The sequence below is a fragment of the Crocodylus siamensis genome, chromosome 4 (genome assembly GCF_052110815.1).
Source record: "Crocodylus siamensis isolate JL-2025a chromosome 4, ASM5211081v1, whole genome shotgun sequence".
Taxonomy (NCBI): domain Eukaryota; kingdom Metazoa; phylum Chordata; order Crocodylia; family Crocodylidae; genus Crocodylus; species Crocodylus siamensis.
In genome coordinates, this window is record NC_143398.1 from 201,880,124 (window position 1) to 202,024,302 (window position 144,179).

A 144,179-nucleotide genomic window follows, 5' to 3' on the forward strand; every position below is an offset into this window, starting at 1 on the left:
TGTGATACCATAATTAAAATATATCTATAGAACTCAGTTCTGAAATCACCAATGGATGATATCCCTGGCAGATGGGTAAGGAGGAGAATAGCTTGCACTGATACAGCACCTTCTGACAAAGAAACATTAATTACCTCTCACAATATTCCTGTGAAGTAGTGAAGGTAGTATTTTATCAGTTTTAAGCATGGAGACACTGAGATATATATAAATTAAGTGATCAGTGGGATGCACAAATATTCTCTAGCAGAGTCAGGAATGAAACTTTGATCTCTTAAATCCTAAGTCTGTATTTTAAGTACAAGGTCATCATCTTTCTTTCTAAAAATCAATAGCCTATTTTCAGGCAAATATTTCTAATAAGGAAAACTAGGTGGCAACGTATATTATATGGCTGAATCACCTATTAAGAGAAACATTATGATTTTATTTTTTCTTATACATGAATTACTCTCCTTGGGGATCTAAGAAACAAAAGCATTTTTTATCAGTCTCTTCTTGGGAACGGCAAAACTATTTTTGAGTATGAATGTTTGTTCATTTAATTGACCTCACCTGCTTTGTTCCTTATCTCCTCCCACCTGGGCTGTCCCTTGAGCAAGTGGCGAACTCTCTCTTGAGCAAGTGAATGAACTGTTACAGCACTCTCAAGAGACTGCCACCAGTGTTATATCAGGAGAAGTGAATCGTGGTACAGCTGACACTTCTCTCTAAGGGCCTGATCCAAAGCCTGATAAAGTTAATGGGAGTCTTAGTTAAATTTACCCCTTTGCAGAAGGCTAGCTCAAGATATAAGCACCACTCAGAGCCTCAAAATAGGGCTTAAAGGGGCTTATGCAATGCACAGCTCTTCTGTGAGTCCTCTGCAAATGAGGTAAATTTCATCCCAAGAGAGAATCATGCTGTCTCTATAGCACCTGCTTCCCACTAGCACAGGAAAAAAAATCTTAAAGCTTCCTGAATTTGTAGTCATATAATAGGAAAGAATAAGATACAGTTGGGATGTGTCCAATTAGATAAACTCCACTGAAATTATTTTCTAGTACAACTGCAAAAAGCTGTATTTTTTTCCCTGCAAGAAGACATTTTATTGAAGGAAGCAGGCGTTGGCCTTTTATCCTTTAAAGTCTGGTATTTACAAGTGAAGCTGTTGGCTGTCTAATTGCAACTTAAAAAAAACAACATACAATCTCATTTAATCTCTCTGAGTAGTTGCCATATTTCGTTTCCTAAGGGATAGTCTACATTTACCTGAATTGAATTCTAACTCAGATTAGAGAAAAAGGATGAATGTGATCAGCATGCAAAATTTATGTCTAACAAAAAGGTAAATAAACCATTGGGCCATATGCAAAGATATGACTGTTTATTCCCCTGATAAATGTAGATAAAAGATCAACAGAGTCAGAGCCAGTCTCAGTGATGTTTGAAATAAGTACAGTAAAATCTCTGTTATCCAGCATTTGAGTAATTGGAACACCCTATGAACTGGCATTTCTGGCCAGCCAACAAGACGGGGGAGGGGGGGAGGGGAAGGGAAGGGGTAGGAAGCTCACACGTGGTGGCCGCTGCCACGATCCCCACCCCTCCCTGCTCCGCGTCTGGCCAAAAACTGCTGGCCTCAGGTAACCAGCATTTTTAGATACCTGGAACCCCCCATTCCCCACTCATGCCAGATAACAGGGATTTTACTGTAATCAGTTTACATTTAGAATGGCCTATTGGCATCATGAACCTTAGGAGCCAAAATTTGCCCTAACATCCACTCCTCAAAAGCCCAGTGAAGTGGTGGCATGGAACTGAAAGGGCTGGAAGTCAGGCAGATATATTTTAAACCCTTGTTTTATATTATGTAGAGATAAATTGTGCAACGCAATGTGTTTCCATGTCAAGGCAACAGAATTGCCATTTACATTTCAAATTATTGCTGCCCTAACTAGCAATAATTCTTCTTTCATAGCTTTAATGGGAATGGTTGGCAAGCCAGTGGCAAAGGACTGTCAGAAACTATACTGCTAATTCTGCTGGGTGGTATGTATGATTATGGGTAGGCTGAGGTTTATAGGAACACATTTATTTATTGTTATTACTGCACATCTCACATGTCTATAAGGTAGTTTATCTGAGGATGCACATCTCTTCAAGACCAGCAGCAACTTCTCAACAATGTGGTGGTGATACTTTTCAGGCTATCAGTGAAAGTAGATTATTCATTTAACAAAGTCTAAATTAAACGTAAGTTTAATTTCACTTAAACTCCCTAAAGGCAGAAAGAGGCTTCCTGGCTAAATTGCAGAAAAGGGAGATTTCCACATGCCATAAGACTTGATTTAAAAGAATCGGGACCCTTGCTATTTTGGAAGATCTTATGCACAATCAACAAAAATAGGCTCTAGTATTTTTATATATTTTGGCTCTCCTATTCACACTATGTACATTAGAAGCCAAGATAAACAATGTGACACCCAAGACATCGGTTTTATTTCATATTTCCTGTATATTCTTCTTCTGAAAGAGCATAACTTGAAAACAGTATATTCCATAATTCTCTAGCCACAGAACCCTACCTTGCCCACTTCTGGAACAGACTGTGCTATTGAATCTAAATCCTTATGTTTAAAAATCCTCAGATTTCTAGACTTCATTGCTTTGAAAATAACTTTGAAGCAATTACAAAGCTTATATGGTTTTTTTTCCCAAGCAGTTGCAGACAGGTCTGAGAGGAGTGAACTGTCCCTATTCACTTCAATGAGATGTTAACATGACAACCTCCTGATAGTTTAATTATCAACATGGCTAACTATTTCATTACTGAAGGCAGTGTAGAGTGGCACCTTATAGACTATATAGACCTTATACCTTAATTATTTCTCCACTGACCATTTAAGCATAAGGACAGCTAATGTATTTATACCAGAACCCCGTAGTACAAAAAACCCACATATTTGGCAGCCAAACCCTCTACCTTCCCAAGAGATTATTTCTATGGTGTAGTTATATGTTGTCAATAAAAAAAATCTAGCACACTGTAAACTGGAAATTGTAGGCACTGTAAAAATATCTTATTGATTATATTGTATACAAATATTAATAACATAGGAGCAGCAGGAGTGAAGATATTATTCATTTAACTAATCAAAGCCCTGTGTTTTTAATATTAAACTAAGCTGCTGCAGCACCTAGAAGCTGTGCCACAAACTAAGATCCAGATTGCTGTAGAGGGCATGGGACCTGGAATATGGTTCTATCTGTTTTATGTCTATCAAACTTTGTTTTGTTACTTCTTGTATCAATCATACAATTCTTTGCTTTATGTATTTTATTCATTTGCAATGTCTTACCTTATTGTTCTTCCTGCTGTTGGTTTATTGCCCTTCAACAATAATAATAAACTTATTAAAAACATTTTGGGGCCCATAATATTCCTGTACTTTATATACTTTCTCCCGGAAATTACCACTTTGTATAACAGATATTCATTGTTGGATTGTTACTCTGTATCAGTGTAAACAGACATCATTTGTTAGACAAGAACTTTTCAGCAGAGAGAACGTAACCAAGAAAAATCCATAGCATTTTGGCAAAATGGAAATGATGGCAGAAAGATGATGGGAAGACAGGAAATATGGAGGGAGTTATTGTATTGACAGACTCAGGTATTCTTTGAACTTGCTTCAGAAATAACCTTCAGATTCTATGCCCAAGCTAAAACCTTCCACTTAGGATCATATGAAAGTTGAGTTGGAAGGGACTTCACAGGGTCATTTAGTCCAGCTTCCTGTTCAGGATCATCCCTAACTAAATATTTCAGCCAAGTGTTTGCACAACCTGCTCTTGAAAATGTCCAGGGATGGAAATTTAACAGTGTGTTTAGGTAACCTTTCCCAATGTTTGGCCACCCTCATGGTCAGAAAGGTTTCTAATCTCCAACCTAAATTTCCTTTGCTGCAACTTGAGGTCATTGTTCCTAAACCTGCTCTGCTAAGCCACAGAGAATAGTCTATCTCCATCCTCTCTATAATTGCCCTTCAGGTATGTGAAGATTGTTAGCAAATCACTCCTCAGTCTTTTCTTCTCCAGACTAAGTAACTCTAGGTCTTTCAGACTTTCTTTTCCAGGACTCTAACAATTTTTTGTTGCTTTCTATTTTTCAATTTGTTCATATCCTTTAAGTAGGGGCCCAAAACTGGACACAGTACTCCCAGTAAGGCCTCATCAGTCCCGAATAGAGCAGAAGAATCACTTCTCTTGATTTGCAAGAGACACTCCTGTTAATGCAACTCAGTATACTGTTGGCCATTTTTTTGCAACAAGAGCACACTGTTGGATCACATTCAGTTTATGAATTATGGCAACCCCCCAGGTCCTTGTCTGCAATACTGCTGTTTAGCCAGTCATTCCCCAGTCTGTTTTTGTGCATGCAATTATTCTGCCCCAAGTGCAGGACTTGTTCCATCCCATCTGGTTGATTGTGGACTGTTTTTCCAGTCTGTCCAGGTCATTCTGGATCCCAGCCCTCTTCTCCAGAGTGTCTGTACCTCCACCAGCTTGGTGTCATCTGCAAATTTGTTAAATGTACACTCAGTCCAATCATCCAAATTGTTAATGGAGACATTAATATTGGACCTAGGACAGTCCCCTGGGGAACTCCTCAACACATCCTTCCAATGGGACACAGAGCCATTGACTACTACTTGCTGAGCCTGATGATCCAACCAGTTATGTATCTACCTTAGAGTACCTACATCTAGTCTGTATTTTCTTTGTTTAATAATAGTCTGTATTTCTTTTGTTGTGGGACACAGTGTCAAAAGCCTTGCTAAAGTCAAGGCATATATCACATCTCCTTCTCTCCCCACAGCCACAGAGCCTGTCACCTGATCATAGAAAGAAATCAGTTTGATCAGGTCAGACTTGCTCTTGGTGAATCCATGCAAGCTGTTTCTGATCACCTTGTTCTCTGGGTGCTTCACAATAGGTTCTTTGAGGACCTGATTCATGATCTTTCCAGGTACTGAGATCAGACTGACTGATCTGTAATTCCCTGGATCCTCCTTCTTCTCTTTCTTAAAGATGGAGAGTATATTTGCCCTTTTCCAGTCACCTGGGACCTCACCTGGTCTCCACCAGGTCTCAGAGGAGAGCCAATGGCTCTGAAATTACCTCAGCCAAATCCTTCAGTGCCCTGGGGTTCATCCATCTGGCCCTGCTGAGTTCAAAGCATCTGGCTTCACTAAGTCATCAGTAATCTATTCTGCCATTCCCCCAGGCTATTGGACTCTTTCCCTATCTTTGTTTTCATCTGCACTCCTCATCAGGTAGCTGCTCCTATTTGTGAAGACTAAAATGAAAAAGGTACTAAATATTTTGGCTCCACCTCTACATCACCACCAGTAACTAGATTGCCTTATGCATTTTGTAATGGACCTATGGGTTCTTTGGTCTTTCTCTTGATATACGTGTAGAATGACTTTTTATAGCCTGTGATATCTCTTGCCAGCTGCATCTTGAATTGTGATTACACTTGATACACAACTTTGCATCAACTTCCTACAAAAGGTAAGGCCAATACAGAAGATCCTCAAAGTAAAGGCAAAGTCCGAAAAAATGAGGAGAGATCTACAAAATGTGGGAAAAGTCAGTGCGAATGTTACTATGAACATCAAAGTCAGAAAAAAAAATTAGTAAGTTATTGATTTATTAATAGTAAGTGTTTGTATTAATTATTTATTTAACATTAAGTAGTAACTATTAAAAAGTTTGGCAATGAATAGTTAAATCAAGAGCTATTCATCCATATCTTACCTTTTAGAGTCATAGCAAAAAGGAATCTTCAGAGTAGATCTTGCCTGGAAAAGGAAAATCTAGTGGGCAGGATGGAGAATAAGCCCTGCTTTTCTGTTGGATGAATGGTACATCTAAGCAGAAGAGGGCGGGGAAGTCAGGGAGGGGCAAGATAGCATGGAGAATGGAATTCAATCTCATGCTTTAAATTCTCCTTGGCAGTTTGACAACACACATGAAGAAAAAACATTATGTAAAACCAAGGACTTTATTCTCAGTTATGTTGCACAGATTTTTACAGCGTAAATCAACAGGGATGCGTCTCAAAGTGAGGAACAAGGCATTACATATTTCTAACTTTAACAAAGCAATGTATTATACAGCAGTATTCATATTTCTTCTAAACCATTCTTTCTTTATTTTAATTTCCATGAAAGTATATTGTTTTACCACAAATGTGATGCATGTTTTAAAGACATTTTGCATACCCATGTCCATTAAATTCTCTCTGTTTCGTGACTTTCTTTCCATATGCCTGTTTTCAGGCCTTGGCAATTGAGCCAAATTCTGGATCATACTAGATCTGCATTCTCCTGTCTTTCTGGATGCTATGTCATTTCCCTATAATCCTCTTGTGTTTATTGGTTGCTCACTGTTAACAAATAACAATAACCAGTGCACATTTGTCATAGGTTATAGAAGTTCATTCACTGACTGAGATTTGGTTATGGATGGCTATATCTGCTTCAATAGATAGACATGTTGCAATGGAAGGAAGATTTAGGGTCCATTGTTAGCATTATCTTAAAATTTATTTTCCCCATAGGCTTATGCCTGACAATTAATGTGACTTTAATTCAATGTTTAAATTGCTTCCCTTTTTAATTTACTTTTTACAGTGTTAACAACTCTCATCAGTCAGCACTATTACAAAGCTCCATGTACTGTTGTTTGTGACAGCATGACAAGGCATTGAGGCATCCTTTCAGTGAATTATGAAAACAAACTATTCAGCATGTTGTCAGCATGCCACTTGATAAAGTCTAATGCCGACTTGGCTTCACATACTGTAGATCCTGATGTCTCTTTCATTTAACATACCCTTCAGGTCCTTTCAGCAGAAATTGGCCCAATAGCCTTTTTAAACTCAATTTCTTTAATAAAATTGGAACATTGAACAACTCCCAGCCAGGATTTCTTTTAACATACAAATCTGATTATAAATGGCTGGAGATCCCATCAACTGCTGCCCAAGGCTTAGTCAGAACTTGTGGTGAGGGAGGAAGGACAATCTAGAGCAGAGCTATTCAACTGGTGGCCTAAAGGGGCTAAGTTGCAGCTGCTGGGCTCCTGCCCAGCTGCCCCTCACCCTCCCGACTCTGGCAGCAACAGCAACCAGAATCTCTGGGCTCCTCCTCTCTCCTCTGGCTTTCACTGCCTGCCCACGCCCCATGGGCCCAGTGCAGCACGGTACTGCTGGGGGAGCTGAGAGTGAGCCTGGAGCCATGCAGGAATCCAGTGTAGCACTTACAGGGGGCAACCACACAGGCACATGGTGTAGCAATGAGGAGGGGGGTATAGGTGTGCAGTGCAGCAGTGAGGGGTAGTGCAGGGCAGTGGTGGCAGCGAGTGCCAGGTGCATCATCCAGCAGGGGCTGGTGAGGGAGGATGACCCATGTGGTGTGTGGTCCACAGGGTATTCAGCCTCTGCCATTTAGAAGTTGGACAGCCCTGATCTAGAACTTTTCCCCTACTTTTATCTGGTTCTCTCTCAATTGCTGCTCTTCATCCCTCCCACTTTTTAATCTACCTCTTTAACTTGAAGAGTAAAAAGAATCTCAGTTTTGTTTTTCAGTGATAAAGTCTGGGAGTTAGTGTATAAAGGAGACCTAAGCTGCATATCTGCTTATGAGTTGACTCCAGTTTATCTAAGTGCCCATGATAAGCATGGGACTGTTGGATGGAATTTAGGGACAGGATGGCTACCTTGCTGGGGTTACCTGACCCCAGTTGTGCAGGGGGCTGGACCCCTGGTGCAGGGGGCTGGACCCAATGATCTTCTGAGGTCCCTTCCAGCCTCGTACTCTATGAATCTAGGGTCCATACAATAAAATGTAATGAGAGAATTATTGTTATTCTCTTAAATTGAAAAACAAATCTCAGTTTCAAATAAAATGCAAAATGCTTGCAGGTTTGGAAAAACAGTAATGCATGGCTATGAAAAAGTGCATGATGAACTCTTGGCTATATGACTGAAAGGTAAAGAAACAACCCCCCAATAAAGCAAAGATGCTTACTACAAATAGCTTAGTATAGCATTTTACATTTTTAGGTTTCACAAAAGTGATAACTAAATGATCTTATTCATGCATTTAGTTAGCAGTGCAGATTTGTACTGTGTTATAATGCTTGGAAAGAAAATACTATTTTCATTTTATTAGTTGTTGAGTTGTCCAAGGCATTTTCCATGACTAAATAATTTGAGGAGAACAGAAAAAGAAGGCAAGGAGAATCTTCTCAAAATGTTTCCTTTATTCTCTTAGATGTTCTCTAAGATTTTGTCTCTTAGAGAATATTTGGTTTAGTAAATATGAACAATTGCCTTTAGAAATTATTTGGTATCACTTTCCCAGGAAATGCAGGTCTAGTGCAGCTTTATTGCACTAGAAATTCAGTCTGTTGACTATGAGTTCCATTTTATGGGGGAAAGTGTTCTTAATGACACATACAATTTTAACATACCCATTTGCTTTTGATTAAATCCTATAACACATTGGTACACCCATGTAGGACTGACATTTGTCTTTATGAATCATGCGTAAAGTGACACTTTGAGTCATGCATAAGGAATTTACAAGAAGAACTTGACACAACAATGTCCTTTTTGTGAATAGGCCTGTATTGTGAGTTTTATTGCTTTACCAGTAATACACAATTAAATATGTCTACAAAGCCTGGCTTTGATCCTGGTGTTCCCTTCTCTGGGCGCATGTTAGATCCTGTTCCTGTATCCACAGTGCACAGCTACATAGTAGATACTGTTTTTACCCAGCCTATGCATTTTAAAATTAGGTTTCTTGTGAACTGAGCACATTACAAGTCATTTTCAATATAATCCCCCCAAATATCTTACAGGTACAATAAAACTAAGATAACTCAGGATTTAATGTCAAGGATGTCCAAAAAAAGATCAAGGGTATGGACTAGAGCTTACCTGGACAACAGCCCACTGGAGAAGGGTTCAACAAGTATTAGGAGATTGGATAAGAGAGAATGTACCATTAGGTTTTTAGCACAGTAAAGATCCATGGAGCTATCTCTGCAAAGCTCGCTCAAACCTTCTCTAGAGGCAGCCGGCCAATTTCATCCCAGAGCTATCACCATTGTTATGAGGGATGAATCTATCCTTCCTGTTAATGGAGGAAACTGCTGGTAGTCCACCTTTCCCTGAGCAAGGGCAGGGTACATAAAGAGTTTATTCCATAATTTTTTCTCTTATTTTCTTGTTGATGTTAATTTTTCAAATTCCTTTTATATCCAAACTTATTTGTCTAATAATAGGCTCATTTAATATTTTACATGTTTGTTAGTGGTTCTTTGATGAATTCTGGATTTCAAATGAAAACAGTTTTTAATACAGTTAGGTACCTGTGTTGGCCTATATCACAGAACTTGGTTTCCAGAATTACTCAACAGCTGAAGCTCAGTATCTACCATCAACATCTCTATACATGAAGCTTCTTATTTATATATCTGTAGTAGGCTTGAATTTTTTCCTATATGTTTCTATTCCAAAGCTAATTAACTATAACTAATAGAATCAGGCTTCCTGAGCAATTACTGACACACTTTTTCAAACACAAAATATTAAATATTTGCACATAAAACCGGATTTCAACACTTAAGCTTTCTGCAAATATTCTGAAATATTTACTTTAAAGTCCATTTTTCTGCAAACATTCTTTCTAGGATAGTAAAAAAAAGCAAACAGAAAGGGGTTTGAAATGCCAAAGAGGATATGTTTAAACATTGGAACATCTGCAGAACTCTACCCCATACCCAATATTTTCCCAGCTGTAGTATCTCGGGTCACCCTCTGGAAACAGCAGGACTGCACGCAGTGCATGTATGTGTATGTGTGTGTGAAACAGGAGATAACTGAGCACAGTGAGTCAGCAGGCTCAAGTGTGTTGAAACTGGAAAACGTGACAAATTGCTGCCGTACAGAAGAAAATTGCACACTGCTGGTTATGACATATCACACCTCCCTCAAACCCATAAAGAAAATCCTCAAACAATTGCAACCCATACTAGAAAGAGACCCTATTCTTAAAGAGATCTTCTCAGAGCCACCCATCCTAGCTTTCAAACAAGCACTGAACCTCACTAACCTCATCACCAGAAGCAAACTTTCTCAGGCCCAGAACACATCAGTGGATCCAGACCATGGCATGACAAGAAATGCAAAACCTGCCAACACATCTCCACCACCCCCAGAATTACTACACCTCACAAGACAGCCATCAGCATTCCTGCATCTTACAGCTGCACCTCCAGAAATGTAATATATCTCATCCACTGCACCAAATGCCCTGATGGAAAATATGTAGGAGAGACCAGACAGCAACTGTGCACCAGAATGAATGGACACCGGAAGTCTATCGAAGACAGAAATACCCAATTACCGGTGGGGGCACATTTCTCACAAGAAAACCACTCTCTCTCCAATCTCTCAGTCCTGATCCTCAAAGGAAACTTACAAAACACTTCCCAGAGATGAGCCTATGAACTCCACTTCATCAACCTCCTGGATACTAAAAATCATGGACTAAATATAGACATTGGATTTATGACACATTATAACCTGCCTGACATCTGACTCCCCAGGTAACTCTCCACTATTCATCCCCCTCCTCCCCCTCTCCCCAGCCTGTCTCTCACCCGTTGACTCCTCAATCTACATCTTCACTGGCTGCCTATCTTACATGCATACCAGCCCAGCCTCTGGCTTCTTTACTTTCCATTCCATCCAGGAAGAGCACACACCAACTGCTAAAACTTCCTCAGCCTGATGAAGGGTTTTTGAACCCAAAAGCTTGCTTAAATTTTTTTTCCAGATATTTAAGTTGGTCTAATAAAAGATATAGATTCACCCAAAGAACCTTGTCTGCCTCTTGAAATTGGAAAACATTTGGAACATCCTAGAACTGGGTTCTCCAGATGGAGCAGAGGAGTATGAAGAGCAACCAGCAGAGGACTTGGGTGGCAGAATTGCAGAACTCCGGAGGACTGGAAGAGGGCCAACATGGTCCCCATCTTCAAAAAAGGCAGGAAGGAGGACCCGGGAAACTATAGGCCGGTTAGTCTCACCTCAATCCTAGGCAAGCTGTTCAAGAAAATTATGCTGGCACACATCCAGAAGGGGCCAGCAGGGGACTGCATGCTTAGGGGCAACCAACATGGGTTCATCAGTGGCAGGTCCTGTCAGACCAACCTGGTGGCCTTTTACGATCAGATCACCAGATCATTAGACACAGGGGTAGCAGTGGATATAGTCTTCCTGGACTTCCGGAAGACTTTTGACATTGTCTCTCACCCTGTTCTCATTAAGAAACTGGGGGGCTGTGGTGTAGACACCCACACAGTCAAATGGGTCGCCAACTGGCTGGAGGGCCGCACCCAGAGGGTGGCAGTGGATGGGTCCTTCTCAACCTGGAAGGACGTGGGCAGTGGGGTTCTGCAGGGCTTGGTCCTCGGGCCCACACTGTTCAACATCTTCATCAGTGATTTGGATGAGGGGGTAAAAAGCACCCTGTTCAAATTTGCTGATGACACTAAGATGTGGGGGGACGTGGGCACACTGGAAGGATGCAACAGGCTACAATCAGACCTAGACAGGTTACAAGGGTGGGCGGACAAGAATAGGATGGGATTCAACACAGACAAGTGCAAGGTGATGCACCTGGGGAGGAACAACCAGCACCATACCTACAGGTTGGGGAACGCCCCTCTTATCAGCACGGAGGCGGAAAGGGATCTGGGGGTCATCATTGACTCCAAGATGAACATGGGCCAGCAGTGTGGAGAGGCAGTAAGGAAGGCCAACCGCACCTTGGCATGCATCCACAGATGCATCTCGAGCAGGTCCAGGGAGGTGATCCTCCCCCTCTATGCGGCACTGGTCAGGCCGCAGCTGGAGTATTGCGTCCAGTTCTGGGTGCCATACTTCAAGAGAGATGTGGACAGCATGGAGAGGGTCCAGAGGAGGGCCACTCGTATGATCAGGGGACAACAGGGCAGGCCCTATGAGGAGAGGCTACGGGACCTGAACCTGTTCAGCCTCCAAAAGAGAAGGCTGAGGAGGGATCTTGTGGCCTGTTATAAACTATTCAGGGGGGATCAGCAGGCATTGGGGAAGTCACTGTTTCCCCGAGCACCACCAGGAGTGACCAGGAATAACGGTCACAAGCTGGCAGAGGGTAGGTTAGGTTAGATATCAGAAGGCGCTACTTCACGGTCAGGGTGGCTAGGATCTGGAACCAACTTCCAAGAGAAGTGGTGCAGGCCCCTACCCTGGGGGTGTTTAAGAGGAGGTTAGATGAACATCTTGCTGGGGTCGTTTGACCCCAGTATTCTTTCCTGCCATGGCAGGGGGTCGGACTAGATGATCTGCTCAGGTCCCTTCCGACCCTAGAAACTATGAAACTATGAAACTTAAGTCTAAGAGGAAAGAAAGAAAGAAGCTTGGGCTGCCAACATGGGTTCATCAGTGGCAGGTCCTGTCAGACCAACCTGGTGGCCTTTTACGATCAGATCACCAGATCATTAGACGCAGGGGTAGCAGTGGATATAGTCTTCCTGGACTTCCACTGTTCAGAGTAACAGTGTTTGATACAATTAAAATCTACTTTTTGTTTTCATTTTCAAAGTTCAGGATGTGTGTAATGTCACAACATGTGGCTGCTCCTAAATCACTTTGGTGAGACTACCTTTTTAAAAATTAGGTATGGAAGAACTATTAAGAAAGCAGTTCTTAGATAAATCATCATTCTGTTTACTAAATTGAAGGGCTCTTTTGTGCTACTACATAAACCAGAGCTGAGTACTCAATGACCAACTCCCTTGAGGAACTCACATCACAGCTCCATGACCTCCTCTTAAGGATCTGGAATGATGAGGAAATCCCAGATGACCTCAGGCACAACATGATCATAACAATCTTCAAAAAAGGGGTTAGGTCCAACTGTGGAAATTACAGAGAAATTGCCTTGCTGTCCACCACGGCAAAGATCATTGCGAGAACCCTCCTGAACTGTTTTTTTTCCACTTGCTGAAGAGCTCCTCCTGGAACCTCTGTGTGGGTTTAGCATTAAGAGGCACAACTGACATGATCTTCACTGATCACCAGATGCAGGAAGAATGCCAGAAACAACATAAACCTCTCTATATGGTCTCTTTGACCTCACAAGAACCTTTGATTCTATCAACTGAGAAGTGCTGTGGACAATCCTTTTGAGGTACAGATGCCCACTGAAATTTGTCGCCATTCTTTGCCTGCTCCATGATGGTATGTGAGCAGTGGTCCTCAGTAATGGATCCAACAGCAGAACCCTTTGAGGTAAGACAGGAGTTAAGCAAAGCTGCATCATTGCTCTAACACTCTTCTCGATGTCGTTACTGAGATGCTACATCTGATCACCAATGAGCTTCCAGTCATATTGGAGCTAACCTACCAAATGTATGGTAAGCTGACTCTTAGTCAAAACCAAGACTAGCTGGACCTCAATCATGAAGCTCCAGTACTCTGATGATGCTGTAGTGCATGCTCACTTAGAAACAGATGTTCAGGCAATCATAGAAGTCTTTACCAAGGCATACAAGAAAATGGGATTGACATTTAACTTTCAGAAGACTAAGGTACTCCATGTTCAAAAGTCACAACATCAGATTCAAAACCAAGCTCATGGTTTATCAAGCAGTCGTGATCCCTACCTTACTGTATGGAGCTGAGACATGAACAATGTACAGGAGACACCTCAAGTTGCTAGAAAAGTACCATCAACACTGCCTGCAGAAGCTCCTTTGAATCCAGTGGGAAGATAGATACAGTAACATTAGGTTCTTCTCACAAGTAGACACCATGAGGATTGAGGCAATGATCATCTGGCATCAAATTCACTGTGACATCCACATTATCCAGATGTCTGACTCCAGACTCCTGAAGCAAGTTTTACTCTCCATCTCAGTCAAGATGTGTGCTCAAGAAAAGGGCAGAGAAAGCGCTTCAAGGATGTCCTCAAGGCCAATTTGAAAAAAATGCAACATTGACATCAACTCATGGGAGACTATTGCCCAGGACCACTCCAAATGCAGGAAGTGTTTGTCACAGGAATCTCAGTACTTTGAAACCTCACAACAACAACAGGAGATGGAAAAGTGGGAGTGATAGAAACAGCATGTTGAGGACTGAATCAAGAATCTGGAGTCCCCAACCCACATGCAAACACATGCCTGAGTTGCAGTAGAACCTGTTGATCCCAGATTGACTTTGTCGGCCATCTTGAGACCCACAGATAAGGAAATTATGGAAGACAATCACCCTCAACTGCAAGGGATTGCCAACGGTGATGATGATAATGATGATGACAATGATGATGAAACCAGTCATTAATAGAGGTATCTGCTGATCTTGCTAGAGCCAGGACACCAGAAAATGTTATAACTCTGAAAATGATTGATGAAAGAAAATTCATTCACCACTACTCTAGGTAAAATCTCAAATTTATATACAGTTACAGCTGTTATACCATATGCAAATGAGTCTTTTTGTTGTAGGCTGTACTAATGGTGTTGCCTATAACTAAGATTGCCCACTACTTCTCTTCAAAATATTCTGTTTATTGGCTGCTTATAATATCAGCAAACCTGAACCATTTCAGATTGAGATTTCCCATGCCAGGTATCTTCCTCAGACCAATTTTGTGAAAGTTTTATTGGAAACAGTTCACCCACGTCTAAGGACAGGGTTAAAAAAAGATGTTGTTTTGTCTCTGTTAAAAAAAATCTTAAACTCATTTTGATGAGAGGTTTTAGTATAGCAATGGCTTGTGATTTGACTAGGTAATTGCTCTTGTGTCAAGAATGTGCCTTTTGCCATGTTGTCAACGCTGTATGTCTTGAAGAATGGAGAAGCTGAGCACAGGCAGCAACTGGGGGACAAGAGCACAGAGGATGTAACATCACTTCAAAGCGGGTGCTGGGACTGGGCTAAGTATTGTCTCATGGTTAATTGGCACAATGACTTTATAGCCTTTCTGGACAAGGAGGAAACCCAGATGCTCGATATGTTCAAGAGAATTATACTTTGCTGTATATAATTTTGCACACTCATCTTTAAACTGTCCTTGCATTGCTGCAACCTTTTACTGTGACAGGTATAGACTGGCATCCTGCTAATGTATCTGTTCTGCAGGCTACTCACATTAAGCCACTGAATGGCCACTGTTGACCATTTTCTTAGAAGCATATAACTCAACAGGTTCAAGTTGATAGATTTTTCTGACCAATTCCAAACATTTTCATAGCCTTCTGTTGAGTCTGTCTTTACTTCTGTTTGGACTCCTATTTGTTTTCTTCTTCATTCACTACAGCCCTTCCTGCTATGGCTGGAACTGCTACCATTTAATGTATATCAAAATCCTACCTTACTTCAATACCTTTCTGAAGAGTTACCCATTCTGTTCTATTCTATATTTGTTCAGTGCTAGATTTTATCATAGCCACAGTGCCTTTATGTCTGTAAACACCTCAGAGTATACACCTTATGTTTGCCTCACTTTATCTACAATACTGTGCTACTTACCTCAGAGGCACAAAACATAAATGACAACAACAACAGCTACTATTACTACTACCTATAATTGTTTTGGATTCATCAGAGAATTGAAACAAGTCATATGACCATTCTATTTATAGTGAATTCCCTTAACATATCATTCTAATACCTTGAAGAAGCTGCTGTGGGCTTACGTTCTTTAGTCCCCTTGGCAATCTGATTTTTTTAAATTGGTACACGTGGCAGCTCTAATTTCCACCATTTTTAGTTTTCTTTTTCAGTGTTTCCTTTTTGTTCCTTGAAACACTCCAGCCAGGCCTTTTTGTGGGGTATTCTTCTCTTGGCTACTTCTATTCTCCTTAACTGTACCAACAAACCTGCCAACTGATATGGAAATTAGGAAAAGTTTCCATTCCATGGCTTCTGCATCTGCTGCCAATTCAAGCTGGACCACATTTACAGGGCCTAGTCCCGAGAGATAATGAGCTGTACCTGCCATTTGCCATGATGCCTGTAGGAGTTCCCAGAGTGAAGTTCCAGGCCAATGCCTTCAAAGGGGCAGGATTTCAGTACCACGCCCCATTGACACACCTATTTTTTTGTTCATTTTCTTATAACAAGCTTACTTCAGGTATTTGTGTATTTTAGGACCTTCTCTTTTGGAGCTTATATTTCTTACCCATATAACTGCAATAAAACATCTTTTTGAGCCTAATACTTTAAAAGTTGTTTTAGGCTGAAGTTCATTTTGTTCTAAGAAAAAAGCTAGGCAATGGCTGAAGCCCAGATACAGTACATGTTATGTTCATCTCTCTAGAGCTCCCTGCCTCTGCCAGTCACTGGAACAAAAGCTGTATTTTATCATTCTAATAGGAGAATAACTATTAATGAAAAGGCTCAGGCTTCTTATAGCTAAAACAGAGGAGACAAGACTTTTAGTTTAGAGTAAATGACATATAAAGAGTTAAGGGGAGATGTTAACATGAAATACATTATTGTCGATCATGCTACTTTTATAGTTACCTTAGTGAAAAAAGTTAAGAAAGAAATAAAGTATGAAAAAGTATAAGGCTATGTTAATAATAATAAACTGGAGTTGTTTTGGAGAATTAAAACTCAAATTCTTGTAGATTTATTTTTCCTGATTTGAATGCAGACAAACCTTTATAAATTTTGGCCTGGATTTTGGTGCTTATATATAGACTATTTATTCCCGTTGAGCTTAATGTTTCCTCCTCTTAATTTCTTAGCATATTGCACATATGCATAGGCTTTTAAAAACAAAATGTGATAGGTTAAAAAGTAGTTTGCAAACAGGAAATGGAATAGAGTTAGACTGTTCCACTGAGGAGATCTGTCATGTAGGTAGGAAGAAAAGATTAAATGCCAACAGTATAAAGAAGCAGGTCATAACATTGTCTTCCCTTTTATATAAATATAATCTTGCAAGAAGCTTGTGTGGCATTTGAGCATTAGCCATGTAATACATGTTGAAAAAATGAAGGCTAAAAACTTACATTTTTGGAAGGAGCATAGTTCTCATACTGGAAAAGAAAGTTAGTTTTGAACTGTACTAATATCTGGCATTCGAGATTAAAGTGAGTTTACAAAGTTGTGTGCCACTCTGGGGGCCTTCAATGAATGAAAATGTTACATAGATTTTTTTCTTATTGTACTAAAAATTGTAGGTCTGTGATTTATCCAAGATAACTCATAGTGCAACTTATAAATAAGACTTAATCTTTGAAAGTTTTTATTTTATATTAAGGGGAGAAAAAAGACCCTTCAGTTTAATTTGATTACAGCATTTCAAAGCAGGTATTTCCAAACTCAGAAAAAATGACCTTTTCATTAATCTATGATTTTGGAAGCAGTCACACTAACTCACAACCACATACAAATACAAAAATCCTAATGGGACTATTTTTTTACTAAGCCTGTAACAGTTTACATTCACCTAATGGCCTGGGGTTATGAGCAAACTACTCAATTAGAGAATTTAGGCTGGTTGCCCACATATTTTAGAGCAAATTATCCTTTCACAAATGCAGAACCCCCTATATAAAACACTTAAGCAGTATTTCCTGTAAAAATGAAGAGAAAAAGAGCAAAAATACTATTCTCTAAATTCCCACCTTAAGTCTATTAAGTATTTTGTTTTATGCTAGTGTAGTGATTTTATGAAGCAATACTTGTTTTTGCCTTGGTTCCTTTGCTGGAATGTTTAATCTTTAAAGCAGTTAAGAAATGTTAATACAAAAATCTTTTCAGTGAACTTTTCTAAAGTAACTTCTTACTCTCCGTGCTACTGATACTTGAAGAACAGAGCGCAGAGGGTATGGTTTGCAGATAGTTCTGCTTTGTGAACCCTCTGAATTCTGTATTATCTTTTAGCACTTACTATTTCTTCTTTTGCTTTCTTTTACTTTAAAGAGGGGTCAGTGCTTCCAATCTATAAACACCCATTAAACGTTCTCCACCCTATTATATTAAGTTGCCAGTCTTAATTGTCTGCAGCTGGGTGGATCATTTAATTTTTATTTCAAAGGTAGAGATTTTCAAAATGCAGGCCTATCATCTTATGAACTTCTCAGAAGATAGTATCTTCGATAAAATGAGACATATGGTAAAGTTTATGCATAGGAAAAAAAAAAACCTCTACCAGGTAGTCATTAACATTAAAGGGAAAATCCAGCTCGGGTTCTCTATGTGTGAGGAGGGTTCTATGTTTAATGGAACTGACAGTTTCATTGTGATGGAAGGTGGAACTTGTACATTATAGTCCCTGCTTCTGTGGTCACATACACAGGTTTCCCAAAGATGAGAACAAGGGAACAGCTGGTGGATTTGCAGCTACATGTATTCTAAGACCATTTCCCTGTGTGTGTTATTATGACAATCTTGCAATAACAGCATGGGGGTGATTGTTCTACAGCTGTGGGACCTGGTATCAGGGGGCAGAATCATTGCCTTCTTTCTCTGCACTTCTACCAATTCCATCACCTGCTTTCAGTGCCCCTCTGATGTCTACATTGGACAGACAGTGTGATCCCTATGCACTAGAATGAATTTATGCTGATCTGACATCAGTACCAGAAAGATAGGCAAGCTTGTGGAAGAGCATTTTAACCTCCCTGGACAGTCCACTGCTAATGTCAGAGTGGCCGTTCTTAGGCAATAAAACTTTGAAATTGAACTTGAAAGGGAAATTACGGAATAATAAATTATCCACAGACAGGATGGTGTTAAGTATAGAGTAAACTGAAACTACAAATTCTTATTCCATTACCCGGATTAGTTTTTATGAGATTTATGTCCTTCAGTGGGTTAACTGGTTTGTTTTTCCCTCTCCTACCCACCTTGCCTCTTTCAGCAATACCTGTTCTTTTTTCCTCCTGCCTTCCCTACCCTTTTAAATTCTAATTTTGCTTTCTACTTAGGAGCTCTGTTTTCTGCCATCCCTTCACAGCATCTGATAAAGCTCTTTGTTTACGAAAGCTTGTGCTGATTTAGTTAGTCAATAAAGGTGCAAATCTACCCTGCCTTCTGCTAGAAGGATTTACCTCCTATTCTCCATGGCCCCTACTTAGTTTTGGTATAGGATGGAGGCTTTGAGCTTTAGCACAGATTTTGTGCTTTCTGCACAAACAACTCCCACTAAAATCAAAGAGCTGCAGGTCCTTTGTTGAAGCTGGGATTTGGCTCTAAATGTGAAAATGTACAAATTACATGTACATTTAAGCAATTATTTCACTACAGCAATGACAGAGTAAGAGAGCATTGTGGTACTAAATAAAGGTTTTAGGACACATAAATATGTCTACTATTTTAGGAGTGCTAAATATTTTCTGCTTTAGCTTAAGCCCATAGCAACTGGAGGTGCTCTCAGCCCTCATAAAAGTCAGACCCAGATTTTTCCCAATCAGCACCCAAAATAAGGTGCTGAAAATTTGGGTCTCATAATATGAAACGCAAGATGTTGTTTTTTCTCATGATGGACAAATAAATGAGATAGATCAGGTATATGCAACCACCAATCCTCTGGATATTGGCATACATGTAAGATACCTGAGGAATCTCTTTGTGGCTGACAAGCCCAATTTGAGAGCAACACAGCTTGTTACAAGTTTCACAGATCCATATGTTGTCTGAGTTGGAGTCCAAATTTACAGCTAGCTGCTTTCTTTCTCACTTTGCTTCCATCCTCTGGATCAAAACAGCGTCATGTTGAGCTGTGCCCAGTCCAGATGCTTCCTCCAGATTGGATGAGATTCTACATGCTCCTCCCAATTTCTACAGAACACAAGAGTTGTAGATTCACATCTTCATCTTCACTGATAGCTTTCAGTAATTCCATGCACATTTCTGTAATAGCCCCAAATTCTTAGCTGCTTTTCCAATTCTGTTTGTCAGTTCAGTCTGATGGCCAAGATTGTAGAATGCAAGTAGCAAAAACTGTCAATGACACCAAGAGATTTATCTTCCAGAGTCTTGTCAGATATTAGTTCTTTCACCCTTTAGTACATGATCACAGTCTTCTTGAGACTAATTGCCATCCCGAAGCTCTTGCATGATTCAGAAAATCTTCCCAAGAGATTTTGCAGGGAAGATTCACTGTGGACAACCAAGGCTGCATCATCTGCAAACAGGAGATCTCTCAGAACCATTTTTTTAACTCTTTTTTTTCTCTAAATGTGCAATGTTGAACAAGCCTCCATCTGGTTTGGTTCAAAGATAAATCTCATCATTGCTGTCCTTGAATGCACAGAAGAAGCAGGAATGACAAGTAGATGTTAAAAAGCACAGGGGCTAAGATACTCCCATTTCACCCTACTGTTGATGTCAAAGGCATTTGACTCTGTTTTCTTACACTATAGTTGCCTTTATACATTGATGTAATGAGCAAATGATGTTCAACGTTTGAGGGGACAGCCCAGCTTCTTCAGAATAAAAAGGTTCTGTCTTGACTGTATTGAAGGGCTTCACCAGATCCATGGAGGCTCTGTATAGTAGTATTCATCTTTCTCTACACTTTTCTTTCAGTTGCTTGACCAAAAATATCAAATCAATGGTGGAAAGTCCTGAGCAAAAACTGCATTCAGTTTCATGATAGATTCTTAGGGATTGCAGCCAAAGGAGCATGATGTGCCTGACAATGTTTCTGATAATGTTCAACAGGGAGATATCTCTATAGTTGTCTCAGTTGCTTCTATCCCCTTCTGTATAATTGTATAAATTGAGCATCTTTGAAATCTTGCAGTACTGCTTCCTCTTTCCAACAGAGCAGTATAACTTCATGAAGCTTTCAAAGTAATTAATTGTTGGCACATTTGTAGATTTCAGCAGGCAAACAGTCATGAGGCAAATAGCTCAGAGGTGTCAGACATACAGCCCACAGAGCCATTTTATTCAGCCCACGGGACTCCCAAAACAACTAGGAATTCAGAGCTAGGGCAAGCAAGGGCAGGACTTGCCATGGAAATCTGGGGCATGAGGTCCCATTGGGCACACATCTTGGCAGCAGGGATAGAAGTAGGGGGTGGAGGGTGGGGAGGGGGGCAGAGTTAAATGACAAGTGCATTAGCCCCACCATCACTGCCTACCCTAATGGGTCTGGATCAAGTTCAGAAGGTGCCTTGCAGTCCAGATCTGGTCTGGGGGTGCAGGTAAGTTTGACACCCTGATACAGCTGAATCAACTGATACACTGGACTGATGGCCAGCACTGATATATCCCAGTCAGCAATAGCTAACAAGGACATAGATGCCTGTGAAAGATAAGCACAAGCCTGCTAATCTACGAATGCAATCTTGAAAGACAAGAGTGGAAGTAATTGGTTGAAATTGCTGATACATCAATAATAATATCTGCTCTTGGGTTATCAGAGGGAACAGACAGTGAAAATGTACAATATATTATTTTTTGGGAGATGCCTGCCAGCAGTGCTAGGAATAATACACACAGGGCACATCTACATGTGGTGATTTAAGGCTGTGGCAGAGCAGCTTTAGTGTCTGGCACTTTAAGGCTGAGAGCAGGCAGCCAGCAGGTGTGGGCCAGCCCTAATGAGGCAGCCATTTTAGATCCAGGCCCACAGGACTGAGAGAGCAGTCTGCTGCTGGCAGATGAAAGAGCAACATCCAGCTGAGCTGCTTCTCAGGAACACCTTGGAGGTAAGGGCAGGAGCAATAGGGACGGCAGGAGGCCCCTGGTCCTGAGTATGACAGAAAACTGCACCCTGCTGGGGAAAGATGGCTTGGTGGGATTTCCTGTGGTGGAGGAGTTCCCCAGAAATGCCAGGCCTGTTGCCTCCCCAGTGAAAGGTGAGGAGAGGCACCTTAAAACCCTAGCCCCTACATCCTGGTGGGATACCCAGTAGCAGGGACAGTCAGGGGCCCAAGTAGGCAGATCTGTGTGTGAGGAAGTGGGCGAGCAGTGAAGAAACCTAGACAAAATCCTCGACTGGTCAATGCTGGGGCCAGGATGGTCAAAAGGGCTAGAGTGCCCACCATGAGGGACGCCAAGAGCCAGGGGGCCTGGGGTTCTGACTGGCCTGGAATGGGCCAGGGCCTTTATGGCCAAAGGCCCCAGCAGGGAGCTGCACCCAAGAGGGAAAATGATCTAGGGAGCTGACTGTCCTGTGTGATGACAGGGATTGAGTCCACCTGATTAGCAGGGATCTAGTTAGGGTGCGAACACCAGACTTTTGGGCCCAGTGTGGGGCCAAAGCTGCATAGTGGATGCCATCTGCAAGGCATGGGTCATGATAAGGGAAGGTCAGAGTTGTGTACAGCACCACCTTGTGGAAAGGTCAGAGTTGTGTACGGTGCCCCCTGGCACTGGGGCAATAAAATAGGCAGTCTCTCACATTTTGCACCAGTTTCTGGAACAGCAAGTTGTGGCAGACAAGACTGTGTAGACTACCCTACTTAGACAGGTGGGCAGGCCAAAGTTGAGACCTGGTCCTGGGAGTTACCCCCATCAGAAAGGCATATTAGCCATTTTTGAGGTGCATTTAGGGCACTGGTCTACATGTGTGCACCCTTAATGCACTTTAAAAATGGTGATTTTAGACTAATTGTGAATAAATTTAATACCTGCATAAAGCAAGTATTGAGTTTAGGTGTGATTAGTTAAGTCACCTTAACTCATGTGTACACACTGAAAGGTGCCTTAATGCTATGTGACTGAGTGGACCAGAGCTGAGCCCCATGCTACCACTGGGCACCACCAAGAAGAAGATGTGGTGGGTGCTGTTCTGCAAAGTGCAGATGCTGGAGTGGTGGTTCCAGCAGCAGTGGTCCTTGTTGGTGTGTGGTAAGTTGGCAGAGTGGGCAGGAGGTGTGAAGACTTCAGTCACAGCAGAAGGGACAGGCCTCTCCATGACTCCCTGCAAGGAATGGGGCACCACAGCACACACAGGGCCTTTGTTAGTGGCTTCCCCACACATTTTCCTTGAGGCAGGTTTGCTGGCTGGGAAATGCAGCCCTGCAGGGGTGGGATGACTTGCTGCCTGCCTGGGATTCAGGACCCTTAGAAGCCTATTCTGGGGCTCTCACCCAGGACAGCAAGTGGGCTGGGACTGTGTCTGCCCCCAGTGCCCAGCACTGGTTTCCCTGCTCTACCCACTTCCACCCTGGGCAAGTGCATGGCCTCAGTACCAGACGCTGCAGGTCGGAGAGGTGGTGTCAGCTCCTGGGGGCTGTGTGCAGCTCAGGCTGGGGGCAATGCAGGCAGAGGCTCAGATCTCTCCTTGGCCATCCTGATCCAAGGCTGAGGCCCCACCCCTGTTGTGCCCATCCTTCCCAGGCTGAGTTGCGCAGAGCCACCAGGAGCTGACACCAGCTTTCCCACCTGCAGTGTCCGGTACAGAGGCCAGGCATTTGCCCAGGATGGAGGTGGGTGGAGCAGGGAAAGCTGTGGCAGGCACTGGGGGCAGACACAATCCCTGCTGTCCTGGGTGGGAGCCAGCACAGGCTTTTAAGGGCACCTGAATCCTGGATGGGCAGTGAGGCATCCCACTCCTGCAGGGCTGTATTGCCTAGCCAGCAAGCCTTCCCCAAAAGAGAAGTGCAGGGGAGCCACTAGCAAAGATCCTTCCTGCACTGCACTGTCCCCTTCCTTTGCAGGGAGTTTTGGTGGGGGGATGTCGTTTGTGCTTTGACAGGAACCCTCACACCTCCTGCCCCCTCTGCTGACTTGCCGCATACTGACAGGGACCACTGCTGCCAGAACTGCTGCTCCAGCTCCAGAGTCTGCACCTTGGAGAACAGCACTCTCCACTTCTTGGCAGTGCCTGGCAGTAGTGCAGGTCCCCACAGGCCTGGCTCTGACATGCTCTCATCCAGTGCTGGGGAGGTAGGAACATGGGGAAGGGGTTAGAGCCAGGGCCAGAGCTGGGGCCAGGTTGACCACATTGTGGGGGGGGGGGAAGAGAGGGATTGGAGGCTCTCACCCCTTTGGCCAGTGCTGGGCTGCACCACCCAGCTACTCTGCTGTGGCCTCCTCCGGACTGTCCAGGGTGCTGACCAGGGCAGGCTGCTCAGCAAGCTGTGTTAAGGGGCCTTATCCAGTCCACATGTAGATGCATGCTTAAATCACCAGCTAAGGTGCATCAAGTTTAGGTGCATGTAAAGTCATGTGAAGACACACCCATAGAAGAGCAAACCAGGAAAGCCAAGGCTGCAACTGAACTCCAACTAGCTTCAAGCATCAAGGACAACAAAAAGTCTTTTTTCAGATATGTGGGGAGCCAGAGGAAAAGCAAGGGCAATATTGGACCCCTGCTAAACCAGATGGGGCAACTGACAACTGACGCCCAGGAAAAAGCCAACCTATTAAATAGGTACTTTGCATCAGTCTTTTATCAGTCCCATGGCACGCCCATGCCTGCTATGGGACAGGGGGATCCGGGTGATGGGGATCCCCTACCCTCCATAAATGCTGACCTCGTGAAGGAACACCTTGAGAAGCTGGATACCTTCAAGTCAGCCGGCCCTGACAATCTGCACCCCAGGATACTCAAGGAGCTGGCAAGCGTCATAGCCCAGCCCCTGGCACAGATGTTTGAAAACTGGTGTAGTGCCCGAAGACTAGAAGAAGGCCAATGTGGTGCCTATCTTCAAGAAAGGGAGGAGAGTGGATCTGGCTAACTACAGGCCCATTAGCCTGACTTCTATCCTGGGGAAGATCCTAGAAAAGTTTATTAAGGAGGCCATCCTTGATGGACTGGCCCAGGCTAACATTCTAAGGGATAGCCAGCACGGGTTTGTTGCGGGTAGGTCTTGTTTGACCAATCTCATTTCCTTCTATGACCAGGTGACCTATCACCTGGACAAGGGAGAAGAGATTGATGTCATATATCTTGACTTCAAAAAAGCTTTTGATCTGGTATCCCATGATTACCTCTTGGCCAAACTGCCCAGTTGTGGCCTTGGCTCCACCACGATCCGCTGGCTGGGAAATTGGCTCCGTGGTCGGACCCAGAGGGTTGTAATTGATGGCAGTCACTCATCGTGGTGCCCTGTGACCAGTGGGGTCCCTCAAGGCTCTGTCCTGGGACTCATACTGTTCAACATCTTCATTAACGATGTGGACATTGGAGTCAGGAGTAGACTGGCCAAGTTCGTCAATGACACCAAACTTTGGGGCAAAGCATCCACGCCAGAAGATAGGCGGGTGATCCAGGCTGACCTGGACAAGCTCAGCAAATCGGCAGACGAGAACCTGATGGTGTTTAACACCGAAAAATGCAAGGTTCTCCACCTTGGGAGGAAAAACCTGCAGCACCCTTATAGGCTCGGCAGTGCTACGTTGGATAGCACTACAGAAGAAAGAGACTTGGGGGTTGTCATTGACCACAAGATGAACATGAGCCTGCAATGCGATGCTGCGGCTAGTAAAGCGACCAAAACACTGGCTTGCATCCATAGATGCTTCTCTAGCAAATCCTAGGATGTCATTCTCCCCTTGTACTCGGCCTTGGTGAGGCTGCAGCTGGAGTACTGCGTCCAGTTTTGGGCTCCACAATTCAAAAAGGATGTGGAGAAGCTTGAGAGAGTCCAGAGGAGAGCCACGCGCATGATCAGAGGTCAGGAAAACAGATCTTACGATGATAGGCTGAGAGCCATGGGACTCTTTAGCCTGGAAAAGCGCAGGCTCAGGGGTGATCTGATGGCCACCTATAAGTTTATCAAGGGGTGACCACCAGGATCCAGGATCTGGGGGAACGTTTGTTCACCAGAGCGCCCCAAGGGATGACGAGGTCGAACGGTCACAAACTCCTGCGAGACCGTTTCAGGCTGGACATAAGGAAGAATTTCTTTACTGTCCGAGCCCCCAAGGTCCGGAACAGTCTGCCAGCGGAGGTGGTTCAAGCACCTACATTGAACACCTTCAGGAGTAAATTGGATGCTTATCTTGCTGGGATCCTATGACCCCAGCTGACTTCCTGCCCTTTGGGCAGGGGGCTGGACTCGATCTCCCGAGGTCCCTTCCAGCCCTAATATCTATGAAATCTATGAAAGACAAACCAAGCATAAAGGGCCTTACAGTTTGATGGCACCCAGAGTGTGCCTGCTATTTCCTGTTATTATCTGAAGCCATGACCCCTGCTACAGGAGGCTTACAAAGTAAGCCCTCCTATTCTTGCATAAGGCCTCAGATGTTTGCATCTCTGCATCTATATAGAGGCCAAATGAAGTCAATGGAAGACTGCACAGATGCTGGGTTCCATGTTAAGAGACCCTGATGCATGTCGGGGACCTCATTTTTTACATTTACTCCTGAAACTATTCATTAATATTAATGAGAAGAGTAGAGGAAGCAGAGAATCATAGAGAAATAGAGCTAGAAGGAATATCCAGTGATCATCTAGACCAACCCCTTGCCTGAGGCAAGATCATCCCTATGCAAACCATCCCATACAATCCATGAGAGTTGGAGTCAGTTTAATGCAATTGTTCAGGCAGTACATAATGAGGGAGAATTATTTTTAGACAAATAAATAATTAAACAGAAGATAATCCATATACTGTAGTTTTGTAGATATTGCTGAGGAAGCATGCTTTCAGGGTTTTCTGTGTTCAGGGATAAAATGCTTGGTCCTACTCGAGCTGAAATCAATGGAAATTTTACCATTTACTTAGTTTTGAAGGATCAAATCTAAAGAAAGGAGTATTTTACTGAAAAGAAAAGGGCAGATGATTTTGATTTTTCTTAAATGTGTGCCACCAGTCAGATGTAGTGAAGCATGGGTTTCTTCTGCTAATGTGGATTTTTCTAATAAAAAAGAGTGATCTCAATCAAGAACTTTGCAAAACTAAGCTAAATACTATTGGAAATATATCTGTTTTAGGACATGGGATCCACTCAGAAGTTCTTTGAGAAACTGAAGAAAATCAAAATGCTTAATCTCTTCATGTGGTGGAATTTGATTAAGATTTATTGGCTTTTTACTACAGTTTTCAATTTGACAGGCCCTACTAAAGCTAAAATTGGAATTCATATGCAAAACTTGCATGGTTATGTTTGTCATTAGCATTGGCTTCCCTAAAATATGTATGTTATTTAACTAAGGGATAAACAAGTTAAATGTTGATCTGCCTAGTTAAGAAAGTTGTATGATGTGTTCTTTTCCTTTTGTTATAAAGATTGTGAATTTAGGTATATATGTTGAGGAGTCTGTGGTTACTTTAAATCTAATACTCTGTACTTACATCGTTTTTGTTCAATGCTCTACTCTTTTCATATAAAGTTCTGTGTTCCTGGCCAATTTATGGCCAGACTTATCCAATAAACAAGTTTGTAGAAAAGCATTTATAGATTGTTAGGAATATGTGTGGTGCCTGTACTTTTCTCAGGAATAACTTAGTGCCTTATTTCTATTGGTTTTCTTAAATGATAATGCAGAAATTATGATGAGAAAATAAGTAATTTGTATAAATCAAGACTAATTCTGCAAATACCCACTAATGACAGGGAGATGTATAAGCCAAAGTTTAAAAATGACTAATGACTCTGGGGTCTTAACTTGTGGTATTCAACTTAAAATACTTTGAAAAGGTTTAATTTTCAAAGGTTGGGTACTCAGTACTTTTTGAAAATCAGGATGATTTTTAATATCTCAAGTTAGCTCAAAATCACTAGTCATTTTTAAAAATCTTCTGAGTTTGTCATATTAATTAGTAAGCGAACAAGTTTAATGGAAAGGGGGAGGATTTTTAACAGAAACAATTTTGTTAATTTATGTATTTGTGTTATTTAGTATATTATGTTGTATAACTCTGTGAATATATTATTAATGTATTTTAACGTATTGCAGGAGTATCTAAGGGCCCTAGTCATTGTCCAGAACTGCAATGTGTTGGTATCATGCCATTCAAACACAGGACAAAGAAGATAATCCTTACCCCAAAGGCCAGGTACAGACATTACATTTTTACTGGTATAAGCAATCAAAAGGGATCCCAGTTTTCTCTGTTAAAAAAATCCAGGATTCTCTGTTTTAAAACCACAAAATCTGCATTTTTCCATGGTTAAAATGAAACGCCACACTATATATAGGTATAATTTGGACACAATGTTTTATTCATATAGTTACAATTTTAAAGCAGTTTGAAAGTCTAGCAGTGCCTCAATCGTTATAATAAAATAAATTCTAAATACCTATGCATTTTGGTGTTTGATTTTGTTTTTTTATCACTGAAAATCAGAGCTCGCCCTGCTTCCTTCACTCACCAGGACCTGGGTCCAACTACAATTGTCCACCCCACTGCTTTGTGGTTGTCACAGGGGCACTTGGGTGCCCCGTGTCTTGGAAGAAATAAGGGCAGCTGCTACATTTTAAGGCCGCCCAAGTGCCGGTTGCTGGGGCAACCAGGCAGGTCACCAGAAGGGGGCAGGGCCAGGCCTTTATAAACAGCCCAGGCCAAAGTCTAGGGGCAGTTCCCTTCTAGCAGCCTGAGGTGCAGGAGTTCTGCAGAAGAGCCCAGCAGAGCAGAGACGAGCGGTGCAGCCTGGGCACCTAAGGGGCCGCAGCATGGTGAGGGCAGAGAGAATCGTGACAGAGAGGCCTCTGCAAGAGGGCCAGTTTGGGCCTGGACCCTTATGTTATAGCCAGTAGGCTTATTCTGAGTTTGAGCCGGTTGGCTAGTAGTTTGTTTTGCAGTAGGGCTATTTGTGTGAATACCAGAGGAGCGGGTGAGGCTGTAGGGGTGTGAGGAGGCCTCCCGGGAGCTCCCCAATAATCAGGGGGTTCCTGGTACCCAGTGGCACAGTGAGTGGTGCTGGGTGGGCACAGCTGTGCGCACCAGTGGGGCGCATATTGGGGGTGTTGACCCTGACTGGAGGACTGGGTGAGGCCGTAGGGGTGTGAGGAGGCTTCACAGGAGTGCCCCAATAATCTGGGGGTTCCTGGTGCCCAGCGGGGCACAACAAGTGGTGCCGGGCGGGCACAGCTGTTTGCACCAGTGGGGCGTGTGTTGGGGGGTGTTGACCCCTGCCCTGTGGGGCGAGTCGGGGAGAAGCCCTAGTAGGGCAAGTGACCCAGACGGTGGTCCAGGGGGCCAGGCACGGCTGTGGCCACCTGAGCCCCAACCGGGTGTAAGGCCAGGAAAGGGTCTCGGAGGGACAGTGCTGGGGACTCTAAAGGGGCAAAAGGGGTCAGGTAAGGCTTAGGCCACCTGAGCCCCACTGTGACTTGATTGAAACCCTGGTAGGGGTACGGACAAGGAAGGATCCTGGAGAGGCTCCACAGCAGTGGGAACCTTGAGGGGCCAAAGGGGCCAGGTAAGGCTTAGGCCGCCTGACCCTATTTGGGCACAGTTTGTTGACAGGAGCCCAGAGGGGCCAGGTAAGCCTCAGGCCACCTGAGCCTAATTGATACAGCCCAATTGACACAGGTGGTGGATGGGAACCCAAAGGGGCTAGGGAAAGCGTAAGCCACTGGCCCAGTGGGAGGAATACTGTTAGTAAGCACGATAGGGCTAATCAGTAATCAGGGGGCGCTGGTTGTGCAACAAGCCCAGGGGCACCAGAGTAGGGCGCAGAAGGTTAAGGACCAGATAACGTCCAGGAAGAGCTGCGAGGCTTGGGGCATGCTAAAGGGGAGGTAGGAAGCACGCATTGCCCATAAGGCAGGGGTGCATTGAGGTACCCCACTCAGAACGGGGAAGAGTAATAGCGCGGTGTCCAGGGCGATAAGAGGCAGCCTCCCAAATTGAACCTTATAACATCAAAGACGTGGCAGGCAAGTAGAGGGTGCTGGATTGCCTGATTGACATGGCAGGAGGTGCTAGTGAGATCATGGCCGCTCCTAGGCCCCACCCGTGACAGTGGTGCTAAGCAGCCCTGATGTGCTGGTGCTCCGTACTCCCAAGCCACAGCCCCCCCGCCCTGCCAGTGTGACCCACGCCTCCCTGCCCTGCCACCATCAGCCCCACCAGCATAACCTGCAGGCAGAGATGGCCTTATGGATGGACATCGAGGGCAACTGCCCAAGGCACCAAGGTGTGTGCAGGGTATCAAGGCATGCCAGGGCAGAGCTTCACCTCAGCTTGGGCAGCGGTGGAAGAGGAGTTAGGGAGCTGGGGACACCCCTCATTTCTGACCTATAGCCTCCTGTCCTCCCAGCCCTGCCAGAGGGGTCCCCTAGCTTTCCCCCACCCCCAAGCCGCAGCCCCAATATGTGGGGAAGAAGGTGAGTGTGTGGGGCGGGGGGAGTTGAGGAAGGGGGTGTGTGCATGGAGCAGAAAGGGTGTGGGGTGGGTGGGGGGTTTCCAAAGCTTGGTCCCTGCCCCAGTGTTGCAGGGCTAATCCAGACTCACCAGAACATGGCCCCTGATAACTTGGACTGGCTGTGCACCATCAGGGCCATATGCCAAGCTCGGGCATGCCTGGACCAATCCTGTGCCATCAGCTTCCCTGCCCCCATCTCCACCGCAATGGTGTGGGGCTGGTCTGGGCCATCAGGGGCAAAGCTCAAACCAGCCCTGCACCACTGAGAGGAGGGGGGCAATGGCACAGGGGCAGTCTGGGAACATCCACTGGTGATATGTCAGGGGAAATATGGTGGGGGCAAGTGTCCCCTCGAGGGCACCTGGCCCAGCAGGCAGGGATGTAGCATGTTCTCCCTTCCTCCCTCACTGAGCCACCACTACCACTTCAATCTTGGTGCTGTAGGGTGAAGGGCACAGGGCTGCAGCCCAGTTGGATCCAAACATTTCCAGCGTGGTGGCTGTAGCAGTGCAAAGTTATGCCCCCCAATGCACCCCGCCATGCATCACCTATGCCCCCTCCCATCCTCCATAGATTTACCTGCAGGCAGCTCCAGGTGCTGCTCCCATCACCCTGCCTGGCTGTATTGCTGGCCATGTGTGTGTGCATGTGCACATGCACACGGGGCCTCTGCCTCCGATTGCCCTCCTTCACTCTCCCAGTCCCAAGCAGCTCCTTGCAGGCTGGAACTCTGCCAGCCTGCGAGGGCAAACCTGTGGTTTCCCCCTTTGAAGGGGAAAATCCATGTTTTTCCATGGCAAATGGAAAACCTGGATCCTTGGTGATCAGAAACCAAACCTGTAACAAAACAGAAGTTCAGCACACATAAAACTGGTTTAAAGATGGCGGAACCCAGTCTAAGATTTGTTTCCCCCTCCCACCCTTCACCAAAAGTCAAATGTGTGTTCTGTTTGCTACCGATCTAAACTACGCTGCTTACTGAAAACTGTGTAAATTAAATTGATTCCACCTCAGGCTTTTTGAATATCTGTACCTCGTCAAAATGTTTACCTATAACAGCTCAAGCAAAAAGCTTAATTTTAAGAAAAGAAACAATTTAGAGATAAAAGAATATAAGGAAATTACTGTACACAACATAGGTCAATTAATATTTTTGTAAGTATTGATGTTTTATTTGTAGGATTTCACTAGTACATTAGATTTCTCTAGCACATATTTCACTTGTGTTAGCTCTTTGCTGAAGAACAAGAGAGGCTACTACCTTTTCTGTGTGCAAATGATTGGGTAGGTTGGCTAGTAAAGTGGGAATTAGTGAGGTTTTGCTGTATGCCACACGTTTTCAGAATTAATACATATCTTGGAATTAACAAAAAAAAAAAGCAGGTGTATGTGAAGAACAAGATTGTTTTCCACAAAGAACTGAAGTCACTGAGAATATGTATGACAATTATTTATACTTCTCTGGTGTGAAAGGAGTAACAATGTTCACTACTGATAAATGTACACAGTTCTTTAAAGAATAACTCAGACTTAACAACAATACATATTTTGCCTTAATGTGACCTCCTTAAACGTTGTCAGCACTTTATTTTTATCCACTTATATTATTACCTTACTTAGTACCTCCCTTAGTCTCAGTTGGACTCAGTGACATGCAGTGTTTGTGCTGAAAAATGAGTCAGAGGTGCCCATTCCATTTCAGCAATTCTGGTTTATTTTGCCTGAGGAAATGACAGTTCCTCTTAGATGCTATTTTTTCCCCATCCACCCAGTACTCTTTCATTTCTTAGAACACTTCCTGGGTCTTATATTTTGGTAGCCGAACCTAATAGAAATTACAAATGAGATATTATAGCAAGACTGCTATATTTCTCCCATAAAAGTGAGATTCATTATCTTTAAAATGTACCCTGACTTTTGCCAACCTAAACCTAAGCAAGATAGGTGGCAATGACACATATTGCTAGGACATTTAGCCCTGCCCAACATATTTAAAAACATTCAAGGTTCCACAAGTCTTAGCATTATCTAACTTTCTATGAGTAACCCAAATAGGCATGAACTGACTCTCAGTCCCAACATTCGAAATCCATACTTAGTAATCAGATCAGGGTACAAACTAAAAACATATGCAAGGGAAATTCTCCTTCTTGTAAATCTTCTACTTGTATTTAATAAGATAGTTTATATTACAAATAGAAAAACTTTTTAGCTTCAGCAGGCCTTAATTCAGGCTCTGTCTGGCACATACAAAATATATGAACATGTCTACACATGCATTAATGTGCGTTTTCTAATGTACATTAAATTTAGTACTTCCAATGTGAGGTACTAAATAAATGCGCATTAGGCAGTAGTAAAAACGCATGCTTTTTAGTAATGCTTAATGTGCAGTAGCCTATTTGCTTGTTTTTATGTGATGTTTTAATGTGCAGTAAAATAGGCTACTGTGCCTTAAAGCACATGTGTAGACTATATATGTTAAGAGTTTAATCTTGTAAGCCAGGGGTTGTCAACTGAAGGTCCATGTATCTCTGGGGGTAGTCTGAAAGATCCCGGGGTATGCGGGGCCAGGTGGGGATGGAGCCCCGCAACTCCATATCGCTGCCTCATAGGAGCAGCGCCAGGGTGGGGCAAGAGCAGGGCCGCACAGACCCTGTGCTGCTGCTACTTCGCCATGACCCCACTCCACGTCTGGCTGCTTGCCAACCCCCCGGGGGTATACTTACTAAAAAGGGGGCTGCACTTATGAAAAAAGGTTGAAAACCCCTGCTGTAAGCCCTTCAGATGTATAACTCCCATTGGAAGTGAAAGGATTGCAAATTCAGTTCCTAAATTATTCAAAACTTTAAACAGTAACAGTTGTTATACATTAAAAAGTTCTAAAGAAGAGCATATTTCTGAATTTTACATTCTCTAAAAGCTTATCAGGGTGTGTGGAAAGACAAACAGAAGCCATGCTTCAAAATACAAACAGAATAACCAGTTGCTGTCCTTCAGCTTGTATAATATAAATTCACTTTTAAGGAAAGTTCAAATTTTTTTTATCTTTTACTGAATGAAGCACACAGATACTTTCACATGTGGCTCTTATTATGCAAATTGCTTTATAAGCCTGCTATTTACCATGATCATATGAATTACGAACTGTGATTTTATTTCGTTTATAATCTTTGTAGTTCTTGCTATTACTTTTACATGTCTATGTCTGGCAGTATACAGCTTTGAAACTGTGCCAAAAAATATTTATTGTCCTATTTCTGGCATTCAAGTACTAACTACATGGCTCCATTTGGTTTCCACTCAGATAAAGCTTATTAGTAGATTCAGTTCTCTGTATACTGCTGAAAGCAATTCTACATCTAAGTTTTGCACCATATTTAAAAGTAACCTTTTGTATTCTATGAAACCAGTATGTAATGTAGAACTCTTACTGTTTATTTCCTTTCTGTTTTGAACAGTTTATGCACTAATTAGTCCTTTCCTTCTCATTGCTTATCTCCTCCAGCTTGACTAATAAGAAGGCATTAAAATGCAGGCAGGTTGAAAAAATGGAGACCTTATTTCTGCACTTGTCTCTGCAACTGTCCTTAATCGGAGTTATCATGTTGCACCCTGTAGCAAGGACAGTAAGTTCTCAAGTGCCTACTAAATCATGTTTACTTGCATCCAAAATCGGTTATCATTAATCAAGTAAAAATCTTACTGGGGTCAGTAGGAGTTTCACTCAGTGTATAATTTGGCCCTTAGTTTATTGGTTAGTTTTCACTTTAGTTGGCCTGGCTCAGCCAAATTGAAAGACCTAATAGGAAGCAATCTTTATTTTATTTGGCTTCAGGCAAGTACACTTTAATGAGACTTAAGCAAATGCTTAAGCACTTGACTGAATAGGGCTATTTTGCTGAATCAGAGCTCAAGTTCTAACTGAAGAATAAACATTCTGCTATATGGAGCAAAAAATAAAGATTTTTAGAGACCAAGTGGAGCTCATGTATTGGCAATAAGAAAATTATGTTTTTGTTAAAATTCATAGAATTGTAGAATCATAGAACATTGGGGTTGGAAAGGAACTCAGGATATTATTTATCATTTCTCAGTCTGTGGGTTGTGACCCAAAAGTGGGTTTCAAGAATAGATGAAAGGGTCACAAAGAAACATTAACAATGGATCATATTTTGCATAGATTTTTGAAAAAAATAGATGCTGCTTGTGATTCAAAATATGTTAGCACTGTGCCTACTAAAACAAGGATCTGGTTTTCTGTTTGCTGTGGAAAAGTGAGTATTTTCTCCTTTTAAGGGAGAAAAATGTGAGAAACCATGGGTTTCCCCTTGCAGGCTGGCAGAGTTCTAGCCTGGAAGGGGCTGCTTGGGACTGGGGGAAGCAGGAGGAGTGTGATCAGGTAGGGGGTGCCATGTGCATGTGCACACATGCATATAGCAACCAGGCAGCATGGACAGCAGCTCCCACAGCTCCCCACAAGTAAGTGCGGGGCATAGATGATGCGTGGGAGGGTGGGGAGGCACAGGCAATCCATTGGGTGGGCATTAGGGTGTCCCCTCAGATTTGTGCACCCACAGCAGGCACAGGGCTGTAGCCAGGCTGAACTAGCATGGGCAGGAGCTGCCTCCAGCCCAGTGAGCAGGACCCAGTGTGGGAGTACAGAGCAGTGCAGCAAGACTTGTTGCTGCCGCCACTGCTACTGGGACATCCATGCCACCAGCAGCATGAGGAGTAATGAGTGGAGGGGGCCGCACTGCCCTCACCTTCTCCTGCTGCCAGGTGCTCATGCACCGGACTGCAGCTCTACTCCACGAACATGGCCCAGCCACTGCCACTGTCACTGCCACTACCCTCAGGCCACCCACCTATCTCCCCTCCAGAGTGGGGCTGCAGCCTGAGGGGAGCAGTGGCAGCTAGGCCATGACAGCAGGGTACAGCTGCTGCTGCAGTCAAAAGCAGGATTCAAACCTAGCGCAGTTAAGGATTGACACAACACCTCATTCAATTAATGACAGAAAGGCTTTAATAACAATACCATACATGAGCTATAAAACTAAATGACAAAAAGACTCCTTCCCAAAATTCAGTAAATGAGCTATCACAAAAGTCCTAGTATATGCTAGCTGCAAAAGTGTCTCACCAATGCAGGCAGGAAGTGGTTTCCATCTTGTCAGCCTTAACGGAGCCTGGATCTGTTGACCAGGAGTGATCAGCTGGAGTGCACACCTTGCTAGCAACTCTGTTTCATTCTTATATTGTTCAATTGTATAGCTTCAAAACATTCCTCTTTGATAGTTGGTTGATTAAAGTTCGAACAAAGGAAGTAGGAAATGTGGCAGGGCACAAATGGTACCTGCTACTTTAAGAGGATTCAACAGGCTGCAGAGCAGGTGGGCTGAGGCCCAATTAGGCAGTCAGCTGATGACTAGGAGGCTGCCCGGTTGGAGGAGGCCTGGACAGTTGGCTATAAACTCAGACCCAGGAGCAGGGTTGCCAGTTGCAATGGGGAGCCGAAGGATTAACATCACCGGGCCTGAGGACTGCTGCTCTGGTAACACTGGGAGGTTAGGATAGGAACTATGAGGATGGAGGAGGCACCTGTTGGCCCTGAGTAAGACCTGAAAGTACACCCTCCTGGGGCTGGGTGGTGTGGTGGGGCAGTTTCCAGGAAATGCCACACCTGTATCTCCCCAGTGAAAGGTGAGGATGGGCAGCCAGAAAGCCCCTGCCCCCACTGCTTTATGGGTACCCTGTGGATGGGAAAGACTAGGGAGCATACCCTGACAGAAAAGCACTAGGCCCTGGTCCACTAAGGGGGGCCTGATGCAGAGTCTAGGTCCATTGGGCGGGGTCTGAGACAGGGCCAGGGTCCACTGAAGGGGACTGGAGGCCCAAGATAAGAGTGTGGCCCAGTGAGGGGTGGAATAATGTGGCCCAGAGAAGGGGCCAGAAGGCCAAGGCCCACAGAGTGGGGCCTGAGGCCAAGTTTGGCTGAGGACACCAGGGCTGCAAGAAGGGCAGCCTCCTGCATCTTCATCAATTTACATCAAGGCATGGCAGGCGGGCTAGGGCAGACTGCCCTAAACAATGGATGTGCCAGTGAGATACTTGACCCAGAGACAGCCACTGTTGCAGGAAGGGACTATCATATTATATAACTGCTAGCTGCTTGGATCCTGTTTTGGGCCATCCAGGTGCCAAACTTGTTTTTGCAAGCTTTTGATCAGTCTGGAGGTTACACTTTAACCAAATGAAATAGATCTTGATTGACTGAATGGGGTATTGATCACAGGACACTGTCTTTGGGTAGTTGTTTTAACAATGGGGCAAAATTTACAATAGTCTGTACTGGTGATGGTCCATGGAGACATTTGCAAAACTCCAGACACTGAATGCCTGTTCTGAGAAATATGCCTTAATCAAGGGAAGACGTCAACAAGGAGGATACAGTCATTTATAAATGGTTTAGCATAGTAAAACATTGGGTACATTTGCAACTAGCATGGGAGATGAAATAAATTGGGATTGCTCTAGTTTGCATGGTCCCAGTCATGATCTTGCATTCTTGTGCAAGGTGTGCTGTTATCTTAATTTGCTCATTTAAACTTCATGTGTAGGTCTGGCCAAGCTTTCATAGTCATCAGCTGCAGCCTGGCACATGAGCAGCTGGTGGCAGGAGAAGGTGAGGGCAGTGTGGCCCCCACCGCATCTGTTACCCCGCATGCTACTGTTATCATAGAGGTCCCTGTGGCAGAAGTAGTGGCAACAAGTCTCACTGCCCCATTCTACCCTCCCATGCCAGGCAGGTGCTGTCAATGCTGGTATGGCCATCATACCCACTATTGGCATGCAAATCAGGGAGGCAGGTGCCCTGTATGCCCCCTGCCCCACACACCCACCCCATGCCCCACACACTGGGGTGCTTGAGCCTGGGGGTAGCAGGTTGGGAGTGAGGGTCACCAGCAGGGCTGGGGGCTGAAGGGCTGAGGGTTGAGAGCGAGGGGCACTGGCAGGGCAAGGGGGCTGTTTTCTACTTAAATCATTTTACTGGGTCAGGACTGGCCGTCAATGTTTGCAAATGGATCTTAGAACAAAAAAGGTTGAGAACCACTGATCTACTTCAACTCCTTGCTCAAAGCAGGACCATCCTCAACTATATCATCCCAGCCAAGGCTTTGGGAATTGGGAAACTTCAATTTGAGTTTCAATGGGAGAAGTTTAAAAAGAGTGCAGTAATGAACTATAATTTATCTAGTGACTTTTTTTTCTAGTTGTGACACAATAACTAATAAATTAGATCCACACATATAAATGTATATGTGTAATATTTGCTATCATGTATATAACTCTATTAGGGGTGCACTGATAGAGATTTTGGGGGCTGATACTGATCGCTGATTTTTAAGGAGGCATATTGGCTGATACTGATCCATTTTCTGATACAACCTGGAGAGCTGTGTGCAGCTAGTAAGACTGTTGTGGTGGAAGGGGAGGGGGAGAGAAGGGGCGTTGGGAGGGGGGGAAGATCAATGCCTCCTGCAGTGAGGGAGGGAGTAGGGCTGGGGCAGGCGCTTCCCAGCTGGGGTGGGTGGGACATGGGAGGGAGCCATGTCTTGTCCAGTGGGCATGGGGGGGGGGCTCCTGCAGCTGAACACACCCCTGGATGGCATGTGGGGGCCCAGAAGGGGCTGGGCCAGGCTGTCCTAGGGGTGGGTGGTGGTGGCACTGGGAGGGGAGTTATGGTGGGGGGGGCTGCAGCCACCCCAAATTTTGCCATAGCTCCCACAAAGACCCCCTCTCAGCACTGCTGAGACCCACCCCCACACACCAGGAAGAGCCCTGCATAGCCCCGCCCCAGCCCACAGCTGCAGCCTGCCCTGCCCTGCCTTGTGCAGATCCAGGGGCACACAACCCCTAACCTGTGGCCTCCCAGGGTGTGCACAGCAACAGGATCCACCCCCAGTGCCCTCTAGACTAGCCACAGCTCTGCTCCTGCCCGACCCTCACTCCATCCCTCACCATGGGGGGCATTGATCTGCCCCACCATACCCCTTTCCTCCCCCCTCACTTTCTACCACAATAGACTTACCAGCTCCCTGCAGCTCTCCAAGCTGTTGGGCTGTGCTCCTCACTGCCCGTGTGCTGCGCTGCAGCTGCGCACATGTATGGGCATTTAATAGCCAAGTTATCAGCCACATCAGGCCAATTTCCAATACACTCAATTTCCTTTATATCGGTGTTGATCCAATATCAGAGTGATGTATCAGTGCACCTCTACTCTCACAGTATTATCTGAAATACAGTTCAGTTAAAACATTACTTACAAAACTATTTTTCACTCTCTTGAGCCATAGGTGAACTGAATTAATACATTTCATCTATTAGGAGATATCCTCAATTCGATTTGAATGATATGTGATTCCTAAAATTTGTTGGCTGAATTATCAGACTTATTCAGTGTGTGAGGACCTCCATGTTAGCAAATGGCTAAAATCAAATCCAAATTCTTGCACATTCCTATCCATTTTATCAGGCATTCTCTAGAATTCCAGTCTGAATGAGGTGGTACTTCTTGCTTAAAATATGGTTGTTCTTCAATTAAGTTCATAGCATTGGTTGAATAGTGAGCAATTTTAAGATGCATCAGGTTCCTTTGTTATATATTTTTAACATGTTTGATTTTTGGACCTGGGATAATCAACCAAAACCAAAGAGATAAGTATTAATAGCAAACCGAATCCTTTTTGGAATGGAAAAATTGGCCATGCTAAGGATTTAAAAAGAAGAGGCTTCTTGGCCTGAGTGGACTCTGAATCCTGTGATCTCTTCTGTATTCCTTCCTCATTAAATAATATATCAAGCTGTGGCATTTTAGCTAGGCAGTAAGGACTTCATCAATGGAACAGCTGCAGCACTGAGATATGCTACACAATATACGACAACAACATTATAAGAAAATATGCTCAAGTAACAAGGAGGCTGGTGTATGTATTCAAATGTATTTAACATGCTCTTGGCTACATCAAATAAAAATTATACCAGGCATGTGCATACACTTAACTTTATCTACAATTACAGCTGGATTAAAACATCACACAAGAATACACTCTAAAATTTCTAAAATCTGTAGTTTAATGATTTGATAATCCACACTTGTGGACTATAGTCCTAGAGCACATCACCACATGGCACTTCTCCCACTTCAGTTCCCTTTCTTTTTTCCTTTAATCCACTCTTACTTGTCCTTGTTGAACCTCATGAGACTTCTTTTGGCCAATCCTCCAGGTCCTTGATGAAGACATTGAGCAAAACCAGCCCCAGGACCAACCCCTTGGGCATGCCACTTGATAGTGCCTGCCAACTAGACATCAAGCCATTGATTACTACCCTCTGAGCCTGATGCTTCAGTTAGTTTTCTACCCACCTTACAGTCCATTCATCCAGCCCATACTTTCTTAGCTTGCCTATAAGAATGTTGTGGGAGACTGTAACAAAAACCTTGCTAAAATCAAGGTATACCACATCTACTGGTCTCCCTGCACCCACAGAGCCAGTCGTCTCATCATAGAAGGCAGTCAGTTTGGTCAGGCATGACTTACCCTTGGTAAATCCATGCTGACTATTCCTAATCACCTTCTTGTCCTCCAAGTGCTTAGAAATTGATTTCTTGAGGATCTGGTCCATGATTTTTCCAGGGACTGAGGTGAGACTGACTGGTCTGCAGTGCCCTGGATCCTCTTTTTTCCCTTTCTTAGGGTCCCTTGCCCTTCTCCAATGATCTGGGACCTCTTCTGATAGCCATGAGTTTTCAAAGAATATGGCCAGTAGCTCTGCAATCTCATCAGCCAACTCCTTCAGCACCCCTGGATGCATCCCATTTGGCCCAATGGACTTGTATATATCCAGCTTTTCTAAATAGTCCCTAACATGTTCTTTCACCACTGTTTGCTTCTCACCTCCTCCCCAAACTGCGCTGCCAGGTGCATTAGTCTGGGAGCTGATCTTGCCTGTAAAGACTGAGGCAAAAAGGCGTTGAGCACTTCAGCCTTTTCTGCATCCTCTGTCACAAGGTTGCCTCATCCATTCAGTACGGGACCCACACTTTCCCTGATCCTCCTCTTGGTACCAACAGACTTGTAGAAACCCTTCTTGTTACCCTTCATATCTGTTGCTAGCTGCAGCTTCGATTGCACTTTGGCCTTCCTGACTTCATCCCTGGATGACCAGGTAATGATCTTATACTCCTCCCTAGTTTTCTGTCCAGTTTTCCACTTCTTTTAGGCTTCCTTTTTGTGATATAGTTTACTGCAGCCAAGATGGTTTTCTGCCATACTTGCTAGTCTTCCTGTGCATCAGGATGTTTTGTTCCTGCACTCTCAGTAAGGTTTCTTTAAAGAATAGCCAGCTCTCTGGGACTCTTCTCCCCCTCCGACTGGCTTCACAGGGGATCCTGACCATGAGTTCATTGAGTAAGTCTAAGTCTACTTTCCTGAAGTCCAGGGTCCTTATTCTGCTGCTCTCCATCCTTTCTTTCCTCAGGAGCCTGAACTCAATCATGTTGTGGTCACTGCTGCCCAAGCTGCCATCTGCTACTACATTAGCCACCAATTCATCCCTGTTTGTGAGCAGCAGGTCAAGAAGAACATGGCCCCTAGTTGGCCGCTCCAGCACTTGCACCAGGAAGTTCTCTCCAACACTCTCTAAAAACTTCCTGAATTGCCTGTACACTGCTTTATTGCCCTCCCAGCAGATGTCAGGATGATTGAAGTCCTCCATGAGAACTAGGGCTTCTGCTAGCTGTTTGAAGAAAGCCTCATCTAGCACTTTCTCCTTGTTTGGTGATCTATAGCAGACACCCACTACAACATCACCCTTGTCGCTCTCTCCTCTAATAATATTAATCCAGAGACTTTCAACAGGTCTACCTCCAATTTTGTACTGGAGCTCTGAGCAATTATGGCTCTTTTACATAAAGTGCAACTTCTCTTTCTCTTCTCTCTTGCTTGTCCTTCCTGAACAGTTTTTACCCATCCATGAGAGTGCTCCAGTCATGTGAACTATCCCACTGAGTCTGTTATTTCAGTCACATTATATTTCCATCAGTGCAAGGACTTCTAATTCTTCCTGCTTGTTTCCCAGGCTCCGTGCATTCATGTACAGGCACCTGGGGCAACTAGTCAACCGCCCTGATTTTTCAAGAAGTATGAGAATACCTTCCCTGTTTCACCCTCCTGCTTTCTCTTCCTCCAGGTCTCCCATTTCCCTACGTAGGTCAGGGCTTTGGTTTCCATCCCCCACAAAACCCCACAGTTTAAAACCCTGCTCACTAGGTTGGCGAGCCAGTCTGCGTAGATACTCTTCCCTCTCTTCTTCAGGTGGATCCCATCTCTTCCTAGTGATACTTCTTCTTGGAACAACATCCCATGGTAGGAGAAACCAAGGTCCTACTGGTGACAGCACATGTGGAGCCAGGTATTCATCTGCAGGATGCACCTGTTCCTGCCGGGGCCCTTTCCTTTGATTGGAAGGCCCTGAGCTCCAGAGCCCTGTAGAAACTTTTGATCCACTCAGGATCTCCCCTGGTAGTATCATTTATGCTTTTGTAGACTGAAGTTAAATAATGTTATACTTCATCTAGTCATATTAATTTTATAGTAGACTAGAAGTCTTATTATGGGTTCTACTATATCAAATAATCTCTTTAAGAAAACATTTTGGAGATGATTAAGATTTAAATGTATATTTGGATCCTCTCTGGTCCAAGCCCTGCAGTACATAGAATTAACTGAAATTAAAGTTTTGGAACTCCTTTGAGACAGGAAGTATGTGTGAAGCAAATTTTAAAGTTTGGAGAAGTTGCTGTTCTTTACTATTTGAGGAGAAGCTTGGACCAGGGTTAGGTTTGACTATTTACATTAGACATGACAGGCAACCCAACCTCCAAATCCAAATGCTATCTTTGGCAAGGGTCCCTATGACTCCAATGGGGTCCATTAGTGATATCTGGTCCAACAGTTGATGTCCTTTATCACTTGTTAAATGCCAAAGACACAACCCTTGCCCTGAAGTACATAGGATTTAAGTTGAATATACTTGGTTTGACTCAGTTCTGGGTTATTTTGACTTCTGTTGGCAGTGGAATATCTACCCAAATGAGGCAGTTGGCTTAGCACAAGTTAGAATACCAGCTCTATCCAAAAGTGAGAAGTATATGGCAGATCTAGGATTCTGAAAAGTAGGGCAAAGACAGTGTGCTGCAGCATCACATAAAGCACAACACACACTTTTATCTAATGAAAAATGAAAAAGAAACACAAAGCTTTGCTAATATGCTAGGGGCCTAGAGCTGTATTATTCAGTTTAAAATAGAAGCAAAATAACCCCCCAAAACCAAAAATCTTTAGTAGAATGTGCTTTAAATTACTGTATCATATATTTATGTCTAAAGACACAACTAACTAGGAAAAAAATAATCAAAATATGTTGTTTCATTAGTCCTGTAGCCATTAGAGTTAAATGTACATCTCTTTCAGATTCATGAAACACAACCTAGCCTTCTTGAGCATCTTGACAGTGCATCCAATAATTCCCTGGAAGCTGTTTCCACACCTGAGGTAACATTTCCTCACCTGAATTAATGTTTCTAGCTAGAGTTAAAAACAGCCTGCAGGGCTGTGAAATAGGAGGTAGGTTAGGAGGAGGGGCTAACAGACACTAGAATTACAGAAAAAGACTAATTTGATTAATGGAACCATTACAAACTATTAAAAAGGAGATAGGGTTGTTAACACCTGTGAAATGAAGAATTTTGAAGGGATTAGGTTGATTATAATGAGCCATGAAGTCAAGTGACTCTTTCACTGCTGCCACTGCCAAGCAGTTGGTTTTAAACTTTGGGTGGAGCAGGAATAAAAGGTGGGACAGGGAGGGTGGAGTGCACCTTCTCCCTTCTCACCTGCTCCTTCTCCACAACTACTTCTAATGAGAAACCCTTTTCCCCAGTCAGTTCATGTGGAAAGTAGGCCTTTTGGGATGCCTCAACCAGAGGGGCTCTTATGCATCCTAACCTTTGAGTGGAACCTGCACCAAGCAGGTAGAATGCCTAGTGTGGTGCGTAAGGAAAACCATATCTTTTGGCACAAGGGGCAATAAAGCCTAATACTCTAGTTGTGGTCCAAGCAAAAGTGTCAAATTGCTCTTTCTCTGACAAAGAGGATTGCAAAAAAGATGGTATGATTCCAACACGTGTGTATGTGCATGTGTGTATATGCATGTATGTATTTCCTGCTTATACTACTACTGGTATTCAAGCCTGATTAAAGCTAACACACACAGGTCTATGTGCACTTCCATCACATGTCTATTTAAACTTAATATTTCAAGACATCCCAAATTCCGTTTTGCATGAAAAGTCATTCTGCTTCTAAATGGGTTAAGCTTGCATGGCTTTCCCTAGCTGGAGGAAGCTAAGTCTAAAAAGTCTCTATTTTAAGAGGTTGCTGAACATATTTTGGCAGCCTAATTAAAACTGTCAAGTAAATACCCAATTTAGCAATGCTAAACTTAGAGAACAAAACATCATTTTCTTATGGACTTATCGGACCATATATATTCTAAGACAACAAATTAGACTGTTTGAATACATATATTGCTAATGCCTACATGCTTTATAAGCCTAGTCATGAGGAAATGGTTCTTGATGGAGGGGAAAAATACAGTTTATATCTTGAGTTATTGGATAAAATTTTCTAAAGTTGTCCTGAAGGCCCCAGATACATTTAAAAAGAAACTTGAAACCCATGTTGAAATATAAATTTGGATTATGAATCATTATTGTTTGTTCTGTGCATATGGGAGTGCAATAGATGCTAAATAGTTATTTATGATGCAGGTGGGAAAAACATGGTGTAACGTGTATGTATAACAGCAGATGAAACCAGGGGGCAGTCTGCAGAGCTGTGATGTCTGTTAATCTGGACTGCAGCTCCCAGAAACCACCAGGGACTGAGGTCAAGGGGAATAGGAAGAGGAAGCTGGAGGCTGGAGTAAGGGGAAGAGAGAGAAGGCTGCACATGGAGCCTGGTCAGCGCTACAGAGAGGAGTTCACAGTGAAGCTGGAGATCTCACTGGCTAGGTCAGCCAGGAGTGTGGACTGAAGGAGCTGGATTCAGACTTAAGCAGCAGCCGACAGCTGCCCCTAAGTGCTCTCGGGACTAAAGGCTTGTTTGGGTATGAGTGGGAGGTGGGAAGTAAGGTGCTAAGTATATCTTACCACAGTGTTGATGTTTCTTTACCTGTTCTCTCCCTTTGGCCCATTGGCCAAATCCTATAATTTTCTCTATAAAAGTGAGAACTCCCAGTTGTTTTTTGTGTCACTTTCTGGGGCTACAATGGAAATATACAATAACATTAGAATAGTTACTTGGTCATGAGAAATTCTAGATTCAAACTATCCTTGCTGATCAGATATTTTCAACAGTACATTTATTAAAAAAAAATCCAAGTTTTAAATACTGTAGGGGGCAGTTGAAGCCAGATTAATGATTAACTGGATTCAAATTATAATTTTGTATTCAGTGCCATTAGTTTTTTTCTGCTTAGAATGTGCTGGCACACAGAGGTAGGAAGGTTGGAGCGCTGCTGATATCATAAAGGCATATCAGAATTGTCATAAACCAAACAGGTTGCAGCATAGGATTAGCTTTTTACAAGTATTATTTAATGTTGCATTTGAGAAATTCCAAGGTAGAACAAAATGGTAGGTAGCCAATACTTCTTAGAACTACTAGTTAATTAGATTTATAATTGTCTGGCTGGGATTAGAACTTCACTAGTGAAACTTGGTTAAAAATCAATCGCATAATATGGCTCAGGGTCACAAGTAAAGAGAGACAAATCCCATAGAGTTTTGATGTGAAGCCATGTCAGTCTTTGCAGTAAGGTCAAAAAGTTGTCTAAGAAAACAGTACTGGCAGCAGAACTTAAAAATAAACTCTAAACATGCTCCCTTCATTTTTTGTGTATGTTTATATATCTGGATCACTCAATGGCCAGATCACAGAGGAGACAGACCCATAATAACTCTCTGCTGCCAAAGGCTTTTAAAACTGGAGAGAGTGCACTTTGGTTTGTTAATCCCAAGTGATTAGGCTATTGAAAGAAGGAATGAATCTTCAGAATAAAAATACCCTGTGCAGTGGAACATATATTTCCTTTACAGTTTCCTCTCTTGGGTTTAGAGATTATCACATGCTGGGACAGGAGAGGCCTGCTTGGGGAGGAAAGGTCCAATGGAGTCTTTGTCCATTATGAAAAGAAGCAGCTGTCCAGATATGACAGGGCTCCACCCGGTTTACCTTAGCATTGCATCCCAGGTGGCCAGACTGCAAACAGAGTAGCTGAGACCATATGGTCAGAGGGCCTGCTCCCCATTGGCCATGGGGCCTGGAGGCCACGTATTTAAAACTGGCCAGAGGCCAGGGAGAAGGTGGACGTGGACGTGTCTGGACACTGGGAATGGAGCCAGATGCACTTGCCATCCCCAGAAGCAACCCAACACTTCCCCTGCCAGCTGGTGAGCCTGGGGAAGTAGAGCATGCACACCTCACCCCAGAGGCAACCAGCTCCCCAGCTATATGTCCTGGGACTGGTTGACCCAGGCAGAGCCAGAGGATCCCATCAGCCTGGGGCACAATGCTGAGCCTCTTGACCCTGCTCACAGACAGCATGGCATGCCAAGGAACTTGCCCACTGTCATGGTGGAAGGAAAGCCTGGAGAATTAAAGGTCAGGTGGGGATGGAAAAGTGCAGACGAGTGGGCCTTATGGGCACCTGACGGGTAAGGTCTGGAGGGATGGCGTATGAACCCCATACACCCCCACAGTGTGGCTGTGCTCCCAAAGTGTGCCAATGAGGGACAGCTGTGATGTTTGGCCCCAAACAGGCCTGGCAGGGAATGCCCTTGAGCTCTGGTATATGTGTCCAACTGGCCGATTGGGAAGGACCCAGGGCAAAAAGGCCAAGTCGCCTGAAGGGGACAAAGGGATTTTGGGGTTGGCGCTCAACACTCTGTGCTCAAGATTGAGCAGCTTGGCGTGGTGGCATTGGTGCCCTGCCCACCACTCAGACCGAGCTCCTTAATTTAAGTTCTTGTGTTGCCATTTTTTTGGGAGAGTGACAGAACTGTGGTGTGGCACCTTTTCTTTGTCAGACGGCCACGTGAGAAACAGAACCTGCAATGACATCGAGGCACTGCCTGAATCCACCATAACACCTGAGTGGAAAGGAGTGGGGTGTAGAGGAGGAGGAACCCTACGCAAGACGCACCAAAGAAGGCATTCCTGAACCCATATAGGAACCACTGAGCACCATCTCCAGACGTACGGAGAACAACAACTTGTGGTGGGCAAATAGGGTCAGGTGCCACCCTAGGTGGCAAGATGTGGGCCTGTCACACCAGGTGTCACCATTGAAAAGGAAGACCTCAATAGAGTCCAATTTTTTTTAACTCTAAGGTTGACCCCAATCTATATACAGTTTGGAAAATGGTTCTGTGCTAATCGTTTCACTAGCTCTGCTTTTAAATTGAGGCCCAGCTGTAGTCAGCTAGTATTCCATTGATGTAAGACCCATGTTGTTCATGTGGGTTCCAGTTTGTTCATGGAATTTCATTTTTCAGTCATGCTAAAACTAGAAAAAACCCTATATATCAGATTGCAACACCATGCATTCTTACCATTAGCTTAACTGTACAGGTTTCAGACTGGGACATAACCCAAACATCTACAAAAGATTTGTTACAACTTTTTACATATAAAAGCACAGCAACCTTGGCCCATTCCAGACCAAGACCCTCTTATAGAATTGGGTTTTTAATAGTTGTGCTGCTTCAAAATCCTTACTTCCTTCTACTAAAGTAAAAGAAAATGACAAGAATATAAGGAAGAGAAGAAGGAAGGCAGGTAGTCTGAATATGCAAAGGGTTTCACTTCAGAGCACTTTAAAAGAATTAGACACCTTTCTTCTCTGAGGTGTCTCTGTATATTCCCACTTGTGGGAGTCTAGCTATCAGTAAAAATCCTGAGTAGGGAGACTAAGAAGTTCTAATTAAGTGAAAGTAGAACTGCCTTCAGATTCTGGATAGTGAAGTGAGAGTACAACTGTGTAAGTGTATAAGCAGAACTCCAGGGAGCTAACCTGCAGGTTTCTAACATAGCTTTCTTATGGAAGCTTTAGTCCTAATAGAAACTACTAATACAATGTTATCTTAGCTACCATAACCTGTTTTGATACAGGTTTATCTATTTTAAATGAGTGTAGATAAATATTTCTGTGACAGTGATTTTCAAAGGTATCAGTCTGGATCCCGTAATATTACCCAGGTGAAACCCAAAGCACTTTTGTTAACTAGGTCTTGTCTGGCCCCCTGTGATGTTTTGCAAGAAAAATGGAAGATTAGAGGTCTGTTCCAGGTAGAGTTTAGGTGTCTTGTATGGTAATTCAGGTGTCCCATCTCTGAATTATCGTACAAGGTAGAATATGAGTTTCCAGCTAGACTTCAGGTGTCTTATCTCTCATGTCTTCTTCTGAACCGTTGTAGTCTCCTACTTTAGAAACTGTTGTTTGACTTCACAGTTCCCAGAATTGCCTGCAGTTTGCATTTGTAGAGATAGACATAAAGGGAACATCCTCTGGAGAAACTAAAGAGGAAGCAGTTACCTTCTGCTCAACATGCCTAACTATGTATTTTCCATTTCTTGTACCTTCTCTAAACTTCACAAGTGTTTATGAATACTAGCCACAGTGCAACAGGTCATTGATCCTGTTTTATACTGGACTGTCTTGTTTTTAAACCCTTTGTCCCCTGTGCATTTTTCAATGAGGAACAGACTGCAAAAAGTCTTGTTTTTTAGTTCATTGGTGGAAATACATGTCAATCATATGTCCTTGCAATTATATTGGCTGTGCCTAGAGGTAGGGTGATGCACAGCCAGGAGGAGCATGGCTGGGAGCCAACCAGGGAGGGAGGTGGAGGATCCCAGGGACTGGTCATTCTGCTCTTGTGGGAAGCATGTGCAGGCAGAGCGAGGGCCATGGTGCTGCTGCGTGCCTGAGTTCCCTGATCCTCAACTGGGCATGTGCAGGTGGCCCCCGGCCCCAGGGGCAGCTGAGCTGCCAGGGTTGGGCAGTTGGGCTGCCCACACACCCCCTACACTGCTTCAGCACAAGGCTATGTCTCTGAGATCAGGCAGGTGGAGCACTGCATTTGTATCTGCTGGAATGCCGGTGAGACTGGGAGGAGGCTCTTGTCTGTCTTCTTACCCACAGAGCAGCCCAGTGAGTCTGTGTGGTGTCCTGCTGCACAGGCAAACCTGTCTGTTTCCAGGGGAATAAAGGGGTGGTTCCACCAGGCAGCTAGCTGCACTGCCACAGGCATCCAGCACCCACCAACCCCACTCTGCCCAGCCTTGACCAGAATGTGGCCAGGGCAGATTCCTGGGTTCACAGGGAAACTTGAGAATCTTGATGAAAATAAGTTATTTCATCTTTTTAATACCATGCCGCAGTACTCATACAGAGAGTTTTTTCTCTGATGATCACAGCTTGGAGAAATTAAAGGAATAAACCAGAGGTAGACAGTGCTAAAGCAGCTTGAAAAAATGAAAGGAACCAGCTGGAGGTAGGCAGTGTGAAAGCAGAGCTCCAGATATGCATAAATTTAACCAGGGGATGTAAGGACATGTACTCCGAGTTCTTCAAAAACAAAAAAATTCTGAAAGAGGCCTGGGATGGGCAGAAGTACAAACGCTTTTAAGGTATTGCCTACTATAATGAGTTGTAGTGTCATTTCTATTTAAGTTAGTATTGACTAAGTTTATAGTATGTATGTTTAGCTATCTATTTGTAATGCTATAGTTTTGCTTTCTTATTGTAGTTTACTTATTTTATTATTTTTGTTGGTTTTACTTTATTGGTATAGAATGAAAATTAATAAATATTATAATACCAATTAGTTATAATAATTATTTGTATTAATTTGATGCTCATGAACAAAATTGCTACTGTGTGGATTAAATGTCTATAAAAGTGCAAAATGAAAGAGAATATTTTATTACATAGTGAGCAATAAGTCAAGGCTGGTACCATTTTCTGCCTTCCTGTGGTAGCCCCGCCCCTTGCTGCTGCTTGTCCAAGGGGCCTGGTGGTCCTACCCCTTGCTGTTGATTGGCCAAGGACATGGCAGCCCTGTCCCTCATCACTGATTGGTTGAGAGGGCCGGTGGTCCCACACCTTACCAAGGGGATGTCCTGTATTTTGGGGATGTGTTAGTGGCCACTCTACCTGAAACAGAACAAGATAACGAAGATGAATATGGACGCAATGTCTTCATTCTCTTGGAAAAAGCAGAATAAAAAATAGTTGACTACTATGTTCCCCTAGGTGATCACATGGGTAGAGGGAGGGATAGAGGAAGCTTCCAATGGATTATCAAGACAATGCTTCATGGAAGACAAGGGACAGTGAAAGCCAAAAGCTTTTTGTCTTGGGAATAGTCTGTGTTAGTTCTGGTCAAACTGTTGGCCCCACAGGTCAGAGGAGTGATGTGGGGCCAGTCTGTGGGTCAGATCAAGCCCCACGTGCCAGGATCAGGCCTGCACTGTCTCTGCCTGGCCCTACCTGCACATCTGCCTGTGGCCTCAGCTGACCCCCATGCACCAGGATCAGACCCTGCCCAGCCAGTATCTCATGCCAGTGCATCCCGGTTCCCGGTGCCACTTTTGCATGCCAGGATCAGTCTGGGGGCTCCATGCTGCCCTCTATTCAGCCCTCCATGCTGGGATTAGGACCCCAACAGCCCTGCCAATCAAGTGCCTGGATCAGGCCTTGTGTACTGAGATCAACCCCTGAAGCCCGGTGCTGCCCCTGCCTACCCCTGTGCATTGGGATTGGGTATCTATCATACAGGGTCTAGGGCTCAAGGGTCCAGAAATTTAGCAGCAGGGGAGTGGTGCCATCACTCCCTTGTCAGCAAGTTTTTGGACCAGTGGGGAGCTCCCTGGGCCAGATTACATGACACAGGGGGCTGGACATAGCCCTTGGAACAGGGGTTGAGCAAGCATCCCTGGTCTATGTAGGCTTCAATGCCTGCACAACCTCTGTCCAATGGATGTTAAGTGTTGCTGGATTCTTGTATTAAAAAGAGTATTTGATGTGAAAAAACAGGATACATCCTGCCTGGGTGACATTTCAAAGAGTTAATACTGTAGAGCTTATTATATTCAGAAGCTGGTGGCTTGTCACTTTTCCAGTTTATGGGTATTATTGTAACTGCATATACCTGTGTGTTCTTGCTTTGATCACCAATACTATAATTTATCTTCAGGTTAAATGAACTTCCTCACAACATGCAAAAGGCCAAGTAGGCAAGGCTGACATCATGCCCAGGTAGTTTACAAACTTGCATTTTCCCTTATGAGAAAGCAAAGTACAGAGGCCTTTTAAAAACCATTTGCCTCTACTTCCTGAATATTAAGAGAACGTCAACAAACAGTGCTTCAACAGTTCTCAACAACCAAAAGGGGAACGGGAAACTATTCAGCTACAAACTGATGACATAGAACTAACCCCCACCCCAAGTAACTACAGGCTCTGAAAAGCAGCTGTCATGTCTTTAAAAATTAGTATGTATTTATTTTGCACAACTTAAAGCTTCAATGTGGTCTTCAAGAGTAGCTCCTAATTAGAACCCAGAGCAGCAAATCACTCGGGAAGTATGAGAGTGTTTCAGAAATTAATGGTAAAATGCTGCATGTCTGTGATAAAGTGGGAAACTACACTAGCAGAGAACACTGATGGCAACACTGTCAAATACTCATCATTTCTGACTATGCAGAGAAATGATGTGGTCCAGTAAATGATCATTGCACCCACTCCACCCCTCGGCATCTTGAAGACTCAGATCAAGTGTATATATATGGAATTCCCACAAACCACTGAAGGGCCTATCCAGCTTTCCCCTCTGACAGGAGCTGGGGGAGTGGGGAGATTGAGACCTGTCTTTGTGAATGGGGGCTACACTGCCTGTTGACCCACATGGCCTACATGACTTATGAGGAGAGGCTGAGGGAACTGGCCTTATTCAGTCTAGGACAGTGGTTTTCAGCCTGTGGGCTGCAGACCCCTCATGGAGTCCACAGACCATGTCTAAGGGGTCTGTGAAAGATGACTATGATCAATCAAAAGTATGTGAATACCCACACTTAAATTCAAGGGGGTCCAAACCTCTATTCAAAATTTCCAAAGGGGTCTGCAAATGAAAAAAAAGGTTGAAAACCAAGGGCCTAAAGAAGACTGAGAGGTGATTTAATAGCAGCGTTCAACTACCCGATGTGCAGTTCCATAGAGGATGGAGCCGGACTGTTCTCCATGCTGGCAGGTGACAGAACAAGGAGCAACCGTCTCAAATTGCAGCAAGGGAAGTTTAGGTTAGATATCAGGAAAAAATTTTTCACTAGGAGGGTAGTAAAACAGTGGAACAGGCTACCCAGAAAGTGGCTGACGCCCCATCCTTGGAGGTTTTCAAAACCTGGCTAGACAAAGCCTTGGCTGGGATGACCTAGTTAGGGCTGGTCCTGCTTTGAGTAGGGGTTGGATGAGATGTGACCGCTTGAAGTCCCTTCCCACCCTCGCTTTCTATGACCCCCTTGTCCTGCCCCACAGGCCGTGACTGCATGTCTCCCAGGGAAGCGGATGAGCCGTGTGGGAGGGACACGGCCCGGGACAGGGGCAGAGGCTGAGCCCCTTTGCTTGGGGACTTCTGTCTACCCTCCTCCCGCACAACCCGGCCGAGCCAGCCCCGATAACCACAGCAACTCCGTGCTCCTCAGCAAGTCGCCCTGCTCCCTTCCGCTGGTCCTGCCCCGCCCCCCACAGCAGCTGTAGCTGGGTCTGCGCCGGGGGCGGGCGAGGCGCACTGATTGGCTGCGCGGCCCGCGCGGTGCCTGATGGGAAGCGGCCCGGCTACCCCGCTGCCCTTCAGCTGCGGCGACGGCGGGATGCGCGGGGTGTTCTACGGCAGGTACCGTGCAGGCGAGGGTGGGGAGCGAGTGAAGTTGCCTCTGCCCTCGGGGATCGCTGAGCGCAGGCCAGGGGCAGTTGCGTGCGGCTCGGCGGGCGCTGCGGCGCTCTGGGCTTTGGTCCCGACATCGCCCGCGTGCGGGAGCAGGGCCCGGTGCCGCGGGTCGCTGCCCCGCCGGCGCCGGGACGGGCGCGTCGAAGGCGGGGAGGCGCCCGGCTGTGCGGGCCGGGCTGCTCCTGCAGGGCTCCGTCTCCGAGGTGCTGAAGCGGGCAGCCCGCCCTGGGGGCCGAGCGTGCCCTTAGCCGGGGGCCCCGAAGCGGGCTCAGCTGCAGCGTGAGCAGGGGGTGGTTGGGGGAAACCGCGGGCCGAGAGGGGGTGGGAGTGAGGGCGATGGGAGCGCAAGCCCCAGGTGGCAGAGCCGGTTTTGAGGAAGAAGGGAGGATGTCTGTTCAGTTGAAAGGAGTATTTCCCAAGTTGAAATGACAGCCTGAGCTCCATCTTGTTTGAAAATGCATTTGTAAATGCTCCTTAGTCATTAAGGTCTCTGTAGATGACTTGGAGTAAGTTTCAAACTTGAAACTAGATTGTGCCTGTTATAATAAAAGGTTCTGAACTTTTTCTTAATGGCCTTCCTTTTACAAAATATCTATTTGCTAGAGCAGTGCAGATGAACCTGAGAGAGCAGAAAACTTCGAGCTCAGGTAAATCCCAAAGGAGATCAACAGTCTTCTAACTAAAGTGAGACAAAATGCTCAGAGCTTGGGTCTGTCCTGAAGAAAAGTCTGTGTAACTCATGCAGCTCTGTTGTCTGAACATAGAGCTAAGTAAGCAAGTGTACCTCACCTGCTTGCTGTTTTCCGTATGCTTGAATTGATGTGTTGGTTTGATATGTTTATAGCTGGCTTAAAGCCCTGTAGTCCTCTTGCCAAAGATAGCCTAAAGCCTTCCTTTGTGACTGTCATTCTTCTAATTCTGCTGATTACATTTCATGCTGGCTTGTGCTAAATACATTCTGCATACAAAAGATTGGCAGTATTCCTTTACACTGAGTGCTGTCATCAAATTTGGGTTTCTCTAGAAAGGCAGAAAGTGGGTATTAATGGTAACACTTCCATATTTTTTGTCTTAAATGGTATTGAAAGGCATTAGTAATGTTGCTGCGTATTATCTGGCAAGGGAAAACGTATACATACACACTACTGCAACTGTCGCATGACTGAGTAAAAAGAGGAATTCTGTATGAACTGACCAAATGAAGCCTTAGCAAGGAGGAGTACAACATAAAATTATTTGCTGTTGGTCGAGGCAGAAGAAGAAAGTGATTAGTAGGAGAAGTTTAATAGGGAGAGTCTGAAGTGGCACTGTGATTATGCACTGTATATAAATCAATGAATTTACTTTTGGTTGTTGGATATAACTTTAAGGAATGACATCAATTGTTTCTGCCTTCTAGAGCAGTACATGTACAACATCATCATGCTGGCCTGTATGAAAATGTAGCTGCATCAGCACTTTATCTGACTTCCTTCTTGCAACTTATTTCATAACTCTCTGAAAATAGAGGATTGATACTGACATCACCTTAAAAACATGATTATGTTTGACTGCAACTCTTGAAAGATCCAAATGTACTAGAGAATCATTAGACACTTGTGTTGTAGCTTGGCTATTATCGTTTTGTAGTGAAGATGGCATCTTTTCCTAGAACCTGTCAATAACAAAGCTTCTGCTCAAAGTCTCAAACCTGCAGTGCTTTGCATACAGACCTGCCAAATGGAAGTTATGTCAGATTCTCAGTGCTTAAAAAATATCTTGTTAACTGTTTGAAATCCCAGTGGATTATAGAACTTTTGATTTGTGACACTTCAGATATAAGGGACCCAGGCAATTGCTGTTTTCCTTTCGTAACTAGCAAAGGAGCAAGTTGCAGTAATCTGGCAGCAATAAAGTTGATTTGTCCCTCTGTTCTTGCAGTTCAAATACTGATTTGTATAGCATTTTTACAGATTGCTTCAGAAAACCTGTAAGACTTGACTCTATACATGTAGCTCCGGTTTTTGTTAGAATTTTTGGCTTTCCTGCATGGTAGCCTGTTCACCATCTTACAAGATGAGTACTATACCTACTCTATTGTGTTGCCTTGTTCTAGCATCCTCTTAAACATTTTTGGAGAAGAAATCTGAGTTAAATGAAATTCCGCTGGCTGCTGAATGCACCCCTGGGGGAGGCATGGGGGACGTGTGCCCTGCTGGATTTGTGCGTGGGATGGAGGTGGCCTCCAGGCTGGGGCTCTGCGCCCTGCTGCCTTTGCCCAGGGAGCTGCATGGTACCATGTTGTGCCTCCCACCACTGGCTGGGCAGGGGACGTGTGGCCAGCATGTGGCTCCTGGGGCAAAGGTAACAGAGCACAGAGCCCCAGCCCATAGTGGGCAGTGCGCCTCTGCCCGATTCACAAGTCTGGGGAGCATGTCCCCCATGCCTCCCCTAGGGGTGTTTGCAGCAGCAGAACTGTGCCCCCTGCCCTGTGCCCCTGGATGAACTGACTGCGGCTCTGTCCCACGACCTGTCGTGACCTTAGCCCTGGGGTCCTACTCGCTTCAGTCCCTTCCCCTACCCCACTTCCTTCCTCACTGTGGAGGCCTCGATCCTACTCCCTTTCCCCTCCACAGACTTACCTGCTGGGTGCTGCTCTACATGCTGTCAGGCTGCATTCCTGTAGGGTTACCATATTTCCAGTTTAAGAAAAAGGACATTGGAGAATTGAGGTTCCAGTTTTTCCATTTACATGTTTAGTGTGGATCCATCCCACCAGCAAGTGACTGAAAGTTGTTGCCCTTCTGATTATTACTCGCAGGTCTGGGAAGTAATTTGATGTTTTCAGCCCAGTTCCCAGGTGGGCTTGAGAACGGACTGGTTCTTGCAAACTTAGAAGTATACACAACTGTTTGAATTACTGTTGCCTTTTATATCTTCTCTATGTAAAGTGCAGGCTTTAGAGATGCCAGTCTGATAGTTCTCAAGAACGCTTGTGTGAAATCTTAATGCTCTGAATTAATTCCAAACAATCTGCACTCGAAATTTATCTATAACTAATTAGAAACCAGATTCTTGAGATTTTTTTTTTTCCCATTTACTAAATATTTTTGTGGTAGTTATATGAAGACTAGAAATTGATTTCTAACCACCCATCATCTTGTACTCACTTATTTAAAATATTTCCTGACCTAAAGCTCTCCAGTGCAAAATATAAACTTCTCTAGAATTGTGGTCAGTTAGTTAATAGAATGCTTTAATAGTTGATGGGTGGTTTGTGAAAATAGTGACTGGAGTTTAGAACGTTATGGGCAAATGACTGTATGCTGTATCACTTCATAATTTGGATCAGGGCAGCCTGACTCATGAACTTTGGGTCGGGCACTGACAGGTGGCTGCACCCTCTGCCTTTGCCTGCAGCAGCCAAATCTGAGACTTTTGATTCTATTTACACCTAGTGGCTGGGCTGGCCTATGAGATACAGGACTGTCCCAGACAATACAGGACATATGGTCACCCTAGTCATATGTGGCATGCAAGGGGTTAGATTGCAACCCTTGGGTTCCCACCAGGCTTTTGCTCTTCTTTTTCCCTTCCACACTCTCTTCCAGCTTTTGCTTCCTGTCCCTGTCCCAGGGACGAAGCAGTGCAGTGTGGCATGGGTTGGGGAGCTAAGGGTGACCCTACCACATTGTGCAGTTGTGGGAGATGGTGCTTGGATGGGTACACAGTGCAGCAGCTGGGGTGGATGGGTGCATCCCCATGGCATGTGACCTATGGGGCTTGTTTCCCTGGCCTGTTAGAAATTGCAAAGCCCTGATTTAGATATTGGAAAACATTTATAAAATATCTTTAAAATCTTGAAATACATAGTTTGAAGCATTTGTAATTGATTGCCACTACTTTTGCTCCTAGCTGTGAATTCCACTAGAAGATTGTTAAAGCTACCAAAACAAACACATCTTCTCAAACAAAAAAGATGGGTGGAGTCATTTCAAAGTGGAGGGTAAGTAAATGTTGTTATGATATAAAAAGCTAGTTTGTAAGACTGATATTTAAATAAAACTATTGCAGCAACTTGATATGCCTCTAACTAGAATCCTGGATTGAGTCATAGTGCTGAAAGACTCTAAACTTTTCTAGTGGCCTATTTGTTTAGAAACTGGTAGCCGAACAAAGTGTTCATATTACCGACATGGAAAATAGTGTAACTGGATTCAGAATCTGGGCGCCACACTTCAGGAAGGATGTGGACAACATGGAGAGGGTCCAGAGGGGGGTCACCCACATGATCGGGTCAGCAGGGCAGACCCTACAACGAGAGGCTACGGGACCTGAACCTGTTCAGCCTCCACAAGAGAAGGTTATGGGGGGATCTAGTGGCCTGTTACAAATTAGTCAGAGGGGACCAGCAGGCACCAGGGGAGTCCCTGTTCCCCCAAGCACTACCAGGAGTGACAAGAAATAATGGTCACAAGCTGGCAGAGGGTAGATTCAGGCTAGATATCAGGAGGTGCTAGTTCACTGTCAGGGTGGCTAGGATCTGGAACCAGCTTCCAAGCAAAGTGGTGCTGGCTCCTTCCCTGGGGGTCTTTAAGAGGAGGCTGGATGTATACTTTGCTGGGGTCGTCTAACCCCAGTACTCTTTCCTGCCATGGCAGGGGGTTGGACTTGATGATCTGCTTGGGTCCCTTCTGACCTTACCTACTATGAAATGATTATTCCAGTTCTTTTAGGGTAAGTGGTGGTGGGGGGTTGTATTATGATTTTTATTGCATCCTATTTCCTTCCTTTGGATTTTTCTTTGGATTGGTAAGTATTGGAAGTTTGGAGAATTTGTGTGGGTATCAAGGGCAACTGGTGCTGCCTTAGTGGGGGCAGAGGGGCATGTGGCCCCCCCCCCCCACATCCAGTCCCACCGACCACCAATCTCGCTGCCCGGGGGACCCCCATGGTTGATCCAGCAATGGCCAATCTCTGCGGCTGCTTCTGGGAGTGGCTGCAATGATCAGCCAGAGCTGGTGGCCCCCCTGCAAGTGCTCCTGCCTGCCCCCACTTCCCATTGCCCAAGCAGCAAGGATGGCTGGTCAGGGGGTGTATGTGCACTCCCTACACGTTGCCACTGGTGGGTATTAAGCAGTGCAGCAGGGCTGAAACCTTCAAATTTGGACTTCCTAGGCCTGTAAATATTGGTAGTTATAAGAGAAGAGGGGTAGGGGACAGGTTAATGTGTAGGCCTGTGTGAATACTTTTCTACTTGGCATTCACTCTGTGCCAGTGCGAGATAAGAAGGGACCTATCGAATTTGATTTAACAGATTTTATGGATTCTGCAAAATCTAGCATTGCCTGCAGAATCTGTGAAATCTGCAGGGGGGAAAAAATTACGGAAAATAAAATGTTAGCTCACCAGAGGGAGTTCTTAGCGGCAGCCTGCTGGGGTGGGGAAGCGGAGAGTTGGGGGCTGCCCGCTTGAAGGACTGCTGGCAAGATGGAACCCTCCCACCTCCATCACTGGTTGGCTGGGAGTGCTGCTTGTCATATGGCTCTGTACCTCTCTACTAGTTGGCGAGGGGTGGAGCCTTGTGGTGGACAGCTTTGCAGCCAATTGGTGGCAAGGAACAGGGCCACTGGGGCTCTTCAGTCAATCAAGCATGGGGACCCATGTGTTCCACCCATGAAATGGCAGCTTGGGCCCATGTTCTGACTGAGAATTGGGTAGGTCCCTAGAGATAAAGGTTTTAGGTTAGATTGACCTACTGTAGTCTGACCTATATGGCATCTCTTAAATGTTCATAGCAGGTTGCGATCTCAATACTGCCTTGGCACTTAATTAGGATAGACAGCAATATGTATGTTTGATAAGGTTGGCTGCTGTTTCTTTTAGCTTAAGACAAATGGGTAAGTGAAGGAGAATATCAGCCTTTCTCTTGTGTATTGGTATCTGAGTATTGGCTAATCACTTGTAACACAGAAGTAATCTTTGCTTCCTATGTTAGGAGCATGAGCTTGATTTGTATTATTGAGATGAGTAGACAAAATAAATGAGCAATGAGGTTGGTGATCATTCTTACCATTTGCAGAAGAAAATGTCATAATCTAGGCCATGGGTTTTCAACCTTTTTAAATAAGTGTACTCCTGGTGGCTGGATGTGGAGCGGGGGTGGCACATGGCTGAATGCAGAGCAGTGGCACGGAGTGGTGGATGCAGCGGCTGTTGCAGCAGTGTTCAAGTCGTCCAATCCCGCCGTCCCCCCCCCCCCCCCCCCCCCCGGTGTCCAGCTGGCCAGGTGGTACCTGTGTGGCCTGCAGAGGAGCAGCACTGCCCTTGCCCCAGTCCTGCTCCTGGGAGGCCTGGGGGCATGGGGTGGTGGGTGGTGGCACTCTGTCCCTGCCCACCCGTCCGCACATACCCGCTAGGGCCTTCCCAAGTACCCTCACAACCCCTGATCTAGGCTCTTGGTTCCTTTGCATATTTAAATGTGTCCCCTTTTATATAAGTATAAAGTAAATGATAGCATGAGTTTAAAACCTGGGAGGTTGGCCTCTATTCACATCTTCTCCCTCACTTCATTCACTTCTTTACTCACTTTTTCTTTAATCTCCATGAACTCTCTCATTTATTTTCTACCCCACATCTGCTACTGTCTATTATAGTTGTTCTTTCACAGGTTCCCCCTCAGTCTTACATGTCTGTACACTGGATTAGTTACTACAAAAGAGGGGAGAGCCAAACTGTAAAGAATGGCTCTGCCGCAATTGTACTGAAGTAGTACCCAAGACTGCTACCAGTTGGCAGGGTGTGTATCTATGGAAGGAGCTGTGACAAAGTAATACCAGCTGGAAATGTCTTTGGAGAGAGGATGATTAGCAGGGATCCTGGTTTTTGCCTGATTTTAAAAAATTGCAAATTTGCTGATTTTAAAAACCCCAAAGTCTGTAATTAAAATTAAAGGCCCGCTACAACCACCCCTGGCCCTACTGGTGCTCCTCACTCACTCCACAGCCCTGCTTGTGCCCCTTGCCCCTCATCCACAGCCCCTGCCTCCTCCCCCAGCTCTGCCAGAGCTGCCTCTAGTAATGGGGCTAGGGACCCAGGTCTGCAGCTCCCTGCCCCTGGCAGAAGGCAGCTGCTGTAGGAGAAGGAGCATGAAGCTGGCTCCCCCAGTCCCGGCTGCCTGCCTACTGTGAGCTTGGGTGGGGGTGGGGCTGGCTCCCTGCTGCAGTGCACACTCCTGAGGGGCTAGGGTACCTACACCCCACAGTTCTGTGGGGGGTAGATGCATGCTGCAGGCTTGTGCTCCCTGCCCTGCTGCCCTCCCCTGGGGCCTCTGCAGCGCAGTGTGTGCAGCTGGGCACAGCGGGGCTGTGAAGGAAAGCTGCTTGCCCCTGTGAGCTCCACACTGCCCTGGTGACACTTCCCCAGTGCGCAGGGACAGCAGTGAGGGGCATAACCCTCATTTTACGCTAGTAAAGGGGAAAATCCATGGTTTGCTCCATTTTTCCATGGGAAACGGAAAACCCTGATGATTAGTCAGTAACACTGAAACTTGAGAGAAAGTACAATTTATTTTTATCTTGGAATGAAAATACTTTAATCTGTTGTGCTGGATGACTATTGCTATTGCCATGCTGGACACTTGGGTATCTGCAGCTTTTAAATATTAGTTTAAAACTTTTTTTCTGTTCCCTGTAAGCAGGCAAAACCTTCTACTGTAGAAGTATTGGAGAAAATTGATAAGGTATGTATTTGGCTGTTCATTATGCCTGTTTGTTTTTGTTTAGTTTAGAAATAGATCTGGTATCTGTCTTTAAAAGTGTGGCAGTTTTACAAATATGGAAATAAGTATTATATAAATGCTTATTTTATAGCATTCATGTACTGGAGGCTGGGGATTTTAGGTGAAAGAAAATAGGGAGCAGAACCTTCAGCATTGGTTTTTAAGCACAAACAGTATTTACTGAAACAATGACAGACGTTATTGTTTGTCTACATATGTATTCAAGCTAATGTGAAGGAATGCTAAGGGTGGCCTAGTTGTACAATCCTATTATGGCTAATGCTTAAGCACTCATTTTGTGTTCCCCAGAAACATTTCACTAAAGCAAAGTTCTGTTTATTAGGTTCATTAGCAGACCTTCCAGTGCAAGTTAAGTGTTACAGAGTTTTCCAAGGGGGGTGTTAGGCAAGGACAGAATAGATAATTAAGTGATTTGGTATTATTCTACTTGGTATTTGATACAGGTGCCAGTGGTCCATAGGAAAATTACATATTTTGAAATATGCTGGTGGCAGTTTTCTTTGTGTAGCTAATGAAAATGTGGATGATCCTGTCATCATTCAAAGTAAAGTCAAAATAATGGCACAGCAGAATACTTCTAGATTATTAATTAATCTGCCAGAAACAGTATTCAAATATTCATGATTCTTAATAGGATAGAGCATTGAAATAAAAACTTACTTGAAAAGGTGGTTGAAATATTTTAGCTTACTCATGTGAGAAGATGATACTATTAAATTAGGGCACATCTGAGGTTTAACAAATGCCACTTAAAGCATCGGTACTCAAACTGTTTTGAGGAGCTCTTTTTAGTGACTATAGAAACATTGACAATTGTATGGTGCTAATTCTCACTCTTGTTTCCAAATTACTAAATCGTACTAAGATAGCTAACTATATAAATTTCCAATATAAATATTATTGTTCCAGTTGCTGTAGTGCCCAGGAATCATTAGTGGAGTGCAGGTGATTCATGTCACAATCTTTGTATTAAGATATAATTCATGTTATGAAAATTATACACTGTCAAGTACAAGAAGTGTGTTTGTGTAGAAGCTTTATAAATATAAACCGAACCATTTAAGTTTAGCAAATGTTATAAAGGTAGCAAACCTAATAAGATGACAAAGAAAATGAAGATTATAAATTTACTTTGTTAACCTTATCTACATTTATAAACTTACATTTATTTACAGGAAATACAAGCATTAGAAGAATTCAGAGAAAAAAATCAGAGGCTGCAGAAGCTATGGGTTGGAAGGCTACTTCTCTACTCTTCAGTTCTTTATCTTATTACCTGTTTAATTGTATATTTGTGGTGTCTTCCTGATGAATGGACAGCAAGGCTGATTATGACGCTTCCGTTTTTTGCGTTTCCATTGATGTAAGTAAACTATGCCTTTTTTCTTAACTGCTATCTCTTTCTTAGAAGGAGATGGAAAGTACTTTTCATCAGGGGCTTCTGTTTTTTTTGACAATTCTTGACTTGTCAGAACTTGCTGGATTTTCTCTTTAAAATAGATCCGAGTAGTTAGGCATATGCTTTCTTTGTGGGAAATATCTCTCTTGGGCTATACTGAGTATGAAGGACAACTAAAAGATTTTTCTAGTCAAAAGATACTAACATCTAAAATTGTGTGGCTTATTAGCACCTTAATTAAGGTTGTATAATTCAGAAGAGCCATAAATACTAGAGGATGTTGTATAAGATTACTGTTCATCTGTTTTGTTTTGTGTTTTCAATTCTTATTTAGGAAAATTATCTTGAATCTTGTCTGAAAGTGGTACACAAAATAAACTAGCTACACAAAATGCTGCCCTATGCAAATGGGAAAGATGATTTCTCCTGTTTTGTCAGTTCTGGTACTTTTTGCTTGTAAACTAGGCAAAGATTGAAACTAATTATTTTGCTCCTTAAACATACAGGGATACATTTTTAAGTGTTGGGTTCTTTTTTTTCCCCCAAAATGTTCTTGGCTTTGTTTTTTGCTGTCTTAGAATTTTTAACATTTGCTAATAATAACTCTCTCTAGATGTACAATATAAAGAATGGATGCTTATTGTTTTCATTCAGCTTATTTGAGACTTTAACTTTCCAGGTACTACTTGTTTTCTAAAAAATATTTCCCTCCCTTTTCCCCGCTCCCCCCCCCCCCCCCCAAAAAAAAAATTGCATAGAGGCGAATTAAGAGAGAGAGAGTTCAATTCCCTTAACAAGCACTTCAAGTTTGAGTTTGTTTGCAAATTTATTTTTGCCTGAATTGACTGTTCAAGGTTTCAAACTTTTGGGGTGGGGAAAAATATGGGGTCAGAGTTAGTCCTCTGAGGCTCTTACTGTGATTACTATAGTAAGATTGAATGTAAATCATGCACAGCAGAACATACCAGATTTCTTGTTTTAAAATACTTTTGTGTGCGTGTATGCATGTTTGTGTGGACACGCTCAGTGGTCTTCAACCTGGTTAGATTTGAGGTACCCCTTGGAAAATACCAGCTCTTAGCTGTTACTTATTTTTTGAGTACAGAAAAATATTGGAGCATTTTTTTTTCCTGTTGCAGAGTACTTGGAAAGACTCACAACAGGTTACAATAGGAGTGCTCAGCCTTGGGCCTGCAGAGAGTCCCCACAGGTCTGGAAATCTGGCAGCAGGAGATCAGATCTCTGGACCCTGCGTGTCAAGTCTGGCACCTTATCCCAGTGCACAGGACTGGGTTGGGGGGTGGTGCTGGGCTGGAGAGGGGGCAGTGCTAGCTCTCTGACCCAGTCCTGGCATGAGAAGGGCTGGTGGGGATGGTGCCTGCCACCTTGGACCCAGTCCTGGCATGGGTGATAGGGAGGGGGCAATGCAGGTAAAATCAGGGTGGCCAGCTTATGTCATCTAGGCCACTCATCTGGCCTGTGGAGCCAAAAGTTTGAATACCACTGGGTTACAATGTTTTTGACACTCTGGATTCCTACTTGAAATCTCTGGATTGGTCTTGTGAATCAGACACAGATGATAGTGCTATACGGTTTGGTACCCTTAAAGATCTTATGGCAGGTTCAAAATCACTTTATTAATGAGTTACTCTACAGTTTTAGCATTTGTTTGTAAAGGGATGTATATATCATGAAATTCTCTTGGGAGGGAAAGTATGTAGACCATTTACCTAGGTAGCAATGTAGTAAACTGGACTTGGCTGATTTAGAATATAAGGGTCAAAATGGGCATTTTCAAAAAAAGAATGATTGGCCTTCGTTTTCTAGTGCAGTATTCTTACCTGTAAAACTTGCTCATGACATCAAGGAAAGCAAGTCAGGAAAGGAGTACTGATAGCTTCCCCTTTACACTCAGGGCAAAATTAGTGTAGATAGTGTGTTGTTGTTTAAGGAGCTGACTCCTAGTACTTGTTTGCTTGAGTTTTTACACTGGATCCTTTGTTCTTTTCCTTTTCTTTGTTCAATGCATGTTCACTTTTGAATGATTGGCTTCCATAAACTCCTGGGCCAAGCAACCATCGAACATATGAATGTTTAGAACTAAATGTTTCTCTGTTATAACTTGCAAACGTGTGTCTATTTGTTTTTGTTTCCTTTTTATTTCCCCCTCCCAGGTCCCATACTCTTCAGTTTTTATCTGGCAGGTGTAAATGGCAAGTAGCTGCCAACATGTCTGTGCTCTCAATCAAGAGATGAATCCACCACGCTGAGTGTTTGGTGCCACCCAGTACTAGCTCTAGAGAGTTTTCTGTTCTAAGCAAACTATAATATGTCTGCCTCTCCCAGGCTGCAGTCACTCACTAACATATTACTGCCTTGGGTCATTCCCCCAGAGTCTGAGCACATTACAGATGCTGGTACAGTCAGTTAAATTCTAAGAATATGTAACATACATTCAGAATACACTTTAATAGCTATTGAGCGCTTGAAAAATATGGCAGTATATCAGGAGGCCCCACTTCTTCAAAGTGCAACTGTGGGGCAGATAATGCATCGCTGTGGGCTGGGGGTTGAGTACCTCTGCTTTATACCATCTCTTTGCTCAGCCTGCAGCACTAATTAAAAAAAAAAAAAGGAGCTTGACTACTATTAAATAAATACAAATGCACCTATGAAAGGAAATGGAGCACATGCTCCGTACCAGTATAGAATTAGTCCTGATATAGACACTGATTGTTATCTCATTTACTTCATTGAGAAATGCTGTTCACTGTGTAAAAGAACTGTTACCATTTTCATACTACTTAATAACTCTTTAAAAGATAGCTATTGAAACATGAATCTGAAAGTGGAATGCAATAGTGTATGCCTTTTCATAATTCTGCCTCAGTGGCTTGTTGTGTGACCTCAGACAATCAATTCACTTTCTTACTATATCTCCTTGGGTATCGGGGTAATGGTTAAACTAACTCCGTGTGTATGTGGTTCTTACTGCTAGTTGCTGCAAGCATTTTGAACAGAAAAGCCAAAGAGAAGTGTCAAACTATATGCTTATTAAGCAGTCATGCTGCTGTTTTATCAAACCCTTCATAGGATTTTCTTTCTCTTGTGGAAAGTATGATTTTTTGAGTAACTCTAACCTCTACTGGACTTCTAACTTTTATTTTTGACTTTCATCTAATTCAGTCCCTCTGTTACTCTGTAGTATAGAGCGTGACATAAGGAGGGCCTCACATGTCTACTTGCCATTTGAGTTAGATTTGTTAATTTGCCAGGAAAAGCTTCCAACTTCATTAGCATAAGTAGATTTAAGCCTTTTTTCTTAATTTTTCAAGTTCTTATGACTGCAAGGAGAACATTCCAAATATAACTGAATGTGAATAATGATGGCTTTGTCTTTCCAAAAATGTGGATAGATTACTGATTTATTTTCTACTGAAGCAGCAGTATAAAATTGACCAGACTTGCAGCAGTTTTCCTATTACTATTGAGCCCTGTAAAATTGACCAGAATCATGTCAATCTATTTTTCTTGGAAAGCTTTTAAGGTAGCAACTACACTGTAGTTGCTGCTCAAGGATTTCACTGGTATCAAACCACCCTCACCAACTCCCAAATATGAATTTACCTTGTAAGTCTAGTCCTATGATCAGTATTTACCAGTTTATTGCCATGTTACACTTAAAATATTAAAGTAGCTTTTGATCTAGCTTCCTATAAGAAATATGTTTTTATTTTTTTAAGATGTTACCACAGCAAAGTTCTGTTCTTACTTGAAGCCTATTAAAAATGGAACTAAATATGCATCTTTTATTTATTTATTTATTTATTTATTAATTATTGCAGAACTCTTTATTGTTTGGGCTTAAGAAAATAATTTATTCAATCTTAGCAGCTAATAAAATATGTTGTTACTTTTTAGACCTCTTTTATATAATAATTTATCTTGATTACACTTTAATGGAAATATTTTTTACTTTGTGTATGTCAAGGCTGACTGCTATATGAAGACATACTTGCATTTCACTCATAGCTCTCTGTTTTATAATACAGTCTAAACACTTTCACTTTTTTCTGCCTAGGTACTAAATTTACTTCAGTGAAAGTGCTTGAAACTAGCTGTTCTGTGAAACATACATTCCTAGTCAACATTCATAACAGGTTATTTTAAATCTATTTTGGGGGGCTGTTCCCACCCATAGTGCAAGATGAAGGTTGCTTCCCAGTACAAGCTAAACTCTTCAGTTTTATTAGTCTAAATGCAAACTAACTTTATTTTTTCCCCCCCTCAGAATCTGGTTTATAAGAACACTACTCATTTTCTTCTTTTCCAAAAGAACAGAAAAGAATAGTAAGTTTATTTCCAATTTTTTTTAAAAAAAATGTGTGAAACTAATTAGGAGTGTGCTGCCTCATTTCCTCCCCTCTATCTTGCTCTTCTGTCTGACCTTTATTGCAGCTTCTTCATGGAAGTGTTGTTCAGTTGGTTAAAAAAATGTATCCATACTGGTTATCAGTGGTTCATTGTCAAAATGGGGGGGATGTTTCAAGTAGATCCTTCAGGCATCTGGTTTGGACATGGCTCTAGTCAGTATTTTCAGTAGTGACTTGTATGGTGGCATAAAGAGTCTGCTTATAAAACTTGTAGGTGAAACCAAACTGGGAGCAGTTGTAAAACAGGACTTGGAATAAATTGAAGAAATGCTCTGAAATCAACAAAATGAAACTCGAGAGAGGAGAAGTGCAAGTTGTTAAACTTGGGAGAAGTCAAATGCACAATGTGAAAAGGGAATGACTGGCTAGGCAAGTAAAGCTGTAGAAGAGCACCTGCAGAGGTCTAGTGGACCACAAATTGAGTGTGATACAAAAAATGAAATGCTGTTTCAAACATGGCAAATCTAATTCGGGGAAGTCTTACCATGAATGAATTAAGTCGCTATAGGCAGTAATTCTTCTGGACTTGGTCCTGATGAGGCCTTAGCTTGAGTACTGTCTGGTTTTGGGTACCACATTGTAATGAAGATGCAGACCTGTTGGCAAGTGTTCTGAAGAGTTAAATGAATTGAGTGGCTTTGAGGAAATGATGTGTGAAGAAACCTTGAAAAGATTGAGTTTGTTTTTTTTGGTCTAGCAAATACATGACTGGGGAAAGGGAAGAGTCAGTGGCATATTTAGCTTTCCAGTATGTAAAGATTTTTTTTACAAAGAGGAGGATGTTCAATTGTTCATGTCAGCTTCAGATATGATGAGGAATCTTAGCTTAATTTGCAGGTTAAGTGTTAAGAAAAGCTTTTTTAGTAAGAGTCATGCAGCACAGGAGCAAGTGACCTATGGAGCTCATATGATTATTAACTTCACGGGAGGTTTTTTAAAATCAGGTTAGATAAACCTCTGCCAGGGATTTATACTGTAAGGAATGTGGACTGGGATGACCTCTTGAGGTTCATTTCAGCCTGTTAACTTTTTGTAACGTTGCACCCCGCTTTTCAGCTGCTAAATTGAGTTGAGCCAAAGATGCATGATATTGTAGTTGGATGATAACTTCTAGTAATCGTCTCTTGATGATAGAGGAGGGACATTTGCTCTATGAATTTATCTTGTGGATCATTCTTGCTCCCTTTGCCGTTCCTGTTGTACTAATCATATATAAATAAAAAAGTTTCCCAAGTTTTAAAATTATTGCAGTACTCCATGGAGCTGCATCTGAAGCTTACTTCATGAAAATGTACTTAAGTTGCATGCTGTGCAATAGTATAAGTCACTGCAATATAATATGGTAGTTGTTCAACTGCACTTGCACCACTGGTGCAGTTCAAGGTGCTAAATGTTTAGGGCTTCTAGAGAAGTTATCTACTACTATCTATTCATCTCCCATAGAAATTGCCTGTAGTGCATTGGAGGTCGGATCATGTAATTCGTATGACTAATGAATTTCAAAGGTGCCTAATTATGAGAGTAACTGATACCAGCTGGTCCAACTACAGGTGGTATTAGGTCTTGCAGCATATATTGTTGCTCTCCTTTGCGACTGAATAGTTGTTAGCTGTGTTTGTGTATATAATATTAATTCTGTACATCTGCCCATTAAATACTAAGGAGTTTATTTTATAAATTAGAAATAAAAATGGCTTGTTGCTTGAATGTCAGCTGAATGTGCAAACTAGTATAAATTCCTTTTTAATTTTGAGAAATATTAAAGCTGTTCCAAGAGGATTAAGTAATATGAAAAAAAATCTTGTGTTTTTCTTTCTCCATTTATTTGGGATGATCTAAATAATGGTTATGTAATTTGATCACTTCAATTTTGTTTTTGCCTCTACTTTTCCCCAATGTTATGAGGTACATTTCTGGAAAAAATGGCACTAACAAAGTAATTTTGGAACCCACAAAATGAGATGTATAGAGGAAGAGGTTGGGTGCTAAACTTTCAATAGAGGAGGAATACAAGATAGTAAATACTCTCCTATATTTTTCTACTTTAGTAAAATCCATTATTCTATGCGTAGTATTCTATGAAGAAGGTAGCAAAGAATTGGTAGCATCAAGGGAATTCATTCTTTTACATTACTCACCGGCTTATTACAGTGAGGTTTTTTTTTTTTTTTTTTTCCATGAGTGCAAAATTGCTAACATTGACTTCCAGGAAAAATCCCACTTGCATTTGACTTCATTTTTTTTCCTACAGAGATAACAGAGGTTAGGTGTTGTGCCTACTAGCTCTAACTGTGTCCCTTCTTTTTGCTGTGAAATGACCTTCTAGTAGTAATAGCTTCTCTTATAAAACTGGAGTTTTGTTAGAGTTTGGAAATGTTGGAAGGGTGAAATATAGATTCAGATGTTAAGTTTGCAATTGATCTAGCATTTGAAACTACCCTGCATAACAGACTTCCTTGAAGTATATTAAAGCAGGTGAATCTAGGTCTCTAATACATGTATTAAAACTTGGTTTTAAGGTTTTTCTGGTGAGTCAGACTCCTTTACAGTCTTGAGCAAATTTTGCCTGTTGTATTAATTTTAATATAGGTCAAAACAGGTCTTGTGCTAGAAGTAGTTCGCTTAAAGAAGTAGTACATTAAAAGTTTTTTATCGTTGCATTCTGTCACTCTAGCTATACAGATAAAACTAAAAAATATAACTTTTATAAGAGACCTTATTGTCATTTAAGAATTTATATTATCAAAATATAAGATTTGCTGATAGTTGGTATGACTTGGAGCCAGCATGTGAACATTTTCTGATCTCACAGTTGGGAGGATAGATATTCAACCTATGCATGCTGAAATTAGTATCATTTTTCAAATGTATAAAATGATCCATATCTTCCTTTTTTTTTTTTTTCTTTTTAAGGTGAAGCATTAGAAGAACTAAAATCCCAAAAGAAAAAAATAGTAAGTAAACTTTACTTCAAATAAAATTATCCGTTAAATCTTATTTTTATATATACTTTCCACAGTTCTACTGATTGTTTACCTGTGTTACATAGCTTCAGAGTTTCATTTTTTTTTTTAAGCTACTTTTTGTTTTCATGTATTCACAATATAGTTTAAGCGTTCCCCCTCATCTCGCCAAAAACTGGTTAGAACTAGTTCTTGCATGTAAAAATCAATGCCTTGTTGGTTTTTTTGGTTTTGTTTTTTTTGTTTTGTTTTGTTTTAGTTTTATTTGGTTGAATCAAAGATCTTGGGGCTGTTGAATATATAAGCTTATCTTATTTAATGACGGATTGCAAAAACGAACTTTAACCTATTGGCATGCTAACTAAGCTTACCTTGTATGGTGAAAAGTGTCTGCTACTCTAGTACAAAAAAGCAAAACACATCCCCGTGACTTAAAATAATACAGTACGCAATAGTTGTCTGTTAATTCTTTATTCAATAAGCCTAATTTAATATAATAAAAAATAAAGACAAGTTTTTACAGGCAACTGTCACAGTTTTCCTTAACCTAATATTTAACTCTGCTTTACAGAGGTTATTTGTAATATTGCTACTGCTAGAGAAGTCATTACATTGATAGAAATATTCTTTTCTGTGATGAGGGAAGGAAGGAGAAGAGGGACAGTAAATACCAATTCATGCCATATTCTGAAAGAGAGTATGATGGTACTTGCATTTTTAATTTCACTTCAGAAAAAATTCCTGGCTAGAATTAGCTAATTCCTTTACTCCTTCATCATGATTAGGTTGCACTGGAGCTAGACTCTTCAGTGAGCATCAGCAGACAAGAACAAACAGCTTAACAGAACAGATTTTGAAAGCTTGAGTTGTAAAACTTACTAAGTTCCATGCAGGAAGGATGATTTCCTGGGAACTAGAGGTGCATATCATATCGGCACCAATGAAAGGACATTATTGTCACTCAGCTTTTTGTGGTTGATGTTGCCAATAAATGCCATGTGTATGCATGCAGCCGCAACATGCATGTACCAAGGAATTCAGCCTGGCACCTTGTAGAGCAGCATCCAGTTGGTAAGTCTGTGGCATGGGAAGGGGTGTGGGGGGTGCAGATAGAGGCCCTGGCGGTGAGGGATGGAGTGGGGCTGGGGCAGGGCCAGGCACTGCCCAGCCAAGGCGTGGCTTGTCCAGGAGGCAGTGTGTGTGGGGGGGCGGGGGGACAGCTCCTGCTGCTGCACATGCTCCTGGAGGAAGCATGGGGTGGCGTATGACCATCATATCAATGTGTGGGGAGAGGGTGGGCTGTCGCTGTGCACTCATTTGCTGCACTGGGCTCTTCCCAGCAGCTATGCTAGGGCCAGGGCAGGAGGCAGTGGAGCTTTTAGGGGGTACAGCAGGGACAGGTGTTGCCCTGACTGGGCAGGGCAGGGTGAGGGATCAAGCCATGTGGCTCACCTGATGAGGTGTGGATCCCACCACTACATGCACCCCTGGAGGAGCCATGAGGGACATGTGTCCCCCCAGATCTGTGTGGGATGAAGATGGGTTGCCACTGCATGGTAGGGTGGGGGCCAGTGTCTGGCTCTTCCTGGTGTGGGGAGGAGGGGGAGCTGGGCTGTGCTGTGCTTGTGGTGGTGTTGGGGTGAGGGGGACTATGTGATGGGCTACAGCCACTCTAGAACTTGCCGTATCTTCCTCTTTTTTCCACCCTCCAGTGCTGCTGCTGCCTGCCCAAAGTGCAGCCCTGGCCCAACCCCTGCACCAGGGGACAGGCTCCAGGCTCTTCCACCCTGCACACAGATCTGGGGGGCTCCCCTGCCCCACCAGACGAGCCTCTTGCTACTCCGCCTTGCACCCTGCCCTGGCTGAGCAGTGCCTGCCCCTTCCCCAGCCCCACTCCCTCCTTCACCACAGGGGCCTTGATCTGCCATCCCCCATGCCTCTTTCCCCCCCTGCTTTGCTCCCCTTCCCCCAACAGACTTACCAGCCAGATGCTGCTCTTCCAGCTGGCCACATGCATGCTCTGGCTGTGCACATGCACACAGCATTTATTGGCCATATAAGCCAAAAAAGCAGATTGCTGATGATGTCAATTTTCCTTTTTATTGGTGCCGATACATCGGTCCATATTGTATCGGTGCACCTCTAATTGTAATGTAGCTAGACTTGAACTAATCTAGATGTTCATATGTGAAACCATTATGTTGAAAGAAGCTGAATCCCCTTCAAGCTCATGAAACACCAATGCAATGTATTTCCTGAAAGAAGAACTATTATGTGCCAACCAGCTTCCAGATATTGTTTGGGTATGGATTCATGCTGAGTACTATGCTGCAATCCTATTTACATAGTAAGCCATGGATAGCTATAGTTAACTTATACATGAGACAGAAAAGCCTTTTCACTAAATGCAGAAGGGGAAAAAAAGCAACCCCCGTCTCTCTTCCCTCCCCCCCCCCCAAAAAAAAAAAAACCCAACCAAAAAACACCCCCATTCTTGGGTTCTCAGCTGCTATGAAACAGTGACTCAAGATCCTCAGGTTGTAATCCCCTCTGTATCCAAAAGGTGGGTAGGCAACTTTAGTTAAAATAGAGGTTACCTTTGTTCTTACTAGTACAGATGTGACTTCATTCATACTGGGCTTCAGCCAGCTAGTAAACACTGACAAAGCTGAGCAACTACTCCCAAATGAAATGAAAGGAAGAGTCTATAGTGTACGTGTAGGGTAGTTGCAATAGCCTATTCCTTCCCTAACTAGAAGGGATGAGTAAGGCACTGACTGCAAGCACCAGCAGCATCCTGCAGTGTTTCTGCACTCCTGCTTTCTGGTGCTTGGCATTACCCCTTTCCTTCCCCACCAGTTCTTCAGTGCTTGACAATATCTGCATAAGGCATCAAAATTACTAGTCATGCCTCCTCTCCTAACAGCCTCAAGTCTATGTTGACCAGGAGAAATGATGACACAGGCTTGAGTACCACAGATAAGAGCCTACTCGGGAGGTGAGAAGGGTCAACAGAATCCTTGAAACTTTGTCAGAAAGAAAAGCTGCTGCTTAGCCTCAGCTGAGCTAATAGTGTGGATTTGGATCTGTAAGCAACTAACTTGTGGGATAGATGCTTCATCTGTCCTTATTCACTGGGTCAGCCTGATATTATAGGTGACATTCTTTCAGTATTGTTGTTTTTCCCCATAAATACGTGCATCTCCTGATGTGGTGAGGTGAAGATCTGGAAAACGTTAATGAAATATTTTCTTTGAGAACACATCCCTATGAGAAGGAGGGAAAGTGTATGATTTAAATAGTTAAAGGCAAGTTAAAGACTAGTTAAAGGCAAAACAAAGGGGATTACTCTCTCCTTAATCACAGGACAAGCCCATCTTTTTTTGTGCTGGAATAGGTTTTGCAGCTTCTGCTGGTCCATCTTGGACTCTAAAAACTCTTCATCTGTTAGTGAAGATGTCAAAGCATAAATCAAATTTTTTACTCATGGGAGAGTTCAGGAAATTTAAGTACATTAAAACCTGAATAGAAGATATACTGAGATTATGCAAGTAGTAGTGAGGGGAAAACTTCACCTGTCATTTTTTTTTTTTCAGAACTTAAGAAGATTTGAGTTTACTTTAGCCCAGTTATGAATGTACTATATACCTGTCCTAAAAAACAAACCAGAAAACATTTACTGTCAATACAGGTAAAAATAGAAGAGGCTTGTCAAGATCTGGGCTTAAAATCCTTGACTAGATTATGATAACACTTCAGTGGCAGTCACCAGTAATACGATATCCCTTGTAACTTGTGTAAGGGAGAGAGAATTTTAAAGGGGGGAGAAGAGGATACTCAAGTCCTTTTATTCATTGTGGTGCTTTGTTACGTCTATATAGTATACTCTGTTTAAATGTGTAGCCTCAGCACTGAAATAATGCTATGCACTTAACCAAACCAGTGCGTACTGAACACAGTACTGTGGTATTAGCAGCACCAAGACCAGCTAAGTCCCATTAGTTCCAGAGGCTTCTATTAGTCCGTTTCAGGTTTACTATTAGATTTTGAAAATTATGGGAATGGATCAGTTTCCAAGGTCCTTCCCTTTTGTCATTTCAGGTGCCAATTTATTATGCTTCAAAATGGTGAGATTAATGAATTTAGAGCATTCTCTGACATCATTTTTGTAATGTAAAGTTCATGGGCCTAAACACCATCTATCTGCATATTTGTTTCAGTGTAAACTATAGGCAAAACATTGGTGTTGGTTTTTTGTTAAGTGTTTGAGCAAATAATGAACTTATCCAAAATGCATATAAATAGATTATACAATACTGAAATTGCAAACCTTTCCAAAAACTGAAGTAGACTGGGTTGCACTAACCACCATATCATCCTTAAAAAAATCACTAACTCTTAAACTGAATCATCTTCTGCCTGCTTTCCAAGAAGACAATAGAATCCTACCTTGCCAAACACTGTCCTGGCTGAAATTTAAGGTAAGCATGCATTACAGTGCATTTTCTGTAACTGAGACTTGTGTTGCCTCTGAGACTTGTCAGTACAGTTGGGAAAGCTGTCCTTTGTTCCCCACAAATCCTCATATATTTGTTGCAGTTCAAGTAGTGATTTTTTTTCTGTTTTCCCCATGCGTCTGTCTTTTTAGTTTTGGCTATTGTAAATATTAAAAGAGCTAGTTTTTTTTCAGATATACTTTAGGAAAATTAGGACATGCACTTAAGCATGGGAGTTAGGGGTACAGCCTCTGAATTGGAACTTCCTAGACCTGGGTTTCTGAGACAAGTTGCACACAAACTGGTTTAAGTGATCAGATACAGGTTTAAACCTGTAACAGAATATAAGTTCAGTGCACATAAATCAGGCTTAGCCGTTTTGAAATTGGTTTAAGATAAGCCTGGTTGAATGTAGTATGAGACTTAACTGATTTAGGTCAACCTGGTTTATGCAACTTCTGTCCCAGACCTCTTCCTGGTTCAAGTTAAATCACAGTCCCTCAGCATCCCAGCATTTTGCAGCTCTGGGCTTGGCTATGCTATCTGCTCCAGAGAGCAGGGCTGGTTCTGACCTTCTGCTGCCTAGGTGGAGCAGTGAGGGCTGGCTCATTGCTTCTCCTCTCCTCCCCCCACTGCCAACAAACCTCTGCTGCGGTCTGGGGCCAGGGAGGGGGATTAAATTTCCCTTCCCCCAAGTACAGAGCTGCCATGCCCTGCTTATTTAGTGCTGGCTGCATCTGTGGACTACAAATCCCAGAGGCTCTTGAAAGCAGGAAGAGAAAGTGATGAGCAATCCTGCAGAGTCCTGCATGTGTGAGTTCTGACCGCAAATACCAGAGACCTTGGGGGCAGCAGGAAGAGAAAGCGAAGACATAGCGCATGCTGGCTATGTGCCAGAGAGCCATGCTCTGTTGTCCCCCAGCTTCTGGCTTGAACCACTGTAGGCATAGAATCATAGAAGTAGGGTTGGAAGGGACCTTGTAGATCTTCAAGTCTGACCCCCTGCCTGGGCAGGAGAGAGACTGGGCTCAAATGACTCCAGCCAAGTATGCATCAAGCTTCTTCTTAAAGACCCCCAGGGTAGGAGCCAGCACCACTTCCCTTGGAAGTTGGTTCCAGATCCTAGCTGCCCTAACTGTGAAGTAGTTCTTACGGATGTCTAATCTAAACCTACTCTCCAACAACTTATGGCTGTTTATTCCTTGTTATGCCAGGGGGTGCTAGGGGAAACAAGGTCTCTCCCAAACCCTTCTGGTCCCCTCTAGTGAGTTTATAGATGGTCACCAGGTCCCCCCTCAGCCTTCTCTTGTGAAGGCTGAACAGGTTCAGGTCCCGCAGTCTCTCATTGTAGGGTCTACTCTGTTGTCCCCGGATCATGTGGGTGGCCCTCCTCTGGTCCTTCTCAATGTCGTCCATATCCCTCCTGAAGTGGGGCGCACAGAACTGGACACGGTATTCCCGCTGTGGCCTGATCAGTGTTGCATAGAGGGGGAGGATTCCTTGGCCCTGCTTGAGATGCACCTGTGGATGCACGACAAGGTCCGGTTAGCCCTGCCAACCATGACCTTGCATTGTCGGCCCATGTTCATCTTGGAGTCAGTAATGACTCCAAGATCTCTTTCTGCCTCCGTGCTCTCAAGAAGGGAGTTTCCCATCTTTTATAAATGTGCTGCTGGTTTCTACTGCCTAAGTATAGCACCCTGCACTTGTCAGAATTGAAACGCATCCTGTTTTTGTTAGCCCACCCCTGCAACCTATCCAGGTCTTGCTGTAGTCTTTCCCTCCCTAATAGCATGCTCACCTCACCCCAAATTCTGGTATCATCAGCAAATTTAAACAGGTTGTTTTTCACCCCATCATCCAAATCACTGATAAAGAGATTGAACAGTGTGGACCCAAGGACCAAGCCCTGGGGGACTCCACTGCCCGCTGCTTCTCAGGTCGAATATGACCCGTCCACCACCACCCTCTGAGTAGGACCCTTCAGCCAATCTGCAATCCATCTGACTGTGTAGGCATCAATGCCACAGTCGCCTAGTTTTTTTTTAATGAGGATGAGGTGGGAGGTGGTGTTAAAATGTGGCTGCATTTCCTGAATCGGAAGTGAAAGTCTGTTCATTTGCTTATTGGTTCAATCTTTGCATCTTAGACTAACCTGCAAAGACTAAGTTAATTCAGCCCTGTCCTTTCTGACTGTCTGTACTTTGCCTAGGAGGCTGCAAGCAGGAGAGGAACAGTTGGGTGTGGGGAGGGGATGACACTAAACTTGTTTAACCATAATTTTATGTTTACTGCAAGAATGAAATTTAGCTCTGTAATTGATCAAGTACCTTAAATAAGGAGTCATACATACACACAAGGTCTGGTCCCAAGCAGTATTATGTAGTTGTCTTAAGCTGCTTTATTTGCTGTCTCTCAAATTTCTAACTTTTTTTTTTAGTTTTTCACTGAGGTATAGAAGATACTCTCACTTTCTGGGACACATAGTTAGTTGTACTTAAAGTAGTCAGCCTTAAAACTAACAAGTTTTAATCCTTAATTAAATTACCTTATTGCCAGCATTCCAAGCTTTTCCCATACCAGTCATACATTTCTCTATCTTGAAATTTGCACTGTTACATAATCTTGCACATTTTTAAACAAAAATAGTTAACAATTTGAGTAAGGGCTACTGTGTGGGATCAGTCTTGGCTAGACAGAGTATATTTAAATTTATAGCTACCAGTTCACAATCTAAAAAATTGACATTCAACATTTGCTAATTCATTAAAGTGGGCTTTAATTTGAGATATTTTTACCTGCTTGATAAAATGTCAGCATAAGAAGCTAGATAAGTTCACTGTACTGTTTGCTCAGCCCTACTCAGACCGTTATCTGGTACTTGCCCAAGTTCAAGATGACTTTGAATTTTAAGATGCACCCCCTCTCATAATTTAGATTCCATGCATGGAAAATTATAACATTGTATCCATGTATAGAATCTAACTATTGGAGGGTGATATTAAATTTAATTACTCCTGATTTTCCCCCCTTCGCCCCCCTGCTGTAGGAGAGTAGACAGCAGTAGGCAAGGTAACCCCTTGTCCCATGCTGCCTCCTGTACCTCCCCCCCCGCAGTACCTATGTACCCTGGCACCTTCCTTCTCCACCCCCCTCACCTCCCTTCATGGTTCCTGTATGTCTTGGAGCCTGGTCCCTATGACTGCATCCTGCCACCTGCCCCCTTCCCTCCCTCCTACCTCTGTTTCCCACGCCCTGGCATCCTGTGACCTTGGGCACAGAGCACGTTTGCATTGGGTCCTGCCTGGCCATGTAGCAGTAGCTGTGGCAGCTTTCAGCCCTAGAGTTGGAGCAGGAGCGAGGCTGGAGCTGCTGTTGGTGCTGCAAACAGTGTGGCAAGGTAGGGGCAGAAGTGATCATGTGCTTTGTGCCCTGGGCTGGAACTAGAGGGCAAGTAGCAGCAGTAGGTGGCTGGGCCAGACAGCTGCTGTGGTTCCAACTCTGGCCCCTGTCCTGGGTTGGGCCCAGAGTCAGAGCCACTTACACCCCTGCAGCTTGTCCTTGAATCCAAGATGAGGGTCTCATCTTGAATTTGAATAAATACAGTCCATTTTTGGCTTTGTATACTCCCTTAATTCATAGTGGAAGTTAACAATAGCTGTATTAACCTGTACCTGTTATATAAATGATCTGAGTTTGCCTTTTTGTAGGTAGAATTGTTTCTCACACTGACCTACTTGGAGCAATTTTGATGGGATGAAGTGAGAGGTTTTTCACATAGTTTCATAGTAGCTAGGGTGAGAAGGGACCTGAACAGATCATCTAGCCTGACTCCCTGCCACAGGCAGGCATGAATGCTGGGTTCACAAGACCCCAGACAGGTGATCATCCAACCTCCTCTTGAATTTTCCCAAGGTAAGGGCGAGGACCACTTCTCTGGGAAGTTGGTTCCAGATTTTGGCCACCCTAACTGGGGAAAAAAAAAAAAAAATTGCTTTCTGATCTCTGACCTATACCTATTCTCCATCAACTTATTAACATTGTTCCTCTTCACCCCAGGTGGTGCTGGGGAGAAAAGGGCTCTACCTATTTGCTGTTGAACTCCCCTGATGAGTTTGTAGGCAGCCACCAGGTCCCCCCTCAGCCTCCTCTTGCTGAGGCTGAACAGGTTCAGGTCCCTTAGTCTCTCCTTATAGGGCCTGTCCTGCTGCCCTCTCACCAAGCCAGGTAGCTTTCCTCTGAACCCTCTCCAGGTTGGCCACATCCCTTTTGAAGTGCAGGGCCCAGTACTGGACATAGTATTCCAACTGCAGCCTGACCGAAGTTGCATGGTGCCAGTTCTTCAAACTTCCAGCTGCTAAATCACATTTAAAATAACTTTAAAATGCATTACTAATATGACTTTTCCATACGTATAACTGACATAGTTGCCACAGGAATTCCATTTGCTTGCCAGTTGAAAAAGTGGCCATCTGTGCAATTATAAATGGAAGAGAATGTGGTCCATGAGAATAACCACACCTTAAGAGACAACCTAGTGAAATTGTTTCAAAATCCCTGTTTGAGTGTTATCAACGTATACAGATATTTCCCTGCAGCCACAGCCAGAGTAGCTGCAGGAGAACCTACAGCCATCCATCTGTGCCTGCCTCTCCCTGGCCGATCCAAATCGTTGAATCTTGCCAAATCTTCCAATGCCGATTTGGCTGAATTGATTCAGGACAGTGATATGAATCTCTGAATTGAATCACTGTCCTCCAAATCAGCCAAATCCAAATCTGAACCGAATACTTCCTTATTGGCACAGGCCTAGAGTATAACTGGTCACCATGTTCAACTGCTGTTTAAGTTTAACTTATCACCAGTAACATATTTGCATTTTGCTGAAGTACTGAAATGCAGAAGAGGTGAGAGCCAGAAATAACTACTATGCCACTTGGTATGAAATTACTAAGTGAGAGAGGTGGACTTTAAGAAAAATGTCAAGTTATTTGAAGGCGGAAACTAATTTCTGAGTTCAAGACCTCTGGCACATATTACATTTAAAGTGTGATTTAATAAATACTATACATGCAGACAATTTAGGGTGCCATAAAATGGCAAACCAACTGCAAATGTAGTCTGAAATATGTGGATTATTTGTGGCTTGTGTGCCTAGCACCATAGACTGAATATGTAGCATGTTACTGATGCTAACAATTAACTGATTGTCAGCATTAGCACTGGATGGGGGTTGACATTGGGACTTGGTCAGCCGAAGTCCCAGTGCTGAAAAATGGTCTACCGGGGGAGTGGGTTGCAAGGTTCCCAGCTCTCCCTCTACCAGGAACCTGCTCAACAGCCTTACCTGCCTTGTCCTTCAACTCTGGTGGAGGGTTGTAGGACAAGGCATTGTAAAATGTTGGGTTGCAGAGCCCTGGGTGAGCCAGTCAACCCAGCAGCTTTCTGGGAGGTGTGGAGCAAGGAGTTTGAAAATATCTTGTGCTTCTAAAGGCAAGTCACTTTTTAGACATCCCCAGCCACTAGGACCCCAGTATAGGGGAGAGGGTCTCTGATCTTGGGATGCAAGGATGTATGAAAATAATGTATGTATCTGGGTTGCACATGCGGTTTTTAAAAGTCCCAACAGATCAGGGAGCTTTTCTGTTATCCTAGGGTCCTGGCAATATGGAACCTTTAAAAATGAGTACACTGTCCAGCTGAGCATATGGTTTTTAGATATCCACCAGGTTCCTGGGATAGGGGATAAGCTCCCTGGTCATGGAGTCCCTGCAGAGAGCCCATGGGTTTGCAGGTGTTGGGTCAGGGGGGAATGGATAACTTCCTCCTCCCACTCACCACTTGCAAGCCCATGCCCCATGCGCTCTATTAGCAGTAGTGTGATTGGAGTCAGATCCCTGATTCTAGTAATAGTGCCTCCTGCACACTTGCTGGGATTGGATCTCAGTAAGGCATTAACTGAATCTCTGCCTGCCCTTGTATCCAAAGTAATATTTTACATCTCAAAATAGAATTCTGGGTTTATAGTCTGTTAAAACTGGGCAGCAGTTAAATCTGAAAACAAAATTACAAAAATAATTGTCTCCTCATTGAAAAGGGACAGGAATGGGGTTTTGCTGTTTGCATATTCTTGTTGGAGCTGTGGAAGTCCAGGTACTCCGAAGACGAGGAGACTTGAAAAAGTCTATCTCTTTCCACCCTCTTTACAGTAATATACAGCTGTTAGCTTCATGTTGCTATGCCAGTGCTTCTAACAAGGAGACTGAAGACGAGATCCACAAAGTTATTTGGGTATCTGGCTCCTGTTGATAGCTACCTCCAAGGCTAGAGATCAGAAATTACACACAAACCACATATACATGATTGGAAACTGGTGCAAATCTTGTAATACTATAGAAGTTCAGTGCACATTTACCACTTTCAAGGTTTAAAATGAACCTTGGATGTAGTTTCAGACTTAACCGATTCAAGTTAAATTGGTTTATTGAACTTCTGTCCCAGATCCCCTCCAGATTTGAAGTTTAACTTGTGGTCCCTCAGCATCCCAAGATGCTTTACACTTCCCCCACAACAGTGCTTTACACTTCCTCCGCCTGGGCCACTGCAGGCATGTGGCTGCATTTCCAGAATCAAAAGTAAATGTATGCTCACTTGCTTATCAGTTCAATGTATGCAGCTTAGACTAATCTGTGAAGATTGAATCAATTCAGACTTGGGCTTTTTGACTGTCTGTACTTGGTCCAAATGTCTTACGGGTGAATAAGCCTGCTTTACTGAATGGAGAGTCTGTTCTGCTACTTCTTCACCTTTCAGCTCTGTCCTGCTGCACACAGGGCATAATGAGGTATTTATTTATTTATTTATTTAGTAATGTGCTGGTACTGATGGCTCAAATAGCCAGGACCGTTTTACAAGAAAGCTAAACCAGTAGTGGAATCTGTTCCTGAATAAAATAGAGGGGACAGAAGTATTCCTAAAAGGCTTCTTTTTCTTGACTTTCTGGCTTTCCTGCATGGGTACCAAGGCTGTGCAAATGCAACGCCCTCCACCTTTCTACATTAGAACCTGGATAGTTAGCTGGGTTGAGTTCCTTACCTGCCAAGATGGGAATTGAGAACTAGCTTCAGTAAATAGTTGTGTGGGACTGCTAAGGTCCTCCAGGAGTTGAAGTGGCTTTTATTTCAAAAGATGCCACTTCTCTGATCAGCTGCTGAGACTGCTGATGAGTTCTGCCTGAAATGCAAAACGGTGCCCTTCAAAGTAAAAAAAACCAAAAAACAAAACACCCCCCCCCCCCCAGCACACAGCTGAACAGATTGTTCTTAACTTGGGAAGCCACTGCAATTTGGGCTGTGAACCAATGGGATTTGGGTTATACTGTACTTTTAGTTTCACAGCTCTAGAGTTGTGGGGAAGCCAGAGTTGAATGAGTTTTCCTCTTCTGGTCTTTTCTCTTTCCCTAGGAAGATTGAGGATGTAATTAAGTTTGTGTGTCAGGCCTTAATTTCTGGTCTAGCTAAAGATGGAATAGAATAACCCAACATCCTTGCAACAAACGCTGTCCCCAATGTCCTGCTCAAATTTGACTTTGGAGAATTGCATTTTATTGTCCTAATCATTCCTGGTAGTTTGTTGTCCCTAATGGGCGGTCTGGATATCATTTCATTTTCTGCCTGAGACCGCTGCTTATGTTCCTATGAGCTGTTAAGCAGGTGCTGCAGTTCTGTTGTGGATGATACTGGATTTTATTTACATTCATTCAGGATTTTTCTGAATGAGGATACACTATATTAACATGTTTTCTTACCACTGAATAACAGATAAGAAACCTAAAGTTTCAGCAGTCCCATGCTACCCATGGGGCAGTGGTCTTGATATCTGAGTCACATGTCAATAAATTTCTGAACAAATAAATAACAGCTTGAGAGAACTTAAATTATTTGGCCTCTGACAATTGCAGCCTCCGGGAGCATGGGGAGGGGTTTATCATGTTTTTTGTTTTCAGCTGCAATTGCATTGTCTGTTCATTTCTACTAGCCATAAAATAGAAATGATTTCCATAAGTGGAACATGCTTAAGTTGCCAGTGTTAAGTTTTTCTTACCATGGAATGGGATCAGACAGGAGAGTTGCAATGGATCAGCTATGATGTGCTCAGAAGCAGTAAACAGCATTCCTCTCAACTTAGGGGACAAACAACAGCACCATGTTTCCAACTGTTTAACTAAACAGTTAAACTTTTGTGTGAAACTGTTTTAAATGAAATATGGCCCTTGGTTGGCATATCTCAGCGAGAAGGTTTTCCATCAGATTCTGTAAAATATCTTTTTTTAATTGAACATATTAGCTATTTCTCATAACTATGAATATCTGTGTTGTAAAGTTTAAACTTCTTCTGATGTTGGCTATTAACCACTAAAATGATACTTTACTAGTGATTACTTTTTTAATTAAGTGCATGCATTAGCTATAAAGCCACTTGAGTGCATTGTAAATAAAATGCTGTAATAATGAAATGTTTTAATTACAATCCCTAAAGTATGCATAGTATTCCATATTTTTTATTTAAATTCTTAACATGTTCACTTTTTTCAGAAAAGCCATTTGAAGCTAACTGTAAAGATAGAATTCTAGCCTTAAGTCATTTGAGCAAATTCCATGGCTGTTCTCCAGTTAGTGAGTTTTCACAGCATTTGCAGCAAGCTAATTGCTTCTGCTAATAAATAATCTAAAATCAATGCTGACAGCAGTTAATTGGCACAGAGACTTTATTCTGTAAAGCACTTGGCTAACGACCTTCTTTAAATTAATAGCATTAAGTGCTATGAGGAAATAAATCTGAGGAATTGCCTGTCATTTGCTTGTCATGTCTAATAACTTCCAATAATGATGGCTGATAGATTTTTGCACATTCCATTATTGAAGTTGGTGCATGTAATTATTTTCCTCATTATATGTAAACAATTAGCAATATTTGGTGTTTCCTTGCAATAAAGCTGTTAAGTACAAATAGCATATTAGAAGTTAGAAATAATTTTAAAGCTAAATTTCTTTTCCTTTTTAATGCAGCAAATCAAGAAGTGCACACAGTAATGCCTCATTTGAATAAGGTTTACACTTCTGCAATTGTAATATAATGCCTATAAACGGAAAAAATAGACTTCTTAACAGTATTTCAAAGTTTATCTTGTTGTGTGAAACCTTTTTGTTTTTAGCTTGAAGAAGTAATGGAAAAGGAAACTTACAAGACTGCTAAGCTTATTCTTGAGAGATTTGATCCAGAATCCAAGAAGGCAAAGGTAGGAATTTTGAATCAATGCTATTCTTTATAAAATACACTGTAAAGAAAAGCACTTCTATAATACTATTGTCACTAATTGACAGGAGGTTGAACCGCCATCTGCAGGAGCATCTCCAACCCCAAGACCTGGACAAGGTAATAACTTTATGAAGTTGCAGCTCTTTATGAAAGATTTATACCAGAGAGTTCTAGCAGAAGGGATGGTTTATAATGGGACCTGTACCCTAGACTGCTTCTCAACTTAGAGATGGGAGGATTAGCATTAGGTTTTATCTCTAAGTTCTTTATTTGATAGTAAATATATTTGAGAAATGAAGAATGATGCTCCTTTTGGTCAGGTGGATGTTTTTAACTAGTTAATGTTGATGCAGTGAGAATCTGGTTCCAGAATACATTAATGTCAAGACAGGCTGTGGGTGACCAGGTCCAGGGTTTGAGAAGCTGACCAGGGTTGGGTGGAGCAAGCGGATTCCAGGAAATAGGCCAGTTAGAAGCCTTGGAGGTCAGTCTGCAGGCTGGGACTTGAGGGTAAGTTGAGTCAGGAAGCCAAAACGATCAGGTAGAGCACAGTCAAGTAACAAGCTAAGTTGAGAACCTGAGAGTTCCAACAGAGAACAGGCAGAAGCACAAGCCACAAGGAACAGTGGGGTAGTCTAGATGGGGGTTGCATTCTGTTGCCTGGGACATTTCCTTTTCTGGCTCAGGGGTTTATATGGGAGGGAGGGAGTTATCAACTGATCCGGGCTGGGCCATGCCAGTGGCAGATTCCTAAGCTCTGATGGAGGTTTCTGGCCACCTATGCCCAGCCTGAATGGTCAGCTGGAGAGGTGGTAGACTGAGATGAGCAACTGATCCAGACAGGCTTGGGTCCCAGATTTGAAACCATGGCTTGACAATTCTTCGAGACCTTTCTTCAGAAAACTGGATTGTTGTCAACAGTCTCATTTGAATGTGTATTCAAGGATGGAGGCTTTTTTTTAACAATTCCTACTTTTTCTTCAATTAGTCAAAACTTCGAGGATAACCTTTTTATTGGGCTTTTTGTGGCTTTTTGGGGGGGAGTGGTGGAGAGGGTGAAGGTATGTAGGAGAAAATAACAAAAGCTTGTGCAGAAATCAGCAAAATATAGAGCACTAAAACCTCAAACTTAAAAGCAGCTTTGTATGATTATAGTTGAAGATAGATTACCCAGAAAATAATGTTCACAGTCAATTTAAGAACTAGTTTGCCTTTAACACAAGTCAGTCCAATAGCTGATAGTGTGCATTACAAGACACTGGAACCTGAGATGGGATTTTCAGCAGGACTCAAGTTTCTAATGGAGCATGTGTTAGTTGGCAACTTGTGTACATCTTTCATATTTGCATGACAGCCTTGGATTTTTTTTTTTTTTTTTTTTTTGAGAAAGGACAGAAGACTCATACTTAATTAAATCACTGTTTCCTTCTCATTGTTTCCCATGCTTCTGTGTGATCTCTTGGGTTTAGTAAGAAGAAAAGATGGATCTACCTGAACTGGGTTTTGTTTTTTGGTTTTTTTTGGTTTTTGTTTTTTTTTTAAACCATTTGGGTTACTTTAAAATTATTTAGTTTCTGCTTCTGGCAAACAATACTGAATGTCTGTAGAATCATTATAGTTTACTATCGAAGTTGTTGCTGTAACTTTTTCAGTTGAATGAAACCCATACTTCCTGTTACTGTGCTCAGCTTTCTATACTTGTCAGAAAAATGTTAATACCCTGCTGTGTCAATGTAAAGATAGTATAGTGGTCTCGCAATTCTGCTTCCTTGGTTTTCTGATATGCTGGGCCCAGGAGTATTTCTTCTCTGCAAACTATGGTCCTTTTCCCCACTATTTTGCTGTCCTGTTTATAATTTTTTTTTTTAACCTTTTTCTCTCTCTCTCTCTTTTTTTGGTCTTTAAAAAAAAAATGCACCCTTTTGGATCTCTTATCTACTGGCACACAAGTTTCATCAGGGGGTTCTTGTAGCTAAGGCATAGTGGCAAAATTCTTAACATGTCTCACTATCTCTCTAGAAAGGGAAGTTCCAAGTTCTTTTCTGGAGTCATGGTAATGAGTATCCTTGGTTCACCTACCTTCAAATGAGTATCAAGTCATTTGTACTAGGGAGGCAAAGCCAGCTGGTTTTGATGCTAGCCACATTGCTCCCCTATGTACTGTTGGCTTTAGAAAGGTGTGCCTTAACCGTGCTAGCCCAATGGGCTGTTAAGCACAGGTGGACCTTTTGACTTGATCTTGATTCTTCTTGTAGCACTTACAACATCTGGTAAGTTGGAGCCTCTCTTACCCTTTAATTGTCATGATTCTTTCACTTAGATCAGGGCTGACCAACATCTGAGCAGCTGTCGGCTGCATTGCCCCTAGACTGAAGACCAGATGGTCCCCAGGAAAAATGGCAGGAAGCAAATCCTTGGAGGAGGGAGGGGCTGCCTGGTGACCCCAGTGGCCTTGGGTATGAGGGAGCAATGGTGGCAGCAGGAGTTACAGGGTAGAGAGAGGCACAAAGACCAGAGGGAGCAGTGACTTAAACCCTTGGGGAGAAGTGCAGGGGGCTGAGAAGGTAAAGGCTGCGGGAGTCTGTGGGCCTTGAGTTGGACAGTAAGCCTCTGTGAATAGGGAAGTATTTGATTTCGGATTCAGCCGATTGGAGGACAGTGATTCAATTTGGATCACTGTCCTGAACTGATTTGGGGAGATTTGGATCAGAGAGGCAGGCACAGCTGGGATGCTGCATGTTCTCTCATGGCTCCTGCTGTGCCTGCCTCTCCCTGGGCAGGGGGAGCCATGGGAGAAGCCCCCATGGCTGCCCTGCCCAGCCCCATCTCCTGCCTGGCCCCAGCCAGTTTAATTGGAAAAAGAAAAAAAAAAAAAAAGTGTGGGGGGGGAAGTCCTGCACTCAGTGGCCACAGGAGTGGCGTTGGGGCCTCTGGGTACTTGCGGCAGAGCCCCTCTGTGCAGTGTGGGGCAGTGGGGACCCCCCCCCCCCGCCTGGCATCCATGTGGCAGCTGCCCCGTGATGTGGGTGTAGTGCAGCTTGGCAGGGTGCCGCATGCTGCCTGGGAGCTGGGGCCTCTAGGGCTGAGCAGTGCTGGGCTCCAGCTGACGCATGGAGCCACCCGGGCAATTCAAACCGGGGGTTGGGGAAGCAGCCGGGAGCTAGAGGGTTGTTCCGGTTACTGAACATTCCCTCAGTTCCCAGTTCAATTTCTCCAGCTACCCAGTCTTTCCCCCAGCTCTTCCTGAGGGGCATGGGCCTCTGGATGATGCAGGATGGATGATGGCAGTGGTTCTAGGCTGTTTCCCCAGCTGGCAGCAGCAGCCTGCTGCAACCCCACGTGCAGACCTGGGGGCCATGCCCCACAGGAATAGCTGGCAGAATGATCAGAGAGCTGGGGAATCTAACCGGTAGATCTGGCTGACAGGTGGAGCCATCCCAGCTCCCAGACAGTGTGCAGCACCCTGCTGAGATGTGCTGCACCTGCACCATGGGGGAGCTGCTGTGTGGATGCCAGGCCCGGGAGGGGTGGCGATCCCCACTGCATGGGAGGGCTCTGCCACAAGCACCCAGAGGCCCTAATTGCCACTGCTACAGCCGGTGAGTGCAAGGCTTTTAAAAAAAAAAAAGTGCTGGGGCTGGGTGGGGGATGGGGCCAGGCAGTGCAGCCATGGGGGCTTCTCCCACATCTCCTCTGGCTGTGTCTGCTTCTGCCCCAGCTGTGGGGGCTCTGCCCTGCTGCCGTGCCTGCATCCTGTACCTCCCCTCCCCCTCCCCAAGTAACGTGACCCTCTGCCCTGGCTGGGCAGCTTGTCCCAGCCCCAATCCCCGCCTCCTTCCCCAACCCTGACAGAATTACCAGCTAGAGGCAGCTGTCAGCTCTCTGTTTAGTCTATGGCCGAATCTCCTAATTGGCCAAATCTTTGTCCAAATCGATTCAGAAAAAACTTTGGAAACTTTGAATCAATTCGGAGCTTTTACATGGTCTCCCAATTTAGATTCGGTCCCCAAATCGGGCCAAATCTCCTCCAAATGGAATTGGCTACTGAAGCTTCACGCTGCCCCATTGGACAGCTCTGAGTTCACTTAACAGTTGCACAAGAACTATGTTGAAAAGTCAAGTAATTATGAGGAGAGAACAAACTGCCCAGAAATGTGGTCCTCAGCTCTCTAAGCTTTGTGGCCCAAACTGCTGTAAGAAAATTGGATTGGTGGTATAGCAATTTAATATGACATCAGATTAACGATATGTATTCAGTCTATGAGCCTAACTTTCTTGTAGAAAACCAGGGTGAGGTTTTTGGTTTTTTTTGTTTTTTTTTTTTTTTAGTAGGCAGGCAACTCATTTCATGTTATGAGTTAACAGTATGCTTCTTTGTTTGTTGCACAAGGGTCAAAATGTTTTTCTGTTTTTTTTCCCTATGAAGAACCATTAATTTTTTTTCCAGTGACAGCAGTTCTAATTAACTTCAGCTAAAAGTTTAATTAAATGAGGCCATTGGCAGTGGATGTATTTAGGACCCTGATACATTTTGAGTGAGCTTGTTGCACCTTAAATTTATGTATAAAGCTTTAACTACTTATCCTGAACCTGTACTAAAGGTGATATAATGTTAGGCACATGCTGTAGAAACTTGGAAGTCAGTTAGGGTAACCCCTCTCCAGCCATGTTCACAGAACTATAGAAAATTAGGGTTGGAAAGGGATCTCTGGTGGTCATCTAGTCCAATCCCCTGCTCAAAGCAAGGACCATCCTCAGCTATCATCACAGCCAAGTTAAATGTTGCAAAGTTGCCTGCCTTTGGCTACCCTTATTCTCATATGTACATGTACTTTTTATATGCCATAAAGTAGCATGCTTATGCATCATTCTTGCAGTGCTACAAGGTGGGGTAAAAGCTTGGTCTCAGCATGAGGCATCTTTCATGAATTGATCTCAACTTTTGGTGAAAAGGATTTAGCACACAAGGAAAATAATACCTTATTTGATGGGTCATATTAATAGTTCAGACATTGTGTGCAAGGCAATACCTTTGTGGTTTCTGCATTCATTTTTTTTTTTTTTTTTTGGTGCTAATATGGCAAATTTTGCTCCCCTGAAAAATCTGCCCCTGTTAAAACTAATATTACAGTCCAGTCTCTTTTATTCATAAGCTCAAAGGCATTATGGATTGATCCAGTCAGCTGGTGCTTAACAGGAGGAGTTACTGTTATGGTTTCATTCCTTAAGTAAGAATAATTTCTATTAAAAAATACCAGAACGTTCTTGATGTTTGTACTTCACTTAAAGTTCTGGTAACAAAAGTGAGTCTTTAAGTTGTCAATTTCGGCTTTGTTTGCACAAAGTAGTAGAGAGCGAGCCCAAATTTTTTTGTTCTGTGCAGTGCCTCTGGTGCTAGTAGGTTTCAAACCAATATTAATAAGATGCATGTATAACTTCATGAATTTGGTTTATGAAGTTGATGCAAATTGTCAGAATGATATGAAAACATTAATCGTGGCTTGTTTCGTTTTCTCTTTGCTCACGCTAGACACCCATACAGTTAAGTAGCAGAATTCAGTTACTGAAAATCTTTGTGCTTCTGATTCCTGTTCTTTTTGAAAGAAGGATACTTTATGTTGAAAGTGTGATTGGATTAGCCTCAACTTTTAATTTTGTGTTCATGACAGTTAAAGAAAAGACAGTTTGTGATCTGCTGATTATGGAAACTTTTATCTACTGCTGAATAATGGTTTGCTACAAAAACTCTGTATTCTCAAGGGCCTAGCAATCTGGTTTCTCAAAGGGCCAGATCCACAAAAGTATTGAGACCAACTGACTCTGATTTCAGTGGTAATTGGGTACCTGAATATTGATGTGGATCAGGGCCTAAATACTTGAAGTTTAATGCAGTAGCAAGTACTTGTTAAGTAAATAATTCTAGTCTTAAACATCAGGATTAATGTGTTTTGTACACAGAGTAACTAAAAACACAAACGCGAAGGAAATTGAAGTGATTACTTTTATATTCTCCTCTACAAAATAAAGCCTTTTTTGAGTGAGAGAGAGATGAAACTCATGGTATTTCTGAACATGAGAAATGTTTTGCCTCTTCTGACAGTATCTTAACTTTTTAATGGAAAAACACCTAGTTCTGTATTAATCAGATCACTGCTTGTGTGAGTAAGCCTAATGAGCCTGTTTGTACAAGTCGGTAATAGTAAGTATGAGTAATTGCAGAATTTGGACCTAAATGATCCAGCCTCCCCCCAAAAATTGAGGTTGTCCAAAACAATTTATTATGTGGTTTAGTTTTCATAGCTCTGGCTTATAGCAACACAGACAATAGGATACTGAATATGAACAAATGCAATTGACTACAGAACTCTCCTTCATGTAGATACCTTAGCCGTAAGCATCTACCATATTAAAATAGTACACACAGTTTAATCGAATTGTCAGGTGAATCATATCTGTTAATTATTGAAATATGGAACTTTCACAAATGCTCTTGTAATTCAGTGCTGATAATTCAGAACTGATGAAATTACATTTGTCAAAGACTCAGAAATATATAGAACCCAGCCAATTACAGCTGAAAAATATTAGATGATGATTCATATTGAAGGAAGATGGGTGGAAGCTTATTTAGGAAAGGCAAATTCCGTACAGCACTCTCAATTCTTGAATATCATGGAAAATGAACTGTTTCCTAAAGGAAGTAATATACTGGTAACCTGGTGTCAAGGTGGTAGTGAACCCATTTCATATCATCACTCTATTTGTAATGAGATGTCAGTGTTCACATTGTAAATCGAGAGATTCTTCTAATTTTAAGTTCCATAGAACTTTAATATCTTTTTCTTCTGCATCATTCTGGTAGTAACCATGTTTTCCAGTCTAATTATCAAGTTGAAAGGGTCATAGACCAAAATATTCCTGTTCCCTGGAATTCTAGCTTTGCCCCTGTTGCTTCAACTGATAGTGCTTTCTGCATGACCATAAAAGGGCTTTTGAGCAAAAATGTTCTCCTTTTCTAATATGCAGACCTATGTGTGGTAGAATCCTCCTTTGGAAAGAGGAAGCCTCTACTCTGCACAGTTTGTGAAGCCCATTCCTGTGTGGTCATACAATTGCCAGCAGAGTACTGGACGGTCTGTAAAAGCTGAACACCACCAACCATCAGCTGTTCAGACTATTGTATCTGTCCCCTGAAAGAGCATAGGCCATACATCCAACATTAGTCTTGGATTTTACAGTGTAGAGATACCTGAACTAGCCTTGATCTTGATATCTGGTATCAGTGTAGCTGTGGTACAATTGGCAACATTTTTTTTGCCCCAGGCTGGCCCATAATACCTGGCTCCCTGCCTCAGGCTTCAAATCTCTGTTCCACCCTGAATATCTCAAGCTGCATGTGTTTGTCCTCACTGCCTACTCGGCCCCTGTGCAGAGAGTTTGGAGAAATCGGGGAAGTCTTTGAAGGGAATGGATGGCTCAGTACAACTCCATGCCACCCTGAGTTGGATCCAGCCTCTTTGCAGGCCTGGTCCATCTGGGGGGGTTGTAGGTTACTCACCCCTGCACTAGATCAAATTGAGCTGTGCTAGACATGCCCTGCATCTGGTCCATTGCAGAAAGAGGGTTGAGTAATCTGTTTGCGTCAATAATGTTGCAGTGGGTACAATCAATCCAGATTGGCTGGCTGCAATAACAGCTGTTTTTAAAATGTTATGTTAGTGCTCATCAGGGACGGGGAGGAAAATGCTGTATTCATTTTTTCATTTCAGTATAAGATCTGTTCCTGACCCTTCAAGTGTGGTGTTTTGTTTTTGCTTTTTTTTGAGTTTTGGTAAGCAGGTTCTTATATGTCCAGGTCAAAGGATATTCAATTCTGCCATAAATTGTTGTAATGTCCAAAGCCCAATTCAATACACAGTACTTGGATAAATTCCCCTGGTGTCAATGGGGTTTTTTTGCTGGGTGAAGAGGTCCCTTTAAATCATTGTCACATTAGTAGTATAGCATATAGTTTGGCCTGAGTGTGCTTTTTCTCTCTCTCTCAAAAAATGCTTGTGAGGGGGGGCACCATAGCACCTGATTCCTTTTTAAGCTCATGCTGTAGTAACAATCAAGGACAGAGAAAATGATGTAGAGGTCAGTAGAGCAGTAGATCTGTGGATGGAATTTGGAAAACGAAAGTGTAGGTTAAGGCCAGAATGAACCATCCAGATTATCTAATCTGGAAAATTCCCAATAGTTCCATGATACCTGCTCTGAATAGCTTAATCATTGGTAAAATAGTTTCATATAATATGAAAGCTAAATGCATAGGAATGTAAGGTGAACTAGTGATTGGTCTATTCATGTTTTGAATTGGAAACATGGTTGATTTTTCTAATAATTACTATATCCAACATTTTGGTTAAAGGACAAAGATAAAACTATTAATGTTCTATTGGAGAATTTCTTCTTTGAGCATGTGTAATTAACCAAATGGTACTTAATTTATTGCCTTGCATACTAGGATTTATATATGAGAATATAGATTTATATCTGAGTTGACAATGAAATATATTAATCAAAATGCTGTTGGTCTTTGCTATTGCATGTTGCAACCTTGCATAGCTCTTTAGTCCAACTTTTGTTTATTTTGTTACAGATTAAAACATCAATACTAGCTTTGTTTTTATTCATGTCTTGGCAATATAGTATATAAAGTATTAAATCCAGTATGTGCGTGTTCCTGTCAGAAATTCGTCAGCGGACTACAGGTCAAAGGAATGTTCTTCCACCTACTCCATCAAGCCCTGAACAAGGATCTCCCAAGGCCTCGGGTGTGCAGGCAACATCTAATGTGCAAAGGGACACTTCAGCTCCTGGTGGACCCCCAGAAAGAATTGTTGCACCAGCCTTGCAGTCAAATGTGCTACCACGACGTCCTGGATCCCCAACTTCAATGCCTGGAATGGGTAAACAGAGCACTTTAATGTTATTTACAGTTTATATTGTTTTCTCTGGTTACCAATAAAACAGGCCATTTTCAGACAGTATGGAAATGGCATTTCATTTGGAAATAGCAGAGCAGTTATCTGATTAAGCAGGAGTTCCATATTCAATTAGCCATAACTCTTTACAGCTGGCACCTTGTGATACTGAAACCTATTGCCTGAGCTCATTTAACTGTTATGGCTTCTTTGTTTAAATGGCAATAAAACTTTGCAGTATTCTGTAGTCAACAGTATAGCATATATTTTTATGTTCTTGGTTTAAGAAAGCTCCAGATTTATATAAATCGGGTACAAAGGAAAACACTTTCAGAATACACTCATGTTTCTCACTAAACTCTGTGCGTATTTTTTAACATGCATCTTGACATTTATTTAAATTTTTATTCTAGTAGGAATGTTCAAGCAGCCTAGAGTAATGTGTAAAATACTGCATTACTCCAAAAAGTCTTTTCTGTTGGATAGCTGGGGGTTTTATAAGATTCATCCAGGTTCTTCTGCTGATGCTTTTTCAATTGAACTTTTGGTTAATTTGGGTGCAGTGAAAGTTCATGATTTGTAATTTAATCTGCATTCTATAGAGTGAAACTTTGATCCTCTTTATATTAAAGCCAGGAGAATACTACTTGTGCTTTTAGGTCCCCAGTGTAAGCTTTTGAAGTGATTTTTAAGTTTTTAGTTTGCATGTTACAATTTTAAAAGTATGATAAACAGACATCTTTTGCTATTAGAGGAAGTATAGTCTTGGGAACATATTTCAGTACCGTATGTGGTTATACATTACAACAACTTAGTGGAATAAGATCTAAATGCCAGCTAAACTTTATTAAATTAATCTAGGCTGACCTGTGATACTAAGCTCTATGAACTAGTAAGAGAAGTGACTTTCATGGGAAGCCCTACCAAATAAAATGCACAACTTTTCTTCTGGAAAATAAAATGTAGAGAGAGGGTTTTTTTTCCCCAGAGTCATGGGCACAAATTGCATATACTGGCATGCTGCTACATTGCTGAGATCCTGGGTTTGAAAAAACCCACACGTTAAAGTGGAGTGGTGCATGTTGTGGTGGTGTGCACTGCCCAAAACTGGAGCCTGGCTTGCCTTCTGTCTCACAAGGTTAGGCCCCAGACCTTTGCAAAGAGTAATAGCCAGACTGTTACTACTTTGCTGTAAGTAGTTCTTCGTATAAGTTTCTGTAAATAGTGTCATTTCCACATACAGGCCTCAGGAAAATACTACCAACAGCTCACTTGTTGCTTTGAGCATAAGCTACAGTGCTGAGCCAACAGCTATGGTACTGAGAGGGTTAACACAAGATTCTATCTTTTAGTTTGCTGAACAGATGCAAGAAGCAGCCATCTTGGCATCTGCATGGCATGCATGCACAGTGTTTCCAGGAGTTCTTTCTCCTGAAAAGGAAACAGATGCCCTGCTTAAAACACCCCAGCAGCCAATTTTGTGGGGCTGATTTTTGGGGAATGGGTGTGTTAGATATGAGAAAATACGGTATTCTTATACCCTAACCTACTATAGAATGATTGTGATGGTGAAACATTACTAGAAGGTTCTTTGTCCAAAAGAAAAGTGCTTAATGAGGGCTTTTAGTAAATCCCCAGTCATTCTCTGAGTGAAGCCATCCCACAAATAAATGTACAGTTGTGTGTGCCTAGTCAAACACCAGCCTTTAGCAGAGTTTTTATAAAGTTCAAACTTGGCACTTACATTGTTGGGTTGCTGAAAGAAAATTGGTTAAATGATGGTTAAATAATCGAATAGGAAAAGCATAACAAATTTCCTTAGCAGTATTAAGATGCAAGCACACTGAAATTAGTTTTGTTTGAATTTGATTCTATAGCTATAGAACATTTGAAAAGTGGGTTCACTGGATTTTTTTTTTTTTTTTTTTGGTTCACAATTGCCAACTGTTAAATCTGTATTTCCTTTTTGTGTAATTTTGCAAATAATATTTCATGTGCACAGAAATACCAGTATTTCCCTCAGTAACTAACATCTTGATTGTGCCTTCTTTGTATGGTGCTTGTCTGGTCAGACGGTAATAGAAAAGGCCAGAAATGTGATGTGTCATTTGCTGTGGAAGCCATATTTTTTGAATTCTCCATCTTTCAGGCATATAAAATCTCAGCCATAACATTGCACTTTAAACTGTATAAATTCAATAGATACAAGTAAATATTTTAAAATCTAAGCTTTATGCATGGCTTACAACAAAATTGAATGGGCTTAATCATCTCTAAAGTAGAGAAGATTAATAATTCATTTTCATTATACTGTATTTTGTAGAGGAGAATCAATTTAACATGTATTACCATGGAGCTCCCATATGTTTGAAAATTAATAACCAGCAGGTAGTTGAGAGTGTGCCAAGCTTTGCAAAAATGACCAGTCTTTCTTCAATGATTGCTTTTGATGTTTATATTAATTACTGGTCTTCATAACAGCATGAGAACTAAGATTCATATTCTTGGTTTGAATTAGCATGCAGATAATTGAAGATATTCTTATGGAGCCATGTTCTCGTGTTTTCTGTCTTCTTTTTATTATGGTTTAGAAATTTAAGGAGCTTTACAATTTAAAGGTTGCATGAAGAGTCTTATGTTGCTTTGAACACAGTGCTGAATATGTTGTCAGTGTTAATACTAGAAAAAAAGTATTGGTGTATGGTTTTTTCTGTTCCAGCGCTATACATTCACACCTGTATTGAACTTTGTCCACTCCTTTTAATGGGAACACTTAAGTTTTATTAAATACTCTTTTATAAATGGAAAAAAATGTTTAACCTAAAGTGTCGTATCAGGACAATTCTTTTTCAGAATCTACAAATGTGTAGTTGCGGGGCCCAGTAAATGTATCATTTGAGAGTTCGTTTTAGCTTGCCACTTCTGGCTCCTCCTCCTTTAACTTGGACATTGCTGTTTGGCAGAATTCTGAAAAGCACGTTTAGGTTTCTAATTTTTGGAAAGAGAAAGTAGGAAATATAACATTCCAACTTTGTAAACAGCATAAACTCTTGGGTTTCTGAAAATGATAGAGCAGCACCTTTTGTCTTGAGTAAGTTGTATCATATTGGAGCACTCAAGGGAAGAGTTCATTATGTCAGGCAGTGCTTTGATGTATCAGTTGGCTGACAAGAGTGCTGGAAATTTTGCCAAGTTCTCAGTGTTCTCAACAGCAGAGATTTCCAAACGTTGGCAGGATTTAGTCTCTTATTCTATCAGTAGAAAGGATTCTTCCTTGTATTACTAGTTGTTGGAGCATGGGAGTATTCTCTTTGAATTCTGCCATTGAAACCCAGCGTGACCTTGTGGCAGTTACTTGAATTCCTTGTCACTGTTCCCCTCTGTGTAATGGAAAGATTAAGAATGGAAGATCCCTTACGGCGCACGTGTCTCTTGTGTACAGGACTGGAATCTTCAGAAAAATGTCTCCTTGGGGGGTAAACCTGTGTGAGCTCATGTCTCCCCGGCACACGACCATATAAAGAACAGAAGTCAAGACTGCATCTCGGTTTCCTAAAGCTCAGGAGTCCACCTGTTATCTACTGCAGACTTTGTATAGAATCAGTTATTAAATATTAGTTTAGTTTTATTGACAAATTTCGCCTTGGTGGACCTTATCTGCCTTTTTGTTTTAAGATATTGCCTTTCTGTTAACTACTGCTTGGCACTGAAATGGCCTTAGCCCTTTTTCACTACTACCCTCTTAATACCATATTTTCTCATATGCAGCGCACACCTTTGTCCCCAAAATTAGGGTGCATGTATTAAGCAGAGATGTTGATTTTTCTGACTGATATAGAATTACCCTGCTTTGATTCCTGCTCCACTGTGCAGCCGCTGTGGCATTACTACTTGGGCAGCTGAGGGAGCCAGTTCACCTAATGGCTCATTGCTCTTCACTCCAGGAGTGTTAACATTTATTTCTCTCTTTTTAATGGTCTTTATATTTCCAGTTCCTATAGTAGCTTCACACAGCTGGTAGATGAACTCTTGAGACTCTCCGGTCTTGTTTATGCTCTCTTCTTCATGTAATGACACAATTCCAGATGTCCCAAAAGCAGCTGGGGACCCATGTATACTTCCTGTTAATACAAGGCCTGAGATTTTTTTTTAAATTGACCTCTCTCCATGTTGTTGTAGTTAAACTAATGGTCTTTTGATTAGTCTGCAGAGCCCTTAAACTTGATTCTAAGAGCAGCCACTGTAACTCTAACGTATATCAACTTGTAGAACCCATTCATTGCTTCTGGACAGAGGCAGTCAAGCTATGGAAATGGTGCTGTTCTCACAAGAATATTTCAGGCCTTCCCTCTGCTAGGAGTACCAACTGTGCTGCTTAGAGTGTTTTCTGTGCAATTTCCATAACCTGACCTTCATCCTTGCTTCTTTCAAATAATTCTTTATTAGATTAATTAATTAACAAAGGGAACAGAAGGGCAGTTGGAGATGCTTTGCTTGTTGTGCCCTCAGATTAATTAGGGGGTATAAAGACAGGCAGAGCAGTAAATGCTGCTGGCCAAGATTCTGACCTCATTCACATGAGGTGCTGTGTATACCATAAATAAGATCCAAACACAACTTGAAATAGCCATGGTTATTGGTAGGTAAGTAACTGTTCTTTCACTTCATTGCTTGCAAGCAGGGAGAAGCCTTTTTCTCTCTTGGCTGGTACAAAGAGAAAAAAGCTCTTTAACTAGCCTGTGTTGATTTTGGGTTGCTGCCTTTATTCTGTGTTTAACTCTAGTGCTTATCTTTCTCCAGAAGTCGCACTGAAACTAATAATCTTCCATGTGTCCTATTCTCTGTGGTTCATGCTCTCTTCTCATCACTGTAGTACCTGAGTGTTTTCTGGTAATGTAGTAAATAATTGAGTATCTCATGTGGTTACCTTCTTTTGGCATCTTCTCCCCAGGAAGGAAATCATGGTGGAAAGCATAATTTTGTGTTTATAAATACATGAGTAGTAGAGCAGGCCAGATCAGAAGTGTGCCTGGCACTTAGAGTGGCAGACCCCACACAGTTTGAGGTATTTCAGTTCCTGTGAGACTTTATCCCACAGGCTAGGACTGATCACCATGAAGTCGCTGTCTCCTACACATAGGAGCTTTACTCTTGTTTTAGAAAAATCCATATTATCAGAGGAGCAGAGCTGTTGACCATGGTCCTTTTATGGCTAAATCTGCTCTAATGAACGTTGTTAATGGATCTCTGAGTATTACTAATATTAAGAAGTAAAAATATATTATAACTTCAAGTAGGTGGTTGGTGATTCAGTACTTGCATTGCAACTTCTACTAAATGCTTCTAATTCAGCTTTATTTAATTTAAGGATGAACAGCTGTGGTTTAAACTTCTCCCACATATTACTTAATGCTGTTTGTGTCACTCTGTTTTAAAAAGCAGATACATTTTTAGGCTTTGCTGTGACTTTGAAATATTAACTTGACTCAAAAATCGCTCAAAATATTATACCAAAAATCAGTAATATTAATCTGAAGGAAATCTAACTTGATGCATATCACAGGAAGTACTCCTCCATATAACTAGCATCAGTTGCATATAACAGCTACCCTCATTCTAGCTAGCTGTTGGCAGCAAAAGCTAGAGTAAGTCAGAAATCTAAATTTCTTGTTTGTTTTTATTCTAACAATCACTTGATATAAGTTGGATATCTATTTATAAAAATTACTGGATGAAAAAGTTATAGTTATAGTTAAAATAATCCAACTAGACAGATAAAGTTTCCAACTAGGGGGTGGTTCTATGATCCATAAAAAAGCAGTACAAAAGAACGTGACATTTTGTATCTAAAAATTAGAAAATGCAAATTGCCAGGTGGTATTTTGGGTTGGAGGCAAACTGCCTTCAAAATATAGGAAACTATTCATGATTTTTATATAGGCAACCAGTAGTGGGAGGCAAGTAGGCCCCCACTACATATATTGTAGTTTTGTGCAAATACCTGGTTCATTGTATGATTGCACATGCAGCTGGTCTTCAGGTAAAGTACTTTAGCACATGATGAAAAGCTCCAACCAGTTATAAAGTTAGACCTCGGAATTGTATGAATTTTATAGCTGGTTGCTATTGAGCTTTAATTTGCATGTCTACCAGGGTCTCCCCTGAAGCTTGTAGCCCTGTCAGCTGATGGGTCTCTTAGCCACAGGGGTGCACCATGCCCAGCTTGAAACCCCCAGGACCTGGGGACTGCGGCTGTGGGGACTGCTCCCCCGCCCCATGGCCCTGAGGTTCCCTGCTGCCTCTTTTTCCCAGAGCCTGGGGATTACATGCACCCCTGAGCCTGGAAGATTGCAACTGCTGTTATCCCCCCATCCTGGGGTGCATGAGGCACCCCTACTTAAGGGGGCTCCCAGCCACGGGATCTTGCTGCTTGCCCGTGCAGGGGGAGCCTAGGATCAGGTTGGCGGGACAGGAGGCTTGATCACTTGTATTGCATTTTTAGATCTCTTTTTGCCTTTACCTGCATGTGTAGAGGGAGCCTAGGAGGCAGCTGGAAATGTCACTATAAAATGCAGTTGAGAGATGTTATAAATCCTTACTACCAGGTACATGTAATTTTTATTTTGACCATAATTTTGTCTATGGGCCATGAGAGAGAAAACAAGGGAACAATATTCCCAGTTTGATTTGGTTTTTGTAAACTTTCTGGATCGTGTGGATGTGAAATGTAGATTGGCGGAAATCTTTCCTTAGTGTGGCTGAGAACTTCAGTATTAAAGAAAAAAATGATTTTAAGGTCCAAAAGATGCATTTTAAAGTTATCTACAATTTGTGTAGAGATCAGATGTGTCCAAAGTCTGGTTCATGGGCAGAAGACTTTTTTTTTTAATTGGTATTTGTGTGGGAAGATGAAAAGAGGAGCAGAATCAGACAATGGGATGAATTCCTGAGAGAGAGAGATCTGAAAGTATATATCTTGTTCCTCAGTTCTTAACTGCTCATGTTTATAGGACTGCCGTGGTTTCAGGAAGGAAACGCTTCACAGTTTCAGATGAGGAAGAACAGTTTCAGAAGGTTTCCATTATTAGGGGAGTCTTTCTGAAGCAATAGTTTAGCATTTATAGGAAGTGTGTTAATATATGCAACAGAAGACATGTAATGACACGAAATGTGAAATAAAGTTAAGGTTTGTATTCTAAAATAGTATGGGGGCAAAATGTACTTGAATTTTTCAAATTCAGCTCTTAAAATTGATGGGAGAGAATGTTCCAAGCAGTCTCTTCCCGTTCCAAGCAATAGGGCTCATCCTTTATGGTCAGCTTTTAGTAGTTTATTTTTTTTACAGCAGCCTTTGCTCTTTATTAAATCACATGTTCCTTATTTTCCTGCAGTACCTTTCTTAGCAGAAATGCTGTTTTGATGTGAAGATTCAGTTCATTATTGATATCAATGTGGTGTCAGTCAGATTTTAACAGCTAATTTCTTCCTGTCGATCTTGTGATTTTTTTTTTTTATTTTATTTTATTTATTTATTTATTTATTTTTAAATCGGTGTTTGGATTATTAATAAACCACGTTTGAAGGGCAGAAATTTCAGCTTTGTCAGATAGTGAAGTGACGTTTTGAGGCAAAATTCTGATGTCTAGTAAATACTTGGGTCCTGTGGTGCTTTTACACTAATATCCACTTTAAAAGCTCCTTTATGCTGACTAAGCGATGTAAAATGGCCTTGCTGTGACATAATATTAACAGCTCGTCCAATTCAGGTGTAAACTAGCCAATTACCTGCCAAGAATGACTGGCGGGGGGGAGGGGCAGGCAGGGACAGAGTGCTGCCACCCACCACCCTGCACCGCCACCACTGCCTCCCAGGAGCAGTGGGGGAAAGCTTGCCCCTGCCATCCCTTTTTGTCCCCCTCTGCCAGCACTGCACGCCACCACCTCCAGCACTGCTGCCTTCCCCCCTCCCTCCCCCCCCCCCCCCCCCCCCGAGTGCTACTAGCTACACCCCCCCACACACACACACACATACACACACTCCATCTCCTCTGTCCCCATGGTCATGGCACTGCTCCACACTCTGCTTGATTGTATTACTAACCGGAGTGCTCCAAGAGCATGACGGACAGACAGATGGACTAAGCCCTTTATTATACAAGAATGACCCAGAATGGATCTTCCTGTATGCAACTTTGTAAGCAGCTTTTACTATGAAGCTTATAGTATTTTGACTGTCCTTAGAAATGTGAAAATCTTTTATTAGTACATGATGGAAAATGGAAATATGGGATCAGAAGATCAGTTTTGAGTAACAGTTTTTTTTCAGGGAATGAACTGTAATTTGGCCATTTTGAGTATAAAATAGCATCTTTGGCTCTAATACATCTTTACCAGTTTGACATTTTCTGTTATCTTTGTATGAAGCTGCTAGCCTATCTCCAGTAGAACTGTCGCATCATATATCGCCAATATGTAGCTGAAAGTAATCTTTTTAAATTGTTTCTTTTGATAGGTCTTCATCCTCCAGGTCCTCCTTTAGCAAGACCTATTCTTCCTCGAGAAAGGGGAGCTTTGGATAGAGTTATTGAGTATTTAGTTGGTGATGGTCCACAGAACAGGTAAAAAAAAAACAAAAACAAAAGAGGCTAATGATAAGTAAATACATGACAAGTGTGGGATGTTTCACTGCTTTTTTACATGTTCAGGGTTAAAGATATTGTAGAATGCTAATTCTTGTTTGCAGTTGGTATTGAGTAACAGCTGTGTTTTCACTGTAAAGTGGCTCATTGCAGTGCATCTTGTGAAATCTGTTTTGCTGAAATGTGCTTTCTGAGTATTGGAAGCTTAAATTCTACCTATGAACAGAAGCTGCATTAAAGGGAAACCCTTTATTGAAGTTTGAGTAGGAGAAGGAGCCAAACATCAAGTAAAAACACCCGACTCCCTTTATTTAGCTGGATTGTCTTTTTGTGTTTACCTGTTGCCTTCTGAAATTTTTTGATGTACTTGCTTGCTTAAGCTGGATAAGGTAATTATTCCAATGATTAAACTTTTATGCTCCGTTCCATGTATTGAAATCTATTTCTGTTGAATATGGTGTGAAGCTGAACTGCTAAATCATGAGGCTTAACTTGCCTCATGGTTGGGTTTTTGTGTAAAAGTCAAATCTTTACTACTTTTTAAACTACAATTTTAAGAATTAAACTTTTTTTGGTTTTTGTTAATGTGCAAGTGAAGAGACCCTGCTAAATGGTTAAATTTGCCTATTACATTTGGTTACGTGTTAGGAATAATTAAATTCCTTAAAAATCAAGATGATAGAATAGATATGCAATATTTTATATTGGATGTAGTCAAATAAGTTATTGCATTTTTTTTAGGTATGCCCTTATATGTCAGCAGTGTTTCTCTCATAATGGTATGGCTCTGAAGGAGGAATTTGAATACATTGGTAAGAACTAGTGGGCATAGCCTGCACTCTTTAAAAAATATATATTTTTTGACTGCTTAAAAATTCTTCATAGGAGACTTGCTGTTGTTTCATTTGATTCTAGTTGAGTATACCAAACCTTATACTAAGTTTTATGGTAACTTACTACACTAGCTTAGGATGCACTAAGATTAAAAAAAGTATTTATTATAACCTGCAGGCCAAGGATTTTATGTGTATAAAACTATTCAGTAAAAATAAGCCTCTTCCAGTGCATCCTTGAGAATCGCTACTGGCTATGAATGGCTCTCAGAAGGGTTTTATATCAAGAAACTATCTGACATTAAAGTACTCCACTTTACCAAGAACTTAAACAAGATCTTGCCTTGGCAAGAAGATCTCAGGGAGGCAACAGAAAGAGTGGGAACAAGCCCTGGGGGGGCTGTACGTGAGTTTATGGCTGACAATAACTTAAGACAGACACAGCTCTTTATTGAACACAGATGTTTTGTTGTGCCTCCTCTCAAGAGCTACAGTAAGTTCAAAATTTAATGGCTAAGAAATTGTCCCAGGCAATTCTCTTTTCCTTTCCCCATCTGCCTCTCCCCCTCACCTCCAGTTCTGTATGGATATGTCACATTTCTCTTGATTCTGGGAGGAAGGTATTAGATATAATAATGGAATATATTTAGTATTTCCCACTAACCATAAGAAGTTTGTTGGAGGTCAGCTTCCAGACAGTCCAGGGAGTCAAAAACTAACTTTTCTTTAGTCTTTGCAAATGTGTTTTTTAAAGTACTGGATTTACTAACTGTTTCTCTAAAACAAACCTGGCTTTTATTTTACTAGAGTCCAAGCTGAATATTTCATCAAATAATAAATGACATTGCATATGGGAAGGGGAGTGGGTAGCAATATTGATACCTGTTTTAAGCAAGAAAAACAACTTATTTAGCACTGTTTCTTAAACCTTCCTGGCAGACTTCAGTGTGTCATATGATGGCATTATGCAGGAGTGAGTTGCATTCTTTTGTTGGTGACTCTGCTCCTACAGCTCAGCAAAGATGTTCACCAGTTAAAGAAGCAGAGCAGAAAGTAAAAGGGTATTAAATGGATAGATATGTGCACAGATTAATAAGAGAAAATGGAGTTGTGCGTACCAAGAAGTTCAGGAATTATGCTATCAGCCCTAAAATTGAAAAGTAGACTACTTGGAATACTGTTGAAAAATAGCTGAATTTAAAATTAGTTAACCTAAAAAAGTGAAGTTGGGTATTGAAGTCATTTTTTTTTTTTTAAATATTGAACTGTTTTTCATTTCTAGAGAATCCTAAATCAAGACTATGATATGATATTTGAATCAGCTTGCATAGTGAGACTTTTCTGACCTTTATTGCATGTGCTTTTGTAAATGTTTGTGCAGCATTTAGGTGTGCCTACTGTTTTTTCCTGAATCCTGCAAGGAAAACTAGACCCCAGGCTCCACGACTTCCAGACATAAGCTTTGAAAAGAAGCAGCCTGCAGAATTGCAGACTACCCCTGGAACTCTGCATTCTGGAGGGGTAAAAGAACAAGAAAATCAAGAGATTGAAGGTGAGTGCTAGTTCTATCAAACCTATTGTTTTGTAACATTTATTTCAAATCCCCCCCCAATACACACTATTCTTGGCTTTGTCCTTTTATTTCCTTGAAATGTAAAACCTAGTTTTTGAACCATTCTCATTTATACGCTATACATAAAGGATTTATCCTCCTGCATCTTTAAAATATTTGTTTTATAAGAATAAAAACAACTTCATAGTGTGCACATTTGCATTGTTCTTCAGTGTCTGCACTCTTTATCCCCTCCCCCCATCTGAAAGGTGTTTTTGGTTGGAGGAGCATTCTGTCCTGTACTTCACAATTGCTTACATTGTAACCTTGACTTGAAAGTATGGCTTAATGAAATTCTTGGCTCCCATCTTATTGATGAAGAGCAAACTGAACTGATGCACTTTGTGCAGAGCTTAAGGCAGTGTTGTGTCCCTAAGTAGTTAAGTTTCAATGTTTTTTCAACAGGTCATTTGGTTTAGGTGTGTTGAAATTCCTGCCTTTGTTCCTTAAGTTAGTTTTGCTATTTTCCCCAGGGCAGGAAAATCTAGTAAAACTCCCTTGTTTAAAATCAGAGGGTTCAAAGACAAATTGTCAATTTTAATTTAACAAAGTTCCTTTTGAGAAGTTTTATAGCCTGCAAATACAGTAAGCATCTGGTGTTCAGCCAACATGAAGATGCAGTATATTTGGTACAGATTAGAACACAGTAGTAAGCTCAAACCAAAGAATCTTCACTTAAACTAGATTTGGAATACTTACTAGATTTAACTAGTATTGTAAACCAGGAATATGTGGGGTTGGAGAGCTATGGAGCACTTCTTGTCACCTAAGTGCTTACTCAAAGAGGTTGAAAACACAGTTGACTACAGGAAATTGTTCTAGTAGTCTGTCAAATAAAACTCTCTTCCTGTTGTAATCTTTAATGTTTGGTACAGAATGGCATCAACTTTCACTTGGTATGTGCTATGAGAGCCAGGTGATCATGTTTGCAGGGCAGAGGACATTAACAGCACTTAGTGATGTATTAAGACATTTACTGGCACAAACTGAAACTTATATCAATCAGTGCCTAATTGCTTGACTTATACCATGAGTTCTTTTAAAAAATACAGTAGGTTAGAATACAATATGCATGGGGATCTCATTACTAAGGTCTCCTTCTACATGAATCACTTGAAACTGGCTGGCTTGAAGACTGTCCCATTGAGCATGCTCTAACTGCAAGTACTTCTGGAACAGTTCAGCAATCTCTTTTGTTTGTAGTGAGTGAATACACTGTACAGCAGTTCTGTTACTGCTTGCAGCCCTTTATACAGGACTCCCTTCTTCTGTCATAGTCTGTGCTGTTTAATCAGCTGAGCCAAGAAGCTTCAGCCTCAGTCTCCAAGTGCAGTGAAATCAAAGAACTTGGATCCAGTTCAGTCCAAAAAGGTGTCTATAGGTTCTTGCTGTAACTTATACTGGGAATAGTTATACTTACTCTGCCAAGCAGCACAGTCTACTCACTAAGCTAAAAATGGTGTAGCAGTATTTATGTAGTACTGTGACTGAGCCAGTTAGCACCCCTTCAAGACTTTGAATTTCTCTTTTAAAAAGAATAAGCTTCAGGTTCTGTTGGCCAACTTCTTTATTACAGTGGCTGGAATAAAATGTAGTAGGGATTTTTTTATTTCAGTTTGATAGAATTTCACATCCTGCTCAGCCAAGAGAAATACTTTCCACCTATTTGAAACTATTTAGCTTCCCTCTCTGTCATAAAGATGAACCTTACTGTATATGCTTTGAAGCAGGAGATCTTGTCAAGAAACTCTGGAATGGGGAAGGGAAACTTCCATCTCCTTCCCATTCCAGTTCTGAGCCTGTGTGCCTTTTGTGGATCCTGGGGAAGCTCATCAGTGCCACAGTACCGCCTGGTTCGGGCATGCCCATGCTGAGGATGTCCAGGAAGCATAGGAACAAATGGATCTCACTGCAGGCTCTGTGCTATCTAGTATCATCTGCTGTTACCAGAGTGTCCTGTAGTGCTAAAATAATTTATGGCTCTGAGGAACTTGACCGTTTTGTAGTAACAAACATCTCTGCTGCTGTTCCTGCTTCAGACTGTACCAGCTAGAAACCCATGTGTTCTCTTGTGAACTTGAAGGTTTTTTCTAGCATTGTCCATTTATAGACAGGTTGTACTGCCCAGGTTCCTGTTTATTGGCTCTGCAAGCCTCTTTTGCCCAGCCTTCAAGTTTCGCCTCCTAAATGGGAGGATTCTCTGAGTCCATCCACCACAATGGAGTTGCCAGTCCCTAATCTGCTATCCTTATCTCTGAATGCGGCTGTTGCTCATTTGAGGTGTGGAAGACTAGAACAACTTCAGAAGAGAGAAGGTTTGGAAGTGTTGGTTGTAGCCATGTTGGTCTAAGGACATAGGCAGATGAGGTTCTTTGGGTAAATGTGATATTTTTGTTAGACCAACTGTATTTAAACAATGCCTTAAATTTATTTACTTGGTCTAAGAAAAGATATCACACTTACTCAAAGAACCTTGTCTGCCTAGGGCATCATGCAGCACTCAGATGGTGCAAATTGCTGTAGAGGCAGCTGAGGAGCCCAGGGACAGGTAAGGTGAAGCCATCATGAATTCAACAAGACTTGTCTGAAAAGTGTCAGCCACTCCTATCCCAGCTTCACAAAGCTGCCAGTCTTCTGGAAGGGCCTTGATTTTTTTTTTTTTCCTTCCCACCTATTCTATATCCTTACTTCTCATGATTTGCTGTCTGAGAAGGCAAAAATAGGTCTGAGGGACTCTTTTAAGACAGCCATGAAGAATGGACTTACTAAAGAAGGCCAAGAAGCCTTCTTTCGTAAGACCAGGTATAGTTCCTATGCCAGCTTGCGGTCTTGAGTTTCCAACTAGTAAGCCTTGTTGGCCTCTTATAACAACATCCATGATTACAAGTGCCCAGTATTCATCTCTGAGACATTATTGTTACACTCTAAAAATACAACGTAGCTGTACTTACTGAGGGTATTTGGATGGTCTTTAGTCGAAACATTTGGTCTTTGGAAGGTAAAACATGGTGAAAGAATAGGTTAGGGACTACTTAAAAAGCTGAGTGTATACAAATCCAAGGGGCTAGATGTAATGCACCCAAGGGTTGTTCCTGTCTTCCTTCTAGTACAAGAACCATGCATGCAAAGTACCTAAGAAACAAATATTCCTGATACCCACTTCTAAATGTCTAAAGTAAGTATCTTACCAGGGTTGTAGGTTTTAGCAGTGTTGGTCTAAGGACATAGGCAGACAAGGTTCTTTGGGTGAATCTGATATCTTTTATTAGACCAACTTAAATAGTTGGAAAAGAGTTTTTTGACAAGCTTTTGGGTTTAAAAACCCTTCACATTTTAGTGCAGTGTTTTTCTGAGTCTCCTGTAGTAGAGAGAAATGTTTAGCTTCTTTTAAGGTTTACCTTTTGTCATCTCCCCAAATAATTCTGTGCTATACTAAGACCAATAAAATAATGATGTATTTTGTCCCAGGCAAAGGAGAGAGAGTAGAGGTTGTAAAATCACTTCAGCCAATAGAAGTATTAGCTGCAAAAACTATTAGAGGGCTAGGTCTGTGCCCTCTAGTCCAGAATGAATCTGTGGTAGGAAATGCATGCATCTCCTTAGGCTTTTTCTGTGAGTTGGTGCCCCCAGGCTTGCAGGTCCTGATATCTGACTTTTTGTAGCAGAACCTTGCAGAGTCCCTTTTAAATAAAGATTACTTAATTAAACTGTGATCTGTAGTTCTGAAGATTTCATAATTTAATAGAGATTCCTCACAGCTTCCCAAAATGTGCACTTAAAGGACACATGGAGTTTATGGTGTGACCTAATAATGTCAGATATGATCTATAAAACTGAAATCTACTGTTGTGCATTTAAAATGATGATGATTTTGCTTTGTGTGCAACTAGACAAAAGCTTTAAATAATACTGCCCTCTTCTCATATCACCAACCAGTCTCTTGGTGAGAGAAATGTATACATCTAACTGAGAAGTTTGTCAGCTTTTTTGGTATGTCTTCCTTTTGACTGAAATGCTGTTTTAGACTGTATGAAGTTCAGCACAATGCATAAAGCTTCTGTATACAGTATCTTGTAGCTTTCATGTAAGTCTTGAACTTCTTGTCCCATTTTTGGGGCTGTTAGTCGTACAGAATTGACATATATGAGTGTGGCTAGGTTATATTAAGTAAACACATTTCACTTTTTTGATAAGAACATAAGAATAGATGCTTACTGGCTCAGACTACAGGCCTATCTAGCCCAGTGCCCTGACTCTCTCTCTGGCAGAGAATGGATGCTAAAGAGGAGGGTGAACAGGGTATGTCCAGAATTTTCTCAATCTGTTTCTCTCCCATTGGAGCTGTAAGAACAAACTTTCAGAATGTTTAATCATATAAGGGCTTTTCCTTTTGTAGTTAAGAAAAAGTAGCTGGTAATCTAATGCAATCCAGAAATTATGCATAGTTAGAACCCTTGGATTTCTTCTGTCAGTGACAGATACTCTGGGTAATTAGAGATGGCTGGATACCATTGTTGCTGTACAGCTACTACAAAAGTCTATTGCTCTCATTTCAGAATGTCAGGGTGAAAGACGATGGGTATGTGTTTGCCATGCTTTGCCCCCAACTTTCCCTTTTAAAAAAACGAAACAAAAAAACACAACTAAAAAAGGTGGCTCAATCTCCTGTTCTTAAATGTGTTTTTATTGCTAGCAGTGCTGTAGCTATCACCATTTCTTTAAAAAGAATTAAAGCTGCACATTAGGTCTACTTTAGTTGATTTCTTTTGCACTTGGTAGATGCTTATAACATTTTTATGAATTCCCTTACAACAAGTCTATACTTCTACTTAGTCAACCTGTGAAATCGTAATACTGTGATCTCACTGGTTACTGTGGGAGAGGGTCTGTAGCCAAAGGTCAGCTAGTTGAAGACAGCTCTGTTTACACTTGCTTTTTTGCTAAGGACTAAACAAGAATGTTAAGTGCATGGCTGTTGGATTCAGTGGGGTTAAGGTTACTATAACATGGCTATTTCAATATTCTAAATCCGCTTCACGTAGTGTACTAGGCATATTTTTATGCCCTTTAACCACCATATTTACTCCATTCCAAGATGGGGATTTTATCCTCATTCAGCATGGGGAAAACAAAGCCGTCTCTTAGGAGCAGTCTCATACTTGAGTCTGTTGGAGCTGTGGGAAGTGGCTTGGCCAAGAACAGTGGTAGCAGCATGTAGGTTCCTTCTTCCAGTGCATGCTTTCTGCCTGGCTCCTCTCTCCTGTCCCCTCAACTCTCACCTGTCTCTCCAACTGGCGGGAGCAGGTGTAGGAGGGGGGAACTAGTATGCCACTGCCCCCTGCTGGTGCAGGTGTGGGGGGAGCCACTCGTTTGATGCTGCCAGAAGCCGCTGTGCATCAAGCCCAACTCGGCCAAAGACAACAGCAGCATGCAGGTTTTCCATTCAGTGCCTTCTCCATGAATACACTTTCCATGTATGTAATCTAATAATTGGAGACTGTCTGTCTTAAATTCAGAGTTTTCTTGGACTTGAGTAAATGTGGTAAATCAAGAGTTGATTACTAATTCTCTTGAGAAATGAACAGATTTAAATATGTAAATTTTAGCACTTTTGTCATCTTACAAAAATTAGCTTTTAATTTATCCCTCTTTAATTATAACTATTACAGTCAATTAAATTATTTATTTTTAGATATGTTAATTTTATAATGAAATCATTATAATGTGAAATCAATTACAATGCTACAGTAGAGCTTTTAACACCAGATATAACTTTATTGTAGGAAAAATGCACCATTGATTAAAGTTGCTTTTTTTATGAAGCCCTGTTTTCCATTGTCAGATTAAGTGTTCAAACTTTGACTGTTAGGGCTGAAATCTATGTGCTGTCTGCCTTTGGCTGACTCTTTCTGAAATGTTTCAATTAGCTTGTTTCAGCAGCTTTTAAAACTGAGGTAAGATGGGAGTTGTATTGTTTTTTTTATTTTAAAAACAAAAAAAGCACACAACAAACCCCACATACTGGTAAGCTTTCCTTTTTAAAGAACTAGCATCTCCGTGCTTTGGCAGAAGTCTGCTGTTCCTGTGACAGTCCTCCCAAATTTTAGTCATTTTGAGCTCTCAGGTTTTAACGTATTCCCTCAGAGCTTTAAAATCTAGAATCTCAGATTTTGTTCTTGCTCAATGTGTCACTGATCTTCTCAGTTCTTGTCCAGCTCCTGGTGCTGATAACTACACACGTTTCCTGCCTAGCAAGTAAGTATGTTCCATTGTTTTACGTGACCAGACTCTGTATGTGCCATCCCCACAGAGCAACCAGTGTTCAGACAGTGGCAAAACTAGTATTTTCCTTGTTAGCTGCTGCTGCAGACAAGGGTCATTTTGAGCAGTGAAAACAAAACAGGAGTCTTTTCTTTCCCCTGTGCCCTCATTTACCCCATTGCTGTTGCTCAGGCAGCATTCAGAAGGACAACTTAAATGCAGAGAGGACAGGAGCTGGATGAGGGGCAGGGAAAGAGTAAATTGAGATGAGGAGTAATGAGAATTATGCAAGGGATGGGGTGGGAAGATGGCAACATCCAGACAATGCGAGGGGGATTGGGAGCTCAAGGGAGAAGTTCGGTGGTCACTTAACCTGTTTATCGGTGGGAAGACAATAAGGCTGTATAAGGAGTTTAGAGGAAGACTGGGGACTTGGAACAGGTTGAGGAGTTAATAGCGAAGGTGAAAAATATCTATTCAATCTTTCTTAGAGGGTAGGGGGACAACTGGGATCAGTAGGCAAAGACGACAGGCCAAGGGGCCTGGGCAGGGTACCAGGGGCAGAGGAATAGATTGGGGTGTGTTGGGTAACAAATTGCCTGGGGATGACTGGAGATTGGGCAAGTAGGACAGATATGAGGAGCTAGGTTAACAGACTGGATTAAGAAGCCTACAAGGTGGAGACTGGGATTAGGTAGGCAAGGAGAAGTGAGTCCAAAGAGGTTAAACGTACAGAAAAGACATTTCAATTGCTAGTTCAACAAGGACAAATGCAGAGTGCTGCACCTAGGGCATAAAAATATCCAGCACACCTACTGCCCGAGGAATGACCCTCTCAGCAGCATAAAAGCAGAAGGGGATCTCAGAGTTATAGTGGACTCCAAGATGAACATGAGTCATCAGTGTGACAAAATCATCAGTAAAGCTAACTGTATGTTATCATGCATTAACAGATGCATGACAAATAGAATCAAGGAAGTGATACTTCCCCTCTATGTGGCATTGGGCAGATCACAGTTGGAGTACTGCATCCAGTTTTGGGCACCGTACTTTGAGAAGTATCATAGCGCTTAGGGTCAGAAGGGACCTAAACAGATCATCAGGTCCGACCCCCTGCCCTGGGCAGGCATGGGTGCCGGGGTCATATCACCCCAGCCAAATATCTTGTCCACCTCCTCTTGAAGACCCCCAAGGTAAGGGAGTGTACCACCTGACTTGGGAGTCCATTCCAGAGCCTGGCAGCCCCAACTATAAAGTAATGTCTCCTGATATCCAGCCTGAACCTTCTCTCTTAACAGGTTGTGGCCATTATTCCTAGTAACCCTGGGTGGTACCCAGGCCTCCCCCAATTCTCGGTGATCCCCTCTGGTGAGTTTGTAAATGGCCACCAGATCCCCTCTCAGCCTTCTCTTGTGGAGGCTGAATAGGTTCAGGCCCTTTAGCCTTTCTTTGTAGGGCCTGTCCTGCTGCTTCTGGACCACGCAAGTGACCCTCCTTTGGACCCTCCAAGTGCTAGCCACATCCCTCTTGAAGTGCAGTATCCAGAACTGGATGTGGTACTCTAACTGTGGCATGACCAAAGCCACGTAGAGAAGAAGGATCACCTCCCTGGACTTGCTTGTGATACATCTGTAGATGCACGACAAGGTGCGGGAAGCAGTGGGTAAAGCTAACATGCATTGGCAGCTCATGTTCATCCTGGAGTCAACAATAACTCCAAGATCCCTTTCTGCCACCGTGTTGACAAGAAAGGTGTTTCCCAGTCTATAGGTGTGTTGCTAGTTCCTTCTCCCTAGATGCAGTACCTTGCAGTAATTTGTTTAGATCTAGCTGCATTCGGTCTCTCCCTTCCAGCATGCCCACCTTGCCCCACAACTTGGTGTCATCAGTAAATGTGGACAGTGTGCATTCCATACCCACATCCAGATGGCTGATAAAGATGTTGAACAGTACAGGCCCCAGGACTGAGCCCTGGGGTTTCCACTGCCTACATCTCTCCAGGTCAAAAACACCCAGTCCTCCACCACTCTCTGGGTACAGATGTGGATAAAATTGAGAGGGTCCAGAGGAGGGCCACTCATATGGTTAAGGGTTTGTAGGCCAAGTCCTATGAGGAGAGATTAAGGGACTTGGATCTCTTCAGCTTCCACAAGAGAAGGCTGAGAGGGGATCTTGTGGCTGCCTACAAATTCATTAGGGGGATGCAGCAAGGGATCGGAGATGCTCTGTTCACCGGAGCGCCTCTTGGGATAACTAGGAACGATGGGCACAAACTGACAGAGCAGATTTAGGCTGGACATCAGGAAGAACTTCTTCATGGTAAGGGTGGCCAGAATTTGGAATGGGCTTCCAAGGGAGGTGGTGCTCTCCCTTATCTTGGGGGTCTTTAAGAAAAGGCTGGATAGGCATCTGGCTGGGGTCATCTGACCTCAGCACTCTCTTCTGCCCAGGGCAGGGGGTCAGACTCGATCTGTTGAGGTCCCTTCCAACCCTAAACATCTATGAATCTAGGTACCATACTGTACCAGAGCTTGTAGTAGAATCCCCAGATCCTCACAATTATCATACCTGTGCTGTAGGCAGATTTCTCTGAAACTTATGTCCCCCATGATATGCTGGAGCTGACTATTGCATAGGTTGTCACCTTACATCTATTACCTTTTAAGTCAGAAAGTGCGATGGGTTTAAATTTCAGCTCTGTCAATGACTTGCAGTATGTGATGACGCTGGAATTCCAATTTTTTTTCAGAAGGGTATTTTGAAAATTTAAGAATACTTAGGAAATAGTGTACAAATATAGATTAAAAGAGTACTTAAAGTTGCGAAATTAAGCTCCCTAAAATAAAGAAACTCCAGCACTAGGATTGTCTGTGCTACTTCTGTAGAGGATCTTTTGTCTCATCTAGGATATGAGACTAAGTAGATTTTTGCATATGAAAGCTCATGTGTCTCTGAGCCAATGCATTATGGGGACAGAGAAGAATAGATTGGGGTATAATGCACCTTACAGGGAGGCCAAATAAAAGTTGCCCAGGGGATTTTAGTTCTGGTATTTCCTAACTCTGAAGTACTTGTTAAGATTCATGTTCTCTTAATGTGTGTATATGCAACACATGTATGTTAAATAAACAAGAAATATATGAAGCTTTCTTGAGAGCTTTCAGCCCAGTTCTGATGCTTCTTTCCTTCCATTGTGCTACCTTTTTTATTTTTCTACCCACAAAGTTTGACATCATTCTGTATCATCTCAATCAGTTATTGGTATTTTAAAGCTTTTATAAAGTAACAGTAGTCTAAATCTGAATCTAATTGAAATATGTTATGGAGTATAAGTTTCATGTATGTTTTTATGCAAGTGTTAACTGTATCTTTATTCCTAGAAATCATTCAATGATTGATATTGTTTTGGTTTTTTTGGTTTTACAGAACCTGAAGTTACACACATTATTGAGACAGACCAGATAAAAGCCACAGCATCAGCTACTGAGCAGCAAGAAGACAAGTCAGCTGAAGAGCTTGAGAAAGACGAGATGGATAATGAAACAGCATCGGCATTTATTCAATCTGATTCTGCTGCTCCAGCTGAACGAAGTGAAGAGTCTGTCATAGAAGCAGAATAATGCTTCAAGTGCCTTCTGTAGCTAGTTTTAGCTTTGTTCATGCCTGTTGTTACTCTTCAGGTGGGCTTTTTTAAAACAGAATGATTTAAAATCTCACTTGAGCTCAAACTGCCTCACTACCACAGTATGTCAAAGCTTATGTGGACTACTGGGTACTATAAATTAAATGTGTACTCTTTTTCAGTGAGCTAATGCACTGCAGAATGTACAGTTGGTTGAAGTCTAACACAGTCATAGGTAGCCTTGGTTCTATTTTGCATATTTAAAACTAAGTATTTCTGGTTCCCATATAGGTGACCTGAAAACTAGTGTCCCTTTTTGGTTCTTAAACCTAGAACTTCAATAATAATTGGCAATGACTTGTCTAGTGGAGTTTTGGTTTAGTGAACTCTTAAGACTTGTATGCTTACTTATTAAAATGGATTGAATGAATTTTAAGTGTCTAGATGTTTACAGGCTTAACATGTCTATAGGCATTCAGCTTAAGCAGTATGAAAGTGTCATTATAACTAACAACTTTGTCATTTGTCTGCTTTTGACAGAGTATGGTTAAATGGCATTAGGATATTATATTTCTTGGCTTCTCTGCAATGCAGGCAATGCCAAAGGCACGAGAACTAGTTTGTGTTTACATAAAATATAGGAAGTCTCCGCACTTGATTGTACTTGAATACTAAGCACTATTTATACATGTACAATAATAACAATATTTTCAGTGAATTTTGTGCCTTTGTGTACTTTGTTAAAGGAAAATAAAGACTATCTAGCAGCAGTGCTTATTTTGCAGTCTCTGAAGCTCATGGGGAAAACTTTAGAAGAGTAAATGTGGAGGAGACCACATGAGGTCATCTAATGCGATAGACCCAGTGCTCAAGACATCGCTGACTAAATCATCCTAGTCGAGTGTCGTCCAGCCTGATCTTAAAAGCATCTGAAGACAGATTCCACAACCTCTCTGAGTAGCTTGTTCCAATGCTTAAACACCCTCATAGTGAGAGAATTCTACCTAATATCCAACCTAAATTTCTCTTGCCACAATTTAGCACCATTGCTCTTTGTCCTGTCCCCTGCAGCCATAGAAATAAGTCTGTCTCCATTCTCTTTATAACCACCCTTCAACTGTATTAGGAAACTGTCATCAAATCACTCCTGTCTTTTCCAAAATGAATAATCCTAGTTCTTTCAGCCTTGTCTCATAAGACATTTCCCAGAACTTTTAATCATTTCTGTTGCTCTCTGTTTGACTCTTAATTTGTTCACATTTTTCCTCGAAGTAAGGAGCCCAGCACTCAAGTGAGAGTACACAGTACTTGAAGTGAGACCTCAGGAGTGTTGGCTAGGGGGGAAGAATCACTTTCCTTGATTTGTAAATGATACTCCTGTTAGTTCAGCCCTGTATGCTTTGGCCTCTTTTGCAACAAGAGCACACTGTTGGCTCATATTCAGCTTATGGTCTACTGTAACTCCCAAGTTCTCTGCAGTACTGCAGCCTAGCAAGACCTTCCCCAGTCTGTATTTGTGCATGCAATTGTTCCATCTCCAATGCAGGACTTCATGTTTTGTTCTTACTGAATTTCATTTGGTTGATTTACAGGCCCATTCTCCAGTTTATCAATGTCATTTTGAATCTTAGCCCCACTCTCCAGAATATGGATCTACAACATTTGGCAGCAAAAGGGACCACTTCAGTAGCACTTGGCTCCGAGTGTGGGTTGCTTCTAGCATAGACCACTTCCAACCTGGCTCATGCTGTTGGAGCCAGAGCCTGGGTAGTCACCGTTTTCCTCCACAATACTACTATCACCACCTATTGCAATTAAAATGGGCTGCTTAGTGGTTAGGAAGACTGACACAATGTTTCTACTGATAGCGGGAAGGCTTTGCTAGTTAAATAATGCATTACACAGGAAAATGACAGGTAGGCTATTGCAATCTACAAATAAAACAAGCTAAAATCAAGCCTAGTATTTCTAGCTGTAATAGCAGTTTTCTCACCAACATGGGCGAGGAAGTAGCCCTAATCTTTGTAGCCTCTCTCCAAGCATAGATCTGTTACTGACGGTGGTCAGCTGGGTGCAGGTTATGATGGGTCAGTGTGGTGTTTCCCTTCTGAGATGAGCACGCCTTGCTGGCAGCTTCATTCTTCTCTTATACTGACTCTTCAAAGCAGATTTTTCTTGATGGGTTGAATATCAGGGTCCAGACAAAGCTGGCAGGGTGGTGGTCATTGTCTTTTGGTTGTGTTGTAAATGTTAGCCTGTTTGGATCCATCTCTGGTTGTTGTGGATGAAACTGACATGCAGAAAGACCCTTGATTGCTCAGGAGATTTATCATTTGCCTATGTATAGTATGGCTTGATTGCTCCAGCCTAACACCCTAAACTGGAAGTATACTACTTGATTAATTGCAATAGGACTTGATTACTTGAATTGAGCACCTGAGAACATGAGTTGTGAGGCACTGTATAGATCTTTGTTATAACAAGGCAGATCCCAAAATATTTTCCAACTGGCCCAGATGCCTAGACTGGTGAAGAATATGATAAGGGAAAGGCAATCACTTTGAAAAGGGAACTTACTTATAATCGGTTTAGAGTAGATGGGCATGGGGTATACATGATACCAAAGCCAGAGATGGGATTAACTGTATTATGTTTCAGGTGGTCCCAGCCATGAGTTTATATTCTTGTGCAAAAGGCACTGATATTATAATTTAGCCATTTAAATTTTTGCATGTAAATCTGGACAGGCTCTGTGTTCAGCACCACCCAGGAGAAGCCCCCCCAGCTCTGCAGGCCAGATAACATGGCTTGGGCTATAGGTTGCTAACCCCTTGCTCCAGTGTGTCTGAAACTCTACTCAGCTAGTTGTTATCAACAAATTTGCTCAATGTGCACTCGTCCCATCCTAAACATAATTATTGAAGATATTAAGCAATATTGGACCCAAGACATGGCCCTGAGGAAGTTTCCTTAATCTCTAATTGAGAAGAGGTATTGAGCCATTATTGACTACTGGTTCAGTAAAACAGTCCAACCAGTTACATAAGCACCATATACTGCATTCATCTAGAATGTATTTCCTTATTTTACAAATGAGATTATCATGGCAGACCATGTCAAAAGCCTTGCTAAAGGCCCTGCTGTCCTTCCATCTGCAGAGTCTGCCAGCCCCATAGAAGAAAATCAAAGTAGTTGGGCATGATTTTTCTCTTGATAAATTTGTAAGCTTTTTCTGATCTCCATGTGCTTAGCAATAGCCCCTGATCACTTGTTCCATGATTTTTTTTTTTTTTTTCCCCCCCTCCAGATGTTGAGGTCAGATTTACCAGATATTCCACATAATCTTTTCATTCCTTTCCCCTTGCCCCACCTTTTTTCTTTAATGGGCACTATATTTTCCTTTTTCCAGTCTTCCAAGACAACAGTAGACCTCCGTAATTTTTTTCCTACTGTATAGCAATAATACAAATTTGTGAAAGCTCTTGAATACCAAAATCTACTTTATGAAAAGCATGTATTTAATTTCTAATAGATGTTTAACTTAAGCTAGGCTTGTAGCTTAAGGTCAAGTCTATTCTGCTACTTGTATACATTGGGGCTGTTACTGAGGAATGAACCCAGCTCACTTGGGATGTACATGAAATAGTTTTTAAAGTCAATGACTTTGGTGTTGCCTCAACAAGAGAGGTAGGGGAGGGGGAGAAATGTGCATTGTGCAAACCTACTTGGAGTTTAGACCAGAATTTTCAATCTTTGATTTCTAAAATAGAGGGATTTAATTAGATTATCTGTTTGGGTTTTTTCCATAAGTGCTAGGCATATGTAGTTCAGCTGAATTCACTGAGCACTGTGGATGCTTAGCACCTTTTAACACCAAGGCACTTGAGTATATAATTTTAGATATCCAAAACTGACAACTTGGGTAGTGCATAGCCAGGAGACAACAGGAAAATTAAGGGCAGACTTCTTTTGCAGTTTCAGTACAAGCACGCAAAGTACTGTGTCAGTACTATAGTACAGTTGAGATGAGCAACTATTGGAAAGGCTCTCAACAAAGTACAAGTCCTAGTCATTGGTGGTTAAAGATTCCATGTACTACTTGCAAAAAACACCGTAATCCAAATTGTCCTCATTCAGGGGTATCAAATGTACAGCTCCAAGACAAGTGGGGGCAGGGCCTGCTGCCAAAATCTGGGGCACAAAGATGCCCCCTGTTGGGGGCATGTGTGGGTGGCTACAGCTACATTTACTCCCATGGTTGGTATGGCTTTTTATTCCCCAAGGATCTCTGTGGTCCAGATCTGAACTGTGAGAAGTGGTGTTTTTGACACCCTGTTCTAATCCATTTCTGTGTTTTTGTTTTTGCCAAAGTATTATATTTCATATCTGAGGTGGCTGTGTTTCAGTGGTTTGTATACATAACTCGATGAGACTTTGGCAAGACCTCATACAAATTATTTGCACTCAATTGTGAGTAACGTAGGACATCCATAATGAATGCTAATAAAACTTGAATTGCATTGATGCTATATTCTTCATTTTTGGAAAAAAACAAATATGGTATTTTTCAATGAGACTGTCAAGGGGTTCTGAATCTAGGATGTTCCATGACCTATCTACTTCCTTTTGAAAACAAACTGGAACATTTTTGAATATTTGAAACATGTCACTTTTGGTCGCTCAATGAGGGCCTGAAAAATTCTGAAAGAAATTTAGAAAAGTCAGTCTACAGTCCTAACCAGTTATTGTCCTTCTAATGCAGCCTAAAGATATTCAAAATAAAATTAGATCTGTTAAAGTGGTGATCCTCAACCTAGGTGCTGGGCACCCTGAGGTGTCACCAGAGCCTTTCAAGAGTGTCACAGGAAGTATGAAGAGATGAGTGAGGTGAGGAAATAAGGAGATAAAGGCAGGCTCAGTCTTCAGGTGTGAGGAAATAAGTTAGGGACAGGCATTCAAAAAGCCCAAGCCTGAATTGAATCAATCTTTGCAGGTTAGTCTAACCTGGCTAGGCTAAATCAATTTTGTAAGCAGACAGACATCCCAGAAATGCAGGCACATTGAGTTGAGGGGGGCATGGTCAGGCCCTGGCAGGACTCTGATTATTCCTACCCTCCTAAGCAGCCCAACAGGGAATGTTTATCACCCCAAACTCAGTGTTTATCAGCCCATTAAGAAATCAAAGTCTCTCTCCATTAACTCATGGAGCTCTTTTTAAACAGCTCTTCCAAGGAAGGACACTAAGTTACCTGTTGATTAGATCTAAAAAGCCTGTCAGCCTGTCGTCTTCCACAGCACAGGCCATAGCCAGCATGTGATCTGCTAGCTAATGCTTAGGTGTCTACGTAAGGCAGAGGGGAGCGGGGAATAATCCCTGTTTAGTAGGGAGAAGCCAGGCAAATGCTCTGTGCCTGCAGGTCTCTGCTGGAGCTGCAGCTGGGGAGCAGATGGGAGGGGCTAGCTGTGCTGTGGAGCAGAGCCCAGAGACCATGCTGGGATGCTGGAGGTGTCTGGTTTATCTTAAACCAGCAAGGGGTCTGGGACAGACATTGCACAAACCGGTTTGACCCAAATCAGCTAAGTCTGATACTACATTCAACCAGGTTTATCTCAAATTGGTTTCGATCACTTTCAAGTGGTTTGTGTGTACTGAACATCTGTTCTGTTATAGGTTTAAACCAGTTTGTGATCACTTAAACTGGTTTATGTGTAATGTCTGTCCCTAGCCATAAGGACAGGCTCTCCCTGCCTACTGCTTCTTTCCCCCCTCTGCAAGAAGCTAAGCAGTGTAATACATACATTAGTTTTTGAAGTGGGGGCACCACTGAGTTCACAGAAGTTATGGAGTGGCTTCTTGAGTCTAGAAAGGTTGTAATTTACAGCTAAGCTCTCTGATACCACTGAATTTGCACCAAGGAGAATATCTATGATGGCTACCTTGCAAATCTCAAAAGGGCCTTTGCCCAGTAAGGACACACCTCCACAGAGATCACACTTCCTATGCCTGACGAAAGGTAATTGCACCCAAAAGCTTGCAAAGAACTTTTTCCCAACTCCTCAGTTGGTCTAATAAAAGATATCACATCTACCCAAAGAACCTTGTCTGCCTTAAGCCTAATTGTAAGCTTTAAAAAAATACTTGATTAGCAATCACAAAATCCATTTAAATGAAAGGTCAAGTCAAACTCTCTTCTCTTCTCCTCTCCCTCTCCCCCTGAGTCCCTCCCAGAACAACTTAACTCAAAAAAAGACAGAAAGATGGAGGGGAGGAAGAAACATCGAACTCAAGAAGGCAAAGTTCCCTCTAAGCTGCGCACATGTGCACAATAAAATTTTTTTTTACGCAGTAACTTTTTAAGGCTGCGCACCTGCCCAGATAGGAGCTGGGCTGTGGCTTCCTGGAAACCTTGGGCGTGAAGTGTGGCGGAGGCACTGGGGCCAGTGCATGACATTTACTGGTGATAAGTTACCACTCGGCTGCGCAGGGGCCACTGTGCTCTGCTTTTCACTCCTCCTCTCCACTCCTCACCCTTCTGGCATCCCCACAAGGAGGGAGAGCAGTGCAGTGCGGTGGCTCCTCAAGGTGAGGCGGGGATAGGAACGGGGACTGGGGCTGATGCTGGGGCACAGCCGGGCACTGCATGGGCTCCACGGGCTCTGTGGAACTGTACCTCTTAGATATATTTTTTGCCTGGGGATCCAGCGAGAAGTAGGGCAGTTTTGCCAGTCCTGCTCAGAGTGCCAACTAGTACTGAAGGCTCCACTGGTTGCCATGCTGCTCATGGAACAACTCTTTGAATGGGTGGCCGTGGACATCATGGGGTCATTGCCCGAGTGTAATGCAGGGTTCCAATACATTGGACTCCATGAGGACAGTGACCATGGACAAAGTGGCAGAGGAACTGCTTAAGATATTTACCCATATGGGCCTACCGAAGGACATGTTAACAGATCAGGGTGGCAACTTTATGGCTCAGGTGTTCAAAGAGGCCTGTGCTATGTTAAGAATCTGGCACCTTCAAACATCCATTTTCCACTCTCAAACCAATGGGCTGGTTGAATGGTTCAAGTGGACCGTTAAGAGTATGCTTAAAAAGGTTGCTAGGTGAGACACACAGAGGTGGGATAAGACTTAATGTTCGCCTACCAAGAAGCTGCCCAGAGTACCACTGGGTTTTCACTGTTTAAGCTATTGTGTGGCCACCACGTCTGGGGAATTCTGGATTTCGTCAAAGAAGGTTGGGAACAACAGGAAGGGTTGGCATGAAGTCCAGTCGCACATGTGCTGGAGATAAAGGGGCACGCCATTTCCAAAGCGGCACGCTCATGGACTGAAGTGGTGTGCTCACGGACTGCTACACCTTAGGAAACATTACAAGAGAGACATTCTCTATCTGGCCTTCTGATCTCTCCCCCAGATTTTTGATTCACACTTGTTTGAGGGTCAATTTTTGTCTAACTTCCTTTGGTTGCTTTGAAAATCCCACTTTGAGACTATGAGAAAATGTGTCATAAAATTTCCATCTTTTGGAAGGTGGTAAGGAGTGACTTGTGAGATTGGGCAGTAAAATACTCTTGGAAGGCTCATTTAAGTGCTACATTTTTTTAAGCTAATACTGGTTGTAACAAGGTGCATGGCTCAGCTGATGTGGATGGGTGGATGGCCCAGAGAAAGTTACAAGCTCCCAGGAAAGGGAGAGGAAAAGCTAAGGAGGCAGCACAGAACCAGGATTATGTTCTCATAGTCTTGGAAAAGACCAAAGGGTTTAAGTTAACCCTTTATTGTTTATGTGTTTGTTTTGTGATTACGTTGTTTCCTGTGGGGGCAATTTTGACCCAGGGAAAACAAACTTGAACTGTAAACAGTGACGGTCTGCTACACTGGGATACTGTGGTCTAGGACTAATAGAAGAAATCTCTTTACAGGTGTAGGTTGTATATGTGAAAGGAATTATACCTGTGCTCTGGCAGCTCCTTCAGTGAAACTGGTTTCAAATGTACTAGACCTGTCTTTCCTTTGGATTAAAACAGCAAGGCTGAGAGGGTGGCAGTGGTGTGTGGGTAGCTCAGCATCTCCATATACACTGCCCAGGCTTTTATGCTCTGGAGATGTCACTCCAGCTTCGCTTTCTTTCAAATGAGGATTACATTCAGTGACCTGATGTCTCACTTGGCATAATTCTATTGTCTCACAAGGCAGATGCCTACTACTACTATAAAGGCGATGCAGAGTCTTGTGCAGGCACTCATTTTTCTTGTACCTACTTCAGAATAACAAACTAAACTTATCATTGGTTTAACATGGAGAAGAGGAGTACATAGACTGTAGCCCCTAGGAGCCCTTAAAATTGCCAGGATTAACCAGTAAAGTGAGTGTCTTGCGGATACTTGTGAAAGAAATAGGTCTTCAGGAGGAATTTCGGATAGAATAATGTGTCCTTGCAGACTAGTTCAGGAAAATCATTAAGTCTAGTGGCAGTAGCTTAAAAAAAGTGTGCAGAGATTTGTGGGCGAAGTGTATAAAGAGAAGACTGAAACCAGTGGACTGAAATGTAATCTAATATAACAAGCAGGTAAGAAGAGATGGTGCACTCACACAGGGCCCTGAAGATGAAGGCAAGAAGATTGAATGGTGCAGGAATAAGAGCTGAGGGAGTGATTTAAAGAGAAAAGTGACAAGAGAGTGAGACAAGTAAGATGATCTCAGTATCTGAGTTGTGTATAGACTGTGGCAGGCAAAAGAAGTTGTTGGGGAGAAGATCCTGGTAACCAATGTAGAAGAATAAGTGTGGACAGGAGTTTCATCTGTAGACATAGAAAGAAGAATAGATATTGAAAAGATTTTGAGAAAATCATTCAAAATTGTGCTTTTCTAGGCAAGAAATATATATTATATGCAGACTATGCACCCTGTATTCTAAGATTGTCATGGGAATCTTTGTGAACTAGACTGTGTTTTTGGTTACCATTTGTTCATAGGGTGATAAGATAAGAATATAAATGTCTGAACACGTTCATTCATTCATATTCATTTCTCTTCATCTTTGCAACCAATTAGAAATTAAGGATGAAAACCTTACAGTGAATGGAACAATCTTTACTAACAGACCAGCTTTTATTTAAACGAATATTCAATATAAATCATGTCTTCCTGGAATCATGCAAGGTTAGAAACTTGCAACTGCTCAAAAATTTTGAGAGAAGTTGTTGACAATCAGGAGATGGTCTGGGAGGTGGGAGATGAAAAGAAAAAATAACCCTAAGGATGCCAGAAGTGAAAGATGCCTTGACCTTGGGAGCAAATGACAAACTTAATGACTATAACGGAAAGACTTTAGTAAATAAGGCAATATCATGCCAAGTAGACTTAATATTATTGGTTGAAGTGTTCCACACACACACACACACACACACACACACACACACACACACACACACACACACACACACACCCCCCCGAGATGTGCATAAGACGGATTTATTGATTAAGACATAGGCATAACAAAAACAGATTGAAAGAGCCTTTATGTACAGCTAAAATTAATCCTGCCTGCTGTTTCATCTTTTGAATGTTAATTTAATTACTTTGCTTATATTCACACACACAAAAGAAAGCAAAGCATTTTTTAACCTTAAAATGTGAAACACTTCCATATATTGTTTATCTACTGGACTTTATATAGGCATAGCTATGTTTAGATATAGATTCCAAAGTATCTAGGGTGATAATGACCTTTTATTAACATCGTATCACAATTTCTGGGAAGTTAGGGAAAACTTGGGGATAGTTTTTGATTATTAGAAAAAATTGGTACTGTTCTTTAAAAAAATAAAATGTAGCTCAGCATCATATTGTTTGGTAAATCTAACTAATAAAATAGATACTAAGAAAAGATTTGTAAGGACCTAGGGTGTAACTGAACTAAGCAATAAACAGCAAATCTTGCCAGAGGAACTGATTGCTTTTTGGAATGAGCAACAAAATTGGTGGATGACAAGGATAATCTTGTGGAATAATCCCCTGGGGCAGTGGTAGTAGCAATGTTGCTAATATACTGTAGGAAACCATCATTCATTAGTAGATAGAAAAGACCTTTTAGTTTATTTCTAATTTTTATGATTAGTGACATTGCAACAGGAATAATTGCTTTTTATAAGTGATTTCATGCACTTGAGAATTAAAAGGATCTGGCTTAACTGTTTCTTTTGCTGAAAGTTCCTAATAAACATTTATATAAAATACAGTTGTGAATGTTAGGGGAGGGGTGGATAGGAACATATTTTTATATTTATGTAAAGTAATGTTCATTGCTTAAGTTAAAGCTCTGGAATCTAAAGTCTTTAGCCACTATGGGTGTGAAGAAGGTCCTTTGACACAACTAAAAATGAAACAATTTTAAATGGATAGAGTCCCAACTCGCATGCAGCTAAAAGCAAAGATAGAAGAGGTGTGAACTCCCCATATGGATTCTAATAGTGTTAAACTCTGAAGGCTCTTTCAGGGTCACTGGCCACATCTATACATGCACTTTACTGTGGAGTAGGCTAGTTAGCTGCAACGTGTCTTTATCTAAGCACGTGATGGTATCAGGCTGCAGTAAATTAATTAACTCTGCTGTAAGATAGTACTGTCAGGGACAGTACTATTTAATGGCAGGGTAATTACCTGCAATTAAACACATGTGTAGACACTGACCACAGGCATAAATTGCACCCAGTCAAACCCTTGCTCTAGGGTTACAGAGATAGGAACATTTTTACTATGAGGTGAAATGGTACAGCATATTCCCCATTCAGTGTAACTACCCCAAGTGCACATTTACTTCAGCATAGGTGGAAGGTGCTTTTTTGAGCAACTGCAGTGTAGTTTCAACTTACCCCAGTGCAAGAGCAGGAACACTGGCAGTTACCATGGAGTAACTGACACATCATAAAGCCCTATCTCCTTTCACCCTGTGATAAAATATTTGACTATCTATAAGCTAGGATACTCACTTCCTGTTCCATTTAGCTAGATTCATGTCCAGACTCTCAACTTTATTACTGCAACATGCTTTTTTCTGGCCTTGAACAATTCAATCTCTCCTTGTTTGTATTCAAACATGCAGAATGCTGCTGCTAAGATCAGCTCCTTCACCTGTTGCTTTGACCATGTCACTCCTCTTTTTTTTTTTTGGCATTCTTTCCCTGGCTTCCTCTTTTCTTTCTCATCAAATGTAAGCTGTTGTCCTTCGTTTTTAACCCCCTTCACAGCCTATCCCCATGCTACCTACCTCATGCCTCAGTTAGCGCTGAGAAGCTCATTTCAGCCTACTACATTCACTGGATAGATTTTCAAACAAGCATTTTTTGTGCTTTCCCACGTGTTGTGATGTCAATGCTTACCTACAAAGCCTTCCTTAAAACTCTCTGCCATGTCTACAAAAATGCTGATGTGTCGAGCTGTATTGTCTTGTATCCTTCCACTCCCCCCTTTGGCTGAGTCTGTCTGTTGTCTCTTGTGTTACATATAAGTGGTAATGGCTTTTGGCCAGACTCTGTCTCCTTTTCCCCCTAACCCAGACAAGATCAGAGAAACAAGTTAAGTACTATACGCCAGAAATTAATATTGTCTTCTTTATCTCCACCTTCAGTGCCCATCTTACTGAATATTCAATATAAATAATGACTTCCTGGAATCATGCCAGGTTAGAAACTTGCAACTTCTCAAAAATGTTGAGCGAACTTGTTAACAATCAGGAGATGGGCTGGTGGCTAAGTATTCAAGATTATTCAAAATGGTAGATTTGAGGATTTAAAGCAAAATAGTATTTTCGTGCCTTTAATCGCCCTCTCAGTTTTTCTTGGCACTCAGCTCTCTTCTCAATACAGTTACTGAGATCCCTCCCAGTCCTTTGTTTCTGCATTTCTTAAATAAATAACAAACTGTAATATCTGCATTAAGGCTGATGGGCAAATTTTACAATTTAATCCTTAGAAAGTTCTGATTCGCTGAAACCAAAATGTTTTGCAGAAATGAAAATGAACTAAAACAGTTCCTGTACCTAACAGTAGCATAAGAAGGTGTGGCTGAGTGGGTTACTAGCTCAAGGTACTGACCTAGAGGGGGCACCAGAATGGGAATGCACCTGGGAATGCACTGTGGCAACAGCAGGAACTGGGTGCAACAACAGCTAGGGACAGACTTTGCCATGGCAGCAGCAGCAGTGGAGTTTGATTCCCTAGGGCAAGTAAGACTGACTCTCCCCTTCCCCCTGCCTCCCCCAACTCTCCAGTAGGATTTTTTCCAGGGAACCAACCTTGCTAGTTATGTTTCTGCAAGCATGCAAGCTACCCTGGAACCAGGGACCCCAAGATTTCCAGGATCTGATTTGCAATGACATACTGAATTTTCCTGAAAACAAAAATTTCAAGTTTCTACAAGCCTTAAGTTATACCAGTGTGACCATCCAGTTAGTAGCCTGTCTTTTCAAATGCTACAGTCAAAAAAATCACTTAATTCTTTCAAGTGCAAGAATGTCCAGCTTTTGTAATCAGTCTCTTCATTCTTGCAATCTATGGAACTCCAGAGGACATCTGAGACGAGCAGAAACCTTTGCCAATACTTAGTTTTATTGTTGCATGAACGAACACAAAATTTAGAGAGAAGTTGTAAGTATTGTTACTTCTAAGTAATGAAAAAACATGGGTTGGACCATAAAAATAACATTTGAGAAAAGGAATTGTGTTTTCTTTGTTATTTGGCATTCGATCTTCTTCATATGGATACATTCAAATTACATTTAAAAAATGAGACCTAGAAGGGGTGTGTGTGTGTGCATGTGGTAGGGAGGGAGGGATTTGATGATTATTTTTAAATTAATGTTAAATTTTGATGTAAAATCAATCATTTCCAGGAGCTGGAGCTTTAAGAAAAAAATCATGATAAAACATAACAAAATCATGGAAATTAGCAACACTATAATTTTAAATCACTATTAGACCTTACGCATCTCCAGGATGTATAACAACATCCACTTTATAATCAGTTTCTTCATTTTGACACAAAGAAAGAAAACACACAAGACAATTCTGCTGATCCTGACATTCCTCATTAGATATCTTGCCGCCATGTAGGACTAGCATTTCAGAGTTATTCCCAGACATCCAAGGAAGCAAAGGGAAAATCTGTTGGTCTGCAAAAAAGAACCAACAAAAAAGTCACACACATTCATACATATGCAGATCTGCAGTTCCTATTACCTCATTTCTGTCTCCTTTTTGAGGCATAATGAATTTTTTATTTTATTTTAAATGCTTATAGGTTTCTATCAATGAATATTTTCAGGAAACAAGTGCCAATATTTTTCAGTACAGCTACTACAGTCTGCCCACTTTGGGCATTCTCCCAGACTTAGCTGGCAAGCAAAGGGGCTACTCCTGCACTTTGGCTTTTGCTGGAGTAATCTGAAAGAGATTGTAAATATCTGAGTAAAATACATGGGAACATTCCCAAAGAATAATAAAAAATAAAGCTCCATGAGTGAGAGCCCACCCCCCAACAGATGTTCGCCTGTTGGGTTGCAGGGGGGAGAGGGGCATGGAAATTGAGCTTGCCTGCAGCTAAAGAACCACCCTTCTCCCCCAGCTCCATATCCCCTCTCCCAGATCCATGGCTGTCTTCAGGAAGGTATGTAGGAAGGGGAGCGAGCTGCTGGCTGGAGTTTGCCTAGCCTAAGCTGGAGGGAGGTAGCTGCTGTGGGGAGGGTGGGGGAGTCATAAGGCAGGCCCTCCCCTCTCTCTCCCCACCCCCCTGCTTTCAGCTCAGGCTGGGCAAACTCCAGCTGGCAGCTTGCTCCCCCTTCCCCATCCCTATCCCCATCCCCCTCCCTCCCTCCCTGCAGACATCCCCTGATCGGGTGACAGATTAACTCTAGGGAATACAAATTCCCTAAGGCTCCAAAGTGGAGTACCTTCATGTAATCTGTTATTTGACGAGGGTTTTATCATGTGATCAGCCACTTTAAAAGTGCTCTGCAACCATGTACATATATCATGGCATGGCTGTAGAACACTTTCAGGGGGCCAGTTGTGCAACAAACATAAATTCTGTCTGCACCCATTAACTTCCAATTAAAAGTCAAAATTGTTTGTTTCTTTCTATTCCAGCTGCCCGACTGGGCCGGGATGGGTACTGCTACTTCTGCTGGGACAGGTCAGAGAGAGAGTGCTCCTATGAGTGTGGGGTGTTCACACACACACGTGTGTGTGTGTGTGTGTGTGTGTGTGTGTGTGTGTGTGTTACCTCTCTGACTATGGCATTTTGGGTGGTTGCCCATATCACCCACCACTAAGGCTGGCTCTGATCCTGTGTTTGCTGTACTCTGTCATCAGTGGAGGACATGGTGCGAGGGTACTGAAGGCAGAGGGGTGTGCCTTTGGGCATCCTTCTTGTACTTTTGTTTTCTTTGCTTGCTACCTGCCTGTAGCTGGTTGTCCAACTAACATATGGAGTCTGTGAATTACTCTCTGGAGGTTCATTGCCTGTGACCACTGAGTATAAAGGAGGCTATAATGGATAGCTAGTTGCACTGATTGATCATAGGGCGATTCTAGCCAGTTGGAATTGTCTTCTGTACACTTCAGTGCACTTAAGTAGTCACTGCCTAAGTCAAGCACCTACTGAGATTATTTGAATCTAGCCTAATATATTATATTACATTGATTTGCCATTTGAATAGTAAAATGAAAGTTAAATGCACTAAGGCAGTCAAACCAAATACAAGTGAACACATTTGGACACTCATTGAAGTCAATGGCAAGCTGATCTTTCAGCTCATGATCAGAATATGTCACCAGGGTTCTGAGTTGTCTTCCTAGGAAATTCATCCCTCTAAGAAAGTGTATCTATAAGAAATTTAAGATTTTGCTCACTCTGTGAGATCTGGTATATTCTGGTAAGGCTCAGTTATTCTAAATTGCTCTGTCAAGTAAAATAATATACCAGTAGTTAATAGAAGTGTGCAAAACAGTCAGTATTCGACTTGGACTCAGATTTGGCCTGAATTGGGGACAGTGATTTGATTCATTGATTTGGATCGCTGTCCTGATTTGATTCGGCTGAATCTGAATCTGAAGATTCGATGCTGATTCAGAGAATCAGTGATTCGCCCATAGACACTGCTTTAAATGTTTTTTCTACATAACTTGAGGTACCAGGAGTGGCTTGTGAACACTGAGATGGTGGGGTGGATGGAGCATTCCACAGGAGCACCGGGGGGTGACCCCCCACATGCTCGGTGGTGAACCCAGAAGTGGACCAGAAGTACTTTCCGTCCACTTCTGGGTCCACCACCAAGCACATGGGGGGCACCCCTTTGGCTCAGTGATCGGCTGCAGGGAGACCCCAGGTGCCTCCCAGGAGGCATCAGTTGCTGAACCAGAGAGGTGCAGGGGGTGGTGGGGGTGAGGGCAACGTGCTCCCAGGCAGACCCAGAAGTGGACCAGAACTACTTCTGGTCCACTTCCAGGTCTGCTGCCGAGTGTGCTGGAGACCACCCCGTGCTCCTATGGGACACTCCTTCCACCCCACCATTGCAGCATTCACAAGCCACCTGGTACCTTGAGGTATGTAGAAAAAACACTTGAAGCTGTGTCTACGTCCAAACCATCGAATCTCTCCAAACCTCTCCAAATTATTGATTTAGAGAGATTAAAGGGTCTCCTGACTTGATTTGGATTCAGAGATTCAGCCACCGAATTGGGCCAAATCTCTGCCAAATTGAATCAGTGACTGAAGCTTTGCACAGCCCTAGCAGTTAACTGTGTAAACATATGCTCTCTTTTGTGTCTGTGTATTCACTGCAAAAACAAACTATGATTTTAGAAAGATTTTTGGATGCTTTCTTCTATCTGAATTGTGTCAGCCAAAACCACAAGTATTGCATTATACCGTGCTGAGAAGTTATCTGGGTTACAAACCATTAGTGCTTGTGAGGCCTCTCCAGGGTTTGACCTACATGTGCCTTTTAAGCAAGCATCTCTTTCTCCCCTGGCAGTGGGTTAAGATGATATGGGTTATGTTTCTGAGATGATGTGATTTTTTTTTTATTGCAATGATTCTGTTATTTCCGCTCTTTTTCAAAATATCCTCCTCTTGCCAATATCACATTGGTAGGTAGAAAGCAGAAGCTGTTCAAGGTTGAGTTGATTCTGATATAACCAATTTATCTATAAGAAAAACAATTGTGAAAATTGTTGGATCATGGCATGAACGCTCAGCTCATGCTGGGTCGGGGTGGCATAAAAACCCACTAAATTTTGTGTGTGCAGTGAAGTAGGGGCATTCAAAACCTGGCTTTGATTCAATATGAAAATAGTGTTGCAGCTTTACAAGAAAATACAGAATTTGTGACTTTTGTCTTGTGAGTCTCCTTTCAAAATGCATGTAAACATTGCAGGGTAGGTATTATGGAGTTTATTATGTCTAAATGGTGATTTATGTCCTTATTTTTGCATTATTGTCCACAAGGTGCTGCCCTATGTCACAGGCCTGTATTACCTAATTTTTTTAGGCTGTTTCATTTTCATTAGTAGAGCTGTTTTAGTTTCTGATCATTGTACTGCACCTCATTGATAATCTAAGAGTGTATTAGATGCATACTACTGATATCTAACCCTGTCAGTCTGGCTCATTGACCCCTCAGCTTCCGAAACATGGGTTCATTTTTTTTCAACCAAGGTAGTCCTCCATCTATTTTCACACACATCGTGGGCAGTTTAAAGGTTGGTCAGAATCGAATATTGCTCTTTCAAATTTGATAATGTATGAGTACAGAACTGTGACCTTTGATACATAGTAATACATCAACATGACATGAGCAGTAAGTGCAGCAATTACCTTTACTACACTTGAGATTGTGGTTGAGCTCTCATCTTATAAGCAATTATTTCAGAAAAGAGGATGCTTCTAAGTTAAATATAGTTTGCAAATAGTGCAAATGTAGGAATTAATCTTTGGAGACTTTCTGATTTACAAAATCATGGGAAGGTGAATATTTTTCATGAGTCCTAGCTTTTTAATGTCATTCAGTAGCAGAAACAAGTGAATTCTGATTCCTCTGCAGTTGGCAGTTAATAGCAATACTGCTTTTGAGATACGCTGTTTTAAAGCTTCTCACTACAATTTTTTCACTCCAATAGAAAGCTCCATAGTTTTGTCTCGAGCATTTCCATATACAACTTTACCCATCTGAGTGCTATATCAGTGATTTTATTCCTGAGTCATGTTATTTATATGCATCGTGTTTTCAGGACAAGGACCCATGTCTGCAAAGGCCAGGTAGTCCTCATCTTTAGGTGAACTTTAAGTGTCTTTTTAGACTCCTGCAGGTGCCTCATTGATATCCACACAAGCAGAAGTTATCTAGGTTTGTCTGTATCACATCACTGGCACTCTCAGGGAGAGATGCTTTTGAGTACTCCCAGCATACCCACTTGTGTTTGCATGTACCATGCTGAGAAAGGTGGCACAGAAGCTCAATGGGGGCCTCCCTGTGACCCTTCTCAAGCATGCTGGAGGCACAGGACTCAAAAGTGGTAATGTGGCTTTGCTGCATTTTTGTGTTTAGCATGTTCAAGCAGGAGTGACTGTGCAGGGTGTGCTCCAGACCATCCTTGCCAGAGAGCACCAAGGATACAATATAGCCATGCCTACAGTAACCTGAAGAGAAAAAGTACACTTGAGGAGAGAGATAATAATAAGTGGAGGCTATGTAAGCTGCCTCATCGCTGTGTCTCATTTTTAAACCATCTGAAGAGATCAAGAAGATTTTAATGTAGTATCTGCAGCCTCTCTTTGCTTGGCCTACCGTTATAATTTATTATGTGTATAGAGGTAGGGTCTGTAGTGCACTAGGCATTGTAAAAACACATAACAAAAATATAGTCCCTGTCCCAAAAAATTTGCTATCTCCAAAGACCTCCAAAATGAGGACAGTTTAATACCTGTGGTGGCTTTTGTGCTATAAGTACCTCTGCACCAAGAATTAGAATGAGATCACCAGGTCATTTTTAAACAAGCAACTGAATAACTGTCAGATGGTGACTTTCCATCAATACTGTCAGGGGCAAAATTTGAAGTGATAACCTAGAAGTAAATCCCATTATCATTCTCCTGAGATGCCTACTCCATCACCAGCCAGGCATTTAGTCTTATAGGCATGGTAAACTAGTGCATTAAAAATTCCCCTTAGTGATGGTCTCCAAAGTCTTTATAGTTTTATTTGTAATACAGTAGCTCTTAGGAGCCCCAATCAAAGAGAGAGTCTCACTGCAGTAGGCACTATACAAACATATACCATGTTGTCTCTGTCCTACAAATCAAGCATTCTAAATCGGTTTGGCAAAGTATGGGAAAAAGGAGCACAGGATAAGACATTGGGAACAGGGAGACAGAGGGACTAAGGCTATGTCCTCATTGCTAGAAGCAAACTTAAGGCTCCTTCAGGTGAGGACCTGCTAACCATCTATACTAAAGTTTGACATCTGGTGGGAAACCAGTCTAACCTCAGAGGCTCTGCTGAACTTAAAGACCTCAGGTGAAGCTTTGCCACCAACATGCCCTTCCCTGCCAGGTGCTTGCAACTCATCTATGTACTGCGGGCAGAAAGCACAGGAAGTCCACCAGAACGTGCTGAGTGGAAATTCACAATGCTATTCTAATATAATAAAAGCCTTAGTCTGTCTGTCTGTAATGCTTTATAGGCACTCTGATTGGATGTCTCGGCAGCCAGTCACAATGCTTACTGAAACAACCAATCAGAGTGATCTGCACAGACAGACACACATGGGGGAGCACTGCCATTGGAGTGGGGACTGAGGATGCAGGGCCGATGCAGGGGAGTGAGGCCAGGCAGAGGGGGACGGTGGGGATGGACTGGCATGGTGGGGCACTGCCATGACAGCAGGGATGGGGTGGAGGTTGAGGTCTGCAGCGCTGGCTTTGCCCCACCCCCCAGCTCTGCTCCTTAGAAGCAGCAGTGGCACTGGTCAGTTTTGTCCCCGCCATCATGGTGGCATTCTGTCCCTGGCAGAGGGGGACACAGGGGACAGACTGGCATAGCACAACGCCACCATGATTGAGGGGACAGAGTTGGGTGTGAGGCCAGTGCTGCATCACCAGCACCCCACGCCCCTGCTGCCTTCAAGGATCAGGGCTGGGGAGGGCCAGGCCACCCCTGGGATGTGGTGGTGGTGGTGTGGGGTGCTGGTGGCAGGGATGGCTGGGAAAGCTTCATCTCCCCTGCTCCTGGCCTGCATTAGCAGCATGGGTGGTGGGTAGTAGTGCTCCATCCCCACCTGCCTCCCACCTCAGGCAGTCAAGGGAGCCACCGAGCTGCACCGTGCCCCGCAACAACACCCAGCAGGAGGGAGGGAGGGAGGGTCATGGTGGCAGCGTGCTGCTGCCAGGCCCTGACAAAAGTTGGCAGGGATGGGGAGGCAGCAGGGTGGAACTCAGGGGAGTGGGAAGGGGATGGGAAGTCACAGTGGTGATGCCCTGCTGCTGGGCCCCAACAACAGTGAGGGAGGGGAGGGGGCTTGCACAGTCAGATGTGGAATGGCAGCAGCACAGGGTGCTGGGTTGGCGGCTGCAGCCACTGCATACAAGCTTTACCCTCCAGTTCCTGAGAGGTGGCAATGGTGCGGGGTGGAGTGGTGAGGGCTGCCGGGGGCTCTGTCCCTGTCACCCACCATCATTCTTGACAGGCAGTTTGCTAATTTAATAATAATAGCAATAAGGAATTTGGCATACTGCATGATAATGAGCAATAAAGCTCTTCTAAAGCAACAAATGGAGGAATATTGGAAGAAGAAGGAGAACTTCTCTGCACAGACAATAGTCATTAAAATTAAAAAAAAGATGGGGGAGTTAAGTATTTGGGGCTGATGGAATGGAAGGAGGTGGTCTCAAAAGTAGTGAGGGTTTGTACCATTACAAAATTTCCAGATCAAACTTTCCAGATCTTGAGCATGGCAACACGGCAAACTGTTTGGTGGCCCATGAAGACACACAACACAACACATGGTACAAATACAATCCCTGTTTCTTAAAATTTTGTCTCGGCATACACCACTTGGTAATTTGTTTTATTTCCTGCCTCAAAATGTTTCCTAATGTTAGCTATAGTTTTATGAAAATTAAGTAAACCCTGTTTCCTATGGGGATCTGGAGTTTCCCTTTTATAGTGACTTTTTAAACAGTTACTTTCTGGGTATGTCTCCTTAAATATGACAGAATCCAGCCATTTCCTTGTAACCACAGCAATCAGCATATGAAGGGGAGATAGTATTTCCGTCGTCTAGTGAGTGGGTATTCAGAATGTCTGTCAATGCTTGCCCTTTCGTATATGGGAAGATATGGCACATTTCTGTAGTTTATTCAGATTCCCAACAGCACACTCTGGAACTACCTCTGTCCAGTACAAGAATTTCCATACTTATATTTATAAAGATAGGATTTGCCCACCCTGTTTTAAACATAAAGTTACAGGAAATGTCTTTCCCATTCAACAAAATTTTTTGAGAGAGGTTTTGGTTTCAGAAAAAAAAATTGCTTTTACAGGTTTTGTGTTTTTGTCCAAAGCACAAAGAAACCCACCTTGGAACTGGGCATGGGCTGGTGATCAAGTCATTCTCCTGGAACATGGACACCATAGTTTCAGGGGCCAGCTCCACTTGGTCTAGGGTAGGGACTGGAATCTGGGTTTCCAAGTGCCCTGATCATTAGGCTGCACTATTGGCTATGCTGGGCTGGGTCTCTCTTTTTCAGTGCTCCTTTTGCTTGAAGTTGATCTTGTGAAAACTTGCTGGGTGCAAGTTTCTCTGAAACTGGTTAGATCCTGTGGAAAAATGTGTTTTGATAAATTATTATTTTCCAGCAAAGAAGTTTTGTTGGCGATCTCCTGATGCACTCTGGTTATGTACCTACATTTGCTCTGTGATGGAATTGCATTTTTTCATTTACATAAATGGGGCTAACCAAGGCTTCTGTCCTCCAAGCTGCTGCATGTTAGTACAGAGGCTTCTCTATATGGAAAAGTTTGCAGGACTTGGAACCATATCGACTAAGGAATTCTTAACGTTCCAAAATTTGTTTAAAAAAACAAACCAATACCTCTCTCTCCTCAGCCCCCCAGTAAAGAATCAAAAAAACCCAAATCCTTTTTTTTTGAAGTCTGATATTCAAAAAAAGTTTCCATTGAAGAAATTTTAAATTGTAGTAGTAGTCAGTTGTTTTGAGAGGTATAACCTTATCCCACAGTACTGCAGTCTAGTTTGTAAGCCTCCTGCTAATATATGGGAAGTTGAAGAAATATGCTTAGAAATAAAAGGAGACAGAACTCATTATGCTGAAGGTCTAAAACAAATTTTCAGACAAGACCATGGTATGTGTTGCAAACAGAGTAGTTTAGTTATATTTAATTATGAAAAGTTTAAAGATAAAAGGTTTATTTATTTAATTAAAGGGCAATAAACCACAGTGAAATCCTCCTGAAATTATAGTTGACCCTCAGTGTAGAGGAATGCAAGTCACTATTTAGAAATGTTGCATTACAAAAGACAATTAACACTGCAATATTTACCCCACTCAGCATTTCTTGGTGGTAGTTTGCATACACTGAATTAGTGGTATCTGTCCAGCTTTAATTCTTCTGTCCTATAAATAAGGACATATAGTAAGCCATTTAAAAAAAGGATTTGAAGCATATGGGAGTCCTGCAAGGGTGGGATCTGTCCCATGAGATAGCGCAAATGTTTCATTTTGTTCTTTTGTTGTTATATATTAAGGTTGGGAATTAATATAAATATTATCTTTACTATTCCTACTATACTATTATTTATTTGTGAAAGACTCCCTTGATCTTACAGTATTCAGGTCTATGTACTGCAATAGCTTTTTTTTTTTTGACAGATTGTGGCAGTCTGCAAGCAGAATTTATTTTCTTTTGAGATCTTGTCTCAAACCTGAAGATGCTTTAATATAGATTTTGTTCAATTACATTTCAAAATCCATGAAAGCTTTAAGCTGTCTCAATGCAATATCACAAAGGTTTGCAACAGTGAAATCCCCATGAAATTGAGTTGATGCTCAAATTATTGCGTAAGTGATAGGATAGTAGAAATTTAGGGGTATATTAATGCTAATGGGAATTGCTCAGCTAAAGCTGTGTGCCACTAGTTGAGAATACCCATGGTATATCATAGCAAGACATTATGTTCATTTGCTCATGGATGCCTGATTTGTTTGATTCTTGAAACATTTGAGACTAAAGTTTTTGCAAGATGCTTCATGAACAGAAGTGTAATGATGCTGAGAGCCAAAATACTGTTAGCCAGTATGAGCCATACAAAAGAAGGCTTAGTCTGAATAATGTGACAGATACAATTTTGTTTGAATTTTTTTTGTAAGGCCAATTTAATTTTGATGCATTTGCCTCATTAACCCAGGGATTCAGAAAATTGAATGCCACCTGCATAAAGTATTATTAACACTGGTGAGATATCTGCAGAATTGCTCTGTCCCTCTAAATTGGTCTTATGAATGTATTTCAAAGGCATAATGATATAGTTGTGAAAATGTACAGATTCATTTAAATATTCTGATGTTTATCTGATTTTCTAGATAAGACGTGGTCACCTTACATATATACTGATCTATTATTTATACTTTGAAAATAGAGCTGATAAAAAGCATAAGTGTTCTTGATACTATGTTTTGTCATATCTAGCTAAAAAGATTGAAATCCAGAGAAACAATTTTCTGAAGAAATGAAATAGTATGCCCTCCTGAACCCTTGGGGAAAATAGCCTCCCTGTTTGCTCAGAATATGAAATAGTAAAACAGTATAAGTAAAACAGACAGCCATGCCAAGCATGTCACATTTCTATTTGTACAGTTTGGAATGATGTTTTAAAAACATTTTCTAGTTATTTTTGATAAATAAATGGTGCAAATAACATCTGCAAACCAACCCTGCTGAAGAAAGATTTTTCAAATCAGATTTGTTTCTCAGTGAAACTTGGAAAATTGCTTTCCAAAACTAAAGTTATATAACTTGCAAAAAAATATGCAAAACATGCACAAGAATACGGCTCACATTCATTTTGTTTCCACCTCAAAAACATTTAACACTAGTTGTCAAGCACTTTTGCTGAGGACTATGAGGTAGCTTATTAAAATTAGCTAAGCATTAACCTCAGTTTTCAAACACGAGCTTTTAAAAAGTCCACCAAATCTGACCTCTAGACATTCAAATGTGGCCTTAGGACTCAGCAACCCTTTTTAAGGGCCCAATGCACTCTAAATTAAGCTCTGAGATTTTTCTTGGAGCCAGAGGCAGAAGTCCTGTTAATTTAGGGCCAAATGATATGCTCTAATCTTGACAGATGAGTTGAAGGGAATATCAGTCTCTTCACAGAGAACATTTCTAAACTACAGGGCAAAGCACAGAGAGTGAGTGTATGGCTGTGGCAGGGCACTGTTGGTGCCTGCCACTTTAAGGGCCAGAAGGCAGCAGCTGGCAGGTGCCTGATGGGGGCAGCTATTTTAGATTCAGGGCTGCCCATACAGAGCAGTTCTGCTGTTGCAGGCCAGGCAATAACATCGCCTGGCTGGAGGGCTGTTGATATTATCTGGAGGTAAGGGAGGAACTGTAGGGGATGGTAAGGAGGCTCCAGGTCCTGGGGATGACCTAAAACTGCACCCTGCTGGGAGTGGGTGGCCTGGTGGGGCTCCCAGTGGCGTGGGATCCCCCAGGAAATGCCAGGCCAGTTACCACCCCGGTGAAAGGTGGGTTGGGGCGCCTTAACCCCTAGCCCCCACAACCGGGTGGGTTACCCCTTGTTGGAGGGTCAGGAAGGTGGACCCCATGAAGAAGAGTAAGGGCCATTGACTCAGGGCCTGTCTGAACTTCCCCTGACTGGCGCATGCTGGGGCCAGGACCAGAAGGGTTGAAGGGATGGGGAGCCCACCCTGAGGAAGGCCCAAGAGCCGAGGGCCTGGGGTTCTGACTGGCCTGGAGGTGGGCCAGGGGTAGTAGCCGAAGGTCGCGGTGGGGGGATCACACCCGAAGGGGAAGCAGCTCAGGGAGCTATGTTGCCCGGTATGATGGTGGAAGAGTCCGCCTGAGGGGAGGAATCTAGGTGGGGTTCAATGGTAGGATTCTGGGGCCTAGCGAGGGGCTGGTGATAGTAAGAACAACATGATGCCATTTGTGAGGCTTGGGCTGCAGTGTAGGGAAGGAAAGGAGCCACATGTAGTGGCCCCTGGCATTGGGGCAGGAAATGGGCAGCCTCCCACTTGATTAACATCTATTAACTAGTTAATATCAAGGTGTGGTGGGCGAGAACGCAGGCGGTTAGCCCAGGAACAGGTGGGCAGGCCGCAGGGAAAGCGGCTCCACGCAGGCCCCCTGTTACAATGGCTTTGGCATCTTCACACTGTTGAAACATCTCTATGGAGTTCTGTAGCTTAGAAGCATTGTAGCCTTCCCAGCAAAAGTTTCCTATTAGACACTCTGATGATGAACTTGCTCACTTGAACTTCGTTGTGTGCAACATGGAAAATGCAGCCCCTGGGCACTACTTAAAAACAGATTTTTTTTCACATCATATCCCTAGAGAACACCTCAAGGAGCTGGTTGGGCAAGCATGTCTTCTAGATCCCTTGAGACATGAGCAGGTCTTGAGAGATCTAATTCTGTGGAGTGGACATGGAGGTAAACACTATGTCTCCTTCAGGGTACAATGCATATTTTATGCCATGTACACTTTACTGCCTATAGCAGCAGCGCAGCAACATGGCAGGGTGCTGGCAGCGGCTGACACTACCAGGGGCAGTGGCAATTTCTAGTTGCTGTCACTACCACAATCACAATTGCATGGCTCCAACAAAAGCTGTTTCTTTTCACACCCCACCCATGTTAATGGTTGCCCCTGTTGCCCTGCCCTTATTATGCTACTGGCTTATAGCACTGGTAAAAGCTGATTTTTTTTTTCCCCTAATGAGGCCATCTGCATATGATTCCTGCTTCTGAGACTTAGCTTCCCAAAAGAGACTGAATTCAATGACATATCTTCAGATGGCAAAAATTAGAAGCAGTGATCTTTTTTTCAGTGAGAATAAAAAAGAATAAAAACTACAGGCAGGTTTGCACATTTTCAGTCATTAATTGTACAGCTACAGTCTTCTTTAATAAAACCTTTTATTTGAGTAGATAAGGGTTCAACTTTTCTTGGTATTGTATTTTGTCATACAAGAAATAACAAATGTCTCCTTAGGGTTTATAAAATTGGTAACAGGAATAATTGAGTCTTTGTCAAGGTCAGAGGTGAGAATCCTGGAAAATAGTGCTGTTCTTTACATTATGGTTATATACTTTCACTGTCACCTTTAACAATACAGATGACAACTGAGTGTATACCACTTTTTTTCTTTGAATGGTATCACTGTGGATGGCCGTTGACTTTTCTTTTGGTAAAGCAAATGCAAACAGAAATGACAGTTGTAATATTAATTTCTAGTACACTCAGGCATGACCAGTCCATGTGTATTTTATTCTCTCTTTTGCCCAAAATGACTTGAGTGGTTTAATGCAACACTGGATGTACCGATGATTTATTCCTTTGTAATGTTTAATGTCATAATGCCAGGATTTTCTTAAGACAAGATAGGAAAGGAGCTATCTGTGCCAACAGGTTGATATACACATGAACAGATTTCACCATGACTCTACCAAATCTATTTTATTGTTTGCTTCCAATTTTTGTATCCCTGGGTATCATGCTTGAAAAGGCATTTGTCTCATATCATTATGCACTAATTTCTTTGTTTAGCACTTATTGACATTTGATCAGCTTGATAGCAGAAATTATGTTTTAACTTCATAGGGCAGTCTGTACTTATAACTGTCGCGTCCGAGGACCGGTGCACCCTTGACCTGCGAGCCTGGGTCAGCACGACCGGCTGGACGTGGGTACGGTACGGTGGTTGTACAGGTGGAAAAGCGAGAGGAGTCAGGGAGTTTAAATGCGTTTTGGTTAAAGATTTATTGTTACTTACACCACAGAAGAATTGTGGCGTAGGAAGGAAGTCGTGGTTACACAGTAAGAAAGGAGAAGTTCAGTTCAGCTTACAGATGCTTTTTCATTGCACAGATCATGAACTGTTTGGTACAGATTTTCAGCAAAGCGTACAGGTAACTTTGGTTTAAAGACGTTCGTGAGCTCTCGGTGAGAATGGACGAGTCGACAAAAATTCGGATACAACACCTGAAATTTTTTTTCGCCGCAGGTGGGGAGGGGTCAGCGACTGGCCAGGTTGCTGACTATGTCTCCTGGGTGTGCGTGGAGGTCTCTGCAGAAGGCGGAAATCTTTCCAAAATTAAAGGTTTTCAGGTAGCCAATCACAACACACCAGGCTTGAATAATTACAGGACTGCCAATTATGACTGTGAGCAGACTTTGCGTGTTTTTTACTTCTGCTCAAGTTTCACGCAAGAATGACTGCGCATGTGTTTTACATTTAAGCTGGGGGAGGGCTGAATACGGAACTATGATGACGAAATATGTTATGTTAACCTTTTGCCCTTTTTGCCATCGGCAGCTGAAATCAAAGATTTTTCTTTGACAATAACTTCCAGTTACAGTTAGCTGTGCCGTATTAGTTAGCTTAGCGTCTTGCTCTGTGTGCTTGGCTAGACTTCCTTAGAAGTCTTCCCAAGAATTTGGTGAAGGACACTATTAACTGCTGATTAGATTTCTCCACTTTCTGGCTGGGTGTCTTTTGTGAGTGTTGTGTGGTATGAAGATCTACAGGACCATTGAGAGGATATGTGCTATAGTAGACCTGTAAGTTAGTGTTCAGCTGGACTTGTGTTTTATATTTATATTTCAGGATTTTAGGTAAGGATGAGCTGTGACTTAATAATTACCTACAAACAAATATTTTATTGGGTTTTCAAAAAAAATTTTCCTGATGGGGAGGGGATAAGGGGGATACAGGGAATAAGAAAGAAGGGCAAGAGCACAAAACCATGTCCCCAGCTTTACTAGTTTCTGGACAAGGGAAATGGAAAAGGGAATTGTGATGGTGATACCAGCCTCTAACTTATCTTCTGCTGAACTACGTGGCTTTGGTGTAGTCTTTTGTCTATGTTTTTAAGACTTACATCACACAGAACATCTAATATGAACCTCTTCTCTTTCAAGACCTTAATTTGGTCACATTTTCCATTAAGTTTCTATTTCATAGAATCATAGAATCAATGAGTTGGAAGGGACCTAGACAGATCATCTAGTCCAACCCCCTGCCATGAGCAGGAAGGAGCAGTGGGGGTGGCAGGGATCATAAGACCCCAGCCAGGTGCCTATCCAGTCTCCTCTTGAAGATTTCCAGGGAAGGTGAGAGCACCACCTCTCTGGAAAGCCTGTTCCGGGCTCTGGCCACCCTTACAGTGAAGTAGTTCTTCCTAATATCTAACCTAAACCTGTCCTCCCTCAGCTCATGGCCATTGTTCCTGGTGACTCCAAGGGGGCCCTTGGAGAACTGGTAAACAGACTTTCACCCTGCTGATGGCCCCTGATAAGGTTGTGGGCAGCCACAAGATAACCCCTCAGTCTCCTCTTGCAGAGACTGAAGAGATTCAGGTCCCTCAGCCTCTCCTCATAGGGCTGACCACGGAGGCCCTCAACCATACGAGTGGCCTCCTCTGGACCCTCTCCAGGTTCTCCACGTCCTTCTTGGAGTGTGGCACTCAGAACTGGACACAGTACTCCAGCTACGACCAGACCAGCACCGCATAGAGGGGGAGCAAGACCTCTCTGGACCTGTTAGTGATGCCCCTGTTGATGTATGACAGGGTGTGGTTGGCTCTGCCTATTGCTTCATCGCATTGGCGACTTATATTCATCCTGGAGTCAATCATGACTCCAAGATCCCTCTCTGCCTCTGTGCTGCCAAGAGGGTCAGCCCCTAACCTATAACCATAATGCTGGTTCCCTCTCCCCAGGTGCAGCACCCTGCACTTGTCCTTGTTGAACCACATCTTGTTCAGATCTGCCCACTTCTCTAACCTGTCCAGGTCTGCGTGGATGCGGTCCCTGCCTCCCGGTGTATTCACTTTACCTCACAGCTTGGTGTCATCAGTGAACTTGAACAGGGTGCTCTCCACCTCCTCATCCAGGTCGCTAATGAAGTTGTTGAACAGCACTGGCCCAAGGACCAAGCCCTGGGGGACTCCGCTGCCTACACCCTACCAGGTTGACATCGACCTGTCCACCACCACCCTCTGGGTCTGCCCTTGGAGCCAGTTTGCCACCCATGTGACTATGCATTTGTCAGTGCCACAGTCCCTCAGCTTGCCCACCGGAATTGGGTGGGACACTGTGTCGAAGGCCTTCTGGAAGTCCAAGAAGATGACATCGACTTCCTCCTTCACATGTAAGCTCCTTGTTACCTGGTCATAGAAAGAGACCAGGTTAGTCAGGCAGGATCAGCCTTACATGAACCCATGCTGGTTACCCCTCAACATCACTTCCCCTGCAGGGCTCTCACAAATGTGGCCCTTGATAATTTTTTCAAAGACCTTCCCCAGGATAGAAGTGAGGCTGACTGGCCTGTAGTTGCCAGGCTCTTCCTTCTTCCCCTTCTTGAAAATAGGGACCACATTGGCCCTTTTCGAGTCCTCAGGGACTTGGCCCGAGCACCAGGAGTCCTCAAACAGCCGTGCCAATGGCTCCACAATGACACCAGCCAATTCCCTCAGCACCCACGGATGAAGGTCATCCGGGCCCGCTGACTTGGACACATGTAAACCCTCCAGGTAGTCCTTAACTAGGTCTGAACTAACAGTCAGGGGACTTGCATCCTTCCTGGGCCTCTCTATGCTATCACCTGAGAGCACCCCATTGTCAGCAGACAGGAACACGGAGGCAAAGAACTTGTTGAAGAGTTCTGCCTTCTCTCGTGCGTCCATCACCAACTGCTCTGCCCTGCCCTGTAGGGGTCCAATGTTACCCTGAGACTTCTTCTTGCGACCTATATACTTGAAGAACGACTTTTTGTTATCCTTAATTCCAGAAGCTAATCTAAGCTCCAGATTAGCTGCTTTAGCCTCCCTTACCAAATCCCTACAAGCTCGGGTCAGGGAGGTGTACTCCTCCTTTGTCCCTGCCCCCTGCTTCCACCGCCAGTATGCTTTTTTCTTTGCCCTCAGGCCAGCCTGGATATCTGTGCTCAGCCATGAAGGTTTCTTGGACCCTTTTCCCACCTTCCTGCACAGAGCAATTGCATCCTGCTGCGCCCCAAGGATAGCCTCCTTGAGGAAGGACCACCTTTCCTGGACACCCATACTAGCTACCCCCTGGGCTCTGAGTGCTTTCCTGACTACTGCCCTGAGCACATCAAAGTTAGCTTTCCTAAAGTCAAGCATTTCCGCTGTGGTAGTTACCCTCCCCACCTTCCTCTGAATAACAAACTGGACCATTTCATGATCACTGTCCCCTAGCCTCCCTTGTACTAGCACATCTCCCACCAGGTCGTCCCCAGAGGCTAACACCAGATCCAGTATGGCATTTCCCCTAGTGGGGACGAGTACCTCCTGCATGAGGTGTAGGTCCTATATGCACATCAGGAACCTTTGTGAGTGGCTAGACCTGGCTGACTGCTCCCCCAGTTGATGTCAGGGTAGTTCATATCACCCATGACCACAACATCCTTTGCATGCACGGCCTCCCCAGGCTGCCTGGAAAATTCCAGATCCAGCTTTTCCTCCTGATGTGGTGGCCTGTAGTAAATTTATTTTAATTATAAAGTGGTGATATATGATTCATAGGCATTATAAACATGTTATAGACCACAAGTAAGTGTTGCAGGTTATTACAAACACCTCAGTAGGAAGCGTTACAGATGGTTATAATCCATATGTATGAACAAAACATTGAACTCTATTATTAAAACATCTATTAATTACTTACCAGCTCTTTGTAAGTAGAACCCTAATATAAAGAGTAAGCCAAAAATTTCCTCACTCCACCATCAGGACCTACTATTAAACTGTCAGACCAGTTCAAGTGTCAAACTCTATGCAGAGGCGATACAAAGGTTAAAGAGCTGTGTTTCCTCTGATTGCCTGTGGTAAAGTGTGATCTCTGGGCAAGTGATATTCCAGGCTATGAAAAGAGGGGCCAAAAATTATGAAAAGAAGGGGTAAAATTTTTTTTCACAGCACAAGTCCGCTCACTACTGGAGGTAGTTAGGTCAAAGGATGTGGTCATCATGGGTGACTTGAACTTTCCAGACACCTGCTGGGAAGAGCAGCCAGCCAGGTCTGACTGCTCACGTAGGTTCCTAGCCCAAATGCAGTACCTCCATCTAACCCAGGAGGTGCACAGCCCCACCAGGGGAAATGCCTTGTTGGACCTGGTGCTGGCCATGGGTGATGACCTGGTGAGGGGGCTGCGGCTGCTCGACCACCTGGGCGACAGCGATCATCGCCTGCTGGAATTCACCATCCAGCGTAAGGTGGCAAAGGCCTGCAGCAAGGCAGCAGCCCTAGATTTCAGGAGGTCAGGCTTCAATGAGCTAAGGAGAGTAGTCGGGGAAGCACTGAGGTCCCACAGAGGAGGGGAGCCAGGTGTCCAAGAAGAGGGGTTTCTCCTTAAGGAGACGATCCTCCAAGCCCAAAGGGAGGTAATCCCAACACGGATCAAAGGGAGCAGGAGGGCACAAAAGCCCCCATGGCTCACCAAAACCATCTGGGAATGTCTCCTAGCTAAAAGGGAGGTGTACACCCAATGGAAGAGAGGGTCATCACCAGGGAGGATTATACTGTGGTTGCTCGGGGATGCAGGGGGGCAGTCAGGAAGGCCAAGGCAGAGGTGGAACTGGGACTAGCTTCCCAGATCAAGGACAACAAGAAGTCCTTTTTTAAATATATAGGGGGCGAAAAGAAGGTACTCGGGCCCCTGCAAGACACGCTAGGAAATTTGGTCATCACACCAGATGACAAAGCTAACCTATTTAACGACTTCTTTGCCTCCATTTTCCTGAGCAGGGACCAGATCAGCCCCACCACTGGGCCCCCCTCAGGCCCCAGGGGAGGCACACCTAGGCCAAGGGCCAGGGAGGATCTATTCTGGGAACTTCTGGAGGGACTGGATGTATTTAAATCAGCTGGTCAAGACGATCTCCACCCCAGAGTGCTGAGGGAATTAGCTGAGGTCATTGCAGGACCCCTTGCACAGCTTTACAAGCACTCGTGGTGCTCTGGTGTGGTGCCAGAGGACTGGAAGAGGGCCAATGTGGTTCCCATCTTCAAAAAAGGGAG

General features: G+C 42.7%; 2 protein-coding genes across 5 annotated transcripts in view; both read left to right on the plus strand.

Moving 5' to 3' along the window:
• Positions 1-52,329: 52,329 nt before the first annotated feature.
• LNPK (lunapark, ER junction formation factor) lies at positions 52,330-113,582 on the plus strand. 4 transcript variants are annotated; one of them, XM_090045420.1, is made up of 14 exons: positions 52,389-52,436; positions 53,094-53,137; positions 56,385-56,475; positions 60,166-60,210; positions 61,446-61,633; positions 65,961-66,019; positions 69,016-69,056; positions 82,776-82,859; positions 82,945-82,996; positions 91,612-91,830; positions 100,358-100,463; positions 101,226-101,296; positions 102,699-102,869; positions 112,617-113,582. In XM_090045420.1, the coding sequence occupies exons 3-14, from the start codon at positions 56,449-56,451 to the stop codon at positions 112,808-112,810; spliced, it is 1,257 nt and encodes a 418-aa protein (XP_089901546.1). In that variant the 5' UTR covers positions 52,389-52,436; positions 53,094-53,137; positions 56,385-56,448; the 3' UTR covers positions 112,811-113,582. The 4 variants fall into 4 exon arrangements, with proteins under 4 accessions (XP_089901545.1, XP_089901547.1, XP_089901546.1 ...); XM_090045422.1 differs by having other exon boundaries at positions 52,390-52,436; positions 60,169-60,210; XM_090045419.1 differs by lacking the exon at positions 53,094-53,137 and having other exon boundaries at positions 52,330-52,436.
• Positions 113,583-124,928: 11,346 nt separating this feature from the next.
• The window catches only part of LOC149867443 (uncharacterized), a 193,253-nt gene continuing 174,002 nt past the window's right edge, over positions 124,929-144,179 (plus strand). Inside the window, exons 1-3 of the mRNA XM_090041709.1 lie at positions 124,929-125,042; positions 126,415-126,481; positions 126,961-127,006. Of these exons, the coding sequence (XP_089897835.1) occupies positions 124,929-125,042; positions 126,415-126,481; positions 126,961-127,006 (227 nt within the window). The remainder of the gene's footprint in view (positions 125,043-126,414; positions 126,482-126,960; positions 127,007-144,179) is intronic.

Coding starts and splice junctions, on each gene's coding strand:
- LNPK (XM_090045419.1), top strand. CDS start 56,449: ATGGGTGGAGTCATTTCAAAGTGGAGG. Junction 61,634..65,960: donor TTTTTTGCGTTTCCATTGAT/GTAAGTAAACTA, acceptor TCCCCCCCTCAG/AATCTGGTTTATAAGAACAC. Junction 82,860..82,944: donor CAGAATCCAAGAAGGCAAAG/GTAGGAATTTTG, acceptor ACTAATTGACAG/GAGGTTGAACCGCCATCTGC.